This window comes from Haemaphysalis longicornis, unplaced genomic scaffold, assembly GCF_048455015.1.
Source record: "Haemaphysalis longicornis isolate Haplotype H1 unplaced genomic scaffold, Haemaphysalis longicornis Haplotype H1 scaffold_7, whole genome shotgun sequence".
Lineage (NCBI taxonomy): Eukaryota > Metazoa > Arthropoda > Arachnida > Ixodida > Ixodidae > Haemaphysalis > Haemaphysalis longicornis.
The window spans coordinates 125,624,460-125,768,638 of NW_027526422.1; the positions used below are offsets into that span (position 1 = coordinate 125,624,460).

At 45.8% G+C, this 144,179-nt stretch overlaps 4 protein-coding genes across 4 annotated transcripts in view; 2 read left to right on the top strand and 2 right to left on the bottom strand.

Annotated features, from left to right (window-relative positions):
* Nucleotides 1-18,414, bottom strand: part of LOC144146516 (arylsulfatase B-like) — a 24,303-nt gene extending 5,889 nt beyond the window's left edge. The window contains exons 1-3 of the mRNA XM_077678462.1: nucleotides 18,280-18,414; nucleotides 9,621-9,733; nucleotides 5,046-5,156 (exon numbers count right to left, since the gene is read on the bottom strand). Coding sequence (XP_077534588.1) covers nucleotides 5,046-5,156; nucleotides 9,621-9,733; nucleotides 18,280-18,307 — 252 coding nt within the window. The 5' untranslated portion in view covers nucleotides 18,308-18,414. The remainder of the gene's footprint in view (nucleotides 1-5,045; nucleotides 5,157-9,620; nucleotides 9,734-18,279) is intronic.
* A 29,097-nt stretch (nucleotides 18,415-47,511) lies between these two features.
* Nucleotides 47,512-61,402, top strand: LOC144146934 (uncharacterized). Its single transcript, XM_077678893.1, has 5 exons — nucleotides 47,512-47,695; nucleotides 49,825-50,120; nucleotides 54,223-54,366; nucleotides 56,139-57,209; nucleotides 59,663-61,402. Exons 1-5 carry the CDS (start codon nucleotides 47,676-47,678, stop codon nucleotides 59,830-59,832), a joined length of 1,701 nt encoding a protein of 566 aa, XP_077535019.1. The 5' UTR covers nucleotides 47,512-47,675; the 3' UTR covers nucleotides 59,833-61,402.
* An 8,644-nt stretch (nucleotides 61,403-70,046) lies between these two features.
* On the top strand, nucleotides 70,047-95,125 carry LOC144145051 (monocarboxylate transporter 12-B-like). Its single transcript, XM_077676559.1, has 6 exons — nucleotides 70,047-70,411; nucleotides 77,176-77,427; nucleotides 79,612-79,755; nucleotides 81,823-82,145; nucleotides 85,530-86,112; nucleotides 94,252-95,125. The coding sequence occupies exons 2-6, from the start codon at nucleotides 77,199-77,201 to the stop codon at nucleotides 94,437-94,439; spliced, it is 1,467 nt and encodes a 488-aa protein (XP_077532685.1). The 5' UTR covers nucleotides 70,047-70,411; nucleotides 77,176-77,198; the 3' UTR covers nucleotides 94,440-95,125.
* Nucleotides 95,126-98,709: 3,584 nt separating this feature from the next.
* LOC144146935 (glutathione S-transferase 1-like) lies at nucleotides 98,710-115,175 on the bottom strand. Its single transcript, XM_077678894.1, has 5 exons — nucleotides 114,899-115,175; nucleotides 105,005-105,063; nucleotides 103,901-104,042; nucleotides 103,272-103,445; nucleotides 98,710-98,997 (listed from the first exon to the last, which is right to left on the bottom strand). Exons 1-5 carry the CDS (start codon nucleotides 115,037-115,039, stop codon nucleotides 98,857-98,859), a joined length of 657 nt encoding a protein of 218 aa, XP_077535020.1. The 5' UTR covers nucleotides 115,040-115,175; the 3' UTR covers nucleotides 98,710-98,856.
* Nucleotides 115,176-144,179: the final 29,004 nt, after the last annotated feature.

Sequence of the window (144,179 nt, forward strand, 5' to 3'; positions counted from 1 at the left end):
GAACGATGTGTCTTGACGAGTCTTCAACAGCTGCTTCGTCGGTGCTTGGTCCCTCAGTCTCACCACCAGCGGCGCAGATGGGATGTCTGCGCGTGCTCTCAGCGCAAGTACAAGGAGGAATCCAATTATCCAGTATATCTATATTAGCCGACCGTTTCTTGGGACTTCAAAAATTCGGACTTGACTTGCTGGATATTCCGGACAGTGCCGAGGAACCGCCAATCGTTTCATAGGAGTAATGTATATGAACAATGAGCAATATATAGCCAAAAGTGCAATTTTCCGGACAAATGCGACAAAGCCACGGTGCGACTACAATATGACGACATTTTGAATCTTCAGCCACTTGGCTGGCTTCGGATTGGACGGGAATTGGCTTGACTCCCGCCGGGGTAACAAACTTTGATTTTGGAGGCCATAATATGGCGTAATATGCTGGCCAGCCATAATTTTTCACGTAGACTGTGGCGGAAGCAAATCTCGAAACCCGGCAGCTGGTCACACTTGGCCAGTTTTTTTAGACACCACTTTTGTGCGAGGAGCGAACGGACGACAAGATCGTCCGCCAAGCGACCTCGCTGCGCAAAGCGCCTCTGACTACGACAAAGACACTTCCGACTGCCCGCAGCCGTCAATGCAAGATATTGCCAACACTTCGGCGTTGTTGTCACATATTTACGAAGAAAACGTGGCGCTTGCAGAGATGCAAGCAGATGTTCTCAGACGAAGGAGGAATTTTCGCAAGGAGCCATTCGCGGCTTATTCAGTCCAATGTAAATGATACATGGTTCTTTTAGGGACAAGCAGATTTTTCCCACTGCTCTTTAATTCCGGCTATTTTTCGTTCCTCTTCAGATCCGAAAAATCGGTAGGCTACTGTATAGCTAAAAGGAAGACTGCGATATCTCTAGCAAAGGCAAACTTTCACGAAGCACCATCTGCAGTGTCTTTGCGTCCGCTCATGATAACTAGTTGGACAAGTGCTAATCATGGATCATTTTTTTGCATATTTATTGACATGTGCGGGAGCTGAAACATTAACCTGAATTTTTGTGAACTAGAGTTATGTTTGCAGCGCTTTGAAGGCATCGTCAATGCAATACCGTCGCAGTGTATTCGAAAAGTACGTGGAGAAGCAAAAGGTTAGAAGCGTTTAACAAGTTGGCTGTGAGCTGTACACCTATTCGAAATCCATGAAACCCCGCACGGTTAGAACTATTTGCAGTGAAACGCGTTTGACAGCAAGAAAGTCCCACCACTCGTTGCGGCGGTTTGGCGGGATATAGGTGTCGCTAAAAGCACACTGTTCAAATTGTGCCGCTTCTCACATCATTTTTATGAATTTCGGGCTGGTTTGTCGGCTGACTGCGCCATGCTGTCTTCAAAGCCTATACTTCTATTACTCAGAGTATTTTGTTAGCAAAAGTCGAAGCCGTTGGGGTAGTTGGTTCAGCTATGACTTTTACTGAAAGTCATTTGTCAAATAGGAAGCAGGCCGTCTTTGAAGCTAAGGTACTATTAACTTTCAAAACGGCTGATAAAGGCGTTGCACAATGGGTCAATATCTGGGCCAGTTTCATTTTAATCTTAATTATTCATCTTCCCACCCGCTTTACTAGCTGCTGTGAACATTTTTTTTACGGAGATGAAAGTACGATATATCGTCTAGTCCATTAGTTGCTACCTTTAAGTCCTTTCTTAGCAATGATTTTAACAATATTTTACTTTGGTGTCGTAGAACCAGTCTCCCCATTGTAGCAACCAAGTATGGTTCCACATCCCCCCAAGAGCCACTCACCTGCAACCCAGTAATCTTGTCAAATAGATGTCCAATTTCTACGGTCAACCGATGGTCATTCTTGGGTGTTATAACAATTTGATATACACAGACCCTACTGCCCATGTGAAACAGAAAGCTCCCTTCCGCATCTGCATCCCAATAAAGCCGCGCCGATTCTTTAAAGGCCCACTCAAGTCTCGCGTTAGTTTGCATTTGTTCACAGCCATTTCATCCACTGCGCTGTATTTTCAGGTAATACATACATAATCCAGTAAATTTTCTTACACCTGCGAAACCAAAAAATTTGTATTATTACTATAGGCCCATGTCACGAACCCTCATTGTTACTTACAGAATATCCTACCCTCATGATCGCGAATCTGGTAGAATTCCGCCTTTTTATTCACCGGTGCAAATTTGTGAATAACCTTTGTTCATTTAGCATATTCAGCTGCGATTCACCCAAAACTTTAAATCGCACCAATATCATTTCGACTAACTGCTTAATTCTACCAAAAATACATTCCAAGTATGGCGACCTTGATGCTATATTTATGGCTCCAAATAACCGGAACTGTCTCTGGCAGCAACTAAGATTTCGCCGTCCTTACCAAGCTTTACTAAAAATCCCCTCGAAGGTTTACTGAACCGTAAGTAATTATTTGTTAAACTTCTTGAACTGTTAACTTTCATGCTTTATTTCTTATTACACCCGTCACCTGTTCTTCACGTCATTTATTTTTGTAGCATTGTCTCTCACATATCTCTGTTCAATGTTGTAGGGTGATCACGTTAAAAATACACAAAAAAAGATTTTTGAATGGTACATTTCTGACTGCCGTCGCAGTTGCTGCATGGGTTGCTATGTGTAATATGTATTAGGAGCACCCCTTTAGCCTCGTGGATCTTCCTTCTGTATATTTAGTTATGTATATAGGTTCTCCTCAAAATAAACTTCCATTTCTTCTTAAAAATCGACACCATTAAAGCGAAGTGATCTTGAATTTCGCTTTGTCTTAAATACTACTTACAAGCTGCTAAAAGCTGCCCCATTTAAGAGTGGCCTAATGGCAAAGTGGGATCTCATTATAGGCACAGGAAGGGATAAAAGGGCAAAACTAGCAAAACCAGACAGTATTCTTGTGCGAGCGGGTGAATGGGGACAGTTTCCCGTTTAGTAGATGTACGGTAATTCAGCACGCGAAAAACATGCATCCAGAAAACGTACTAGGAGCAGTACCATCGCCACCATGTGTCCCCGTGCGGATTTTGTTTGGTTACGTCAAAACACCATTTTAAGAGTTACTGCGCTTCTTGACAAAGAAGATTAGCCAAGAATTACCGGGCAATTATTCAATAAAAATGTTGTCGATAGGAGTTTTGTTGCGGCTGAAGGCCTCCAAGATAGTTGGTGGTACCGGGAAGGTAGCAGTAAGTGCGCGACTGTGCTGCTGAAAGCACAACATAATTGCACTGAACAGGAATGCGCAGGACATTGAACTGACCATCTGCTTGTCCCTTTGCTATCCACAATCACTTGCGCGTCTCACATGCAGTGCAAAGCCAGTCGCCCGGAGCCTGTTTGGTGTTCAAGGTGTTTGCATCGGAACCCATAGCTACTTATTCCGTGCTAAAACCGTCTTTCGAATAAGTCGTGGAGCGGCCCCAAAGATTTTCCTTCTCCTTCTCCTGCTAACTCTCTTTTTGAGGCGTGGTCACAGCTCCCCTTGCAGTCAGTGGTCATTACAGAAATTGCATTCTGAAGTGTATGACGCCCATGCCTTCAGGCATCCAATTCCGCTCCGGAAAATCTGATTCTTACGCTTTGGAGGAACTGCCGAGGACTATTAGTGCACTGCGTCACTTGGCCGGGTAAGACAGCTTGGTAGACATGTTGGGCGAGTTTTCTGACAGATGTTGTAAAAATAACTGCTTACATTGCTGAAATCTTTGGCAAGACCTAGTTTTGGAAGTAGCTCATCGAAATATCCTAGAAAGCCTACCAAAAAATTGCAGACTGTAGTAGCCTGCGCACAAACTTATAATTGACTAGCACAACATTTTGCATCTAAAACGTAGTCGGGGATCCTATTTTTTGTTACTGCATTTACTTGTATTCGTTACTTGTAATTTACTTTATGAGTGAATATTTGGTTCCGTTGACGCTGTTTAACGAAGTCTTTTCCTGGGCGCTTGAAAGGTACAGCAGGAGGTGACGAGTAAGAAATAATGTGTCACAGGTAGAACTAAATTAAAAGTTGTCTGAACTGTTTCCATTACTTTATCCGTAAGGATTGCGCAATCGATGAGCCATGACCGAGAAAATGGAGTAGTTTGAGCTTTTTGGATGGTGCCGCAAGGCTTAAAATAAGCAGTTTAGTGTAGCCTGTCACCGTAAATCAACAAAACACCCCCGCTGAGGTCTGTCTCTTTGGACATGGTAAAAAAGCGCACTAAAACGAGGACGCAAGAAAAAGGCGGTGACACGGGACACTAGCGCTCGTCCCGTGTCACCGCCTTTTTCTTGTGTCCTCGTTTTAGTGCGCTTTTTTACCATGTCGAAGTCCCATCACCAACTAGCCCAAATTTATGCCCTGAACTGTCTCCTTGGTTCACTTCCTCTGCACTCTAGCTCTTGCTATTGCACCTTCAAGGGTGCGTATTAATGCATGGGAAGAGACAGCATAAATGCGGCAACATGTTTGCAGTTAGCATTTAAGTGCAACCCAATAGCGCTGGGAGTGTAATTCTTCCCCCTCAGTGACAAAATGAACTGGCGATGAGGGAAGGTAGCGCGACATCGGCCACCGTCTGGCCGAGCTGCAATCGTTTGCTTGTATAGCCGCGGTTTCCGGGGCAGCCGTGTCGACCGCCTGTTACACGCCGCCTCCACCTGTCGGTCGCTGCGGAAGATAATGACCCCCATTTCTCCTCTCGTGCACTGCTTCCGACGGCGCACATCCGATAATAAAGCTTAGGAGATAGCACGAGTGCTGATCCGGTTACCCCGACCTGTGCACGCTGCCGCCAATGCATCGCCCCATAACCTAAAGACGGCCGTGGGCTCGAAATTGTAGACATTTCTTCACTCGTAGATTTGTAGTTACAGAGAATGTACCTGGATGGTTTTGCTCAAAATGACAAAGTTGTTCATTGAGTTGACGTGCCTTCAAGGCATTATATACTTGGATGAACTGTTATTTCGTAAGCATTGAGGCGATCATAAACAACAGTTTTTGCGATGTCCCTCAAATACGCTACTTACAAACATGAGTAGATCTGTGTAGTAATCCACTGGCCCACAGTGCATTCCGTAGAAGCTGTCGAAGCCACGGTAAATGGGTGTGTAGTTCCAGAAGGAATGTCCGAGGTTCCACTGAAAATAAGACACATAGCACGCAAGAACATCGTTTTTTTCTTTCTGGCTCCTGCAAACGTTACAGTGCTTCAAGATGCTATAGCATGGATTCCGAAAATGTTTGCGCGATGTACTTTTGCCATGAAATGCTACAGAAAATCCAGCAGTCAAAGCGAGAACCATTTTTTGTCAAAGTGGCACCAAAATCTACTCTTCATTACGTTCGCTTACACCACACCGCTTCAGACAGTCGTCTGCATCGAATATAGCGGTAAAATTAACCACAACCTGCAACGAAGGAACAAACGTCTACTGACCCAATTATTGTAATAAAAGTGCGTTCGAAACCATCAGATATTACACAGTTTAAAACGAAGCTTTCATTGGATTCTATGCAAGATTTTCAAGAGGGCTGCTTCTGCCTTCTTGCATCGAACGCTGCTTTGTGCAGTTTTACTCATCAACACTAGCTAGCCTCCGATTATCACGCCCGCTGACCAGGTATGTGACTCATGGTGGTAAGGGCGGCAGGGCGAAGCCTAGACAAGATGGCGCTCGCTTCTTCGGACAGCGTCTGACGGCTGCGGCAGTGACTTGAGGTGGACGCCTGGGGAAATTCCTCTGTCTGCGTGTATCATGTTCTGTGTCCTTGGAGCTGAGGGCGCCCTAGCAGTAGAGATTGAAACTTTGAACATTTCTCCTTAAATCTCGTACATATGGACGCACTCTCCGCGGGTCACCATTCTGAATATTCAGCAAGTATGCCAGCACTATAACACTCTAAAAAAAACACTCTCTCTAAGACTGTTCATTTCAACGTAGGTGCGCCACTATGAAAGCGCCGCGTTAAGCCGATTCCCACAGCTGTGTGCGATTAGCCAGTTTATTTTTATTTTCCGAAGAGAATAGTATGACGGCGGTTATTGTACGTCGGCTGAATAACGCTACACCAAAGTTGCAGCCTACGGGTAGGCTAGGTGAACATAAAAATGGCAAAGGATTCCTTTAAAGCGGGCCTTGAATGGAGGGAATTCTCCTTGCTTTGCGCCACCACACTGCCAGGGCCGCACAAACAAAGCTGAGCTGAATAAACGTGACCACGTTTGTTCTTTACGTTGACTTCGAAGTCAATGCTGTCAACGTTATTTGTCATTTCCCTTGTGACGTTCTACTGATAAAATCGTTGATTTACGTGCATTAGGAACACGAATTGCTGTAACTTGTTGGAGAAAGTCAACGACAGCGGTGGTTGTCTGACCATGGAAATCTACCCCTTGATAATTTGGGCTTACTATGCCCGTTCTACCGCCTCTGAAGCTTCTCAGGGGCCACCTCTGCAGAATGCTATATCGCTGTAATTAATTGACGAGATCGCCTCAAAAAGAACGCCATGGCACCTAGAATTTCTTTGATAGCACCAGATACAAGGATACCTAAACCTCGAACTTCTCAAAGGATGCCAATGCGGGTCGGTAGGCTAAGTAAATTATCCAATGAATTCACAGCGTTATGAAAAATTACTTTGAGATTTAGCACACCCAGTGGGGCTTGAACACGCGACGGATGCGCAAAGCATTGTTGTTCATTTCACGCAGCCAAATAGCAGGTGTTCATTAACCGCAGAGCTGTTTAGGCCGTCGCAAGTCTGTCCGGCGGAGACACAAAACCCCAAGCCTATAACAGCGCATGCCTCGTGGCGACCAACCGGCGCCGTCCAGGCTTGCGCGTGGGCTCACGCCACTTAAGTTGTGCCCGTCTTTGTCGTCATTGTCGTGTAGGGATTGACGCGCGACAGGTACGCCGCGTCGAAGACGATGACGACGAATCTGTCAAGCTATCCCTTCACAATCTACATGTGGTACTCCCACACTGTTGGAGTACCGATGTGGAGATTGCCACCGGACCAGCTGAGGAAGTGAAGGTTAGCCAGGCGAGGACGCACTACAAGAGGATCAGCCCCACACGGCTGAGCCGTGGGAAGACGACGGTGATCGCTACTGAATAAAAAAACTGTAGATACTTTAAAGCTCCTTGCTTTAAAGTGCTGTCCAAAACGGCTATGCACTGCTGGGATCCGAATGTTCGATTTCTCCTGAGATCCGCTGTCAGTGTGAGGAGAAGCTTGGTCGACCCCCGGGTCGGCTGTTTCTCCAGCTTTGCACCATTAGTGCAAGCTGAGCCAATTTTTGCGGACCCTACATGGGCTATCTCTGCTTTACGAAGCACAAGCGCCTGAATGAAGTCCGAGACAAAACGATTGTTGTACACTGTACATCTTTTTTTACGAAGTGAGTTTCCGTGCGGGTACCGCAAAGACATCACTCACATCTCAGAAGGCTGGGACCTTTTCATTGTTGAGAACGCTATATCCCGCGTGTTTCTAGTCACCTCATGGGACGCACAAAATGGATTGGCAAGGCGGTCAAGCAGTGCGGTGATTATCGACTACGGCGACCGTGTCAGAAACCTAGGCGTGGCACTCAACAACGGCAGCACCTCGCGTCGTCGCAGCCTCACCGCCTGCTAGCGCAGGCGCATTATCCGGGTATCGACGCCGATGGAGCACTTCACTTGGCTGAGTAGTTGGGCATCTCCGACCTGATTATCCAACGGATAGACAACGCGAGGGCTGCTGTGGTCACCGAGACGCCAGTCACCACGCTCCCCCCTCCCCCCACTTCCCCCCCCCCTACCAGGGGAATTGATTGGATGAATAAAACATTTCCCTTTCTCTGTCACGGAACGCCCACAAAAGTGGGTCTTTTAAACTGTTGATGTCGTTTATCGTAAAAAAGTCCACGCCGCTCTTTGACGAAGGTGTCTGACCACCGGAGAGAGAGAGAGAGAGAGAGAGAGAGAGAGAGAGAGAGAGAGAGAGAGAGAGCGAGAGAGAGAGAGAGAGAATGCTCTTTAATGTGAACTGGTGAGGTCAGCCCTGCTAGGGACAAGGCTTGCTACACCAAATGGGGGGAGCCTACGTTGATGAGTGGTGAATATCAGACATTAGGGTTACAGCAGGAAGAAGACAAACATGAAACGTAAAAAAAAGAAAATAAAAGAAGGACAAGAAAAACAAGAGAACGCTGCCAACAGAGTTCGGACATAAAAATACAATTGAAAAGAAAATCGTTAATGGAAACGCTGACACAAAATAAAAAGTAAACGACGGGAAAAAAGTAACAACACCAACCCAAGAAAAATAAATAGATGTTCCAAGAACTGTTTGTAATTGGCCAGTGACCTTGCGGGGATGGTTCCCGGCGAAAAGCGAGACATGAGCGTGTGCGCGGGCCAATAGCAAACGGTCTCACCGTATCTGACGTGAAACTGTGCCCGGGTCCTTTTTTCAGGCTCCACTCGAGCAACAAAATGTATATTGGCTTTCAATATCACAGGAAGCCATCGTTCACTGCGTCTTCAATCTGACCGCTAATCTTATTTATGTATGTAAGCCGTTACTTTCACATCGCTTTCTTAGATTGCGTCCTATCTAGACGGTTCTGGCTGCTATTGGCTTGCGGCCAGGTTTTCGTGAAATATTCGCAGCTCGAAGGTTTGTCGACGGCTTCGATTTTGCCGATTTTTTCCCCCAAAGGCTTGTAGAGGCCCCCGATGTTTTTATGCACACGCTGGTTGCGACAGACCACGTAAGTATACGACCAAAGAACAACTGGTTGTAATTGTTTACGCCGCTATCGCCAGATGCGCGATGCAATGAAGACTCGCACAGAGTTAATATCCGTCTGTCTGGGGAACTCGCTCAAGGTATGCCGCAGTGTACAGCTTTCTCAGCGTAGTTCGAAGATTTGTGTCTTATTCGATCAGAGAAGGCGCGTCCAGTAAGACGAAAGTTGCACACATAACACATATTCCTATTGAACTCATTGCCGATAAACGGACGGATCTTCAGCATGCATGTCCATCTCGTCCCCTTACCTAGCAAACTTAAGATTAGGCCACAGCAGCTAGCTCCGCCTTAAAAGTTCCCTACACGGCATTTACCTCATGCGGCACGCCCATCGTACACCGTTGCAGCTCTGCTTTGCGCGCTAACCGCCTTAGTGACAATGTTCACTCGCTTTAGCAACGACATTAGGTTCCTGTCTCTGCTTTTTGCTGTAGATGAGTATTGCCTGCACTTGCACTAGCCGCACGCGCCGTTCTACCAAGCTGAAAAGCGACGGGCGCAGAGGCACAGGCAGGTTGCGAGCCACACTGCGAATCGACGCCTCCATAGTAACGTCGGCCGCGGAGTGAAGGCAGCACTACCGCAGCTACGCGCTTTTTGGTTTTCGTGTCTACCACTGTCGGTTTGGACCAAGGGCGAATATGTTTTTCGCACATGTCCCATCCAATGGTCACGCAACAAAAAGTATAGTAAAATCAGTAGGCGACGTTCAGGGCCCGCTTACAACGTAGCGAAGCTTATAAATGACAAATTTCGCGCCGACTTTGCCTTGCTTATTCTGCGGAAGTGCTTACCTTTCCGACCATGTGAGTTTCGTAGCCAAGGTCTTGTAAGTGCTGAGGGAGTATCTTCAGGTCTAACGGCATTCCAAAAGGCTCCGCGGGTGATAGAGTTAGGTGTTGAAGACCTGAGGAATAGGGAGAAGGAACGTGTGTTTAGAGCGAAATATATACGATTGGAAAACGGCATAAGCACTTCGATTTGCATCGTATATCGCTCATGGTTCACCTAATACTCACGGAAAATGAAACCAGTCTCCCTTTAGAAAACTTTGTTCGCCATAGATGTCTTATTATAATGGTTGTTTGACTTAATTATTTGCTCCTATGAAAATCTAGGAGGTAGTGTAGGTTTTATATTCCATGTGCAGTGTTTTTTCGACGATGCCTTAGGATTCGTTCACAGTTGATGTGAAATATAGCGAGGCTCTGGGGCATTTACCACGATATTCGGTGACTCGCTCTAATGATTTTTTAAAAATGTAGTTTAAACGTTTCAGCCGTAATGGCTGGTGTTCCACAAGTGCAGCTTGAGAAACAACAGACTTGGGGTACTGCGAATTTCAGTCTCAGCTACAGCGCGCATGTCAAGCCTCATTATAATCATCATCATGACCTACTCCCAACTTGCCTCGTTATAACCCCCTCACGTGTTGGGCGTTACATTTCTTCCACTCAAGGAATACTCTAGCATGTTATGACCTTTTGTTAATGGGGAGAATAAACTATGCAAGACTACAGAATACAAGTTGGTTATTTTAAATGTGCTGCGTATTAATAGCATGAAAGTTTACGACCGGTTTCAAATAATCAACTTTATAACAAGCAACCAGATGACCTAGGGGCCACTTAGCCACTTTCTCGCACTGCCTCGATGACACCACAGTTTGAATGACTAATGACTGGAGGATAGCGACAAAGCTGCAACCAACAGGCATGACGGTGTCCTTGGCGTCGTTTTGTCGAACTCTTAGGAGGCGGTCATCGATTACCACTTCGATTACCTTTTCGTTGCTCGCAAATGACTTTCCTAGTTACGTCTTGGAGCAAAGAATTTAACAAAGCCTTTGGTGAATATATTAAGCAAAAATGACGCTGTCCCACCGTTACGCTTTCGTCCAATGTAATCCGCCGTCAGAGGCCACCAGTCAACTATTGTTGACTCAACTCCTGGGGAAATGCACTGTCCTGACGAAAACAACATCTGCGATTGTTGTGGTCCGGGTGGAGTAAGCTTGTAAAGTTGATGCATTTTTTTGTGAAATCAGCTGAACCAGGACTAGTGTCCCTTAGCTAGGTATGTCAGAACGAAAAAGGACAGCAAACAAGAAGAAGACGTAGTGACTAAAATTATTTGCAAGGTCAAATATTGCTACCCAAACACTTGCGAAAACGCTCCTTTCCCGGAACGCGGTATGGTTGCCAGTAATATTTGTCGAAACTACGCAGCTATGTACTTGATTTTCTTTTTGTGCGTTCTTTGCCGTGTAAGGATCAGTTGAACTCCGTTGAACATTCGTACTGTGGGGCCGCTACATTTTGGCCTGGCTGAATGATAAAGCCGGAGAAGAATACTGTCAAATTAATAAAACGTGTGTCCTCTTACATGGACCACCAAAAAATTTATTCACGTGGTGAGTAGTCGTACCGAGCTGTTTGAAAGTAGTAGCAAATACCTGAGAACTGATCGTTTCATTCTTCCCCGGAATACAAGATCATACCCAGCTTTCTCGCTCAAAATTCCGACCTCTCAGGAACCTAGGGAAACCACTTCAGGAAAGTGATATTTGGCACAAAGCAAGAAGTCAACGTGGAGATGAAAACACTAGGAGAACGTTCCAGGATTCTTAATATTGTATGTGCAATTCGGTGTCAAATCTTGCTCTCCATGAATTTCTATGGGTTAGTTTCCATGGCTCAGGAACCTAGCCGCAAAACGTGCAAGACATGAAACTGTGCGCAAAGCAAGTTTTCACCCCCAGTATTAGCAGCGCAAAATAACTTTCGATTACGCTAAATAACTGCAAAGTATTCGCTGTTGAAAGGACTGCCATGAGCGGGAAAGCTGCACATGTCGTAGGTTTTAGCAAAAAGCGTTGAAGAATTATTTTTTAAACAAACGGGGAAATAATCATGTGTTTACGCGTGATGTGCTTAAACGCACAAACTCAGGACGACAAGCAGAGACGAGAAACTAAAAACTAAAAAAAAAAAATTTGCAAACTTTCTAGGAAACGAAGACAACTTATTGCTAAATGAAGAAATATGGAAATACCAAAAACGGAAGAGCAGAAGGAATGGGCGAAGCGGTCGCCATTCATAAGAGGTGCAAGGTTCGTACCGTCTGCATGCAGAGAATAAAGAAACGTTCGGAGTTGCGTAGATGTGTTTTAAAGGAGCAGTGAAACGAAATTTCAAAGCTGAATTAACTGTGTAAAATGCTTCCTTTTTATCAGGAGATGTCTCTCAGCAAGTTTCAACAGTAACCGTTCAGTAGAAGTTGTTTTAAATCAATTTTAATCTTTGCCCTCACGAGAAAGCCCTGAGCGGGCTAGCATGACACCATCTGCTCCTTGACCCAAACTGCCGACGTCGGGGCTCCCGTGATGTAGCCGACGCGCTGGCTGCGGTTGGCGTGCGCTGCTACGCCGTGTGTACACGTCATGGTTTTGGAACTGACGTCATGCTGCCGATATGGGTGCGCGCGTGCGCTCACTCGCTCGCGCGCGAGCGCGTACAGAACCAGAACGGGCCAGGCCGGCAGCGCTAAGGTGGCTTCAGTGGTGCAACAAGAATGGTGACATCAGCGGCGCCCTCCTGTCATGGCAGCCCCCCGGCGTTCGGTTTGTCGAAAGCGAAACTGACACAAATAAACGACGCCGCAGAGGAATATTTACGCTGGGATCTACCGTGTAATGTGCCATTCTATGATTAGTGGGCTAATAGGCACCAATAGCAGCGCAAAAACCGTAACACGAAAATTTAGTGTCAGTACTCCTTTAAGGCTTTAAGGTAGATGTGTTTTGAGACAATCCAGGGGACAGTAGGTCAAGTGGCGAAGGAAGAAGCGTAAGGGCTCTGAAAAAAAGTTTGTTAATGTCAAAGAAAAAATATATGCAATGAGATAAATATGGAAGGATTCACACATGAATGAAATAATGAAAGCAGCGGAGAGTTTCTATTCGGAGTTGTACCCTAGTAAAGTTAAGCAAGGAAACGGAGCCTGAAAGGGTAACTTGATTAGGGACATCGCAATAGTTATATGATAAAAAAAACCAAATGGTGATAAAGGCGCTTGAGGTGATGAAAAGATCTTAGGCTCTTTAAGGTCCACTTATGAGATTAGCGGCCAGGCGCCCGAGCTGCGCGTGAGAACCCGCCGCTCTGTCTAGCGACGTTGCACTGCCAACACTGCGCTGCTGCCGTCGCTAATTCGTCACGGCGCGCACGGGAGACGGATCGTCAGGGCCACCGCATACCTCAAGGATAATCCCCCATTGAGAAAGCAAACAGCGCCGCCGGATTCCAGGAACGTCTGCTCGACGCGCGGAGGTGGTGGGATTACCGGCGTGTCTCCATTGTTGTCGCGCCCTGGTCAGCATGACGCACGGTCGCCGTCTTTCGCTTTCACGCCGCGGGGTCGCCGCCAGTAAAGATCGTTTCCCCGAAGTCCGGTGTCGATCAGGAACCCAATCGCCCGGGCTCCGGTTGATTTGGCAGGAGGCTGGCAGGGCGATGGTGTTGAATTTCTTGGAGGCGGCGGTCGAATTGACGAACTCGAGGCGTTGGGGTTGATTAGGTGAAACTGAAGTTTATATACAGCTATTTACAGTAGGATAACTGAGTACATGAGTAATAAAAAGAAAATCTTCAAACTTCAGCTAGTCGCTAGCTCCGAGTGCGCACGAATCAGTCGAGCTCCTCAACTTCGTCTAACTCTTCCTATTCTCGGAGCGTACACAAACCGCTCGAGAAACAACGGCCGAGACTCTGTCTCGCTGCAAGATCCGCCTAGTTGCCCGGTACGGGGCTGCGCCCTAAACCTCTGACGCGATCTTAACCTCGACTAGGGGACTCACAAATCTCAACCTAGCTTTAACGGTCGAGACTCCTTGTCCCGCCGGGAACTGCCCAGCTCGGCGCTCAGACAAGAACGATTTCCAACGGCCAAGTTCGGCCTCATAAAACCTCGAGATCACCCTCTTTCGGGAACGCCCCTGTAGCGTTCGTACACGCGTATGGGAGTGCCCGAATTCACGTAGACAGCTGTCACTCAGCACGCCACGGAATATTCAATGAGGCGCCGCTATCTTTGGGTCAACGGCACACTCTCAGACGAGCAAGTTCGGGCGACCCCGCGGGGGGAAAGCGAAAGACGGTGACCGGTCGTCATGCTGACCAGGGCGCGACAACAATGGAAACACGCCGGTAATCCCACCACCTCCGCGCGTCGAGCAGACGTTCCTGGAATCCGGCGGCGCTGTTTGCTTTCTCAATGGGGGATTATCCTTGAGGTATGCGGTGGGCCAGACGATCCGTCTCCCGTGCGCGCCGTGACGAATTAGCGCCGGTAGCAGCGCAGTGTTGGCAGTGCTACGTCGCTAGACAGAGCGGCGGGTTCTCACGCGCAGCTCGGGCGCCTGGCCGCTAATCTCATAAGTGGACCTTACAGGCTCCAAGAGGAGAATGAACTACTTCAAAAATGTAGGAAGTTGTATCAAGGAATATTGCAAAATTATTCTCAGAATGTCAGAAAACTTTAATTAACCTCTAGCATAGAAATGTCACCATATTTATGATTCAGATAACGGAAGTCAACGTGCGTAAGAATTGCAGACGGGCGAGCCTACCGACCGTTTTATACAAGTGCTTTAACATGTCGTAATGAAGAGGTATAAGCGACAAAATATACAACTGGCTAGATTTCGGGACGGTTACTCAGAAAGTAATCACAACCATGTCATCAATCATGTAATAGACAAAGCCATACCATAATATGCGCCTTTACACAGCATTTCAGGAATGCAAAAAATCCTTTGGTTTTGTACACATCGCTTCACTACTGGAAGCAGTTTGAGATGCACGAAAATAAAAAAAAATATTTGGGTAACATTCATGGAGAAAATAAAAACAAATGTAACGGCAGAATCATTGAAACGGTTTTAGTAGAGTTGCATTAGGGTGGCCGTCTTGTGTGGGAGCCGTCCGTCTCGGCTTAACACAAGCGGCCAAACCACATCCGCTTACTGACTATTTCAAGTCAGTTCTTTTGCACTGACTCTGGCTAGGCAGTAAAAGGAGGGGGTTTGGCCGGTTGAGTAAAAATCAAGGCAGGCTGCTGTGATGCAGGAAGGAGCAGTCTGTCTTGATTTAAGCCAACCGGCCAAAGCCCTTCTGCTCACTGAATAGCCAGCGGCACTGTTATTTATTAGTAGTGACTGTGGCTACTCACTGGGCAGAAGCGGTTTGGCCGGTAGCGTAAAACCGAGACAGATTGCAGACACGTGGCAACACCAGCTATAACCTCCATATCGCAAAGAAGAAGTCTGTCTTCCTTTTTACCAAATTGGCTCAATTAAAAATCGCATTCAGAATGCACTGAAAACGCCTAAAAGCTTCTTTTTAGTTGTGGATGCGGCAGCATTCATGCCCAACTCAACGGATGAGTGTGCTTCTCCTAGTCGCATTGTCAAGTCGCTGAGAATGGGGATAAACAAATTAGGAGTGAGCCTCGGTATGTTGGTGTTACCGTCACTGGCCACCCTCTCTGATTTGGAAGGTGAAAAGTTTGGGTGGGTATGTTGACATCGCAGATAAATAGCAATAGATGGACCGGGCGTGAGCTTCTGACGGCAGCTGTTATGTTCACTGCCCATGTAACCTGTGTGGGTATGCCTATAATCTGCATTAACATTTGGTTACCTTAATGTTAAGCCGAACGACGTGTCCAGCAACGTTAAACTCGTTCTTCGGCGACCTGCGTGAACCAGTTGTGAACGTTTTCTAAGTCTATTTACCGAATGCATGCGCCAGTATGCTGCAGTGGTGGAGTCGAACCGGTCCGGGCGTCGCGTGAGCGGCAAGGTTTGTGGAGACCTTCCCTCAACTATAATAACGAGGAAGCTTCGAGTGCCCAATTCATAAAAAAACTTGTGGTTGCTGTTGTAGTTATCGGGTGAAAAAAATGACCACCGCAGTAAAAAGTAATCAAGGACAAACCATACGACAAACAAGTGAAGGCACATGATGGTAGCAGATGCCGACGGAGGAACAGTGGCAGCCAGCGGGCATGTTTTGCCTGTTCTGTGTGATCTAATGATAATAGAGTTCCTTTCCGCCAACGAAGCCATTGTAGTCATGAAAGAAGACACTACAATATCAGGGAGAAAATGGGAAAGACGTGTTTGCAGAACAGCCCTCAAAAATGGATGTGGAACACCTCGAAAGGAGAATAAACGATAAACTATCTGCCAAGCAACATGATGAAAAAGCACAAGCTCCCCTAGCAAAGCCGGAAGAAAGCGGGTATTACTTCGTATAAGTTCACTACACCAACAGAAAATGATGTTGGTGAAATTTCACTGAAATGTCTGTATCCTGGAGCGAGAGCAATGTAACCCCTGCATGACATAAAGAATACTGGTCAGAAAAAACGGGTTGCACGCCCGGGCGCAAGAATCATGGACAGCTGCTGTTCCTGCCAATCAATGGTTTGGCGTTGTACCTTCTCAGCGTGCTCTGACCAGTGCGAGTCAGTATAGAGGAACTGTGAGAGAGGAACGCCTAGATATGTCAGGTCATCATTCCGATTGATTGGTGCAAACCAATCGGGTATCCACGCTGCGGGCCGTCAAGCAAAAAACGTAAGTAAAGTTATGCTCGTTGTTGTTCCTTGCCTCGGGGCACATACAAACTTCGTACTTATATTTGACAGAACAGCGCAGTAAGCTCATGTTTGCTGTATCCGATTGTGTGATTGTATCTGTTTAACATATTCCATACGTTATGTGCCAGGGAGTGTAATTTATAGTTGTTTTGGAAATATGGCACAAACCATATATCCATGTTTCTGGTGTGTATAGAAACTTCGTGACAATTTAGTGAAGCAAGGTACTTTATGAATGTGGTGGTAGCAGGTGGGGAAAAATACATTGTATGTAAAACTCTGTAGTCATAGGTGTGGTCCAGGCGGATAACGTTGAAGGAGGAAATACGTCCTTTTCACTGCTCATGTGGTCTAGATTTCCAATTGTACGGAGATTTTTTTTCTGCTTTGGAAGACGTCTGCTTATATTGGTTTTGGTTATTATTGCCGAAACTAGGAAGCAGTAATTTACATGGGACATGAATAATGGATAATATACTTGAAGCTGAATTGTTCAAGGCAATATTAAGTGGCAGCGCTATAAAATTCCCGTGACTGAGGAGAACGTTTTGCAAAGGTAATCAACATGGTGATTCCAATTCAAATTGTAAGAAAAGTATACTCCTAATATTTTATGTTTTGGTACTATTTCTACGATCTGCTGCTCAAAATGTGTCACTCAATACAAGTTTCGCGCCTTCACAATAAAATTCGGAGCCACAGAATGGACTCAAAAATCGCATTTAGCTGTAAGTCGATGGGACAGGCCTTCGTCCTGTCGGACGTATAAGAACTTACGCTGGTGGTGATGAGTATGATCAGTTTCTATGTGACATCGTCGCTAGCCTACATGTAATTTAATTAGCTTACGTAGAACTCTTATCACCAAAATCAGTAAACACTGTAGTGATTCCCCACTTCAGGGGCACGTTTTCAACCTTCTCGCCGTTTTTCCTTTTTTCTCACGTCCCTGCACGATTTCCTCCTCCTTGTTCGTTTCATCGTACGCGAAAGGTTGTCCATGGAGGTTGTGGAGGTGATCGGGGTAGCTCTTGGGAAGGGCAAAGTTGTTACAATGGTCGGGGAACTGGGGGTAGGGAGATATGATTGAGATGATAGGCGTAAAAGGAACACTGGTGAACAGTGAGGAGGAGACGGGGCGGGGACGTGAGAAAAAAGGAAAGTCGGCGAGAAAGTTGGAAATGTGCACCTGAAGATTCTGGCGTTTAGTCATTCAGAAGTATCATGCGTGCAGAGTAAGCCGAAATACAGCGGGTGTTGTTAATGGTGGTGAGTACTTGGATGATGTGCGTAGCAAATTGCACAGCTACAACTATCAACATTAGCTGCAAAAGGACTGGTGTTTTCCAAACGCATTAATTAAGAAGCCAGGAATGATGGTGAGTCATTCGCAGGAAGTAAACGAAGTACATACATTAAGAAAAGAGAAATATGGTACATAAAATAGCTTAAGCTTTAGCACGACATTTATATTCTTTCAGGTTCATGAGGGTCTTATAAATTGGCTTGTGTTTTTTATTACTGTCGACAACTTGTTTCCTGACAAGGAGGAGTTCTTCTTATGGGTTATTTTTGCAGCGTGCCAAAGTTCTGACGCGCCAACAAAACTACCACACGAACGCTTGTCAGTACCGCTTGCTCGAAACCGAGATATTTGCGTTACTTTACCTTTAGGACAAAATTATAACGGTGCAAGTTTCTCTCATTGGAGGTTTAGGGGCTGTATTTCGAACTACGTGCTTGCAAAATGGTATGTGGTGTAAACGACAGCGCAGCAATATGTCTCACCTGTGTGAATTGCGTAGAGGCCGGTCATAAGGCAGCCCCTGGAAGGCGCGCAGATGGGTTGCACGTAATAGTTGTTGAGAATAATTCCCGTGCTGGCTAGAGCATCGAGGTTCGGAGTAGGGATTTGAGGCGATCCATGAAAGCTGACGTCGGCCCAACCCTGCAATCGTAAGAAAGCATGTGCGCACGGTGGCTGGCAGCGCTGTGAATTTGGTTGTATAACTATATGTTTATGAGCACTACTTGATTCTACTGTAAAATCACGCAAGGTGAACGAGGTATTACCACCAAGTGGGGATCAAGTGTGCGTTCGATTGAAACGCCCTCGTACAATGTCATATGCGTTGACCTGCCGGTAGTAAGTCAATTAACACTTTCGATGTAATTAGCTCAGGTAAGTTAGGCACCAACATAATCCCCGATGTTGAGGCATATACAGTGTGCCGCGAGTGCCTTTTTAGGACGGAAGAGTTTTGGAACGCGCGTGAGTAGTTATGATAAAATTCGGTGTGGCTTCCTCCGCTGGACTGCGACAAGGCAGCCGAAAAGTTACAGAAAATTATTTGAACATGCGTTCGTGGGCTTTTCAGAAAATGTGAGCATATCCTCCCTGTGGGTCGTGAACTTCAGTCCCCGCCCCATGCGCTCACCTTGATCCGGCTCTATACGCCCACCCCAAAGCGCTTCATGCCAATGCATCTTACATCCTGACACCCCTGCTTTCACCTACAAGCACCAGGTTCTCGCGTTAGGTCACTAGGCTGCCTTTGCTGCCTATATTGCCGAGCAGTATTGACATTTTGTCACAGTCATTTCTTTTTCTTCTTGTTTAACCCCACACATGCTGCACAGTGAATTTTATAATGCGCACAAGCAGTGATTGGAGTTAGGTGGCTGATCGAGACCGAGTGTGGCCGGCGCATTTTCAGAGGCACGTGACGATCCACATGTCGACTCGGCGTCTTCTTAGCAACGTGGAACGCTATTTGAATATCTTTTCGGCCACTCTGGGGGCGAATCAGCGGGGAAAATATTTGCCGACATGAAGCATCTATTGCTCACGCGACAACATCCACTTTCACCAATGTGGAGTCGGAGACACTGCTAGCAAACCTAACTCCGCTAGAAAACCACCCAGCATGAAAGGAACGTGTATCCGTTACTATTAGGGCCCGATAACGGGTAGACTCCTACTAACAAGTTTACACGAACAAGGAGACCAGATGCGTAATATTGTCATGAGGCGACACGAGAGAAGGCAAAATCCGTGACAGATGAGGTGACCATTTATGAAGTGAGGGCTATGCCACATTCGAGGGCTATGACACCTGGACTGTGCCCCATTCGAAACGCCGTCACCTTCATAGTGGGGTACTATGGCGCACTGTGGCATAGCCAACGTATTTCTGTTAGTGTGGCCGTATGAGATAATTGATTGCTTAGGTTGAGGAGGAAGTGAAAAAGCGAGGAAGCGACTGTGGTGTACGGCTGAAAAAACACGACTTGACAGCCGGAAAGGCGAACTAGCCCTCGTAAATTTCATAAAGTAATGACGCCCACCTACAGCGGCCGTAAATTTTCTGGCACAAACGCAGCCATTAAAAGAAAATAAGATTGAGCTTCGGAAAAACTTATTTGCGTCTGCAAATTTATGGATTTTGACTTCTCAAAACGGTGGAAATTCCCATGGCTGTACGTTAACTCTATAGACGGCACAGATTCTCAATTCGTAAAACTTCCGCAGAGAATCATGAGAGCTTTTCGACTGTTAAGCCGCGAAAGACCCACAAATGAATAAGCAGGGTTGAACAGGTTAATAATTCCATGTATTTACGCAGTATCGGTTTTCCAATGATGGATGATATAGGTGTATAATCTAACTGGTGGCATCACGCGCAATTTCATTCGTTCCTGGGCCTCCAGAAGATTAGCGGAGTTTAAAAATTTTAGACAAAAGTCATCTTTAACATTTGCTCTGAAACGCGTAGACATCAAATCTGCGTTTTGAACTGTTCTCTTGAAGGGACCATGCAGACAAAACACGCTCGGTTCATTCGAAAGGTTGCCTCATTAGCCTCATGCTGATACCACTGTTAACGTAGACCTCGCTCAAATAAGCTACGTAATTAGAAAGAAAGTGAATGACCATGCGACTCATTTGTTCATTTCCGGCAATTTAACCTATGACGTAATATGCATAACTGTGCGATTGGCTGAGGCCGGCAAAAGCAAACGCAAGTTAGGTAGAGCTTATAGGCGTGTAGAAAGACCTATTTTTGCCTAAATGTAATGCGTATTCATTGTATAGCATCAAGAGGGGGGGGGGTGGTAAACAATTAAAGCTACAAAAGTATACATTGAAGTACCGGGGCGAACTGTTGTTGATACTGTGCGCACTATGCTTGTTATAGCTGCACAACTGTCTGACGCTGTGGGATTGTCTCACATGACATAGGCCGATTGGAGTAAGCAACATTGTCTTACTAGACCATGTCTGTCGAGCATGCCCCATGTTTTACGAAACGATTACTACCTACCGTAACAAAAAATTACACCATCTTCTCGGAGGGGAACCCTGAGTAGTATGCGAAGCAGGCATGGGGTTGATTAAAGTGCCCATTAGTCTTCAATTCGTCATTTCCGTCAGGTTGAGGTACGTAGATACCGTTATATTTACCGTTCGGTTTTCATGGTAACTAGCACACTTTTTACTTACCGTAACTACGAAATGGGAAATTGTGTTGACCCCATGGCTGTTTCGCATACTACTGAGGGTTCCCCTACGGGAAAATGGTGTAATTTTATTGGAGGGGGTGGGGGTGTTAGAGTGGAGAGGCATTAAGAGAGACAGAAAGAGGCGTTGTACTGGGTATGAGTTTGTCTTTATTTAAGCATTTTAATCATCATGTTCAACGTAGGTGACGTCGAGCTGTGGTTTGCGTTCCGCTTTGATTATGACCGTCTTATGGTCGGTGAAATGTAAAGTCGAGGGCTGTTGTAGTGGATGAGCCCAAAAGTTGCTGAAGATGAGGTCGATGCAGGTTCCCCGAACGGTTGTGGGCTGCTTGTAATCACGGCCCGCCGAGACTAGCCAACGCACGCCGCTGCCGACGACGATGAAAGGTCGAAGGCGCGTGAAGCGTGCTTGTCTCGTGCCGGCTCAGGAAGACACCGGCAACACTGTCACTCCAGGAGCCATAGAAGGGACCGGGCGTTCAGCAAGCCGAGCATGCGCAGTGGGGGTGTGGACGGCGCAACAACAACGACAACGACAAGGGAGGGACATAGCCCCGACCATGACATGCTTCGCATCCTAAACAAGCCAAGCAAATACGATCAGAAAGAAAGCAAAGGGAGACAGCGGTACTGCACAGTATGGTAGCGCCATCTAGGAGCACTAACGGTAAAAAGGCGTTCTGTGGTCCGTTGCAGAGTAAACTGGGCACTAAATTCGCTTGAAGACCTTTCCTTGTTACGTCACCGAAAAAGTCACGGAACACACGATTTGGCCGGAGAATCAAAATTTTAGTGTAAAATGATTACTTTCTCAGTGCATACAGGCCCATTTGCTGCCGGACAAAGGCTGGGGGCACTTTAAAACACCAAATCTTTGGAATAAAACAAACCTATGAAAGTAGAAGCGCGCAATTTTTTTTCACGTCACTGTTGCAGAAGGTGCAAAAACATTCTGGATTGCTTAAGCAGCCATTCTATCCAGCTGGCTTCAAAGTAACGTGAGGGAAAATAAATGCTGGATTGTTGGAGCTATATTTCCGGCCCGTTCGCTCTTACTTTAAAAGCTTTCGCCCGGTGTCTGTGCTAAAATTTCTGGCCGGCGGCCTTATATACGTTCATGCTATTATTGAGCGAGTCCTATGGGTTGGATTGGGGCTTTGTGCATGGTGATTAGTCGAAAAATCTACAGTTTACGAAGTACGCAGGGGGGCGTGCGATGGTTTCCATCGATGCTTGATGCAGTAGTAGATAAAATTACTGGAACTTCGGCGGAATGTCCGTGTCACCGCTGTCGGTCCCCCAGAAAGGGATAGATACGGGAATGTACTGGCATTGGTCGCATATCTAAATGGACGCGGGTCAATATCGAGAGAAAGTTTTTTTTTCTCTGAATACTGCGAGGTTACTGCTTCAGACGTGCAATTACAAATGATGAATTTAAAGTAAGTGTATTTTCATATTTCTAAATATTGCACTACTGCGCATACTGTGTTGCCCTTGCATTCACCACTTAGGTGCGGGATATAATACGCTTGTGCAATTTCTCAAATGGCCCATTGAGCAGCAAAACCCGCGTCCGGAGTTCATAAGAGTATAACAGCTCATCCGGAAGGGTTTTCGATGTGTCCTGTTTAGCGCAGCCGTTTATCGTTTTGAGGATCAGGCGCATGCACGGGAGACAAATGAGGGGCGTGCGCCTAAACCTTTCCCTGCGGCTATCTCAACCCAGCCGCGCACCGACGAACATGTGGAAATAAACGTAACTCGCCCCGGAAACATGTCTGCTATTTCACAGCGAAGCTCTTCGCCTCTCGTTGGACTGAAAATTGGTTCGTTGTTGTAAGCAAAAAAGAAAAAAAAAAAAACGCAGGCTAACAATTGATGGCAAAGGGCATGTTTCTTTGTTATTATGCATGCCACGTAGAAACAGGCATGGAAACCGCGAAGCAGGATGATAAGGCGCCTGTGAACAATGGGACCGCTCCAGTGTGTTCCCCGTAAAGATTAGATTCGCAGCTGCTCTCCAACAGGGGGGTTTAAGTTATTGGGAGCCGCCGTGTGAAGTGCAACTAGCAACTCGTTTCATTTATCTCCAAGACTGCTGTGGGTAGACCACGTACACACCCACGAATAAACTGAACGACGAAGGGAGCAAAATCATTTTGCTGAGCAGTGTGGTAGGCGAAACCCAGCATCTCTCGCCTAAGGCGCTGAGCACTTGCGTCAGGGGTGAGAGGAGGATTAGAACAGCTGCGCTGGACATGCACATTCGCAGGGCGGGGTGGCGGTCATTTTTTTTTTTGAAACCACGGCCCTCGATAGTTTGACACCACAAGGCGTTCTATGCCACAAGGTGTTCTACAGTGTGAGCTTAGACTCGGCAGTAGAGAGAGGTCGCCTATTTGGAAACGCTGCGTATCAAGAGTTGTTCCGTAAAGCTAAAATTCTGCAGTTCCGAGAGAAGATCGTCTACATCCCTACAGTGCAGATGGTGACAGCAGGAGAACGCAGCGGAACGAGCGAATAGACAATAAGATAAAGTCACCATGGCTGCACGGTGGCCGGGACCAGCAGCGCCGCAAAGCGTAGCAGGCAGAGTAAAGCCACCCGAAAGCGTCAATGCGGATCGCAAAGCTAGATGTCCCAAGCGGCAAGTTTACCAATCCCATCGACAATGCAAGATGGAACACGGTGCCTCAGGCTTTCAACTGGACATTCATGCATTCGTGTTCACAACGAATAAGAAGTGTTTAGGAGTGCTTGAACTTCGTTTATATGCTGGCTGATTTAAACATAAATGCCTAGTCTCACATATGATTTTTGCGCCTTTAGCAACAGGGCTCCCGAGAAATAAACCCGGGAGAAGGTCTTTTAAATTGAATACTCTCTAGCTATGGGCTATTTAACAGTCGGCAAGTTGTTTCCTGATCATTGCTAGGGTTAATTTTAAGAGTTTTAAGAGATCGTTCATAATAGGCCTTCGGTCTTGGGGTGAGTTCTTATCGGCATGGCGTGCTTCTCTGTTCAAGCTCACCTCATTAATAATAGTAAGCTTTGTAGTTCGCTTTTCAAAAATACGGAGAAAAAAGAGAGGTAGACTTGTTTTAACATACCATGTCGTCAGCGAGGATGAAAACGATGTGGGGCGGTTTGCCAGTATTCTCAGTGGCCATGACGATTGCAGTGTACACAATTAGGTGAAAACGGATCATCTGGTCGAGCAGAGAAAACTGAAGAAAATAAGTACATTGAAGGTGAATGCGATTTGAAAAGATGCCCTGCGTCGTCACAATCCTTATCATCAGCCGATCTACGCCCACTGAACTGCAAATGCCTCTCCCATGGATCTCCAATTATACTGGTCACGTGTTAACTGCTGCTTGATATGGCTGCCTGATTTCAGGCGGCCCTCTTGTGTTGCGCTGTTTAATTGTGGAGCGCAAGCTTCAAGTTAAGGAAGTATTTTTATTATTTACGACAAAAACCAAACTAGATTTGGTGACTTTACAAGTTGCACTAAACTCAGTCTTCGAAATCTATTTCATGGACTTTATTCGAAATATTTTTGGTAGCCCAGAGATTTCCAAAAAATGCCTTTTCAGTATTTTACCTTGCCTCTACTAGCCGTTAGGTACTGTTGGAGAAATCCGAAAGGAAGAAGAGGTGGCCATTAGCAGCTGCCTCCTGCTATCACTATCATTGTAAAGTTCCATCCGCCATTAAAGGAATCGCTCACGTCCCGCGGTCCTCGCCTCGGTTCTTTAACAAAATGGTGCCGTGACCAGGATCAAAGGATAACACAGTTGAAGACCTGAGTGCGCACCGCCCCACAACGATGACGTGAGTGACCGCAACGATGGGACTGAACCGTTACCGCTGACCATTCACCGCAAGCGTCCACAAGAAAACTTAAGGAATTGAGGACGAGCCAAACGTGCATGTACCGAATCCCACGCCCTCAACCATTTTACCGATTCTTGACGGACGCCTCGTGGAAACCAGTGAAAGTCAACGACAACGGCTTCAAACTTTCACCTCACCGATTCTTGGCGAAAGCCTTTTGGAGACTAACGGACAACTGCTTCAATTACACCGGCCATGACCGTTCTCGACGACCAACCGACACTAACGACGCCGAGCGCGGGCATGGAGTCTCTGTATGAACGACGAGCCCTCATCCAAAACGACACAATTTCACTGATTAAGGACATCGGGACAGAGATGAATGCCGAAGCCACATCGATTCGGAAGCTGATTTTGCTCAAGAAAAGCCTAATAGAAAAACACGCGATTATAAAGAAGCTGGACAGCAGGATTGAAGAACTTGTCGCCCTGGATGATTTAGAGAAAGAATGTGAAGCATCATTAGAATTCGAAGATTTGATCCTGCTGACAAAATTTATAATGGAGCGATTGTTCCCGGTGTTACAAAAATATTCTAGCAATGATACTGTAGCAATAGCCTCCGAACAAGACAACAGCACCATAAAGAACAAAGAGTCAACACTAAAGAACAGTGGCCGTCCTAACAAAAAAAGTGATTTGGTGGCGCATTCGAAGGACGATCGTCAGGAGCCCCATGTCACCGAACGAGCGGGTACTTTCAAAGAACAACATAATGCCTCAATCGACAAAGTGCCGGCAGCTGCTCCTAAGGCTCGCTCAGATGAACTGAGAACAGCTTTTCCCACAGTTGACGGTGCAAATGATGAACCCGCGTCATTACCTCGAATGAATATAACGAGGGATAGAAGTGACGGCACTACACTTGAGGTACCAAAAAAGAAGTCTTCTGCGCAGGATTTTGAAGAGATTAAGAAGTGTTCACCGTACAACGAACGACTTCATGGAACCCCGAAGGTGAACCAAAGAACACTGCAGAAACATCGGCAGATTGACGCAGTTACAGGCGCACCCGTCGATCGTTCAATTATATGTTGCCATCACGGAAACACGACTTTGGAGGGGATTTTATTGAATAGAACAAAACGTGAAGATTTTATAATCCCGATGCCTAAACAACGACGGCGAAAATGGCGAAGCCGGACAACCCTACGACGGGCAGGTACAAGTAGCACAAATAAGGCTCAACCGAAACGTGTGATCCAGTACAATGTGAGACTAAAAGCAAAGAATCAAGGGAAAGCCCCATGTCGAAGGACCTGTATACACCTGAAGAGGTACATCCGGTACTTGAATTTTCTTAGGACCCGACAGTCAACCCGACGCCCATGCCGCATGAAGTTTGTACGAAGTCCGCAAGGTCGTCATCCACGACGGACGACGGTGCAATCGAGTCGATTACACTGATCAGATTCTGCAAGGCGCCGGTATCACAAACACACCAATCATCGATGGAAACGAAAGTATGGACTAGACTAAAACAGGGCGGCTACGACATTCATGACAAGGATTTTGAGCACATTGAACTGATCACGGGACCTTAGACGAAAGTATTAAAAGAGGAGTGCTTGATGACCGTTGAAAACTGCAATCCTTCACGTCATGCCCATTCTCCTCCGCCATTTATCGCGTGGCCGGGAGGATGTTGGAAAAATCCGAAAGGAAGAAGAGGTGGCCATTAGCAGCTGCCTCCTACTATCACTATCATTGTAAAGTTCCATCCGCCATTAAAGGAATCACTCACGTCCCGCGGTCCTCGCCTCGGTTCTTTAACAGGTACTGACAGTGAAAGAATTGTTGAGTTGTGGGCCCATTCCGCATGATAAGAACTAGGAAATGTAACAAAACAACTAAGCTTAGTCTCGTGCATGATTGTGAATCTTATCTGCGCGTATTCGCAGTCGCCTGCTCCTATCCGCAGTCGATTTCACATTGACTGGAAACCCAAATATAAACCAAAACTTTAAATGCCAAATGGGTCCCGAACATTTAGAATAAGTCATACCACAAAAAAACTATGCAAACGATTTGTTGCTGCCACGTAGGCATTCATAGACCAATGAGTTGCACATTCGCCTGCGCCGTGAGAGGGTGGCTGTGTGCACAAGACATATGCATGCCTTGAGAAATGTTTGTTCGTTATTCGACAAATCTTAAACAATTTTCTCTATAACTGAAGGTTTGGCGCAACTAAAATATTCTAACAAAAACCATGCGCAAATACCTTGTAAGTATGCTACCAGAATAACAAAATGGAGTGTCTGAGTTGACAGCTCAAATAAAAAAAGGCAGAACCAGCTGGTTATGCGTTTAGCGTTGATAGTGTTAATATTTTAGAAGAAATTCCGCTTACCGATATTGTACAGAACTTCAGCAGAACGTTCAGCCGAATTTTCGCTGGTGGAGTGGAAGGGTAGGTATTGCGCTTGCGTTGATGGCAGTAAAGGAAGTGCGAAGCCCTGTAGTATTTCATTGTGATATAAAAACTGCGAGTAACGAAGGGTCAGAGAACCTTCGCAACAAGCGCACCTGCTGCAAAATCAGAAGTGGCGACTTCTACCGGGAATCCCTCGCCTGCGCAAGCACCTAACTGGCCGTTAATGGCTAATGGAATGCTGCGTATACCTACAAGCTGCCCGTATGTGGCTCCTACACCTACTTGGTGAATTTCTTGGTTTATTCTTTGCTCTTTTACGTTGTACTGTAACAAGCAATTAAAATGTCAAGAAAAGTAATGCTGACGACTTTTAGAACACCGAACACAGTTTGACTTCGCTACTGAGTGGTCGGTTAACTAGAAAAGTTTGTGTACCTTACTTGTGTCCTGTGTCATACGCTAATTTTTCTTCTGTAACGTGCAAATATGAATTTTGTGTACAATGAGTAAGTCCTAAAGCAGCTTGCACATTGCCAAAAGGCAGAAAAAGTGCCACTTTAAGCAGGTACCAAGAATCCCTAAATGAGAATTGAAGCTTTATAAGTAGGCTTTTCTTGAGGGTGCCGTAACTATACAACTACATTAACAATATAAACCATTAGGAAAAAAGTAAGCGCGAACACTGGAGGAGCAGGCAGGTGCTTCTAATCCTCTAATCTGCTTGTTATATTCTCACCTTCTTCTAATTCCCAATTCGTACCTGTCGTTGTCACACATTTTTTGGCCCACTTCCTGTGCGTGCATTTCTTTCAGCTGCGCTCTTCCTTAAAAGAAATTCTGCTGAAAGTAGAACAGTAAATACAACAATTTATATCGAAATGATACAATTAACATCCGTTTCCGGACTTCATTCCCACTTGAGTAAGCGTGGTTGGCGGACGCCTGGTACTACATGCTTCCATTGAGGACATGACGCCCCCGATAAGGGGATAGCGTCACGCTAACAACTAGGTGGCTCCACACAGAGTTGAGGGGAAAAAAGGCAACACAGTGCTAAATAAACAATTCAATTTACACTCAGTTGGGGCTGGTGCCGATGCCCTCAGGCGGCGAGATGATGTGACTCGTTGGAGAGGGTCACGAAGGCGGTTGGTGCAGGATCTCGGGGGACGGCAACTCTTTCGGGGCCGGGGTGCGCCAGGCGCGCTTGCTCTGTTTCCCCGGAAAGGCCGGGACTCTAGTTCGTGGGTGGACGCTGATGTGCCCGTACGCTGCAGGGCTGTGGAGACGATCCTAAGGTGATGCTGCGGGGTCACTGGTTTGCGTAGGTGGGACTCGCTGGAGGAGGCGATACCATCGAATATTGTGCCAAGATGCGGGAGCGCGGTCTTCGATGGTTCCTACGTAGGCTGCGTCGGCGTCCGCTCTAGAGAGCGTCTGAGCGGCGCGCGGGCCTTTGTATTTCCTCCGCCGTTGCTTGTAGGGAAGGTACAGCCTCTTTGGGGAACAAGAGGCTCGGCCGGTTGTTGCTCGTTCCGCGCGCTTACGTTACACCTTTACCAGCGTAGCGGGCGCCTGAGGGTCAGCATGGGACATCTCCGAAGGACGGCCATTGTTCAAACGGGGAATGGTACGCACGTCGGCTCTTCCGTGATTCTGTGCACGCTGTCAGCGACCGGTGTCAACGTCATATAGTCCCAAGGGCAACAATCCTTTTATCCGCGCATTACATATTGAGACTTGCTGCTTGCTGGCTAAACGTGATGAAGCACCAGTTTTATTTTAAAGCGGAAACGTCACTTGGCTTGGTTGAAAAAGCACACATCCAGGTGGCAGCTATGGGAAGCGGGAAAGGCGAAGCCAAGCCGGCCGCAGCAGCGGAGTTTTGGACCGAAGACCCCACCACAAATATGTTCGCTTCAGCTCTTATCTCTCTTTCTCCCGCTGACATCCGCCGGAGGCATCCGCAAGAGCCGGGTCCGGAAAGCTTGTGACCTATCCCACTGGAACTGATGCTAGTACTAACTCTTTTCTCACGAATCAACAAAGGGAGCTTCATTCTCGCTCGCTATTGCATGCTTAATCCGTACGAACATCCAAAATAGGACTCAGAATAGCAGCAACCTAACTGACAGCGATGCGTGCCATAGTGTGCATTAGAAATAAACGACATGTATCTAGTGATGCGGCACTGCAAAGGGGGGACTGACTTACCAGTAGTATGTGTCGCAACAATATTCACAGCGATTCTGCAAAATATACGTGCAGTGAGGCGAATGAGGAAATTATACGATAGCGCCGACATCGGCGGAGGAATTAGCCTAGCCAAAGCAGAATGTGCTTAAGAACCCATTGCAACATTTAGATCCTGTAGTGTCTGATAGGATACCTAAACGCGAAATTTTTGTTGTCTGTCTTTCAGTGGATTCTGCGTCCCGTTTAAAAGTTGATAGAATGCCTGAATTTAAGTATGCATAAGCAAAATCTTTACACCCTAACAGAACCTGTTGCAGGCTTCAGGCACGTCAGCATGTTTGAGCAAAAATTAAAGATTGGGTATATCGGAGGAAAAATACACTATCATAATGGACGCTTGCAAAGTTCTTTTCTTAAAAATAGATGCGGGCTTTGTATTCCCGATAGCAAATGAAGAAAACGCGTTGATGTGAGATCAATACAAAACACGCACACCCAGAACAGAACGTGAGCTCGGGCTGTCAGCGCGTAACCCATTTCCAGTCACACACAAGCAAAGCTCGGTCATAAATAGGCATCTCCACTCTAATGAAGTTTTTCCCTCATTCACGCTGACAATTTGAGAGCCGACGCGGCGTGTCAACCGGCTGCGACACAACACCTTTTGAGAGTGGATAAAGTAACAAAATGCTCTTATTTCGCGTACGTACGATGTTAGGATTACGGAAATGGTCTTTCTTTTACATTTTTGTGTACAAAAGCAATAGAGAAACATACGAAGTCGGAAGACATAGCTGTCATATACGCGGCTGCAAAGTGGGGGAACAAGACCACTGCAACGCACTAACATTGCGCAACGAGAGAACCACAGGCCATTACAATATTTTATGTTGACGCAAAAGACCACCAAGGAACAGCCTGATGGATGTAACAGGATCTTCCAAATATATTGTTGAGTCCGGCTGTTTCGAGGAGCTGCGTAGATCAAACGGATGGATTACTGCACCTTTAAAACCTTTATTAATTTCGTACACTGCAGGTTGTCAGTATGCATGAGACTGTAAATAATAAACAACTCATCCTTGTGATGAAGTTTTGTGCACAGCAACATTGCGTTGCAACGAGGGGCCGCCGAATAAGACGGCACGAAGTGTGCACTAACCGCTATAGCAGGATATATTCTTCTGAGAGGCACGTAGCCTTTTCTGAAAATCAGATGAGAAAAACCTTTGGTGTGTCATAATGCTGCGCAGTGAAGAGCTAACTTCTATAGAAGCTCCAAAAGTGGTTTATGTGGATAATCAATATTTTTGTCACCTTCAGAACCAAGCGAATCGTTAAATAGCTTGTCGTAATATTTAAAGTCGCAAATCCCGATTATTTAATTTTTAGAATATAGGGCAAAAACATCGTTAAATGCACTATTGTTACGAAGCATCTGTCGGTGAATTCCCATTATATGCCAAAAACTGCCTAGTAAGTGTAAAGCGTTCACCCGTCTATACATCCCCAGCATTATACTATTGGCAGTAGCAAACTTCCGGCCTGTATAAATTGTGGTGGGCATCGCAATACAGTTAACATTACAGCAAATAGAAAAAGGGCCTAACGAGAAATATCAAGTAATAATGATTAAACTTATAGGCATATACTTAATACGGCGTTTCGCACCTGGACCGCTCATTTTGATATCTTTCCCTGTGAGAGTGTCTGTGTGCCCACAAATGTACCCAATAAAAGCCGTCCATTTTCTTTGTCATTTGCCAATAAAATTTACTTTCAGATTTGTAAACTCTGAAATGAATGTCAATCCAAATGTTATGAAATAGGCCTCAACAGTAGCTTGGGAGCGCCATGCTATCACTCGTAGAATTATTTTTCTAGGCAACAGGCGGGGTCACGGTTGCTAAAAACCGTAAAACAGAACCCCGAAAGTTGGAAGGTATGAACTTCTGGCCATGCGCTGGACAATTTCTACAGCGTTGTTTGCTATCCTCTCGAAAGCCGTCGCAACGCTCCGAAAAAAGGAAGTCAGTACGAACTGCGTTGCATGTAACAATTGGGTAGAGTACTAGATATTTTTGTTCTTTCCACACTACATGGGTGGCAAAGGCAGCACCCAAAATGTCCCGACCCCAGGAAACGGTTGGAAAACCTAAAGCCAGAAAATACATCGCCTGTTTATTACATTTCTCTCATATATTTGCGCAACAGATTACGGCGTGGCATCCCACAATTGAACAACAAATAAAGCACGTCCAAAAATAAAAAGATCAAATCAAACCCAAAAATTTTAATGAAGAAGAGATGAACGGAAGGTGGCTACATCGCGAATATTTGTTTTATTGGGTTTTACAGAGGACTCAAGCATAACGACGTACTATATATATGACTGTACTGTACTGTCTATTCCATCATGATGTACTGCACTCTGCTCACAACAGCTTGCACATCCTTGGGTAAGGGGCCAAGTAAGGAGCTATATATGTCGTATTTCCCTCAGTGACATGGCAATCCTGCGCATAAAAAAGTAAAAGTTAACAAACCCCATCCTTCCGGAAACAGCAGTACACAGGAAGTCAGATGAAAATAAAAAGACCAAAGTCTAAACGCAATGACCGCAAAAAGCTAGCGAAAACAATCGTGCTAAAAGAAAAGTGCGATGACTGAATTCAAAAAGAAAAAAACATCCATCGACCAAAAGGGAACGCTTGGATTTTGCTGAGCTCTAACCGAAAGTAAATGTTTGTATACCATGTTTCTGCAATTATTGCGATCGTTTACGTTCATTATTGGCTGCCGGATCTTCCACAGAGCGAACCACGCGTGGCTTACTCATGCAGCGCTAGCAGTTGAACTGCCCAAAGAGAGCGAGCGAAGGCACCTTCGATGTGGCGTGATGTGAACAACGACGCTGATTGGCTCCCATTGTGACCTTCTATAGCGCGACACTTGTGCGGTCGCGCCCGCGCCAGCTGCGAGCAGCTCGAACAACCTACGTTAAGCTCCAACAAGGGGCGTAGTAAACACGTCAATCCTCGCCAGTCCGCTTAGTGAGTACGTGCCGAACACTTCCTGGGCATCATCATCAAAACCATCATCATTGTTATTGGAGCACGGGGATTGAGTTCAATTTGGCGCAGGGAGTTTCGACGTACCTGTCTAGTAGTACTACTAGACACGTACCCCTGCCCTCTCAGGCTGGTGTGGGTTAGGCGGAATACGCTCCCCGCTCACATTGCAGTGGATATGGCTTGTCACCCGACGTATATTCCTCGGCCGCTGCCAATGTTAAGAACCGGTCCGATAGAAAACTCTCTCCAACGGAAGGACGATCTGCGTCGTGCCACACGTGCCCTCATTCCCCGTGTGGAACGGACCTCCCCAGTAGACTTGCTCGCTGGGAAGAGGTTTTGCTGCGCAGACTTCGCGTTGGAGTGGCGCTTTCACCTGCTGTGACCCGGGCGTGGCCACCACGCTACCATGCCCCGTTCGACGACACCTGCCCCTTCTGCACAGCTCCGGCCGCACAAGCTGACGCGGACTATCTCATATGGGCGTGTCCTTCACTGGCCTCAGCCAGAAAGCGACACCTGAGAGGCACAGGCCTGCATCCTGGAAGACCCCCTGACCTTCAGCGGTGGCTCTGGGGACCCCACCACCGCTCCCTTCATGACTTCCTTCGAGAGACCGGGGCCCATGTATCTTTGTAAATAAGTTATTTTTATGCCAACGGGCATTCTATCACACAAAAAAAAGTTTCGACGTACGCCAGAACAGACGGCTGAAGTAAGCCAATACAAGTGTCGCTGAAAAATTCCCACAAGATCAAGTGCCAAAGTTGTGTTTTGCACATAGTTCGCTCAAGTATCTACAGCTACAAACAGCCCTGAAAACGCAGATTACATGAAGAGCAAAGCAAGACGTGGCACTCTACGAACGCGTTTATTTAGAAAAAAAAATCAGTGCCGCTCCGCATTTTTTTTTTAAATCAGAAGTATGCCCTGTGAGTGTGAATGACCAGTAGAACAGGCAGTGACTGCGTTGCACGGGGCGCACGCAAGATAATGCCCGAAATAAAACACGATTGTCTGTTCAATAGGCAGTTCATTAGCTGAATTAATCTTGGAATGACAAGAGCTTTATTACAGCTGACAAGCATGGAGGAGCCCGTTTCTCTCCTTCAGAATCCCATGACCGCAGGCGGGAATGCCAGTGTGTTCGCAGCTTCACTTAGAAAGGCGTAATGTAATATATAGTAGATGAAACTTGTAGCAATGTTTGAGTCATCTTGTCATATGATTTGTTTCGAGAGAGTTTTGATAAAACAAGAGTTGCAGCTGTGTCCAACAATATTACTTCTACCGTAAAAGTGTTGTGAGCCGCACTAGTTGGTACTGATCCATGATGAATAGCAGCGCAAATCTGGAAGAACACTCAACGGGAGGACACAAACAGGCGCTGTTTGTGTTCTTCTAAGGAAAGAAAGAAAGGTACGTACGTTTCTGCAAGCGTTTTCCTGCCTTTTGCTGGGACATTTTGTTGACGAAATCTTAAAGATTGACCCTTCGAAAATTCCCAGTCCGGATGCTCTCTATGTGCCTGAGCTAAGTCAGCTCCGCCGCTCATGCGTGGATTCAGGCGAGTGCAACGTTTTTATCTCAGGCTGAAGAGCTGGGAACTGACTCCAGGGATCAGCACATTATGCAACAAACAGCGTTTTTGAAGCATTGATTGTTGCGATAGGTGATCACTGTTTCAGTCAGGGGAAATTGGGAGGATACTGGGAGGAAATTGGGAGGAATCAAACCACGAAGACTGCCATTTTTTATCAGCCCTGAGGGGGGGGGGGGCGAAGGTGGCTGGGGGCGGGGCCGGGAGGGGGTTTCTTTAAAACCTTTAACCATGAACAAAGCGCCCTTGGTCATAGAGCAGTAATTTCTGGCTGATGTACTTTGTAACACGCTATTGTAAGTACTGCGTGTACAGTATTTGTTGACTACGTTCTGAGAGCATTTATTATTTAGTAAAAAGTTTAAAAAGGTGTTGCACGGTCCCTATAAAACGTTTTTCAATGATCTTGCAAAGTGTGCTCTCTATTTTGTCTTTCAATTGTAGCATGGCTAGAGCAATTATAGTTTTGTTCACTCACCATGTGTCGATCATCCAAGCACATAGAAATAACTTCTCATCCCCACGTGGTGCATTCTTAGCCACGTGGCGCCTTCATAGGCCTAACAATGTTTAAAAAGTAATCACCTGTAGCTTCTCTTATGCCGTAATCTTTTCAAGCTTTTTCTTATATTTGGAGAGGGATTTACAAGAACGACGGAAAAGAAGCTCTCCGCTCTATTTCCACGCGTTGTAATTCTTTGAGACTGCAGCGCACGTAATGGCAAGAAATTTTAATGTTTTCATTGCTTATCGAACCATGAGAAATTACGAGTTCATTTATTTATTTATTTTACCCTCAGGTCATTCAGCATTGTAGAGAGGAGGGGCTTTTATAGAAGAGCGAAAAAAGTAAAATGCATGCCACCAGTGCATCAGAGATTGTGCACACACCGAAAATCAATATAGTTTAAAAAACTCGTGGTAGAGCAAGCGCAACAAACACAGCGATAAGCGCACTTTGATCAAAAAAAAATCTACAAAGAAGATAAATAACGCCTTTTATTCGCAGTACAAGAAGAACTGGAAAATGTACACAGAAATAACGGGCCCATACAAGCAAACGATCGACCGAGAAAGGAATAATGAAGCAAAAGCTGAACATAAAAAAAAACTACCATAGGGTTACTGAACGGCAAAAATATATAACAAATTACAAGAATTATGAATTTGAAAGCGTTTCCCGTAAACGGTCACGGTTTTTAAGTCAAACTAAATAAGAAGCAGTGGGTAAACGTTGAAGTAGTTTCTGAATTGAGGCAGATTTGTTATTTCTTGTTGGCTCACTTCCTATACCGTAAAAAGGCCACCTATCTTGCTTCATACTTCAATTCTGACCAGGTTTGGTAATTTGAAGAAAAACTTTGCTGGGCGACGCTTTGAAAACAGCAATAAGAGAAAACGATTTATTAAGAGTTCTCGTACCCATGTACGTTAATTTTGTCGCTGAAAATACGACAGCGAAGGCCCCCATCGAACTATGCAGCGGCAAATGCGCGCGTGCGGGCTTTCAGTTGGATCCATGAGCGCGAACAGGGATGCAGGTTCATGGATTTGAGCTTCCCCACAAATCTTTCGTTACAGTCTTCATGATCCAGTAGCGCACGGACGTTAGAAACGAGAACACCATAACAGGGAGGATCAAGAGGCAGTGAAAGGTTTGAATTTCAGTTGGGAAAAAATGGTAGAATCCCTTACAGAGCTGGTAGCGGGATACGGATTATCGCTTGGAGATGCTTATAGGTGGTATTCATTGAAAAGTTAGGTGTCAATTTCTTCGCTTTGCAACTCTGGAAATGGCCACAGGCATGGCCGAAGCGCAGCGGACATGGCGCGGCTTGTGCCACTACGGCCGCACGCCGAAGAAAAAATAACACCGGCGTGCATCGTCTGTTCCGTTTCAACACGATTTTCAACGGTAGTCTGAACAGAGTCGTTATTAATCGCACTCACATTGGAGTCGCGGCATTACTTTGCGTTCGGCGGGCTAGAGTATCGAATGTCCAACCCATATCATGTGCTTAGCACGGACAAGTAGCGCCATCACGCGGAGCCCGACGTAACCCGTGATGGTGTACTCACATGGTTGCCTGCATGCGTGCCTCGCTATTGAATACAGGCTATAGTGAAAGATCCTTGGTAGCGTTTGATTAAACGAATCTGTATATTATTAGCGGTGCAAATTTGTTTTCAGGAGCATGAACTGCCGTCAAATCATTGTGGGACCAAGGGATAAAAACGCACGGACCAAGACTAGGCAACAGAAACCATGCAATGGTGTGACTAAGTAATTGGCAGCGTGATCGTGCGTTACGTGAGCAGCGTGGCTAAGCCGAACATCTATAGGCTGTGTACTTCCTCTCGGCCTTTTTGCGATGAAACGACACAAGAGCGAACATGAGCTGTCTTTAGAAGCCAAAACCTCGAGAACACCGCTATTGTCTCCTCTCAAGCAAAAGACGTGAGGCAGCGTTTTTTTTGCTGTATCCTTGCCTATTTATTGACTACCCTATTTTTTTCCATCAAATGGTCGCTTAACCTCCCAGCCCTCCTGAAATCAATCAAATGAGTATTTTACTGACTGTGCACTGCTCCAGTGAATTTACATGCGGTTTGCGTCACTTATTCCCAAGATTTATTTTAAATAACAATGTTGAGGTGTGTGAATCATTTCTTGTACTTGCGAACGTTGTTTGTCTTTATGGGCAATGTTATGCAACTAGTGCTTCGTAACCAGACAACGCCCCGGCGGGTGAAATGGGCTCTAGAAAAGCGACGCCGAAGACTGCGCGCCAAAAAAAAAAACCCCGGGGGTTCACCTAGATTTGATTTGCATATCTCGGGGAACATAGAATCAACACGGCGCAGGCCAGCGCTGAGGATGCTGGAAGACACTACCTCTTATCTTCACCTTCGGATGAGAGCCGTTCCTCACCTCACCACCATTTTCCACCCACAGCAATGCAATACTGACGCGATGAATTCATTCCCTACTCCGCGTTTCTTTGCATGACGACAAATGATGATTGGCTCCCCTTTGTAATTGTGCTGACTCATATATGCATAACGAAAAGGTCTTACGACACAAAAAATGGCCTCGTATCTGCTCCTTTTGTTACAAATGTAGACGAAAGACGATAGTCGACTGGCGCCCCTGCCAAGTAAACGCCTCCCTCTTCGATCCCCCTCACCGCTAATGCCGTTCCTCTCCCGTCTCGTACCTGCCAAGATAACACGCTAGAGGTTTTCTCAAGTCAATTTAAATTTACCGCGTTACACTGCTCCAAGTCGGGTGCCTCGATGCCAGCGCTGCCGTACAGCAGAAACGCACGTGAATCGAGGCACCCTACTACAACGTTTATAGAACCACGTTGCCCTACTCGACGAGCGTTTCAAGCGGAACGTCTAACCTATCTAGTGGAACCTTTCTTTGCTGTTGCCGTTTGATTTCTTGAATGACGCCAGGAGCGCGGGGAACCGCAGGCGATAGTTTTCTGCATTTGATGTACTATTTCCTTGTTATCGCAAAAACCAAGCATCCATAATTTTTCTTTGAAATAGGACATTGCAAATATCACTTATGTATTGATTTCTACCTTGTATTTGCGTAAGGTCGTGTTCTGGTTCAACATTGTTGAAAAGTATAAAAATTGAAACCAGACTTAGATGTTTAGATTTGACTGTGGGTATATAATACCAGTGTCTGTCTGTCTGTAACTCGATTCAGCCAGGTGGCTGAATCGAGTTACACAGACAGACAGACAGGCAGACAGACAGACAGACAGACAGACAGACCAAAATTTCTGCGTGTAAATAGCCCAAGAAAAACTATCGACTTTAAAAGTCACCTAAAATCCAAGATTCCCAGTGAACGTTTTGTTACAGAAACGCTTTTATAAATGAAATCTCAAAAATCCAAGATACCCGCATTTAATTTGTGAGAATAGCACCGGCGCATTGATCACATTTAGGAGTTGTACTAATAATCCCAGGCTATTTCAACTCCCGAGCACCTCTCACCATCCTGGAAAAATGAAATCCTTGAAATCTGAGCGGGACCGTTGAGAGGTACGTCCAACAAGAGCACTACACTAGCTTTCGGCTAGTCGTTGCTGCCATTCAAAAACAAAAAAATGAAGGACGGGCGAGTAAACAAGACAAGACAGAGGCAGACTCGCAAAGTAGTTGTAAGTATACACCTGCTCTGTCGAGTTCACTGTACCCTGTTATTCGTCCGTTAAGTTTAGCCAAAACGGACTAACGGGGATTGCCATTAGACATTATGGGGAATAAATGTGTTGCCATAGCATTAGTCTTTTTTTGGACTAACGGCAAGAGTACCAGCTGTTCATACCTCCACAAGTAGTCCCTACACCGTTCAACTGTTGGTCCACCATAACGATTAACTGTTGCTACCTTGCAGATCAACTGTTAGCCTATGCTGTAAGGGCACTGATGACCAATCAGTCGTTAATCTTTACCACACTCCCTAAGGACCAAATGGGGCTTTGCTAAGGTTAAACATTAATCCTTGCAAATGCTTCATACTGGATTGACCGTTCATTCTAGAAGGCTAAATGTTTCGTGCAAATGCTTCATAAGGATCAACCATTAGACCATAGACCATCCCATTAGACCGAATATCCAGGAAGATAAAGTAAACATAAGGGACCAGGAACAACATTTCGTGGCCGTCTAAAATATTCTAGACAGACAAATGGCCGGTTTTAAGATTTTATTGCAGCACTGCGTGGGAAAGATACATAACAGTAGTAAACAGTACTCCCCTCTGACTACCGGAAAATCTCTAATTCGAAGGCCATTTGGGCACACGTTGTAAAGGCAATGCGAAATGCCAAGTATTAGGATATTCAAGGTTTTCAGGGCGCCCACATGGCTGCTGTCCATAGCGCAAGTGTGCTTCGCGTCCTCGAGGTTCTCGTCCGTTGAGAGCACACAACTGCCCTCCGTGAAGCTGTCGGCAAAGGGCGCATGTCGTCACACTCCAGTAAAAAAAAATAGGGCAACAAAACAAGTGTTATTGGGGCACTCGAAGACATTTACGTATGCAGGGACCTCATGGCACCAACATGAAAACTTAAATGGCGTGAATTTGTGGTGTCAAAAAAAAAAAAAAAAAAAACCCTTGAACGCGTTTTCATAAAATGCACAGGAAAAGTAACGAGACAAAACCTGATCTGTGGGATCTACCTTGGCACAGTGCTCTTCGCAGCTTGGGGAAGGAAGTTTCACAATGCAGGTCACTTAAAAATAAACTTTGGCTCTCTTGCTATTCGAACTAGTCTGGGAACGAAGTATCATTGTACGAGGCAAAATTAAGAAAATCCCAGTTTCCAGGACCCCGAAGAAGCACCCGTAAAACCGGCAGAAGCACCCCGGGAAGCAAAAAGATGACAGTAAAATTAATGGTATATATGCAGCAGCCAAACGCTCACTGCGAGGTGTACTAAGTACTTGGCTAGGGATTAATTATGGCGCTGGTGCACGGTTGTTAAAATGCGAATGATTATTCTAAACAGGCATTGTTTTGTTCCCTATTCCAGCAAGAAAGCCCCCACTGAAACCTTCAATAGCACCCGGAGCCTCATGCTCCTTAACACAGTGAACCACTGCATTGAGTCCCTGGATTGAACCACTGTAGTAGGTGCACGCAAAACAGTGGCACTATCAAGACATGTCATTATTCGCATGCAGGATCGCTATCATGCTGAGAGGCCTACATAGCAGGAAACGAAGACCTCTCCTTTTTGCACGAGACATATGAGGAAACAGACACTTCCTCTGTCAGCCGCAGTTGTGAAACAAAATTGTACGACTTCGATCAACGATACCAAAATACCAGAAACTGTTTTAATAATGGAATGAAGGCTACTACTCTCTCTGAGTGCGCGGGTGTGCGGAGAACCTTCACTTTTCACGTCTGGCTGTGGTATCCAAAAATGCGGTTTAGCTAGAAAATTATGCAGTGACTAGTTTTCTCAATGTTCCACTGGTTTTAGAAATTGACGTTTTATGAGTTTTATTGTTGGCCGTTATGACGATAGAGCATGTTTTTTTTTTCAATATTCGGCTTCAAAGTATACTTGGCACTCCAGCTGACGCAGCATCTTGCTAACGTTAATTTCACAAATTTTCTGCCTATATTCTGATATTTTCCGTTAATATTTGGTATACACTGGATACCGCTCTTGGGACGTAGCAATCGGGTGCAGTTAATTTAATTCGTCCGCGTTCGCTGAGTCAGCGATAACACTTCAGGGGTCTCGACTACATGTTGAACGCGCCTTTCAAATTTTCGGTGTTAAATTGAGTAACACTGCATTCTGGGTCAGAAAACTAACACTTGGTGCAGATTGATACATCGGTTGTTTTAGGGGGGGTTTTATTACGGTCAGACCGCGTGTGCGCATCAAAACTTCATTTTGCAGTTTTATTGTGGTGGCAGAATACAATCTTGCGTTCCGCAAAATCTCGATAAAATGCCGTATTCAGCCAATTTACATCAGATTTTAGCTGTTAAAGTCTACATTTATTCTGAACGGGGTTGCGGTAACGCGGGAACAACTATTTTTTGCCTGCTCAGCTTCAGAGTGTAAGCGCCCCCTGCAGATCCCGTGTTTCCAAGTTTGATTTTGTTTTTAATATCTGCTTTTCATTTAATATTTTTATGTCTGTAAGTAATTATTGTATGCGTATAACACGGGGTTGTTATTTTAGTGTTCCCGCATCTAAGTAAAACGTGACAGCCATTCAATGATACTGAACACGTGCTAAACACGTGTAATGCGTTTTCTAGCCATAAATCATAGTAAATTTATAATTTCGAATTAAAAAAAGTGAGCAGTCCGTTTCCTTTTTGTAAGCTGGTCTTGTTAGGGTGGTCATTTGTGCGGCTGGGCCATGGATGCGAATGAAAACCGCATTTTTACTGTCTTAGAGTGAAGCAATTAATTCAGTAAACGGTGATCGAAACAAATAAAACGTAGGTCATCGTTGGCAGCAAGGCACAGCAAATTTACTGGCATTGGTTTGAACAAAAAGAGCCCATCTCGCCGCGAGGGGTACTCGAGTAAATGCGTCGCATAGGGGGTGGGTGTATTGCGTTACCGTTTAGTGTTTGGGGAGTTGGTGGTAGTGAATGCGTTGTATCAGCAGCTTCTTGACGTAGTTTGAATGAGTCAAGGATATAAGGCGCGTTCGTAGCCGTTCATTCTGTGTCGGTTTTGTGGCGCAGTGGGAAGAGCACCATGTACCTCGCGTTCCGCCCACAGGTAGTGAATGCGTTGTATCAGCAGCTTCTCGACGTAGTTTGAATGAGTCAAGGATATAAGGCGCGTTCGTAGCCTTCCATTCTGTGTCGGCTTCGTGGCGCAGTGGGTAGAGCACCATGTACCTTGCGTTCCGCCCGCAGGGTCGTGGGATGGATACCAGGCGCCGGTAAGTATTATTTTTTTTTATATAGTGTAGGGGGAGGGGTGCGGACTTGTTGTTGAGAGCGAGGAGGGTAGCGTGATGCGGGAGAGAGCGTGATGCGGGAGAGGAGGAGTGGGGGAGATGGCGCACCTGGAACGGCTGTTGCGGACGCCGAGGCACGCCGACAACGCCGGGTGACATCGTCAGTTAAAGAAATGATCTGCATTTAAAATCTGACAATGTGACACTGAGGTACAAGCTTACGTGGGAAAAAAAATTAAAGCCGATCCACTCAGTGTGAAAGCTGTGGGAAGTGCAGAGTAGTGATTCGCCATAATAGGCTGTAGCGCCTTTATCCGCCTCGCTGCTATCACCCAATGCAATTCAAATTTCCCGCGTATTCGCAGTGCTCGCGCGCCTCCTGCCTGAAACTCCGCCAGCGAGAGTTCTGCTCTTTTTGTGCTGCATTTTCCTCCCGCACGTGACGGCGTTGCACTGCCACTTTTTTTAAAGACGACAGTGTTTCTTGGGCCACTTAAACCCAAAAATTTTGGTCTGTCTGTCTGTCTTTTTTTTTCTTTATTGCCATACTTTGACACACACAAACAAAACACTACACTCTTAAAAACGCTAGCCAGCACTTGACTAACACAGTTATGGCTAAAATTGTTTCATGTTTGTTAATGTTTCAAACACGGGCAACCATTCCGGAGCCTCGGGCTGAGCCCTCCACACTTCAATAATCAGACGAACAGACTCAGAAACGTACTCTTTGGACCGTTTGGCATCCATGTCGCGATGGTGGATGGCCATGCGCGATTTCCAAATGCCGTGCAGGGCCAGAACCATGACGAGGTCATATGGTACCCATCCGTCTGTCTGTCTGTAACTCGATTCAGCCACCCGGCCAAAGTAAATTTGATATTGCGCAATAGTCTTATAAACTTACAGCCAAATGTGAACGTCTAAGCCCGGTTTAAGTGTTCATACTTGTCAACTTTGTTGAACAAGAACAAGACATTACGCAAATATAAGACAGGAAATTAGTACACAAGGGATATTTACAGTGTTCCTTTATTTAAATATTCACGGATGCTTGGTTTTTCGATAACAAATGATATTCTTCATCTGCTGCAGAAAACTCCCGCCTCCTGGCGGCATATGAAAAATCACGCGGCAACAGCAACGAAAGGTTCCACTAGCTAGATTACACGTTCTGCTTGAAATGCACGTGGAGCACGTCCACGCGGTTCTATAAACCTTGTAGTCGGCCGCCTCCATTCACGCGCGTCTCCGCCGTACTGCAGCGCTGGCATCAAGGAACCCGGCCTGTACCAGTGGAACGCGGTAAACTCAAATCGCCTTGCGCAAACCTTTGGTGTGTTAACTTTGGGATGAGCGCGACGGTACAGGAACAGCTTGAGAGGTGAGCGGGAAAGCAAAGGGGGGCATTTCCTTGGCAAATGTCTACAAAGACTATCGTCTTTTGACGACATTTGCTACGAAAGGAGCAGATACGCGGCCAATTTTTTCGCTCGCCATCGTAAAAACCAACCCAACGAGCGTTCCTAACTAAATGAGCGCAAGCCCTGCCGGTTAATCACGTATATTAGGGCTCAAATGCACCTAGAGTTCTCTCTACGCTAAACAACGGTGAGATGTAGGACAAGCGCCAGCGGTTCGCGAGTTTCGAACGCTTATGACTATGTAAAACGGTAGGCTTTCGAAGCCTTTAAGTTACGCTGCGACTACATCCCCTACGACGGAACGCCGTGTGGTGCTACTTGGGTCCAGCGAGCAAGCTGCGGGGACAAGGCGAGGCCCTAAAGTGTTCTGTACTTAGAAAAGAAGGAGAAAGGGAAAAGCCGCCTTCGCGGGGCTTACCTTTGTGCATGTTCACGCCGGCGTCCGCCGAACAAGTAGAAACAACTATTCGGGGTGCCGCGAGGAGGAGCAACAGCAACGTTGCGGGAGCAAACGGCACTGTTAGCCTTTCCGTTGGTCCTGTTCACGTGCAGGGAGCAACGTTTGGTCCCTTACTTTTGCACACCACCCTCATCACGGCTCGTTTGGTCCTTTAGTGGACTAAATGTTCTTCGCGAGGCCTAAATGCGGCAGTTAGTCTTATTTTATACCATTTTGGCTAAGAATGGCGCATTTTCATCCGCTAGGGGTAACGGGCATAGTTGCAAATAATGATGGTAGTGGTTTACTTATAGTATCCTAATTGCGCTCAATACGCCTGCAAGTTGTAATCTATCAAAGGTAACGGCTAACTTTCGGGAAGCTCAATTTTGAGGACGTCGTCGTTTTGTGGGGGGGCCATGGAGCGAAAACAAGACAGGAGTGGAAACGACGCTGTTTAGTGCCGCAAGATAACGTCACAAGCGCTTGGCTTAGGGTTGAGCTAACGCCGCCTGTCGCGGGAAATGAAACGGCGTTGCCCCCGCGTTCGACATTTCATCGCGCAACCATAGAAGGAATTGCGGCCGCCATCATTTTGTCCATCAGGTGCCGCCACCATCTCTTTAACCGTTGCAGCAATGCAAATATGTAGTTTGCGTTGCGCTGGGTTTCGTTGAGACACTATCTAATCGCCCGCCAGCGTTAGCCATAATGAGCCATTTACCCTCCTATATAACCTCTTGCTCCGTGGGATGGACCCAGCTGCTCTCAGCTGAGGTGGAGGGACTCAGATTTATTGCTTGGTTTGCTCGCTTACTTCACTTATGCTACGCACACAAATGCGACATATCGCGCTTCAGCAGTGAAGACCAGCGAAAAAGGGAGGTTCACGCTGGCGGCTTGTCAGCATTCATGTCGACGCCGTTGAAGCGGCGGACACCTACCTCGTTCCTGACTGCTTTGGAGGAACTTGTAGTAGGATTCGTGGACCGGAACGGAGCTCCAGGGGTGTAACTGGGAGTGGCCGAGGACGGCACCAAGAGGCAACTACATCATTTGAGAGGCAAAGAAACAGGGAAGCACAGACCGTTTATTTCGCTTTGGGAAGGGAGCAACTAGCGGAGCTTTCGAAAAAAATGACGGTGGCGCGAGGCACGAGATGTAAGGGTGTCAACCGGTGGCGCGTGAATGAAGATGCTGCTCATGATACCAGTGTTGTTGATGCGATGAGTGGGGACAATGGCTACTGGAGCTTCCGGTAGGCAAACGTAGCCCACAATATATATATATATATATATTGTAATGGAGATTGCTTGAAGTGCTCTCGCCGTCCAATCCCTCTTCACCCACCGGTCAATCCCCGAATGAGCAATGTAGCACGGATCAACGGCTACATATATATATATATATATATATATAGAATAAGGGTTGGCAGTCAAGAAAACCTCGGAAAGCAAAGGGGGGAATGCGGTAGGTGATAGAAACAGATGAAGAATTTTTGAAGTCAGAAAGAAAGTGGTGAAAGAATGCCGCCGGGTGGGATGTGAACCCTTATTCTGTCTGAATTCACTGAGCCCCTCATTTCTCATTTTCTGATTCGCTACATGCATAGCGAGGGCCTCTGTTCTGGCAGTCTTGGTGCCAAAGGTAGCTTAAGAAGGTTCAACGCTGGTCGACCACTCTCGACATGTCGTAGACACTCGAGTCACGGCCCGGGGGTTAAAAAGAAGGTCCCCTTCACCCCGAGTAGTCCGAGTGGCGCCGGCTACCACCCCCAAGTGCAGGAAACAAAAATACCTTAACATAAATACCCGAGAAAGTGCTGGGGAAACAGCCCCGCCGGTAGCGTAGTGGTTATCGCACCAGACCGGTATTCTGGAGGTCGTGGGTTCGGATCCCACCCGGCGGGCATTTTTTCACCACTTTCTTTTCGACTAAAAAAATTCTTCATCTCTTTCTATGACCCACAACAACCTCCCCTTTGCTTTCCGAGGTTTCCTTGACTGCCAACCCTTATTTTATGTCTTATTTCACGGAGCCCCTCGTTTCCAATTTTTCTGATTCGCTATATTTATATCTATATATTATATATATGCATACAGATTGAACCGAGATGTAGGCGAAAGATGTATTTACGATATGAGACGATATATTTACCACCCAGCCATACACACTGACGGCTGTGTGTCTAAAGTAAAAATAGAGGCACCTTATGTAGTTCTGGGCTATCAAAACTAAATAATCGTTACCCAATTACTCAATTTTTGCCGTTATTCACGTAACTTTGAAGCCGAAGCCGTCGCTGTGCTAGAAGCAATGAAATACATAAAAGAAGAAGACCCGTGCCGAAAATGTCAAGTATTTTGGTCAATCTTTCCGCATTACAGGAGGTAAAATTCCAAGCTACCTAAACATTTTCATACAACAAATAAAGAGCGAATTAAACAACTGCAAGGACACCCATGATGTGAGCTTAGCTTTCACCGAAGAGCACCGAAGAACAGACAGGTGTTTTTGGTAACTAGATAGCTTACGAATCAGGGAAACAAGCAACCATTGCTTTTAATAGTTTAAATATCACCATAACAACCAAGTTCATTAAAGGGCAACTGAAGAAGCGAAGTGATAATAAATCGAATCAAATATAGAATGAACAGGGCCGGGAAACCGGAGAATATCGTTATCAGTGCGTCAAAAATGTAAAAATTATACAACCAAATTTTCGTTCCAATTACTACACAAGTAATATCAGGCCAGGGGAGATTACCATTTTATCGATAAAATCCGAGATTAGCGATAATATTTTTTGAGGATATCAACTACCAGCAGAAAACTTAGACCGATAACTCAGAACGTGCGAAAATAGGAAACTAGAACGCGATGAACTATGAAAACTATTTAAGAGAAGCTTACCCTATTGGAAAAAGAAAATTTAGAAAGCAAAACATCTATTGAGATATTAGAAAAGTCTATTACCGATAAGGTGGCATTAAATATGGTATGAAGTCTAAAGCAGTTCTTAGCATAAATGGTCAACATGACCAAAATACAGACTTTAGATTCGCTATTTTCCATTATTCCATTACTTAGCCGTAAACCATTAGCATAATTCGCATTACCATTATTAGCAACGAAACTATCAACAAAAATATTCAGATATTAAAAAGAAATATTGAAGGAACGCAACAGAAGGTACAACTATACGCGATTCTATGGCTTTGTACGGTTGCATGGTTTTACGGTGCGGAAAATTATCTGTTGCTTCGGTAGAACTGTTCTCTATGTACTCTTTATTGCACGTGCTTCGATGGTCCAACGAATGTCCCTTCATAACGTTATTTGTCTAGTACCTAGCCTTTCCGCTATCGTGTTTTTTTAGGTAGACCGGACAGCAGAAAGTTAACAATGTCTAAAGAACAGCTTTGGAGAGCGGTACGGAATCAAGAATCCGCAGAGCTATCGCCAAAGTTTGGACGAAAGATAAAAGTTTGTGCAGATCGTTGTTTGTGTGCCCAGAAACCCTTGGTAACGTATAATTCTCTTCGTGGTATAACGGTTTCAGTCTAATCAAGGGCGGACATTGCTGGTCATTACGGCCCAAGTGTGGTTTTAAACCAAAGCTGTTATTCGACCTCTTTCGTCAAAATAGGTTACCATAAAAAGGCCTAAAAACAGAGAAACGTTTGTTCACCGGAACGCCTACTAGGTGAACGTTTGTTCACCTAGTAGGCGTTCCGGTGTCCACCCCTAGGTGTGACAATTTACGCCTGCTGGTGGTCTTTCCTTTCCTTTTTCTTGACAATAAATTCATTCATTCATTCATTCACCTAATAAGATATTTATACTGTAGTACTTTTCAAAAGCAAAAAAAAAAAAAAAACAATCGAAACAAAAAAAGAAAGATTTTCCAGCATCTGGTTTCAGAGCAATTACAATGTGCGTACAGCACAAACGAAACCAAAAGTTCCACGTTGCAGGCCGTGCAGGTGTGTGGCATATGGGAAGTCAGTTGGCGCAGAAAACAGGCTCGCAGTTTCGTTCCACTCTGCGACGTCGTAGCTGGTAGCGCGTGTCTGCTCGGCGCTACGCATGCGTCCCATGGTGCTTTCCGCGCAAAGGGCGAACAGCTGCAGCGAGGAGTTCACCTACAACGCTCCTGGAAACGAAGAGAGCCATGGACACTGAAATTGAAAGGTGAGCGTGTCATCACTTCTATCTGCTCATCAACTTTTGTCGTCACAATGACTGGTTGCTGCATCCAAACAGCTCATAGAGGCTCATTGGGTAAGCTTCTACGCTTTTGTGGTAGAAGTTTCATGTCCCTATTTGGACACTTTTTATTTTGTGTTTTCGGCAAAGGGTGTATAAACAGCGCTGGGTACAACTAGGCTTAATGAATGTGTCAAGAATATTTCATTTAGCCAAAATTATTTCTATCCCTCTGACTGCATCGAGAGTAATGACCCAGGCGCTGCCACAACTACAAAGGAAACACATGCAGGTTTGTACCCGTCTCGCGCGCACGGTAACGGCTGTTTCGTACATCTACCCTGCTGAAACCCACATAAACGTTGCCGTGGAACATACTCAATCGAAAAATTTTCCGCTCACGTCCTCTGCTTTTTGCCGCCCATCGACTACAGTAAACGTCAACGCATTGAGCTGTCATTCAAGTTGCGTTTCGCGGATTAGGTCTTTTCTATAAGAATTGAAGTAATTGTGCATATTAAGACCATTGAAAAGGGAGCGGATTGAACGAAAATTCGATTTATATTAGAGGACATTTTGCTGTAACTTTCCGTATCATAGGTAAAACAGACAAATAAAAGGTTAAGGCAGTTATCCTGATGAGCAAGATACAGGCAAATTTGGAGGAAAAGGAAAATGGAAACATTTCCTTCTCCTTAGATAAAACATTCAGCATATGGATATGTAATTATATAAAATAAACGGTTAGGCTAGTGAAGGTTAAATAGCAAAAAATGGGCGCAATAAAAACATAACAACTTTACTTCAAAAGCATATTTTTACATTGACGTGGACCGTCCTTTATCAAGAGTAATATCTTACAGAATAGAAGTGGTTTATATAAAGTTCAAGGATTTGAAGTTCCGGGGGCGGTGGCATACGTTTAAGATGGAAAGCGAGGAGGAAGAGGGAAAAGGGCATTGAAACGTGACAGAGAAAGCGAACAGCCAGGATGGACAAACTAGAAAAAGCATAAATAAGTGAGAGAGGGTGATAGAAAGAGGCGAGTCAGGGAGAACTAAACTGAGAGAGAAAAAGGCAGCGGTGAGGAAAGGCAAACTAAAAAGTTATGAAGAACCGAGAGGATACGACAGACAGGAGCTGAGGAGCGAAAGGGGACACATAACTGCGTGGCTGACAGGGGCGGCGAGTTGTAAACGCCCGCGGTCAGCCTTCCTTCTGCGGAAGGAAGGAAGTCATTCTTCCTTCTTTTCTGCCTTCCCCGCAAGCCCTTTAGTTTTAAATGCATGTGGGGCACCAAGCCGGCCTACTGCACGGGTGCATGTTAGTTACTTGGTTCAGCAACCAGGCGCACAGCCGGCTGATTGCAGCTAGCGTGATTCCTTTAAAGCATCATCCTCCACCGAGGCTGCACAGCGTGGAAAGGCGCCTCAAAATAAACTGGCCAGCGTAGCATCAAATGTTTCACCGAAAAGCAGGCCGCCCTCTGAAAACTTTTCCAAGAATATCGCGTGCGCACAGCATCCTGAATTTGCATTCAGCTGCTGCAGCATGCGTCTGAGGCTGTGAGCTCCATTACTCGTATTTCTTTTAATCTTCCTCTGTACCGAAGGGACGTTTACCGGAGGGGCATACAACCTAATGCACCTAAGGGACATACAACATAGCTTTAGCAAATTTTATATTAGAGCGAAACTTTCCATGCATCACTGATGACGATGTTGCAACAAAACGCACTGCAGGAAAGCCAACTTACACAATGTGCTTCCACAAATTCAAACGCAAAAAGCCTCCCGTGGCGGGAATCGAACCTGCATCCTTCGCGCTATGAAGCTGACGTGTATTAGATTGCGCTATTCCGACACAGTCAAATCAGTTTGCAAATTGACTTTGACTCAGGTTTTATGGGAGAAAGCTTCGCGTTTTAATAGTCTTTCTCTTACAAAAAGTTGATTTTTTTGCCGTAGCAACAATACATGTTCTAGGTCCAAGACTTCTGTGTCTTCCCGCATCACTCGGACATACAGAAAACAATGGTCGAAAGCCAGCCAGACATGAAAGAATCTTCCAATATGTCTCTGCATGCTTGATAATTACCGGTTGCTTTTTTACAGGGCACCCGGTGAGGTGTACGATGTGCGACGGCGGTTATCACACGATGACCGCTGTTCTTGGGCCCTCCCGAAAAATGAGACATTAAGGCCGAAAACCGAAGAGCCCGGCACAGACGTGGACCGACGGTGGAGCGTGGCGCTTCTCGCGAGCTTGGCGGGACTGGTTGCCGCGGCGTCCATTCGCAACTCGGGCTTCTTCTTCGTCCGTTTCCGGAACGAGCTGGGCGGGAGCGGTAGCAGCCGAGAAGCCGCTGCCTGGCCTCTCACTGTCTTGGAGGTGGTCTCGCACATGGCTGGTAGGTTCAACCCATCGCTCCTCTGCCGTTATAAAGGCCTGGATGGGAGTGTACAGTTTAGGCAATCAATCAATCAATCAATCAATCAATCAATCAATCAATCAATCAATCAATCAATCAATCAATCAATCAATCAATCAATCAATCAATCAATCAATCAATCAATCAATCAATCAATCAATCAATCCAATCAATCAATCAATCAATCAATCAATCATCCAATCAATCAGTCAATCAATCAATCAATCAATCAATCAATCAATCAATCAATCAATCAATCAATCAATCAATCAATCATCCAATCAATCAATCAATAATCCAATCAATCAATCAATCATCCAATCAATCAATCAATCAATCATACAATCAATCAATCAATAAACAATTCATTATTATTTGTTGAAGTAATTAATTATTCCGTCGCCAGATAACTAAATACGTAAATAAATTCTTAATTATTTCATCGATCAATCTATCAATTGACCAGTGACTCAATAAATCAAGCAAGCAATCAATCGTAACTTTTATTTCTCTTTTTAAAAAGCATATAATCTAGGGGAATGTAATGCAGGAGGGTTGACAGGAGTACAGATAGGGTTAATGCCAGACTACAGTAAATTGCCGATGAAAGTAAACAGAAGAATGCGACCAAAGGAAATTATGTTAGAGTGACGCACACAGGCAATATTATATAATCTTAGAAAGCGCCCACAGTGGGCACTTGCATAATAAAGAGTAGCCAGATGAGCGGCAATAAAGAATTAAGAGCCAGAAATAGAAAGGAAAACAATCTTCATCCTTAAAGAGGGAGGAGTCGTTTTTACGAGAGTCTACAAAACGCCGGCATTGCGAAACCGCGTCCACTGGACCATTGTAATATCGAGCGGCGGTGGCATATTCACACGGTAACTTCCAATGGTCTCATATGCATTGCATATTGTCTCATAGTTGGAACCCGGATTCCAACCACGAGGCAGAGATAATTAGAAGGATAAGAATAGGGTGAAGTGCATTCGGCAGGCATTCTCAGATAGTGAATGGCGGCCTACCGTTGTCCCTGAAGAAGGAAGTCTATGGCAGCTGCATCTTACCTGCACTCAATTACGGGACAGATACTTCGAGGCTCACTAAGAGGGTTCTACTTAAATTGAGGACGACTCAGCGCGCAATGGAATGGAAGATGATAGGTGTAACATTGAGACAAGAAGAGAGCGGAGTGGGTCAGGAAACAAACGCGTGTTAAGGACATATTATTAGAAATTAAGAAGAAAAAATGGGTGTGGGCTGGGCATGTAATGCGAAGGCAATATAACCGTTGGTCATTAAGGCTAACAGAGTGGATCCTAGAGAAGGCAAGCGTGGCAGGGGGAGGTAGAAAGTTAAGTGGGCAGATGTGATCAAGAAGTTTTCGGCGATAAATTGGTCCGTACCTGAATAATTGGAGATCTATGGGACAGGCCTTTGCCCTGTGGGAGGCGTAGATAGGCTGATGATAATGATGGTGATGATGATGATCATGATTGTCTTGCAATATATCACTCGGTACTTACCAAGCAGAACGAAGTGAGGCTTCAGCGCGTGCGGCTGAACGTCGCTGACGCAAGTCCTTTTTGCTTCCATGTGCAGCAGGCCACTTCCCTCCTCTGCACTCTTTGTGACGTGCGCGCTTACTCAAACCGCGTCATACGTGAATGTGCGCGATGCACAACATGTAGGACGTCTCTCCTAGGGTACCTGGACCAGCCGCTTTCGAGAAGACGAGCAGCAAGTGACGTGTTAGCCCTTCGTCTAAACGAGCAGCCCGAGAACAAAATCTCTATTCACTTTCCTGCGAAGTACTGCACTGAATCAGGGTCTCTAAATAAGTCTACGTAGGTGAGAGCGTCATCGTCATCATGTCCCCATCACTTATTAAAGTTAATTTTTTCTCATACATCTAGTGTAACAAGCCAGGCGCCTTTGTCAGGGTAACGTCACCAGTACCATTGAAGACTATTCTCCCTCTCTCTCGACGGTGACACAATGCAAGCGTGGGAATTGTGAGTACAAAACGCCTTTATTTGGAAGTATGCCTGAACGTCGTCTATAGTTGTTAGGGTTGTCATGCCCTCAAAAAAATGTCGTGATAAAATTGCCGAAAAAAAAATCACCAACCTTGAATTTTGCGTATGAGGAGGAGGTAGAAATACAATCATTTTTAGGAAGGCGATTAATAATTTCATTTCTGTAAACTGCGTGAAAAAAATCAGAAATGGTTAGAATTAGCCAGCGGGTAAAACAGTGTTCTAGAATTATAGGATCAAAAACCGCATCTCCACGATTCTAGTTGACGAGAGGTGAATCTGGGGAGTGGGTTGTTTCTTCTTCTTATTTATTACATGAGAAAAACAAATAGGAGAGATTCATGCCATATACCAGCGCCGGATACTCCTTCTCACGTAAGGTAAATGCTGTTATGAAAACATTGCAACGCGCCCTTACACATTGCATAGTTCTGCCAAGGGGAACGCTTCTAATAAAGTCTTTGCAAACTACATTGAGTAATGAGCAGTCCCAGAAAGAAGAACAGGGAGTAAGCAAAGCTCGCACAATACATTGAAGACACTAATTGGCCGCTCGAAGCAATTGAGTGGAGATAAGTTCGAATGGCAAGAGGAAGAAAGCTTTCACGGCTCGTTCGTATAAAAACACAAATAATTCCAAGTGCAAAGTACACTCCAGAGAAGAGACGATATACATCACAGATGGAACGGGGAGTGAGACTGCCCAATCACATACAAAATAAAAATATTGGTAGATTGTAGTATTTGTAGACTCTAAGGTGCGTTAAGGACAAAGGAGAGTTACATTTCGAAACTAATAAAACGCTACAATATGAGCAGACTCTACAAACAGTTTAAGGGCAACAAACGAACGCCGTTGCTGACTAGCTGTTGTTTGTTGTTGTTGCTGTAGTCCATTGTTTTTTTTTCGCCTTAGAAACGTTTGTTGTGGAGGTATACTCAGTACGAAAGGAAATAGTTTAGACATGGTAATTAAAAAACATGGCTCTCGGTTAGCAGCAAATCACGTTCCCTCTGAGAGCGTATATGTAGCTTTGACACGGGTGACTGCCTGAACGCTTGAATAACGCACAGTATCGAGAAGAGAAATGAAACGCTTCAGATTCAAAACAATGGTGAGGATACGAAGAGTGCTAACGAGTGGCAACATGGCATTACACTCTTTCTTTTTCACATTTTATCAAGAAATGCCCACCTATCTGTAGCACCAAGTCATCACCGTGCATAGAGGAAACGGGTTGCCCTCCACGCGAGTACTTAGCGACAAAATCGATCGGAGCTGCATAAGTCTGCGGCACAAGGCGGCTCACTACGTATCGGCATATCCGTTCTACAATTATGCGTGAAGGCATTGAATTTTCCTGACAAATAAGGATTGCCAAGAAATTCCGCGTTTTTGGGTATTTTTTCTAGGACAGGTAGCGCGCCTGATTTTAAGCCCTATACTGCATTCGCGAACGTGCGCCCAGGAGCGATTATGCCTCGCACTGCCCCATATATCTTGTATGGTTTATTATAGCGGAGTTTCGCTTTTTCTTTATTTCATATTGCTATTTCGAGTACTTTCTCCTTTTTAAAGGAAGCTCTCAAATATTTGTTTTCCACTTCTGGGGGTACTTCGCCATGCCGGCTGTAGTGTTTGGATTCCTGACCGCAAATCTTAAAGAGCAGTTGCCAATTTATCTGGTTATTTAGCAAAAAAAAAAATTCAACTGCGTCCGGGAGTAGCATTCCCTGAAAACTATGTTTTACAAGTATACCTTACTGGCTGTACTTTAGATGGAACTCTGATTTCATTTCTGGCTTTTTTCTAAGCCTAAGTGTCGGTTGTATCTAGTGTTGGTATTGTAAACAGGCCTATAATGCAATGCTGGGATTTTGAAACAAGAAAATATTTCCCCAAAAAATGTGTGGTTTCCATCGAATTGTAATTTATAGGCTGTACGTAAGTTCGTGAAGCCATCACGATCAGCTACTCTGTAATGGACCAGAAAAAAAAATATTGCGGAGTATACGACAGAACAGTGTGTGTTTTGCAGGCTTTCCTGCTGCGTTCCTTGGGGAGCGGATAGACGTCTTCCAGGTTTCTGTGGTTGGTAGCGTGCTCCTCTGGGCAGGACTCGCTCTGGCATCCTTTGCGAGAAATGTCTTCTGGATGTGCTTGACGTTTGGATTAGTCCATGGTAAGTAACGAAAAACGAGAAATACTCTTCTTTTTGTTAACGTCCTTAAATCTTTTTAGGGCTCGCTATGCGGACGCAATGATTGTAGGTGAACACCTCAATGACCCCCCTGTGACCGTTGTCTTATGGGTCGCTTTGCTAACAATGTCCAATAGAGCATACTCACTGCATTATGAGGGTAACCAACTACGAAACGTTTTTGAGGTGTTACGTTTATAAAGTGGGGCTTCAGATACGTGCCAAAAAGTGCGCAATTATGGCTGGGAGTGTATGAACACACAGGAATTATTTTTCTGCAGTATGTAAAAAACGGCACCAAAATAAAGAGCTGGACTAGGTTGGTTAACTTCACATTTCTAAGGGCGCAAAAGTCACGGACGGGTGCTAAGGGTTAAAAAAAATGCGGAACAATTCACATTGCACCACTCGCAAGAGTTTGGAGTGGCGCCTTGTGTTGTCATTCCTCAAGTATTTTTAAAGTAAGAGCTGTTTAAGCTTTCATTTCCGCCTTATAGCGCTACCGGAAAGAAATGTCAAAAAAAAACCCGCCCGCATCTTCCCACGGGGGGAACTCGAGTAAATGCGTCGCAGAGTGGTGGGGGTATCGCGTGAATGTTGCGTAATTGGGTATGGTTTGGGAATGCTTAATTGTTATTTCGTCTTTATTATTCTTATTTATTGAATGAAGGAGAAGCGAAGGCAAGGAGTGTAAAGTTAGTCTGTCTTTATTGCTTGGGGCCGTCAAGCAAAGCGTCAAGTCTAGCGAAAGCCAAGCAAAGACGCCCTTGACTGAATTCCGAACGCGCGATCCGCCGCTTATATACACACCGCCCGCGTTCGAGGGAGAGGAGTACGGGGGAGAGACGCGCATGCGCACACTTCCGTACACAAGCGCGCGAACTTTCCACGCACCCACCACGCCGTTATCACGCGTACACGCCCTGCCGCCGTTACTGTTGAGCGCGACGCAGCGCACGGGTAGCTACGACGCATGAGCGCACAGACGCGCTCCCCCCGCACCGCCGCAGCTGTTGTTGAGAGCGACGGAGCGCACGGGGTACACGCGCTCCTCCCGCACCACCGCACCTGTTGTTGAGAGCGAGGAGGGTACGGAGGAGAGACGCGCACCTGCGCCTCAACGCGACGCGCATGCGCAGTGAGCGTGTGGACGGTGCCGACAACATCGACGAGTGACATCGCGAGCCTAAGAAATGCTCCGCATCTAAAAGACCGATGGCACGTGAGCGTGCTCCTCGCGAGCAGCGCCCAACGTAGAGCAGATCGGCCTTCGGTACTACTCGGCCAGTGTTCATGGCCTGATCTCTCGCATGCTCTTCTACTCGCCAGTTCGTCTGCGTTCGCGTCTGATGTGCGGTGCACAGACGCCGAGTTCGCGCTACAGACGCCGAGTTCCCGAAGCCAGTTGCAGCGGGTTCTAGCCTGTCGTAAGGCGGTCCACTTTGGGAGAGATATGAAAGGCTGCAGACAAAACTTTCCGCGCGTGCCAAACACGGAGACCTTTGAGCGGCAAGTTGGGAAATTCATGTGAGGTGCAATAGCCGAGTCTCCGACGAAGAGAGAAGGAGCGCCAAGCACAATGGGTCTCGGTTTTGCCTGTAACCAGAACGTGACTTGGTGTTATGAAAGAATTAAGGTGGGAAAGTAGAACCTTTACATGCTTCGAAAGATGCAAATATTTTGGCATGGAGCTGTCGATACCTACTTAAAAACAAAGATTGCTCGGTGCACTCACCTCATCTTCTCTTCTGCAGGTGGTGGCGTCGGACTTGTACTGGTGTCTCTCGACAAGATATTGATGCTGAACTTCAACCGTTACCGTGGTGTCGCCAATGGGTTAAAGTGCGCCGGTTTCTCGGTCTCATCGTTTATCTTTGTACGGCTGCTTTCCGAAGCTGACAAGGCCTGGGGATTCCGCTGGACGCTGCTGTTATTTGCTCTAGCGTGCACCCTGACAACTGCCTTCTGCTGTGTGTTACTGAAAATTTCTCTGAAGCAGCGAACCAGTTCAGTTCGAAAAAGCGAGTGTTTTTGTGGCCCTAGCAAAGCATATGGACGAAAAAGCTTGCCCTTCTTTGAGATAGCGAACCCAGGTGACGCGATAAAAGCATCCTCTATAGTGGAGAATGACGGCGAGGATAATAGCGCCACAAGAAGTGAAGAGAACACTTACGATTGTCTGAGCGCTTCGAGAGATGCTGATGGCGACCGACGTATTCAGTGTGAGCAAGAAAACAACCAACCCATACTCAAGGATTTCGACGGAGCAAACAGGAAAGCTGACCGCCACGATGGACTCGACCTACACAGCTCTGCTAGAAGTGCGAGAAGGGGCACAGACACTGTTAGAAACCTAAAAAGTTTGTTTCGCCTGTTCAGAGAAGCTACATTCTCTTGCCTTATGGTATCATCTGTTGTCTCAAACTTCTCAGCTTTTGTGTTCTTTGGCACTATCGTGGACTACGCCATCGACAAGGGGGCAACTCGTACGGAAGCTGAGTGGAACATCGTGTCGTCCTCTGCCGCGGCGCTTGTCGGTTCCCTCGGCGTGCCCGCTCTGGCAGACCGGGGATACGTCGGCCGCAGGACCCTTGTGGCGGTGGTGACGTTCTTCTTCGCTGCGTCGCTGATGTGGGTGCCACGAGTGGTGACAGTGGGCCAGTACGAGCTTGCAGTAATGTCGGCAGCCGCCTGCAGCGGAGCCCAGATGAACATGAGAATCGTGCTGCTGGCGGATTACGTACCGGACCAGCTTTTTACTCTTTGCCTGGGATTATGTGGAGCACTGTTTGCTCCTGTTGCCCTTTACTGCCCTGCGATGATAGGTAAGAGACTTTTACTTTGAGCGTGACGTTGTCTACACTACTTTACAAATCCGCTCAATTGCATGATGTCTCCCATCGCCGCCTAAACGATGTATATTTGCGCTTCGAAGGCAGAAAATATCAACCGAATTATTAGAGCAGCAATCGGAGACTGCCGAAAAGCAATCCGCAACAACTCCTAAACTTTGTTATATTGGAGGGCACCCTTCCCTATAGTTGGTGGTCATTAAATGTAGATATAAAGAAAACCAATAGGCGGTGCCCAGGACATTTTTAGATTGCTTACAGAATGGGCTAGCAATACAAGCCACTTTTTCATGAAACATCACAGTGCACTTCAGTACATGGAAACTTGAAATTTGTTGTTCAGTGAATTGCTTCACATCAACAACAAATATACTTCTTTTTTAGTACGAAAACATTCCCCATAGGCTCCCAACCGCTCCTATAAGGTTCTATCCCAATTAAGTATTTGCCTTTTAGGTTCTTCAACCGCATGCCACCACATCGGCGTTTGTGTTTCTTTTGTTGTAGCACAGTTCCTCGGTACCCACTGTGTTACTCGGATTGGTTTCGTATCGTTCGTTTTTGACATTACACACCTCGTCTACCCTAGGTTTCTTTCAAGTTTGGCTTAGATGCCTCGCCCCCCCCCCACCCCCCAATTCGTCTCTTTGTCCAAAGTGATCGTGTACCATCCGTTAAAGTTACTCCTGTTTTCATTATTTCGAGGCTCGATAAGGCCACGTAACTTTCCTTGCAAACTTCTTGCAATTCATAAGTCTCTCGCATACAACAACTCGCCGGGAGAACACATTGGCTGCATGTTGCATACCTTCCTCTTCAGCCAGAGACGCGCTTTAAATATGTCGTCTAGCCACAGATATAGTACCATGATGGTTCTACCAAGCGTACGTTGACTTACAGCTGATTTCTTTTTCATGGGTCAGACTCGCACTGACAATTTATCCAACATACTTGCAATGTTCTACTTCTCGTTGCATGCATTTCCTGAACAGAGAAGAGGCTGTTGGTATACATGGTTAAAATGTCCCTAGATTTCACCATTTTCTTTTTTATCCCCACGAAGTAGCCTCCAGAGTTTACTTTCCGAAGGACTTTTTCTAGCCTTCTACGGGCCAAAAAACATGACGAGGTCACCCATAAATCTGCGGTGCTTCAAATATGCGAACTTTTTTGCATTCGAGATTTCTCGAAGTCTGCAAGCCCCCACGAGTGTTAACAGTGTGAAGAACAGCTTCGCACAGATTCGCTAACAACAGCTTCGTCTCCCTGTCTCACGCCGTTCAGGAAAGGGTATTTCCCACGCTCTCGATTACAAATCATTGGGCCTCTACATCTCTTGTGCATATCATCCACATGCTCCGTGTGGCTCTTGATGATTCTATTACTTTTTGATGTCTACTGAATAGAACGTTTTCTTTCAAAATATCTGAATGTGTTGTGGTGGGCCCTAATTCATTGTTTGTGGGGATTACCTGGTTCTTGAGGTAAACGTAATCCACTATTTCGTAGCCTTTCCTACATCCTGATTGTTTCCTCGGTTGTTCGATTGCTAGGCGGATGTTTATGTGTTAGTATGCTCCCTTTGTAAAGAACGTGTATACATACGGCTGGTGTGCCCGTAGTTCTCTGTCTTTTTGAAATCACCTTTCTTGTAAAGTAGAAGTAGGATGGCGCTATTGGGTTAGTCACGGCGCAAACGGATAGTAATTTACCGATTCTTGTACAACAATATTTGTTGCGTCTTAAGTAGATTTAGGCCTATTTTATGTCCAACCTTCTACTTCTTAAAAGTCTTTTGTGGCTCATGTTTAGTGTGCCTCATGGCCTAACGTAGTTAGCGTAAAAAGTGCGTTGAACTTCTTGCTAGTGTTTTGTAGAAACCTCACTGTTTCCCCCCCCCCCCCCCACCCTACCCCCCAAATTTTGCCTCTGAGTTTGCTTCCACGCCTGCTTAATTATATGATTTTTTCCTTTTCCCCAAAATGCTCCACCTTTTTCTAGTGCATGCTCTGTTTTTAGAACCTCTTAGACACGTAGGTCTGTAATCCTGCTTTTCTCAAGCACTTTTGGCAACTCCGGCAATTCGATCGGCTTCCTCGTTTTCCGCACTCATATTCCTTGGTTTGTCACTCTCTCAATTCCGTAATTCTGTACGATGGTTCACTTGTATTTTAGGTTCCCTTCCCGCTACAGCTACTGGCTATGCTACGATTATCGCTGCCAGGTCGTCAATAGTTGTGGCTGTGATGAAACAGAGGAATTACAGACGCATACTGGGCCGTACCGGGGATCAGCATCGAAACAGAACTCAGCAGCAATACAAAACATTAAAGAGCATAGGTTTTTGACATTTTTAAAGTGTATCTGCACTACTTGTGATATTTTAACCACTGCTTCCATTTTCTTTATTTTGTGGTTCTATTTAGGATACTACCGCGACAACGCCGGGTCCTACAACGACTTGTATGAACTACTCGGCCTTCTCCAAGCTTGTGTAGGGATGTTGCTGCTCGTATTGGTCTGCTCAAAACGCGGCAAGGTGCCCGACGAAATTCCTGGCTGGAATCATTCATCAAGCGGAACGACGAGCATCTAGTTGATAACGGAAGAACTGTTTTACTGCTAGACCTTGTTTTGTGGTTCTGTTTCTCACAATTAGTATATATTGCGGTCGCTCGCTGCAGTTTCAATTTATACGTTACACGACGTTGCATTGCTTCATGAGGGAAAGTCGCCATACCCTTACGGTCATTTCGCCTTGTCGTCGTCTTACGTGTCATTTATTATAGAAGACTATCACTGACTCATTTGCTATTAACGGTGACGGCATACTCAGAAAAAATCTGGGTCATCATTCATCACAGGAATTATGATTGGTGTTATAAAAAAACTAGCCAACCCATCCGATAGCGAGAACAGGGATTCGGGCTAAGTTTGTTGCGGCTCAGAAAAACCAAACCAAAACTCTGATCCCCGAACCAATCCTTAATAGACCCAAACACTTTCTAAAGGAACTTCACCTCAACCTGTGACACAGCCTAAACCAAACCCCAACCAATCCCACTGGGTGAGCGCGACCCGGTCTTACAAAAAAAATTCCCGCGCCTTCCTGCGAGGGGAACACGAGTAAATGCAGAGCATTGGGGCCTCAGTACTGATTGAAGGCAGTGTTGCTTCCATCGCTTCTTCCGTGATGCTGGAGTAGCAGACACGAGTAAACGTGGGCACGAGCGTCAACCAAGGAAGGAAGGAGCAACGCAGTGACTGAAACACGAGCGACCGCTAGCCGCTATATTTGCAGCGCGCGCAGTAGAGGGAGAGCAGTACGGGGGGGAGAGCGCGCATGCGCAAGCAGCGCGCGCCCTTCTACGCCCCACCGCGCTGCTATCACGCACCTGTTACGCCGAGACCGCGAAGGAGCGAACGGGCTGACTACGACGCATGCGCGCGCCAGCTGCTGTTGAGAGAGAGGAGGGAAGGAGAGGCGCACCTGCTGCGGACGCGAAACTGTTGACACCGTCCGACGCAGGAACAGGCGAGGCTAAGAAATGCTCTGCATTTAAAACATATCATTTACACACCCCAGAAAAAAATCACCCCTCGTCAATAAAGAATCACCCGCTGGTGAGTCTGCTCTCACTCTGAACTTATCAGCAAAATTCAAATCAATCGCTTGTCTCCCAGCATGCAGCACGGCCTGTCAGTAGCAGCGACCGTGCCGACGGTGCTACTTCAAACAGAGAAACCTCCAGTGCGCCTATTTCAAATTAGCCGCTCCTCTCCCGGCGCGCAGTGTGGCCTAGCAATAGCGGCGTCTGTGCCACGATGCATAGCAAGTGTAAGCTCCAACGCGTTGTTTATAAATACTATGCCCAAATGGCGCAGTCGGATAGACGTTGGCTTCATAACACGAGAGAACCGGGTGCGATTCTGATCATGGGTTTCGTTCTCTTCTTGAGGCACTTGGGGCTTCCCAACACCATCACGAGCTTCCACGACACACGTCAGTCAACTCAAACTGCGCTTGCAGACTGGCCAAATAGCTTGTGTTGTTATTTGTGTTGTTGTACTGTTACCAAGCCCTGTTGGAATGTGTTGCAAGTGAGGGAATTGACTAACCACTGGGTCAATAATTGAAAAATTGAAATATAGAAATATCAAATACATTGCCGTAGCTCTGCTTCAATTCCTGCATGCTTCCACATTTTCATATAGCAGAAATGAACGCGTATTCAAACGAAATGTGAAAGCTGGGAAGACGAATGGCGAATTAACTTTATTTGCAAAAACTACTGAGTGGTGAGGGTATAGTGCCAGTAACACAGCAATGGGGTGCTAGAATTTGCATTGGTTTTAAAAGGCGATAAATATTTTTTGGTTTCTTAGACCCATAATTTTGGTCTGAAGGTATGTCTGCCTCTGTCCCTCTATGCAGCCACACGGCAAAAAGAGAAAGGAATTTTGAAAGGAAAGGCTTATACCGTCAAAACAATCCCAAACCATAAAACGTGCACCATACTTTAAACTTTTCTACATTGCTGCCCAAATATATACGACGCATATTTCAGAGCAATATCAATACTAACCTGTAAAAGGCAGTTTTCTTTTAAAACGATGCTTTAGTGTTGTCACTGATGACATCTGGAACGCGAATACGCCCTGCAGAAAAACCAATTTTCTCTGAGCACGATGATGAGCAGCACCATGACATCGTAATTGCGGTGGCGCCCGCCTGCCGATAATGTAGCACTGCATTAAAATTCTGCTGTGAAATATTATCAAGAATACGGTACGCATTCTGGGGGAAACGAATTTATTTCCTGGCAAAAAACTTGTGATCTTCGCCTTCGTGCGCTTTGTTAGCGTTAGGCGGATATACATTTTGTAGGACGCGAGCGCGTTGAACGCATCTTCGATTAATTTGTGAAAAGTCTCAGAAAAGCGCCTGAGCAAGTCAATAGCGACGATTACCTCGCCTGGGGCGAGCGCAGTAGCTTAAGCAGTTTCTGGATCGTCAGTCTCCACTGACACCTCGTGTGCTCTGGAAACTATTTGTGCAATTTCTTCATCGTTCGAAACCAACATGGTGTCGGCGCTCAGATAGGCGTGGAAGCTCCGGTATACTGCCACCTCGTTAAGCCGACAAAGCGTGCTTAGGAAATGGGCGGCATTCGTTCTTCTTGGTCGTGTTGACAGCTTGCGGAACGCGATACATCTTTGGCAGGGGGCGCTGCGAAGCCAGCGTGCTTGAAGCAGTTGACGCATCATCATAGCGTTTTGACGAAACACAATCGAACTTGCTTCTTGCTCCTTTTTAAATGGGCCTGTTCATCGTAATACTTTGTCAAATCGGGAACCGCGCTGAATAAGTTTTGCTAATTCGATTTAATAAAATATCCTAATAAAGGAACCTGCGGGGGAATCCGAATTTGTTCGTTAGATTGCGAAATGCGTAAGATTGGGTTTCGTGAGATCGAGTTTTGACTCCAACAGCGAGGGCGACAGCAGATACTTCCGCAGCTGACAAAAATGAGGTAGGGGATGGAACAAAGCGGGAGATCCCGGTCTTGGTGGTTGCCATGGGCAATGATGAAGAGAACGAAGTAAAGGCTAGCATTTTTTTGAAACCGATGGGGCTGGTATGAAATACATTTTTGGAGCATTGCTACGAACGGGACGATTAAAGCGTGGATGGTAAGTAGGACAACGCCTTTTTGCCAGGGTCGGTTAAGGATGTATTATTACCAAGGAAGTAAAATAAATTTTTTATCAATCTGTTAAGAAATTAGGGTTCTAAACCACGTAAAAATGCCAGTTGTGAACGTTTATGAATCAAGTGAAGAGTCGGCTTATGAGATGCTCCTGGACGAGGATGCCTCATTTTACACTTCAGCCGTACCAGTGGCCATAAGCAAGTTCCGTGCTGTTCACGGCTTTGCTGATGAAGCGATACATGGCCTCAGTGACGCACTTTCTCACAGTCAAGAGAGCATTTGATACCATCTTTTCTTGGCCCCTCCAAACAGGCTGTGGACGCCATGCTTATGCCTACATTGCTGCTATTTTTCATCAATAGTAGGGCAATTCTGAACGCAGGCGATTTGAAATCTGATGTCCCTCCTCTCTTAGGAGAACAGATCAGCCCTCGAGACTCCGTTCTCGTACCCTTTTACCGTTACTTTTAAACATAGCCCTCCCCGGCCTCCATTCGCCGCTTCATGCAATCCACCATATCCACCCCCCTGCGCAGACAGATGGCATTGCTTTTGCAACCGACTTGAGTTCATCATGGAACATTTAAGACTCTTCAAAAGGCCTGCAGTGACACTAAAGCAATTGGATTTATCGGTTGGTATTAGCACGACTTTACAAAAAATCTGTCTGACCACATGATCAGTATGGAACAATCTACCCGTACTTAACGAACAATCTATCCAAATTACCCTGGATAGCAAGCTGATATCCTACCACTTCCAATTAGAGGTCTTGATGTTACTGTGCATGATAACACACGAAACGAGGCGGCCATATGAAAACTCCGAATTTTTTTTTTGCGAAAGATAAGGCGGAACATGTTGGTACGTACTCCGTGTTATCTCCAGCCGCCAGCGCCGCATGAAAGAGCAGCACTTTCTCCGTCTAAATTGGGACGAAGTTATATCACGGACTGCCTATGTCACCTCGCACCATGACGCAAGAATGCCACAAGCTGAATGTCGAGAGGTTGGGAGGAAAGTTCTTTTTGTGCAAAGTAGTACGTCGTTCTCACTCGTATGTTAACGAAATCGGTACGCAGTATTGGGATACAGTTTTTTGTCGTCTATGTTGGGTTCTAGGCATTGGAAATACAGATGTTCTACCAGTTTACGTACAAATATAGGAGAATAATGCCAGCAAAAGATCAGTTTTTCGGCTTAGAAGTGTGGCTAACATTGCAGCGAGCAGGTGATTGATACGACTACACTTTAATGACTGGGCGAAACACGGTGAGCTTTTCACGGGAGAACGCTGAAAAGTCATCCTCATATCGGCTGGAATCTCTTCTGACCCCCCCCCCCCTCCCGTTACCTGTGCAAAGCAGCACATGGGTAAAGCTGCTGTTAGGGCACCAATTTTCGCCGCAGTAGCCCCACCTCTTTATAGTGGGATGCCTGGTTGTCTAGCTTGTACCGCGTATATGATTGACTATGCGTTTTTGAGGATGGTTTTATTACTTCCCACGCACCAAAAAACGACAGACTCGCATTGGCCGGGAGATTTCATTATCTGAAAACAAAAATATTCTTATCAGACAGCCACATGTCTCCCATAGCGCGAGGGAAATGGTTGTAAATGAGACCACGACTTTGCGACTTCGTAAACATTGTTCTGTTGTTGATCCTGTATACAACACTACACGGCAATAAAGATTACTAGTAGGGAGTTCAGCGCACGGCCTAAGAATATTAAACTTATGTTTGTATTTCGCGCTGTGCAGGTAAACAATGACCTTTTTTAACCTATCCAGTCTTTATATTTATATTAATTTATAGCAAGCATCCGCCCATTCGTACACTACAAGAATACGGTGCACCTGCGTGTTTTGAAGCAAACAGCGGTTTACGATGCTGTGGTTCGCCTAAAAGCGTACGCTATCACGCACTTCTGTGAGCTTTCCTGAGAAGTGCAGAGTAACTCCAAGCATTCGTTGAACTGGTTTTAATCATTTTAGCAGTCCCCAATTTGTGCGCCTATTTTCAACCATTTTGCCCAAAATCCGTAGGCAGTTTTGCGCGCCCTGGCAGATCGCATACTAACAGACTTACTTGAAGCGTTTGCATCAAAACACCAGTAGCCTTTGCCAAGGTATTCATTAGCACTACAAATTTTCCGCCCTTAATAAATGGAAATCAGCTGAAGTACCCCCTAGAATCAGTAAAAACTCTTCAGTCGTTAAGCCAGCCTTTTTGCACTTCATGTGTTTTTTCTACTCATCATGGCCCGCCAGAAGCATTAGCGTTGGTGTAAAGATGATGTGACATAATATTCTCTGCACCGATTACTAATGAGACTGCAACCAGTTATCCCCCTGAATTAATGCACTTTCTTCATTATTTTCGTGACATTTTACAACATGTCCGCTGCTGTACTGCTTCTAAATAGAATCTGAATCTCTTCATAAAATGGGAATAGACGCGCCGTAATCCTAATCTTACGTACATGGGGTTACGAGAAGCGAATGTTGTATTTTAAACAACAGCAGGATGCTCACGTTTATGCTCCATGATTAGCCACCCCATCATCGTGCTTCCGGGGAGTCTCTGCTATTTTCGTTGTGTCTTCACGTGTTATCTTGTTCGAAGCCTTTTTCAGTTTTTGTGACTTCCCAGCCCGGACCATTAATTGCTGTCATTGCTGTCAGGAGCAACCGACATTGTTGCTCTTCCTTAAAGGACAGGCGCCATGTAATTTCCTTTTATGTTTGTCGCTTCTACAGATAAGTTGCTAAGTCCTCGTTGGTAGGCTTATTCGTGGCTTCTGCGTGCTGAATTGAGGTGGAAACAGAAAATAGGTGGAGGTGAAGAGAATGATCGAGTCATGGCCGGTCATGCGCCCCGAAAGTGCCCGAAGATTAAAAAAAAAAAAAAACAAGCTAAGAGGAGAATGAACGGCACACAACCATGCACGTGGCGCTTTCCGGGAGAATTCCACCGGTTCATATTAGCTATAAAAGCCACGGTGCGAACACGCACGCAGCCAGTCACCGATGCAGTGGACACTGCTGACCGGCGAGGCGGTGCAGGTTTAACACGAGGAAAAGGAGATTAAGTGTATAGAACAAGCAGCGCGGCAATACACAGCCTCGTTGGTAATCCAGTTTTGGAGAACGGGTTGGCTGCTAAATATTTTAACCGGTAGGATAAAAAAAATTCAGCGAACCATGCATTCCACCGCAAGACTTGTATGGCGAAGCGGTTGTAGGTGAGCGTTGCTGGACACATACTTAAATTTAAGTATCATTCTTTAGTTGCATAGTTGCGGTGGTAGTAGTCCTCGTCATATACATCGAAGAGGTCGTAATCGTCCTCGCAGCGAGTGGTGGATGCAAAGTCATCCTCTGCATTGTAGACTTCCAACAGCTCAACTGGCGAAGTTTGCCGTAAGTCGGCGAAGGCTTCAATCGTAGCGAAGCAGCATAATTTTTCATACGTGAGCACTGAAGTATACACCAAAGTGCAATTAACACGTTTTAAATTGATTATTTACAAGTTCCGTCATTTCGTTGTACTGTCATCGTCTATGCATCGTACTATCGTACATAGTACTATCATCGTCATATGCATCGATATTTTCGATAGTGCCAAGAATTACATGCGCGGTAGCGCATGTCGACAGCGCTGGAGCTTTTTCTTTTTTTGCTATAGTACTGCGCCATCCGGGAAAAAAGATGTCGCCACGAGGCATGGAGCTCACGAGCGCTGTGCATTTCTTTGGCATTTTTCCCTGCAACGACAAACTTACGGCTTGTTAAACAGCTCCATTGTTAAAAATGAGCTTCACGCCCTAAAACATCACCTGGGACGGGAGGCACATTGTAGTAGAAAACAGAAAATTTTAAACCAGCTGGTGGTGTTTATTTTAGAAAAATGACACGCCCATGCTTTTGCTTTTGGCGTCCATATGGAAACATTGGCTCAGATTTAACACTTCTTCTAAACCAAGTTATCACGAACGAAGGCAAAGATTACGCACACAGTGTTTCGCGAAATTCTGCCGTAGCTTAGGATTTTGCAGCCTGGTTATATCTACTGGAGCACTGGATTGCTTTCGCTTGCGCTGAAGGACACGTGCAGACAGCTCAGCATGTGTGCCATCGATGGCCACTCTGCGAAACCAAGTGCCAGCGAAGCACCCGCCACAACAGCGCTTTCGTTAGCGAGCATCTTCTGTCCTCTAGTCTTTCCTGTAAACTCAGTCAGCCCAGTGTTTTCGTGCTTCAGTCATTTAACCCTCGCCTAGCCACGTGGTTGGCTTGCAATGAACCACACGCACCGACGGTCCGGCCGTGGCTGGGCCATAACGCACACGCGAAGCAGCCGTTTCACCCCCTTGTACCCAAGTGGGGACGCTCCAAGCAAGCGAAACGACACGAAAGGCACAGATTGCACAGAAGAAATGAAGAAGCAGCTGTCGTCCCGATGGCTCAAGGTCATTGCGACTGGATGAATGACCGTGAACGCTCAAGCGCAGTAAAGCCTCCCCTCGAAACGTCCGCCTCAACATGTATCCAAACTGTGTCTTTCGGTTAAAGCCCTCCAGCGCTTTAGATACTGGGACACTCCGGGGGACAAAGTGCGCGGTCATGCCTGTTGTCAAAAGACGTAAGCCATTTTTGAGAAGTAATTCCGCATGCTGATGGGCTAAAGACCTGCTTTGATAGCCTTAGCATCGTGTACAGAAGCACCTCGTCGGGAACTCGCACCCCGAAAGTCTCGAAATAAAGTTTCTTTGTGCCGTTGTGCACTTGAAGGCAGGCCGACTGAATTAAATAACCAGGTTTACAAAAACAGTGATGGCTTTGAGCTCATTTTACGCACAACGCATTTTAGAAACTTGAAACATTCGCCACGCTAATGTGTGCGATGATTGCCACAGAAATAGTAAACGGCCCTGGTGTTAAGTGCAGAAACGTTAAAATAAATCCACGTAAGCACCTAATGCGAACAGCACCTAATCGACAGCAAGCACCTTGCTTGCTGTTGATCGGGAAAATAGGAACAGTCACATGTCACATTGTAACAGAAATTAAAGAGGGAACTTCATTGCCTTACAAAAGGTTTTACCGCCACGCTATTCACACGTTTAACCGGAAGTTGATGATTGACATGTGCGAGATCAGGCCTGTCACAATTAGGACTCAGCACGCTGGCATCCTCTGCACTATTTAAAAGAGCTCTGGAAGCAAGTATACAATAATGGCCTACATTTGTACGATAGAGCTACCATAACACTAAACGCATTACCAAAATTATTGCTTTGTGAAGAAATCTCGAAGTCCTCGGCGAAGACATGTTCTTCACCATAGCGTCGCGAGTGGCTACTTGTTGGCCCCCTTCAGCATGACTTTAATTGGTTGGGCACGACATTCAACCATTTCGTACTTCCTAAAAAAGGGTTGCAATTCTAGTTAGAAGCACATCACGGGGCTTTAGACGCTGATACGTAACGAGGTGGCAAAACGACCCGTGCGCGACCGCCACACAAGTTGTGAGGCTCACCCAAGACCTTTGTGTTGCACTCTAATTCTGACAGCCGCATATTTTTATTTTTGGGTGGTAATGAAATAAGTTGAGGCTGCGTGTATTCTCCCGGCAGCCGTGATAATTACATTCGAAAATTGTTACGGCTGTTTTCACAAAAGAGGCCGTACCGAAATTTGGCTCAATAAATCCGTAATAATACCTCAAGGAAATTAAAAAGACCTGTATTTATCATTTTTTACCACGTATTACCATAGAAAGTCACGTGTAGCGATAACCTTATATATCAAGTGCCAAAAAGGGAGGTCACATATAACATAACGAAGCCTAGCGTAACGTTAACCTCACGCAACCTAAAAAATCTATTGTACACAAGCTAACGGAACCGAACGAAAGGTAACGTAAACATGCACAAGTCCGGCCAAACTGCAGCCAACCTAACTTATCCCAGCACTGCACCAACCTCAAATCACAATAAACCCAATTCAACCAATCCAATCGAGATATCCTACGCGTAGATTGCGTGATGTTTGTAGGACTAGCCAGAACAGAAAAAAATAATTGCTTACAATATCTGGATGAACAAATTATTATAAAAATGGAAAGCTAAGAAAACAACCCAATGGCGGATTCGAACGCGAGCACTGTAGGTGTGCTGTTTTCGGGAAGTGTTTCTCCCAAGGAAGCTCCAGGGTGGCTTCCTTAGCCTGGACTGGACTGGAAAGACTTTATTAATCATAGCCGATTTCTGTGAGAAATCTCCGAAGGTGATTCTCACGACTGCCCGAAGAATAGACACCAGTTTTAGTTAAAACTGAAACAAAATTTTGCAATGCAAATAGCCAAAATGATAGAACCTGTCTGGATGCCTCCAGTAAACACTTTCACGCGAGTAAGAAAGGCGAAATTAGAAATGAGTACGATATTAACGAGTCAGAATGCCGTGGACTAACAATGAAAGGTGCTCGTACCAAATTGGAGGTCATGTTGGTCTGCAGGTAGTCTGTTTATATGAAGCACATTTTCCCTGCTTTTTTTTTTACGTTCTTATCTCCAATGTTGCCCTGGTGACTTCCCATGTTCGATCGTATATTTGTGTTCCTGACTCAGGTAATCTTTCTGCAGCTGCGGTCCGACTGGGAAAATGAGCGGTCAGCCAGATAAAAAAATCCCTTCGGTGTTTGTTTACCCTTTTTGTACAGCAACAAGGTCGACACTCGGAACACATGTGGGCAATCTAACATAAGAATACCTACAGAACAATATAACACCGAGCTTTCGTGGTGAATACGTATGGAGCCAGGAGCAAAAATAAGAATACATGCCACTGATTCATGAACCTAAACACAGGAGAAGGGATAAGGAAGCAGGACGGTTATAGCTGTTTAACTTTTCTCGTCAGAGCTCTTACTCTGTGCAGTACTTTACATTCGACTACGCACAGACCCTTCAATGAACCTTTTTCGAGTAACGTAGCACTCTTGCGGCGGCCACCCGAACCACACTTGGGGGAATATAGAAGAAAAACACGCCCCCTTTTTTCTGCCTCCGTGCTCAGTTGAGGAAGCCTTCCCAGGCGCCATGCATAGTTTTCTGGGCAGAGAAATTTTTCGGTAGCAGGCGTAGCGCCTTCCTGTCAGCCGCTTTCATGGATCAGAAAACGGAGCAGCACTTAGCTGGCTTGGCATTCGCAAGTGGCTAATCCAATATGGCGTCGTTTTGTTTACCTTTTGTCCCCCAAGAATGGCGGATTGGTCGCTGGGAGCGAGAGTAGCGCATGCGCCGAGCGCTACTGGAAAAAGTTCCATTGTGAGCACAATCTGAATGCACGTACCTTCCATCATCGTTCCTGTGTCAGTGGCTTGCCGTTTGGAGTAGCTCTTGATGCGTGCTAGCTGACGCCAGACTGGCTGAAACGTGACGGCTGGACAAAAGGTACGCCTGTATTAGGATCCCTTGCGAAACTATGAATGTAGAATTTTGGATGCCAAGTTGGGAGTGTTTACTCATTTTGCTGTGCTTATCATAATCATCATCGTACGTAGGTTGATCTGCACTACTTGGAGAAGCCTTACCCGTTTTGTCTAAGGCATTACAAACCTGTGGCAATGTATTTATTTTATCTCACTTGAATTTTAAACATTTAAATGTATGCTTCTTATTTCATTCAACGGAGAGTTTACTTGACCGCGCACGTGTACATACACAAAGTCAGAAAAGCAGTTGAGTTGACAGTAAAAATGCGCCCAGAAAATACTTACCACGCCCATGTGTGCCATTAAATAGGGTTTGCAGCAAATTCAATACACTGTCGAACCTCGTTATAACGAAGTAGTAAGAGGGCAGTACATTATTTCGTTATATCCGACATTCGTTGCAACAGTAGAGGTAAAAATCGGCTCTAAAAAATCTACATCCTGGCTCACGCAAAAATCCTAGTTAATAAATCCTTTACTGTAAACTTAGAACCTGCCATACTGGACGTAATCCTTAGCTGTCGCCTTTTGTGATTTAAAAATATATGGACCGGGACATGGTATTGTGAAATTACAGCAGAACAATGAACGTTTGGAAAAAGAGGCCTGCGTTCTAATTTATTCGAAGAAGGATGTGATCTTCGCATGGCGGCTACTGACATCCCTGTCGGATGAACCTTTCCACATTGTCCACGCACAAAAGGGTGTTTTCTAGTTCTGTAGTTTTACAAATTGCTATCTTCTATTTTGTATATTTTGCTTTTAAGCTACGTATCGAGTTTAAAGCCTTGCGTGAACGAAATATTTCTTCATTATAGCCGACATCGTGCGCGGCTAGCGATTTTGGTTTGGTTTAAAAAAGAATGTCATTGAAATGGGGCGTGAACAAGCAACGTTCGGATTTAGTTCACTATAGTCTATAATTTGCTATACCAGTGTTTGTTATACGAGGTTGGAATGTACGCAGTGCACAAGCTAAAAAGTCTACACTATGCAATGTTGCCTAGACTGCCTCAGGAGAAACCGTTCTATCAAAGGGGAAGAATCGATGGGCTGTTGAACACATCATTTTAAATATGCATACTTCAAATTCGGGGACTTGAAGTCAATGGCGGAGTATTCTGAAGTGGTAATATTATGAGACGCAAGTGACTATTATAGAGAATATGGATGGAAAATCCTTGGACACCGTAGGGATGGGCTACAGGACAGTGGGTAGGCTATTCCAAACTATTCAAATACATTTAAACCTTTTAGTTGTAAGAAACTGAAACAGTCTAAAATAACAATTGGTGTCACTCAGTGCACGAGTGGTCCGGGAGATCACGCCAAGTACCCTTACTAGGGCGCTGGCAATGTCATTGCCAGGTTCAGTACAGTTACTAAAATTCCGTATCAATGCCAGAATATAGGTCAGGTATCACTTCGCCACAGTCTTATCTGACAAAGTGTAAGAAACTAAGAGTGCCATTTTCTGGTAAACGACATAAATATTTTTTTTTTGCAAAATTATTATTGCTTTCTTGGATTGATACCATTCGGCAACTAAGTCATACCATTACTGGAAGGTCCAACATTAATAAATATTAACTTACGCATACAACCCAACGACGCCTGTCTACATTTATCTCGCTGCACGACACCTGGTTAGCTGTACTGCGTTCTCTAGCTCCGGTCCCCTCTGGCGGCATCCGCTGAGCTCTATTTTTTTCTCATGAATTGATCAATGAAAGACTTCCTCGTAATATTGTCCCCTAATGAATTGTACTCACCCCTCTCCCGCTTGTAAGCTTTATTGCTTACCACCGCCATTTTCACCTTTAGGGCTCTCCCTAAGAATCTGTGTTTTTTTTTAATATTAGGTTGTGTTGTACATCAAAAAATTCTACATTTAGATTCTAAAAAAGATTCTAGATTCTAGATTAGATTCTAGATTCTAAAAAATTTTACATTTAAAAATTGAGGTATTTGTGATTCCTCCAGCAGCCTTAGAAACCAAAACACCGTCATGTTCGCGAACGCGTGTAAGAGTGTCTTAGCGGTTCAAATCAGTATTCAGAGTTGCGTTCTTCCAAGCACTCTGAGTGGCTCCGGGAGCGGAAAGAAACAGCTTTTAAGTTTTTCACAACTGTTTTGATAACAACGTCTCGTAAATCATGACAGGGCCACTGAAGTATTAGTCTGCTGTACTTAGTTGAGAATATCAATTAAGATCTGCCTACTGGATAGGCCAGCCCATCGGCCCTATTATAACAAGGGCACCTCTTCGCTGTGCAAGAGGAAACAAAAGATGGCATAAAATTCCCCCGAAAGTACTGTTCCCCTCACCAATTTTCGCATCAAATTGTTTCTGCACGTATCTCCCACCACGAGCAATATCCGACGGCACTGTCAGAAGAGCACCAAGACGCTTACAGCTACGTTTGACGACCTTTTGTAACGTTAACCTGTGTCGCTATGATGTCGAAGGTTTCGCGGAGCCCAACGACATCATTAAAATACTTGTTTTACAAGAAACCTCTTACAGCGCTTGCGACATTATTTCTTCCGTTGATCCATTGAGACACCGGGGGAAGCAAAAGTGACTGCTCAATTACGTTTCGAATTGAAGTTTTTGTGACGTGCAGAATGCACAACAAGATGTTCTGGTGCATTTGACCATTTTCACAAGCTCCATGCACATCCCCAGTTTACGGGTGTCTGCACAATGTATGCGCTGGCCTGTGGAGTTATTTAGATGATTGTTTTTATGTGTGAGCTCTACTGCTTCTGCATGAACAAAACGCAGAATAGAAAAAAATATGAAATTGGTCAAAATTAGGAGTTTAATGGTTCGAACGCAATAAATATTGAAAGAACCTGCTTCATTTGCGAAGGGTTCGCAAACCTGACCCCGCTAAATGAAGTGAAGCCGACACGTAAAAACAGAAATCACCGGTGTATTCCAGGACAACAACACAAAAATGACATACGTAGAAAGAGCAGCTTGAAACATGTAATTGTCATGGGAACAACGCTACACTGAATAACGCACTGCACCAATTGTGCAAAAAAAAATAATACGGCGCTTCGCTCTACACTCACGACAACGTTCGAGTACTTGTACCGAACCACTCCGTGTACGCCCACAACATGTGCTGGTTAGTCCGAGGTGGTCAAGGGTCATCATTCCGGTTGTCTGGCCCTTGCTGCTCCCATCCTGGCCCTCCGCTACAGCCGGGCTGTTCCGTCCCACGCCTTACCACAGCACTTTATACAGACGGAGAAGTTGTGCGTCCGTTCCGGGTTTGCTGCGCACCATACACGTGTTCCCTGTCCACTCACTGTGTACACGAATGCACGCGAAGGGCACATGACACATAGGGACTGAAGTTTCTATCTGTGTTCATCGCGCGTTCACTGCACTGTTATAACCACGCGTGGGGCACACCATATCTAGTCGCTACATCCCTACATGATAAATTGCAAACCATTGCGAGACAATTGCTGCAAGTGAAGCGGCCGGGTGGCGCAAGCGGTGTATTGTGCCTCTCTTGGGGCTCTAGGTATTAAAAAACAAACGTTATAGACTTCCGTTAAATAGAAAACTGAGGAATTTTCCGAGGTTAACGTCGCAATGCGCACCGAAGGGAGATTTCGGTAATATAACTTTTATTGTACAGAAACTCGCCTGGCAATTTATGGCCAAAGATGCCTGCAAAAGATTTCCATTTTTTCAATAAAAGTTGTTTGCAAATTTGCGAAAACGGCATTTTTCCTAGGAAAGATTAAAGGTGTAATGAGAAGAAGGGGCATTCCAAATAAAAGGCCCTCTTGTGACCAAAAACACTAGGTTGTACTATCTTTGGGGTGTTCATTTTGTTGCGCTTTTTCGTTACCGGAGGTTGTGGGAACGCGTGGGCTCTGTTTAAATATTTAACCAGAATATAGCCCTTGTTGCTGTGAAACCGTCTTATAAAAGACACGTAAACAAAAGGAAATTGGAAACTAATTTAGACGACGGCATCTTGTTTGTGCATTCACATAAACGTGTGTTAAAAGAGCGCAATTATTTTCGCTCGGGGTCGACTGCAACACTATTTTTCGATGGGATGGTGGTTCATGCTCGGGGTGATTCTCAGGCCTTTCGCACGAATCTTTGCGCTGATGGGCGACACGCTTCAACCACATGGCATTCATAACAATAATACTGTGCTCAGAGGGACTCCAATATTTCATGGAGGGGGGGGGGGGGGTAACCTTCACGCATTGAATGTCAGCTGGTGCATAGGTGAATGAAATACTGTAAAGAACAGATATGCTCCACCGAGCAATCAAACATAGCACCAGGTAAGCGCCAAGGCGTGCTAACAGACCATAAAAAGCACTAGAAATCCATTTGGATAGTCACATCGCAATCTTCTCATCACTCTGCGTCCTGTAGTTCCAGATTGAGTGTGACGCTAAATTGCTGCCAACCATGCTTTGCGTTCTAACCGCCAGATTGGTCCCGTTTTCTCACTTTATGGGCCATTGGCTGCCTGTCCCTCCTTCTGTTATTCGGCAGCTCCCAAATTTATCGCCATCATTCCCGCTCCATTTTTTTGCGCCTGCTCGGCGCTTCTCTCACTTCGCCCTTCAGTTTAAAATGGGGAATAAGCGGTGATGGAAAGCAGCGGGAAAGCTGGATGACGCATACGTTTGGTAGCAAAAGGCAGCGACAACGGATGCGGCCACCAGCTGAAAGTTCGGCGTGAGGTCACCGTTTTCCGCACGCGCCCTGTCTTGCTCTGGTCTAGTGTAGTTCTGTTAACGATTTGACGGCCTTGTTTTAGCGACATGCCAGTTTTATTGCGCCCTCAGCGAAAATTGCAGTGGACCGTACTATATGTATGAAATCTGTACCGCAGTATATGAAATCTGAAAGCATCTTCGGGGGCGGTTACGGCAGCTTATAAAAATGCCCAGGCCACCCCTACGCTGTGGCCGTGAAAAGGGTACCTGTTCAGACAAGATTGGATTCTCTACTTCCAAACATTGGGAACACGGAGTCTGGTATGGTGACTAACGTAATAGACCACGTGGAGTTGCGTGGCGCGGTTTCGTTTTTAAATCCCAGCGTTTTATGCCTCCCTGACGCCGTGCATTCTTACGCGTTACTCCAAAGGGCACTGCAGAAAAGCCAACTTACACAATGAACGCATCAAGTAAAAAAACCCCGGGCCATCTCCACTAACGTGAAACTTGGTGAGGGGCGAAGCATGCAGTGTATAAGTGTACCCCTGGTGCCTTGGCATTTTTGCCAACGAATATGAAACCGTTGGGGAGTAAAGGTATGCTTCTTTGCTGTAAAAGTCTTTTTCTTGTCTTTCAATCATGATGTAATTATGGGGTTTCCCGCACCGGCGCCAATACAGGCGATGAGGCGCGCCGTAGTGGAGGGCTCCTGATTAATTCTGACCACCAGGGGATCTTTGACGTGCGCCGAAATCTGGAACACACGGGCGTTTTTGCTTTTCGCCTGCGTCAGAAAAGCGGCCGCTGCGGCCGGGAATCGAAGGCGCGTTCTTGGGCTCAGCAGCACGAAGCCTTAGCCACTGACCCACCTCGGCGGGTGTCATTGAAGCATGAAGCTCACTAGCGCGAGGCGTGAACGAGTGTCCGGGTGTTTTTTTAGTACGCGTTACGGGGCGCTCCAGCTCAAGGCGTAAGAGTGTCCCGGCGTTTTATTATTAAGCGTCACGTTCTAGCGCGAGGCGTAAACGAGTTTCCCTGTGTCTTTGTACCGTGACTACATGAGACGAACGACGATTACAGTGACGACGGTAGGAGACGCCAACAGCTCCAGCCACTAAGAGGCTTCGCCCCTAAAACGCTCTCCGTGTTCGGAATAGAACCCGGGAATGTTAAGTTAGGAAGCTCACGTCTATCCGACTGTGCTATTCCGACACGTTCGAAGTATTCGGCATGTTGGAGTTTTACTTTGAGCCAGGTTGCTTAGACGAACGTTTCGCATTTAGGAGGGTGCTTTGATTTCTTCACCTCGCGTCCCAACGTAGATCGTTCTAGCAACAGACTCGGATTGGCACTGTCGTCCATCAATTTTATGGGAGCGCGCTGTACAACATTAGTTTGGTGCTGCAGCGAGGGGAATTTTCTGGACACGGCATGCGCCATGAACTCGGCTAATTTGTTCATGGCGTGTACTTTTCCCTTCATACTTGTACTTGAGCCAAATGCACAGGAAAACATTAATGTTACCCCGTATTCTGGATTTCTTAACAGTGTCATCAAACGTGTAAAAAGGTCCATGTTATTGCTTTATCAGGAAGCAGTTGCCGCCGAATGATTATTATTATTATTATGTGCCTTTGGAAAGCGTCTAAACAGCATCCGATGCAAACTAGAGGCACAGCCTTCTAGTTTTCAAACTTACTGTAGCTGCCCGCGCCCGCTTACAGGCTCAAACATCTGAACGAAAAATTAATACTGCAACATTTACTTTATGCACAAGGTACCACACAAGGTTTTGCCCTCGAGATCTCATTTTGAGGCTGTATGACCCTGGATTAATTTTGAAATAAAAGGCAGTTTGTTGTAAAGTTTTGCATCAAACCTTGCAACTAAGTTCACCCACTTACGTTACCAGTGAACCAGTATAAATGAACCCATTTGTAAGGCTCACTTTGTCGAAGTGTGTAGCAAGCTTAGCTGCAACTCTTGCGGTGTATTTTTGCTTTGCAGAAGAACGTGCCAGAAGCTAGACTATGAGTTCACCATTGGCTTCCCCTATCAAATGTGCAAGCGATGCGCCTCGGCATCTTGTGGACACGTTGTGGATCGTCCCCCTGCTCACGGCCGGCGCCGCTTTCCTTTGTATGGTCGGGGTGTCCAATAACGGCTTCTTCTACGTCGCCTACCTTCGACACTACGAGGCCACACGCCAGCAAGCTTCGTGGCCGTCCAGCACCCACAGCATCATCTCGCACGTAATTGGTAAACAGCCGTTTTGCGCTCGTTTACAGAAAAGTGCGTAATCTTTGTAGCGTGGTGACAGAAGAGCGGATGGCGAAACAGGAAGTGACAAAATCGTACCGACACAAGAACATGCACCAGAACTGCTCGAAGTCAACACAAACGGCCTTATGCCTGTATCACCTACCACTTTAACGCGTGTACAAATATTTTGAGCGTGCATGGTGCTTATTATCAGTTTTCAATTGTGTAAAAGGAAATAATTCGTCGGAAAGAATTTGTTACATCCAAAAAGTAGAAAAAATAAAAAATAATTGTTCACAAAAGCGATCTGACAAATTCAAACGTATGCATATATTACGGCTCCCCACAAAACCGAAGTCTAAATGAAAATTCCGCAAAAGAACATTCAAAATATGTATAAAACTGGCGCAAACGGACCAACTCCGCTGTGTGCCTTGTATCTTCGGTAGAAAAAAAAACATTGATGGCGAAGTAAAGGCCCTTCATTGCTCTAATGGTATAAATATACATCATTGGCGGAAAGGGAAATGAAAACTTGAAAATAATAAAATAATCCAACGTGTTTGGCTTATTATAGCCATATCTGGCTGCTGTGAAGAACTTAAGCTCTAGATAAGCGGTGTAAGAATGATGTGAATTACTAGACATTTCTGTGAATTTTACATATTTTTCGCTTGCTGTTCAATGTCTCTTATTATTCGAGCATTGGCGCTGCAGTAAAACCTAATGAGCAAACTTGTCGTATTTCTTTATTTGTGTTTAACAATGCTGGCAGTATACGACCTTTAAGCTGTATTTTGAGCGGAGCGTTTTGTCTCCATATCAAAGAAAAGTACCACACGAAAAGTGAGGTGTTCCTATTCAGGCTCGACAAAACTGCTTTTAAAAATTGCGTTGTTGTATTTAAGTTTCACAAGCAATTTTTCCGCAAACTTAAAAGAAGTTAAACTATTATGACCATGTCATCGAGGTTCACAGGTTCGAAAGTAAGATTTACATAAGGAACATTTGTTTAAGAAACGCCCGTAAATATACTGCAAATAAACAAGAACATTCTTGAAGCAACAATATTATTGCAGCTTACATTCCCCCCGCACTCCCCAATAACTGTGAGAATTTTCTAATTATAAGTTGCTTCATCATCTCGATGGGGAATATTTTGAAGAGATGGAGTCATTTTACCTGAGAATTTTCTTTGAGCAATGAAAATGCTTTTGTGGCACCTTGCTCCAACAAACTGTGCTTAGACATTATCTTCAAAAGACATAGAGCCAACACTTGTTCACTCCACAAGAATTGCCCCACTTGCATTCTCTTCTTTTTTATAAGGACAAGAAACTCTAATGGCGTTGATTTATATTAAGAAACCAGGTGTAAAAGTTCAACCTTTCTCACCTAAACGGGAATGTATTGCACAGAGCTAAAGTATTGTAAAGATATGCAGCTAAGTATGACAACTTTCGTCTTTATTTCTGACCCTGCCTCAAAATTTAGGCTGTAACTAAAGCCACTTATTTTTGGGGTAGGAACTACGCTGGAATATTTGAAACCCTCCAACTAAACCTTCCATCTTCGCAAGGGCGCTAAAAATACGGTAATAAAGAAAGTGAACAAAACAAGCCTCAACTCTGAGCCGGTTAATTTTCAGTTGAGAGTCCACGCTTGCTTTGTTCACTTCGTCGTTACCATCTTTTTGAGTTGATTCTAAGATATGACCGTGTCATCTTGTGCAGCCTACTAGATTTTTAAACATCGATTTGCGCATCTTAAAAGGTTGGTCTTATGCACAGTTCATACAAAAAGTGCTGTGTATGTGTTACCATTCGATACCCCGTACAAGCCATTCTTTTAATAAACGCGTATCAGAAATAAGCATACTTCTGCCATCGGCCATTACTAGTGCGCTAAAATTATGTGTATTCATTGCTCAGCTGCCCTACCTTTAGTACCCCACCTTTTGAGGAAAAGCTTATTGCATTTTGAGGAACATTGGCCCCTGAGGTATAAATCGAGAGGCAACGGCTATTTGGAAGGCTGAGAATGGTAATGTCATATATAGCGGTAAAAATAAAATGGCAAGATGCAGTAGGGAACTTGATATTTCAATATCTCATACATGTCTGTACCAGCAGCTTTCATAAAACAAAACAGCCCGACGGTATGCCTGCCTTTTTCTTCCAGGACTCGCCATCGCTGCCCTGCAAAACCATCTATCTGTCTATCACATTACACTTGCGGGAGGAATTATGTGCTGGATGGGCTTCGTCCTATCCGCCTTTGCGCCTAGCATTGAAGTGGTTACTGTCACCATGGGCGTAATTTACGGTAAGTGTATACTTAAACATACAGAAATACCTCAGAAATTTGCTGCGTTGTCTTCCAGAAGAGGAACGTAGAACTGACTCTATAAAGTCTCAAGTAAAATTTTGATACAACAATATCGAGCTTGTAAGCTTATAGGATAACCGCCTGTTACGTGTGCTAAGTAGTGGGGTCTGCTTTTAATGTATATCTAAGTGAGGATGCGAACGGGTAAATTAAATTATACACTTCGAAAAAAAAACTGCATACTTTGCACCCCGGAGTATTAATTTATGTGATGTGTGGAAGCTATTTTCCTTTAGGAGTGGAAGAAAAGCTGCATATCCAACGACATTGCTTAGCTGTCCAATAACCGAAGTGCTCTTAGGGTACATTAAACCACTAGCATTTAAAGAAAATCTGTTGCGAATATCCGCAGTTTTGGTTTGCTTGCGCCGAAAAGGTTTTGTTACGAGGGATTTCCCCCTGGAAGCACAAAAAGAGCACATAACTTTTAAAGATCAACCTGGAGAAGCTCTACGAAGAAAACAAATCCCGTCTAAGGTAGTTTGCTTTCCGCTGCCATGTCTAGGACAAAATCTTTTGTTCCGGGTTACCATAAAAATGAAATTTAATCAGAATTTAGCCGTTACAGATCATTTAGTAAGCTTTGGCGGGCTCATTTTACCTCTGTATGTAGTCATGGATTATAAAATATATTATTAATATTGTTATTATTATTATTATTATTATAATTCTACTGTTTTAAATATATGAAGGTTAATTCGATATACACGGGATGCATATTCATGGGCCCACTTCACCAACAATTATCATAAACCATGGGCACCGTAGTGGTCGCACCTCGGTAGTCGTTGCGTCGGCGCGTTAAACCCTACAATCAACCAATCACCAGTACATAAACCGGCACACTGGCCAAGTCATGCCAAAGAGAAGGATCGCAGCCGTAAAACATGACGAGCACAAGGAATTACTGCTCACTCTTTCTACCGGCCATCGACAGCAATAATAAGTATAGAGGGCCATAGAACCCAGTCCATTGTGTATTTGTGCGGCTGATGACCCCAAGTTACGCGGGTGCTCATCCAGGCAGCGGTACACCACTATTGCAAACTGGTAGGCACAAATCGAAAACTACGAACCCTGCTACGTCAAGGTTGCTTCTAAAGCGTTATACAGTAGCACGCGGTGGCACAAAAAAAAAAAAAACATTACTGCTTACACCTTAAACCATGCCGTCGTCTGGGATTTGTTGCTTGGTGAGCTAGGCTGCACTTTATCACTATAAACGCGGCGCTGAACCTGCCCTACGACGTCTATAACATGTCGGACAAAGAGTATACTTGTTCTAAGCTCGCGGAAGCTAGCCTTTTTGTTATTCCTTCACGTTTAATTAAGCATGCTGTCCAGTTGGGCAAACGCCGACGAAACCCCTAGAAAATACGGTGTTCCCATTTACGGGGTGCATCGCCCACCCGCGTACCTCTTGCACACGTCACTGTTTTCAAAAAGCTTGTCTACCCCCATCATAACTGCCTCCTCACACAACTTTTCCTCTCAACTTGCTCGAAAACAGCTTGCAGACGTTCTTGAACAGCGCCCTCAAGAAAGTGTTATAATGTGCTAGGGTAGAGGCATGGTGTGATATTTCTCTTGACTGTGTTTTTTGTGTCCTTCAGGCGTGTTTTAATAAAGACGTCTGCATTTCTGAACACGGGAGGTTTCAGTCCCTAAACTTGCTTTTCGTGTGATTGCCCTTCTTGGGGTATTTTAGTCATATCGTAATCTCAGAACTCTCCATTGACACGACCCTGATTTTGTGTTTTGTTCGTGCTTTGGCACTTTTGCTGAGTCGTTAGATTGCTTCCATTAAGAATTTTTCTATTCCCGTACTTCGGCTCTCTTGCTTCACAGTCCTCCTCAACCTTGATCTGGTTCAGTGGCGTCGCAATAATTTCGCCAGAAACACGCGGTTCAATATAAGCTTCAAGACTTCCCAGAACACGTTGTGCTATAAGAATTTCTTTATGAACAAGTGAGTAATACCGGAACTACCTGCCTTGTTTTCAGCTTGTGGATCGGGCACCACGGCGATTTTGCTGTCCGTATACAACGCTATGTATTTCACCAAGTACAGGGGAGTGGCGACAGGCGCCAAGTTCGCCGGCTGGTCTCTTTCCGGTCTCGTCTTTCCCTTCGTTCTTACCCTGCTCTTCAACAGCTATGGCTTCGAAGGCGGCATGCTGCTCACCGGTGGCATAGTAATGCACCTGATGATCTTCGTAATGCTGCTGAAACGACCTCCTCTTATGCGCTTTCGCTGCAAGAGCCCCAGACGAAAAACAAGCAAGCAACCACTATTCTTGCAAAGGAACAAAGGACCGCAACATTTTGTAGGTACAACTTTCTTTCTATAATATTTTTAACTGCAGAGCAGGCTAATCTGAAATGTTTTCTCATACCAAAGGCCATGAAAAATTGGCCGCGTATCTAGTCCTTTCGTCGCAAATGTCGACACAAGACGATAGTAGACCGGTGCCCCTGGCAAGTGAATGCCTCCCTACCCCTTTCCGCTCACCTCTCACGCTGTTGCTCGCCGTCTCGTTTGTTCCAAGATTAAACGCGAGAGGTTTGCTCAAGTCAATTTAAATTTACCGCGTTCCACTGCCAGCGCTGCCGTACGGCGGCGACGCACGTGAATCGAAGTGCCCTACTACTACGTTTGTAGAACCACGTCGCACTACTCCACGAGCGTTCCAAGCGGAACACGGAAGCTATCTAGTGGAACCTTTCGTTGCTATTGCCGTTTCATTTTTTAGAATTGCGTCGGGCAGCGCGGGCAACAGCAGGCGACAGTTTTTTGCACTTTATGTAGTATGTTATTTGCTATCGCAAGAAGCAGCATCCGTCAATTTTGAATAAAGGAACACTGCAAATATCACTCATACATTGATTTTCTGCTTTATATTTCCGTAATGCCCTCTTCTTGTTCAACGATGTGGACAAGTAGCAATATTAACACCGTACATAGACGTTTATATTTGGCTGTCACTATATAAGAGTATTGCGCAGCTTCTGTTTCACTTCGGCCGGCTGGCTAAATCGAGTGAGAGACAGACAGACCGAGCGACAGACAGACCAAACTTTTCCTGTTCAAGTAGCCCAAGAAGGACTATCGTCTTTACAATAAGTTCGGAATAAAGTTACTGTAATTATGATGGGTGTTCGTTTGCAAAAGAGAATGGCCTGCACACTCGTAAAGTTACTTGACAGTTCCGAAATTCTATATTTGACGAGACCGCTTGAAAGCAAACCAAACTGTCTACTTGAAGTGAGACACATCAATCTCGTGTAAGCGAAATCGCGTAATTTACACTTTTGTTTAAAAACACCTGCGCCTGTTTGATTTCCCTTGACGTGCCCGAAAGTCTCTCTCCACACATAAACACGGACACACACAGGCACGAGCACACGCATACATGCACACGCAGACCCACACGCGCACGCGCACGTGCACGCACACACGCAAACGCACGGGCGCACGCACACGCACACACGCAAACAGACTAGCACACGCACACGCACACACACACACGCACACACAACACACACGCACACGCGCACACACACACCACACATGCACACGCGCACGCACACTTGCACACACGCACACACACACACACACACACACAAACACACGCAAACACACACATAGACATGCACACGCTCACGCACACACACGCACACGCACAAGCACACGCACACGCATACACGCACACACACACGCGCACGCATATGCACATACACACACAACACATGCATGGGCACACGCACATGCACACGCTCACACACACCACACACGCACACGTACACGCACACGCGAACACACATGCACACACACACACACGCGCACGCACAACACACTAGCACACACACACGCACGCACACACACCACACAAAACGCGTACAAACAACACACACAACACACACGCACACGCACATACACACACGCACACGCACACATACACACACACGCACTTGCGCACACACGCACATGCATGCACACACAACACACACGCACATGCACATGCCCATGCGCACGCGCACGCGCACGCGCACGTGCACGCACGCACGCACACACACACACAAACACACGCACACACACACATAGACATGCCCACGAATGCGCACGCGCACGCGCACGCACACACACACGCACACGCATACGTGCGCACGCACATCCGCACGAGCACACACTCACACGCACGCACACGCACACACACACGCACACACACATGCACGTACAACTGAATTTGCACGTGTTACAAACAGCGATATCCTTAGAAAGTGCCTCTTCTGAAACAAAAAAAAACGAAAGTTAAAGTTAGACCGATGTGCGGGGCACAAAAAAAAGGAGTGCTAAAAAAGGTCGGAAACTGAATTCTGGAGGAATTGCTGAAGGGTTGTCTTTGCGTACAAAACTGGAATCCAAACTAGGAAGCAAAGGAAAGTAGGCGATCACATTCGCATCTGGGGAGGCTGGTCATAGGGTTCGAATAAAGGTGTTTGCAATTCAGTGCCTCATGCGGAATATCCGGTAAACATCACAAGGATTCGAAGTTGCCTACGGAAGCGGTTATTCTAGCATGTTCCAGGCAGTTGCATTTGTGAATTAAATAAGATTCTTTGTATTTCTTGTCCGTAGGAGGCTTAAAGTTTGCCTGAAGTGTATGCAACTTAAGGACATCAAAATTGTGGCCTGGTTCTAAACCCTATACACAATGTAGGATGAAGTGCACACAAAACTGAAATTAATCTTGTGAACGTAATTGCTGCCGGTGATTTTTGCAATTCAGTCTGTCTGCAGATGCCTGCAGGTCTTCAATCTTGGACGGAGACAGGTGGTTATGACTGGTTGTTTTGCAGGCCCTGTTTTAGCATGCACTAAAATATCTTTGAGATGCCTAGTTCTCCGTTACGTAACCCGTGGTGCTGCCCGGAATGTCTTTATAAGTCGGTCGTTACTGGCTAAAATGTGGTATTATTTGCGTAGGATATTGCTTACGTTACGGAGGGCATTTGACAATTTAAATATTATGGCAGGCGGCCCGGGACGTTCGATTTGTCGCTGTTTGTTGGTACTCCTGTTCGAGCGAGCTTTTGAGGTAGCTCCTGCGTATACAGGAGACTTGAGTTCGCCTAGATGCTTTACGTAGTCGCTGTCATCACTGCATATTATTCTAGCTCTAGTGGCTCGCCCTACAAAGATCCCTTCTTTGCAGTGTCTCGGGTGAAGGCTTCTATAATCTAGATACTGCTGCATGTCCGTTGGTTTTCTAAAAAGTGTGGTTTGAAGTGTACCGCTGTCTATGACGACGGCAGTATCCAAGTTCACTTCTTTTTCTTTTTGAGAATACTAGCATGATAATATAAAATCAGATGGGAAGAATTCAGATGAAATATAAACCTTTCTAGAGCCGTGCGTCCGTTTTCCCAAATCATGAAGGTGTCTTCTATGTAACGGAGGCAAACTTGAGTTTATGCGGAAAAGAGCTCACCGGGTTTTTGATACATATATCTCTTCCCCCCTCTCCCTCTCTCTTTATATATATATGTATATATATATATATATATATATATTTATATCCATATATATCCATATATCAGTAAGATAACGTGTACGTCTCTCTTCGAGAGTGTCAGCACCAAAATAAACATTTTCATGTTTGCCTTTAGTAAGAATACCGATAACCTACTCAAAATTTGACATCATGCAGTTTCCACCGACTCCGGCCGGCGAAGGCATCTACAGCCTCACAGAAAACCTGAAGCCACCCAACAGAGTAGAAGAAGAATCAAGCGAACAGCGAAGCGCTCTGTTAGGCTCGCTTTACGTAATGTTCCAGCCTTTACGGTCACCAGTTTTCTATGCTTTTCTGCCGGCACTAGTGCTCGGTGACTACGGCGACATGATGTTGACGACTATCATCGTCGACTACGCTGTGGACAAAGGATGGAGGATCGACTATGCCAAGTCCCTTATCACGTGCATATCTCTAGCGGGAATTGTGGGCAGGCTTCTAATCCCACTGGCAGCCGACAAGGGCTTTCTTAGTAGAAGTGCCCTCGCAGCTCTGTGCTTCTTGGTCATCGCTCTTTCACTGCTTGGACTCCCGCACGTGGACTCTTTCGGTGGCGTCTGGCTCGTGTGCTCGGCGGCGGCGGCGCCTTTCGGATGCATGATGACGCTGAAAGTGGTCCTGGTGGCGGACTACCTGGGCGTCGACTGCCTACCGTCGTCGATGGGAGTATCAGGAGTGGCGATGCTGCCTTTGCTGCTGAGCACACCTGCGATTGTTGGTAAGTTTCAGTGAACGTATCTGGTGTAATCTGTGCGCCCTAAACCGCCGATATCGTTTTGGTACTGAAGCGTAGTAGTATACATCTTGCAGTAAAAACAGTATCTTGTATTCGAGACAAAGAAGCCTCCTAATTTTAACACGAAAGTGTTTTATGCCCGGACATACAAACCCCACCGACGTCATTTCCGTCACGATTATGACATCGCAAGAAAAAGCTTCATTGGCGCGCCGGCGCTAGGTTTCGAGCCCACGATCAGTCTGACCGCAACGGGAGGTGTGATACGCTCTACCAACTGAGCCATGAAGGCATGCCCGGATAGCTGTACGAACGCGCTTTATGTCCTTCCCTGTAACTTGCCCTTTCAGATGGTGCTCCGTCTAGGAGGAGTGAAGCGAAGTATTGCGTGGTGACGCTAAGGAGCGCCGATAGTTGGCGCCTTGATAGGGCCGCGTGTAGCAGCCGACGCAGCTGTTTATCCGTCCACCGCTTATGTTGAACGCCGCTCAGCTTGTGGAACCTGACCTCTTCGCTTCGCAAGCGTCTGGCGTAGACGTCTCGGAGCAGGGCAAATGTGGTCGCACGCTTGCCTAAGCACCCCGTCAGCCGGACGTCGTTCACCAAGTACACACAAAAGACCGCTGCCGACCTGGAAATCCTGCTCCTTTCGCTGTAGCGTACTGTGACTTCACTGAACAATTCGTTGACAACCCGTTTGGTTTTGTTCGCGTGGTTTGCGAGCCCCATGGGTTTAAATCGGATTTACGCAACGCTCCGGCGCGTGTAATCCAGTGTCTAAAGTTGATGCGCGTAATGGTGCCATACCGACGATATATAAATAGCGATGTGCAAGTTCACATTGATGCACAATAAACAATCAAATTCTCATGTTAAGGCACATTTCACTTTCGTGTTTTACAGATTTCTATGAAAGAAAGATCAACCACATTTGTTGGTTTTCAGTTGTCCTCAGATCTTTCTAAAATATGACTTACACTCATACGTTGTCGGGAGTGTTTCTGGTGAAGGAAGGAATAAAGGTAAAGGAAACGCAGGGAAGTCGCCTAGTGTGTGGCGTAGTTAAGCTGTCCTACGCGTGGGAAAGAGGAACAAAGGGGGACAAGATGAAAACAGTAGAAGAAGGGGAAGTTTTCGAGCGTTTTCGTCAGTCTGCTGGAAATAGACCTGACGCAAAAACTGGCGCCCTCTTGTGGGAACCGCGTGCGGTTCCGCCATGTTGGGGGATTCCTCGATCTCCGGATACCGCAAAGTACATGATAGCCCGGGGTTAGCGACGCGCACGTCAGCTTTTATCGTTGTCCAAGATGCCCAAATACTGCCGTGTAACTTGCTGTTCTCAAAGATGATACGAGGATCACCACGGAAATAGCGTACACACTTTTTTTTTTCTCAACGGAAGCATGACTCGAGCGCTGCGTGAAGTCGCTTGCGGGTGTCGACTTCCCTTCGCGCAGTAGTATTTTAGCTAGATCGCATGCATAGTCATGAAACGAATTATATGCTCAGGACTAAAAAGGTCCCAAAGTGAGCTATTTTCTAGCCCTGTATTTGCCGCGGAGCACTCCTCCCTGCTGGTAGTTAAGGCGCACTGCATTGGTCAGCTCGTACTTCATGGCGCGGGTAGAGCTTTGAGTCTACCGTTCGTGCTTTGCGCGCCCGCGTTTTTTTTTTATTCGGGACGTTCGGTAGGCTTTTATGGAAATACTACGCATTCTTTCGTTTGCCAAACGTTACAGGAAATAAGGGATCCGCGAGAGTAGCAACCTTCACGTGGCAGAATGAGTAGCGCAAGTAACGTACGTAGTAATTCCGTGTATCGGTCATTTACCGCTCGTCGCCTGCTCTTCGACCGTAGCCTATTTTCCAAAGATCAAAATTTTAGAGTGGAATTTTCTAAGCGGTAGTGTTCACCCAGTTTTGTTGTACACGGCGCTGGTAAAGGACGCTCGGCGGTCACCGCGAGTCACGCGCTAACCAGCGCTCGGCAATTTATTGGTAATTTAATTATTCATTGGAAATTCATTGGTAATTTATTGGCAATGCTTAACGTGTTACACACTACACACGTTACGCGCTACACATTACGGCCAGCTACAACAACTGCACTGTAAAAAATGCCAGGTAGGAAATTTATTTTGTTAAGTGTTTGTTTTTCTTTTGCAGGTTTCCTCTGCGTCCCAGAGGATCCTTAGCCCATTGCTATATCGCGAGTGCCCCCCCCCCCCTCCCCCCTCCCCATCCCTTATTTCAACATCAGGACAGCCCGCAAATTTCGAAGCGCTTACGGAATGATCTCCTGAGAAACCCGCAGGATGCGAACCAACACAGTTATACTTTCAATGTTTGCGTTCTCAAAGTCCGCCCCCCCCCCCCCCCCCCAAAAAAAAAAAGAAGAAACGCGACATCCTCCAACAGCATCCCTGCCGGTGCCGCCCTGACTGCTTTTTTTATGCATAATGCGTATTTACGAAGTCGCCCGTAAATGTGGGCAACAGAGAAAGGTCCACAGATCACTCGTCGCTCATTTTGCTGCGCTTAAATGTAAATATAAAAGGATTGTCAAGCCGAGAAAGACCCTCACACGCTCATTACCACGCGATCCCGCGACCGCCTTCCGCCAACATGACGCCGCCGTCGCCTCCGCGATTTGCTGCCGGCGGCGCACCGTGCCGGTAGCCGATCGCGGAGGCCACGACGCCGCGTGCTCGTTTCGGTTTTCTGCCGGTAGATGGCGGCACTTTTGCATAAGGTTTATTGGGCCTAATGCAGTGGTGATAGGAGCCCGTTCCAGGCCCACCGGCGACCTCTATCATTGGGTCTGGAAACCGCGTTGCTAACGGGTCCCAGACCCACCGGTAGACGGCGGTGTGGTCTCGCCGGAGGTAATGTCCCTGAAATTACTAAGGTACCACCATCTTTAGATCTCGCCGCCTTTCGCCCTCGCCCGCGCTCGTTTCCTCCTTCGTTTTTTGCAATTTTCTTTTTCGCCGGCGAACGCCGCGCGCCATTGGCCAACGGCCAGTGACGTAGTACCTCGTCCCCGCGTTGTTTGTTTTTAAGTGCGAATGCACTTATTAAGCGAGCCTGAATCGTCCGCCGCATATATTCTTGCTCCGTGGCCGCCGTCGTCCGCATAGCAACAGCTGCGGGTGCGCGCGCTCCTCGTCTTCCCTAGCAACGGGGGGAGATGGGCGCGCGCTACTCTCCTCCTCTCTCCGCTCAGTGACTGCGGGTGTTGGGCGCCTCCTCTCCACTTCGGGCGGGAGAGCTCTCGCTCGCGTAGCGGGCGCTCCGCATTCCGACGCGTGAGGGCGCTCGTGTAGCGGCCGCGTGGCGCGGGAGGGTATTAGTCGAGCGCGCGCCGTCGTCGAGAGCGGTCGCTGGTCCTGCATCTCGATAACGATGATGGCGGACCGGGCAACGGTACCAGCAATAACGAGTGAAATATCCTTCTTTGTAGTTGTGTGCGTGTGTGTGATCTCTCGACTACTCATTAAGATCAAGATATCCACCGTAATCGCGCAATCAACAACCGTGCATTCGCACTTGCACACTCTCCCCCTCGGGGAAGTGCGAGGGAATTTTTTTCTTCTCTTCTCCGCCACTGTCCATTTAAATTCGCCATTTTAGTCTCAGCTGCCTCGGAGCAGGCCTTACAGATGCCGCCAGCGTATAACAACCGATAACAACCGAAGAGTCAGCTGCTCGTTTCAAACAAGTGTTGCGTCGGCGCCACTTTATGTAGCTTCGCGATGCCGAGTTGTTGTGCCTTCGGCTGCTCGAATAAGGTCAGTGCAGTCACGGCCGGCTCGGCTGTAGCAAGCTGTAATTTATCAAAGCCCACACATGAATCAATGTTAGCTGTACAGCATAAAAAGGATTCACAACACCGCTTGTTAGCGTGCTTCTGGCCTTGGAATACGGTAGTTATTATAAAACTGGGCACTACAGCTAATTGTAAGCTGAGCGCATTCTTTAACTGCGCGTTCTTTGTGCCACCCTTTTCCAGATATGCCCGACAGGGCCTTACTCGAAGTAATTGTGAACGCCAATCGCACGAACATTGCTATGGTACGGACGCACTGCCAAAAGTACAGCCGTCATGAGCGAGGCCAACGAGGAGACGCGAGAACTTTGACCCTGACGTGAAGGTGACATATATTTTGCAACAGCGTCAAAGCACGGGAAAGTGCACGGAATAAAGGTGACATGAATGTCAGTAGCTAATGCGGGACGCATACTGAGCGCTGCCTAATGATCTACAACTAAGGCAAAAAACGCGAACGCAAAAAAGCCAGCGCAGCGCTCGAACTGCCGCGAACCAAGGTCACCGCGAACCATGCGCAAGCCCTCTGTGCAGCGCTTGCACGACCACAACTTAATCACGCAAATGCAAGAACGGAATTACTGTAACAGAGCAATTTGAAACGTCCACGTTCGATCCTTTCGCGTTCACGAACTATCCTGAGAATGCCGCACACGTAAACAAACACCGCGCTGTCCGTATGCGCCAGCGGCATCCATCCCGCAAATATCCCCTTCTACACAAAAATATACAACAAAACAGCCTCACTTAATGCGTGCTGGTAAAACGGGGCTCTAGAAATACTATTAATGCTACCAAAGGGCGATTGCGGCGCGAAAACAAGCGCAAACTGCACGAAAAACTGCAGCGAGCGGCCCGAAGCGTAGCGAGGGCGTCTGCTCTGAGGAAGCCAACAAAAATGGCGGCCCCGCCGCGGAGTTAAAGTATGGTCCCTAGAACATATTTATAGGGATCATAGTTAAAGGGACCGCGGCGCCGCGGACGAGGGGAGAGAAAAAAGAGGAGGGCAGCGGAGAAGCAGGGAGCAGTTGGCGCTACCTTAGTAATTTTAGGGACCTTAGCCGGAGGGAAGTAGTAAAGCCCGCTTATATCGAACAGCGTGAGGATTGTAAAATAGTCCGATATAGCAAAAATTCGATATAAAAAGTGAAGCAAAAAAAACTTACATGAGAGCAATCCTGCCGAAGGAGTCACGAGCTAACGCTCAGCTCTTACCACCTTGCAGTTCACTATTGATATGACACTTTCTCGGAAATAAATAATCAGGGTCGGAACAAATGCGTGAGTGTAGCCTGTATCTTGGAGCGCAATGCGTTGCTGATGACTGCTTGCTCCACGGTATCTAAACAGTCGACAAGCGCTAGACTGCTTCCATCAATGGCACTGCAGTATCGCCATAGCAGGACCATGGCAGCGACGGTTTCGCTCGTGCTCGGAAGCGGTACAGAGTCCTCAGCGTGTTCGACAGAGCTGAGATAAGCATGGATACAAGCGATTAATGGCGAACCCAGCGAACCTAGCAAGTGCAGGCAGCCAGTGGCGCGGATTTGAAGATCGCTGACACCGCAGCCCGCAGCGCCCAATGTGGCGCTTTCGGCGCCAACGGCATGCATGTGTGGAGCTGGTCCACTTTTCCACGGCCGGTTTGGGCGCACTCCAGCTCGCACTGGAGTCGCAAGCGACACCCGCGCGACCCCTGCGCGCCGACGTATGGCGGGAAAGCCTGCCGCATGCCTAAGGAGAGCGAAAAATCCGGCACAGGAGAGTTCGATATAAAGGGTTTAATATGCATGTAATTTTTATTCGAATTGTATTATGGTTCGATATAAGCAATAATTCGATATGTCCACGTTCGATATAAGCGGGCTTTACTGTATACACAAAATGATTAAGTATGCGTGTTCTGCGGAAAATAAACAGAAAATATGCGGAGCATAGTGTTAGAATGCGAGGGTATCCATCCAAATCTATAGGGAAATATTCGGATTCCAGAAAGAAGTCCTACGATTTGAGGGTAGCACAGAGGGAGTTAAATTTAAGGCGGTCGAGGCAACGAAAAGGTTAGAACGATGGTAGACGAAAAGCAGGGAGGGGAATATTAAGATTCATGGTGAAAAACAGAGTGGTGTGTGTCGTCCACTCTTCCTTTTTGTCCCTGTCTTCCTTGCGCTGTTTTTCACCATGAATCTTAATCTGCACCAACTAGACCAACTTGCCATCTTAAGGGGTATTCACACGAGAGAGAAATCCGCTGTTTCGCTCCTAGGAGTGCGCACCACGTGACCCCTACGTCACGGTTTCTCTCCGGCGCACCGCCTCCGATGGGAGATCGGAGCTTCTGCTCGCGAGGTACAAACCCTCCGACGCTCGGCGGCGGAGGCAGCGGGATTTCGTCTGCTCGTCGGGCAGCTGGCCGCGACTGAAGTTCTAGAGCGGTTGCAGGCACTCATATTTTATCGCTTGTGCGCTAAAAATGCGCTGTCATGTGCGCCACGCATTTTCCCGTGGCGCACATGACAGGCGCACTGAGGGAACCACGTATATCACCAGCACGGGCGCTTGGCGAGCGGCGGCCGCGAAGTGGCGCAGGCCGGCGCCGGTAGCTCGAGCGACAGCTTGTTATTGCTCCCCAAGGCGCAAACAAAGCTGTGTATACGAGAAATGGGGTAATGATGTGATGGAAAGTTGCTTTAAAAATCGTCACCTGAGCCGCTTGCCAGAGCGGCGATCGAATATTCGCCGCAGTGTTAAGCCTAACATCAGTATGCGGGCCTGTAGGTGGGCCAGCCGGCTGCTACCACGTCGCGCGCAGAGCGTCGCGCGCCGTTCTCTGCGCGCGGCAGCACCTGCATCGCGTCGACGACCAATTTTTGGCGGTTGACAAGATCAGTACGTATGAGCTTAACAGAAATTGCCGCCGTCGCGGAATCGGTGGTGCTACGGCAGCTCCGCTTTAGAGATAGGCGACTGCAAACAGTGATGTCCGTCCGAAAGTCGCATCCTCCGTGTGAGCGAAGGAGCTGGCCGAGCGGAAGTCCGCCTGCGGTGACGTCACGACCTCCCTCGGATTTCTCCGCTGAAACGCTCCGTCGTATGAATACCCCTTTACTTGAGGGGAATATTGCGTAGGACAGCTCCAACCTGTAACAGAAAAAAATAAGTATTTTGTGCCTATTACGTTTCTGGTGCCTGCCCTAAGAGCAGCGCTAGTATTAAACGAAGAGTGTAAATTATAAGTATATTAGTTTCTTCTTAGTTTTTTTTTAAGGTGACGTGTCATCTCCCCGCTACAAAGGTGGTACCACTATCAATCATCATCATCATCGTATCATCATTGATTTCTCTCCCTGCCAGTATGAAATAGTGTGTGAGAGAGAGAGAGAGAGAGAGAGAGAGAGAGAGAGAGAGAGAGAGAGAGAGAGAGAGAGAGAGAGAGAGAGAGAGAGGGGGTGCTCCTGCCGCTGACGTTTAGCTGCCGATTCATTTGCGCGAACCACAGAGTTATCGCGGGGAAGGCTCTCCAGTTGTCTTCAAGCCTACAGAAGAGAACTGCTGTTCCAGCAAATTTCCCACTTGGTGGAACTGGGTTTAATGTTTTGCTTTTTTTTCTTTCTCGTGTGCCTGCCTTTTTGTTTGTTTTCTCCACGACGAAGTTCCTTCGACTCTCAGTAACACTGATTTCTGATTTATTTTTTCGAAACAACACCAAAGACAAATCTTGTAGCTAATGTTGCCTTACTTTGTCTTAAACTGCAATTTGAAAATGTGGGGGAGTGCATTTGCATTTATATACTATCACATATGTTATTACACCAATACAGAACTCTGCGCATTCAAACCGTTGGCGGAATCATGCAGGTAAAAATATTGGTGTCATGCTTGTTGCGTATCCTTTGCAGAAACAGTTAAGGTTGTTTATGTAGCTCTGTGAATGGTACCCATGGGTTTAATTTTAGGCTGTGTGCCCCAGTGGAAAGCCATAAGTTGACAAATACTCTTCGTGTCTTAGTTAAGCGCTAAGACTGCGAACACACCCGCATTCGTATTGGACCCCTTACCACTGATAGCTGAGTACTGTATTTGGCCAGCAGCACGAAATGTAATGGGTACTACGCACACTGACAAGTATTGCACAAAAAACTGCCAGTGCTACAACCGCCTACGCACAAAAGGGCTGTTATATTGTTCAGCCCACGTTCAAACATTTCCTCTTTAACATTTCTCAAACTTCTTTACTATTTGCTGAACACTAAAAAGCGATCCTTAAATTGTTCCCGCACTGTTTCTCGCAGGTTACTTCAGGGACTACAAAGGCTCTTACGACAACCTGTTCCGCTTAATCGCGGTACTGGCGTTCGCGGTGGCCACGACGCTGTTCGGGCTTGTCTGCTATGAGCGAGGGAAGTGCGAAAGGCAGCACAGCAATGATGGTACAACTCTCAATAACGGCTACGGTGCTACCAAGAGGGACAGTGTGTGAGACTGTACAAGTCTAGAGCCGCCGGATTCAACTGATGAGGAGTGCTCAGGAAAATTACAGCGGTTGCTTAGAATGTTCTTAAAAATGTGAAGGCGTACACCTAGTTGTACCTGCTGTTTAACAGCTGTTTGACTTTTATGTTGAACTTTGCGGTCGTGGGTGTCACCACTTGACGACCCCCTCTGCAGCGGCCTCCGAAACTCATTCTACTCGTTCGGCATCGCCAGGAGCTTATGTATGCCCCATCAATTTTTTCGCCCCTCAAGGGGGCTCGTATTGGACGTGCGGCATGGGCCTACAGTCCTCAGGCTCTCCTGTGTCCATTTTTTTTACGTCACCGGCCCTTACAGAACAGCCATCCGTGATACCAGCCGCCTACAAAGGGCCTGGGGGAGGGGAAGGAGCGAATACATCTCCGACTTCATGCCAATACTTTACTGGCCGCTGGCTGCTGCTGGCACTTTGGTGACGTCGCGGATGCCTACCACATAGTGACAGGATGTCAGGCCATCACATCCTTCACCCGTAACCCAACACCCCTAGAGAAGACTGGGAGGTGGCCCTGCTCAGATTTGAAGACCACAAGGCACAACATGCTCTGGTCAACCGCACCGGACTAGCGGCCTCGACCAAAAGAATCCAGGGTAGGGATGCACCTAGCATTGTAAGAAGTGGGCCCACTAGGACTCACCTCAGACAGCTCTCTTTAACGTATGCGGCAATAAATGTTTTTCGCCATTACCCGCGCCAACCTTCCTCACAATCCTCCTCGAGCGCTCTCTCGTTGCGCGCTGTTTTTCTTTCCTAGCGCGCACTCTCCGTCTGGAGCTGATATTTTTGTACCTCACAATACCTCACATCAATAGGATAATCTTAAAGCTTTTCCGAAATCCAGAAATGGTGCTTGTACGGGGTGCCCACTCCACAGCCAATTCTTTCCAATTCTTTTTCCGTGTTCCCCTTCCCAAAAATAAAAAGAATATACAAGGGACCAGGCAGCTGGAGAATGACCGTGAATTCTATCTTGTGTCAAGCGCCGCTCAATCTCCATTAACAATAAAGCCATTTCTGTGACTCCAGTTTGTAGTGCAACGTGTAAGCGACCTAATATATTACTTGGGCCGGATTCAGACTGTTGCCGAAACTGTCGTAATATCTTTAAAAATGACGTCATTTCACGCCTCAGCCAACCGAACTGCGTCACATGCCTTTTTTTACGTCCATAGCTCACAATATGGCTGTTGCGTCGGTAGTCTGAACGTAGCCTTATACGTAAAACTGCGCATACGGACGGGACAGAGAAAAGAAGAGGGAGGACGAGCGCAGTTTTTCCCTGTCTTCTTTTCCCTGTCCCGTCTGTGTATACGCAGTTTTACGTATAAGTATGAAGAACAAATTAGCCCAACAACATGCTTTACTGGATGAATATATTACGAGAAGACGGTTGCTGCCTAATGGGGGACAGTACCACCAACAACGCAAAAACACCGCAAAGGCAACCTCTGCTTGGATAAACAAGGATTCGCGCTTTGATCCTGAGAACTGTTGAGCGCAAGGTCAGTGGCGACATGCATTTTTAGAGGATGGTAAGTGAAATAACATCTATGCACTGATAATACTATAAATGCACCCACACTTAAAGAAGATGTGGCGCTGTGGTGAGAAGTAAAACCAAGCTGACCCCTATGAGCCAGCTTCAACCATTCAGATCACCATTTTTCGGTGTCTCTGCCATAGATGAGATCATTTTGTTGGTAAAAGTGCGCTGTTCGTTTCTCGTCAAATACGGTGAGGAAAAGCTTGTGGCAGCCTTAAAATTAGTAATTATTCACCTGAAATAACACAAGTTATGTGGCTGCTTCGAGGTGGCTGCTTCGAGGTAGTACTTGGGACTAAAGGGAACCACAATAGGCAGAACATTCGGAGGTAGTGCCCGTGATTTTGCAGTCCCGGGGCTATTGGGGTGCCTGATAATCAGCCCACAAACAATTTTCGTCGGGCACAAGTTTACTAGAACTGAATTGTTTGGGGGAAGTTATGCTCACCTGAGTTAGGGGAGGCTCATCAGGCAAAATCTGTTCAAAGCTCCCATAGTGCTGGTAGCGTCTTTTAGAGTACAGGACACCAGCTTATTAAGGATTCGGACTGCACTGATATGAATGTTCAAGTAGCGCAGCATTCCCCAAGGATATATCCGTAAAATGTTATGTCGAAAGGATAACAGACATGCTGCTCATAACTTCGTTAATGCGAGTAGAAAGTAACGGCTTAGGGAATGCCTGTTTGCGAAGTTACTGGTATTCATTGAACTCTGCAACGGTACATTTTTTGAATTGGGCGCAAGGGTTCTCTGTCTTTAGGCGGAGGCTTAGTTGTGTTTGTGACACCGATTTACTGATTCTGTTATATTTGCCTAAGTATAGAATTACGTTTTCGACGCCACCAATTATATCCGTGGTTTTTTGATGACTTTATTCGCTGTAGCGTGCTTTCCCCCCAAACAGGATGAGGCTTGTAGTTTGAGATTTATTTGGTTCAATTGTTTGCTTCCGCAATTGCGAATGTCCCTAAATAATGCAAAGGGTCCTTAGTACTGGATTGTTTAAAAACATCAGAAGCTTTCCCGGGAAAATTGCGGTGAAAGTTGAATCTCGCGTCGTGCGTTATCGCCACTCCCTGAGTTTAGACGCTCATCAGCATGGCCGTTGTTGATTTGTAGGCATTAGGATTGCTTTGCACATGACTGTCGTAAATCTGAGATTAGGCCCGGGCTTGTATGTCCAGTATTGAGGGGGGCTACCGAGTAATGCACCTGGTATCCGTCGAACCCTCGGCTTCACTATCGGTGAATCAATCCGGGATACTCTGAGGGCCTCCAAGAGTCCATGGTGCAGCGTTGCTCAAGAGCAAAACAGCATATCTTGCTTCAGAGAGGTCAGATTATTTATGTAGACATATTGTGAAACTTCAGGTGTAGTGTAAAGGAGACGTTAACATGGGCACAAATTGGCAATAAAATGCTCCAGGCTCCCTTCATAAACTCTTTGTCCTGACACTGTCTTATACAAATATGCATTCCCGCAGCCTCTTTTCCTTCGTGATATCATCAGAATGCGGTAGACATTTTTCTTGAATTCAACAAATCGGTTTGAATGTCAAGCATTTCATTTTTGTGTCTCTCAGGACAGGAGTGCACACTTATTTTAAACAACTTAGCACACGCGAATAAGTTTGTTCGGCCCAAAAACAATCGCTTGAAGCCGATACATGGCTGCAAGCTTTTAAACATTGTGATAGACCGTGCACATAGTAAGTGCATGTAACCCGCGCCGCTCTATATATTCGTGTAATTTATAGCAATTTCGCCAGCCTTTTTCTAATGAAATCTGTTGGTTTTTCTTGGCATTAGTAATATTGTGTCAGGAGAAAACGTATCCTAAGTCAAACCACTTTGCGGCCATGTGGCTACATAGCAAGGCAATTTCCATGTTGGCGGCACCGTTGCTTGCTGATAGATTTTCTGATGCCCATATGCAATCCTGTGAATCACGTGATAAATCCAGCAGATTTATTGTCTTCTGATAACAAATCGTAGTCGCTAAGCAGGAGTACATGTCTTCACTTATCTTGTTGCTGTTTTTTGGTTGGGTTACCAGATTTGAATCGATTGGACAATACCGAAGTTCCCTTCATCCCTGTCAGTAACTTCCTTATCTTAAAAATAAAGTTAGAGAGTAGGTGACGCGTGACATAGAGCTTCCATAAGCTATTTTCACGTGTACCCTGACAGAACAAATGTGGCGCGTGCGTTTTCACAGGTCTCTTTTACATTGGTGTAAACATTAAACTCGCCTCTGCGTCTCAGTTTTGCTTGGACAAACCCCTGAACTTTGAATTGTGGATATTTTCAAAAACAAACTTAAAATGACCCGTGCGATCACCGACACAGAGGGTCAATCTTAAACACGGTGCACAAAAAGAAATTGAGAGCAGTGCTGTGATCATAACTCATTAGGGAGATTTCTTGCAAGCATTTTCTCATTTCAGATGATGTTTTTATTTCGGTTTTTATTACTGGTTTTATCGAACAACATGACTGTTATTTGTTAGTCGGCTTATCCGGTTTAACAAAAAAAGCAAGGCCGAATTAGTGCCTTTTATAAAGTCACCGAGTGTATGTGTTGACGAGCACCGCAACTTGAATTCTTCTTGTCCAATATGCATTATCATTTTCCATGAGTTTTATGGTAAACGAAAGTAATCAAGCAGTTTTTTTGATGCAGCCGACCCAACCCCAACTTTATTCTCCAAAACGATGATATGATTATCATCATTCCCGGTTATGAACCCTCGTCTAACACTTTGCATGCTTAGATCAACGGTTCCTCATTTTGAATTTCGTTGACATTCATGATTGTCACTCCAGTGATGCCCAAAACTTGTTGCGTGCGTCTATGTGCGGGCGTAGCAGTTCTTCAAAATACGGAAGCTTGGCGGAAACCCGTTTGTAGTACGCCGCGACTTTGGGGTACTTGGACGGGTCAAAAAGATCGGGCAGCTGAAAAAAAAAACCAAAATTGGTTACAGCGGTTAATTTCATTAAAAATAAGTTACATATGCAGGCAAAGTCTATACAAAACGTCTTAAATAGCAAACAGTGCGCTTGTTTTTCCACAAAAAGTACACTCAATATTCTGAAGCAGCGTTGGCAAATTATTGTATGTCACGTTTTGGGGAGATTATTTCTCTTGCTCCCATTTTTAAAAATAAGGTTTGTGGAATGTATCTGAAAGGGAAGAAAATGTGAGAAGTCTCGTGAAAAAAAGATATGGGCCTAATACTAATAACTGGTATTAGCCCATGCATTAGTGTGACTACAGAATAGAGCGGTCCGTAGTTTCCGTAGTTCCTGCCACTGGGGATATAAATGCGTTCTCCTAAACTAAAACTCATCTGTTTTTAGAGTTAAGCTTGCACTCGGCTTGTTTATAAGTCATCCTGAAGGCGTATCTGCCACCGTTTTTCTTCCGAGTATACGAAAGTAATACTGCGTCAGCGTGATACGGCAAACCCACTGCCCCTATGACAGAAGTAGGCAGTTCTCGCTAAGAAAAATCTTCTTTGAAAGAAATTGCCTCTGTGGTCATTTCTCTGTCTAGTTTTTGTGACTACATTCGTTCTTGCGTTTTAGACGGTAGGGTAGTGCACCTGTTGTTTATAATTTATTTTCTTGAGGCAAAGCTTCTTTTCTAGAGCCTCGTGTTTTCTTTATCGCTCTCATTTTGCATTTTTGCTTGTACAAATGTGAAGCAACGCTATTTCTCAACGCATTTTTATTAACATTAACTGGAGTCCCTAAAGACAGATCGCACTAGGAAGCGGTCCTCCGGAGTCATCCTATTTCCTGTGTATCCAATGAGAAAAAGCAAAGTCAATCTCAGCGCTCGCAACTACATTTAATTTAGCTTGCTTTGTAAGAGAACAATTCCCCTGTCACTTGGAACCTCCGATGTATAAGTTTTGTCCCACGAGAAAGGGGAAAGGTTAGAAATCAGTCTATGAGCTAAAGGAGGCGTTGTGAACTCGCACCCTCATGGGTCGCTGTCCGTGCTTCCGGTTAAGAAATTATTACATAAGTAGCATTATAACGACTGGCTGTAGCATCAGCAAGTTCATGCTACGAAAATGCCGGCCCTGATTTCCCGGCGTTCCGGAAATCGGCGTTCTCCTGAACAGAGCATGATAAAAGCTTCCCCAACCGTCGATCTACTCTAGTGCTTCACCTTCGGGTCGCTTTGAATTTTATTTTTAATGCGCTGGAAGAACTAGGCGCTTTGTGTGAAAACCCGCCTGTCACCAGTAAGACACCAACAACATGTTAAACCAGAAAAAAAAGTCACGAAACATAACTAAAGTATTAAAACTAACCGCTCCGGGTGAGGAGTCCATACCTGCTCCGCCACCACCACTGCAACTGTTTTATTTCCGAACGCGCTGAGATGAACAGCACCGTTGTGACAGGAAGTAGTGAGGGATATTTCGAAGTAATGGAGTGGAATAGATCTACCTGGCTGGTGATTCAGTAGATGGCACAGGAAGGCCTAAAGCGGGTACTTTGAGCCCGAGTTATTGAAACTCAGCTAACTGATCGCAATGCGACTGGTTTGTCGTCTTGCGTTATCGCAGCCTCATAAGCAGCCACATTACCCTCAGAAATGTAAGGCAGCCACATTAAGTTGCACAACATTTCTCCGCAACACTCAATCCTGCGACATACCTGAGTGACTGATTGCGCGACAAGTAATTCTTTACCATTTACCGCCAATAAAAATTTCCTGGCGAACCGAATAATTCTTTGCTGATATTACAATTTAGCAAGTGCCATGAAGTACAAAGCACAGCACCTTTTTTTTTATTTGAAGTCTACCCGCCAACATAAACGCGCACTATCCAAAAAATATGCAACAGCAAAAGTACACGTCGCCACTATATGTATAGTCCTGCTTCGACAGCCTTGCAAGTTTCCGCAGTTTAAGTTTTAGTCAGTTTCGACAGCACTGGCCTTTTGCTCTCTGACTACGTACTTATTTTGCATAGCTTGCGGTGCGTGGAAAAAGCATTCTTAATAGCTTCGCGAGGTGCATTTTGTTTTCATATGGCAGGAAATCAAGTGCGCGTATTCAATTAAAGCAGCTCTCCATTCGTGATGCCGTGTTGCAAAGACATAGATTTTCTTTTTAAAAAAACTTTTTTGTGGTGAGAAAATGATAAGGTGTTTCTATTTCAAATTTGTTCATTTTAAAACACAGCAGGTCTTAAACGTCCGCTTACTTCATGTAAAATAAAACTGACCTTTGGAATACCTGACAAAAAATTTAAATTCATACTTCGGGGGCCTTTATGCACCGAAGTTGCTCCTGGGTTACCAGGCCGCCCCACTTGAACAATAAGAACTCAGGGGATCAATAATCACGACCTCCAGCGGCCCTGATTGAACCTGTGACCACTGCCTCAGCAGCGAGGACCCACGATAGATTAAATGCGGTGGCTTAAAGGGACACTGAAGTGATATGTAAACATTGCGGGATTACTAGCGCAAATTGTAGTCCGGAGTCCCCAGGCCATGTTTCGACCACTCTAGCCGCGTTTACGCGATTTTGTTTAGTAGAAAAACTAATTCGAAAACGCTGTCCTCCTCTCTTTACGCTCGCCCATTTTCTGTGGCGTTTTCGTGTGACGTCAGGAGGGGATGAGCTGGCAATTGGCTGCGCCACGGCTGCGCTACTGCACGGCTCCCCGGCCGACAGAGTCAGTCGGCCCAGCGTTTCGTCCGCCGGCCGCCGGCGGGTCGTCGCAATCAAGGAGGTTAAAAAAAAATTGCTTGGTCGCAATTCGTTCGCTTAGTTGAAATGAAGCCAGGACACGTTTGTGAATGGAAGAATGTGCCTTTCTTTACTTGGTTTGTTTGTACACTGTATCTAGCTCCAAGTCAAGGTCGCTTCACACAAGCGCTGCACATGCGACGCTTCGCTGACTGGTACGCCAGTAGGAAAATATAAGGCCTCTTGAAGGCGGGAGAAGAGTCAGCGAAGTCAATATAGGTACTAAGCAAATAAAAGCAACTGATATTTTTACCGTACAGCGTAAAACTAGGGCGCGGGAAGCACTTTTTGGCGCTGGGCGAACAAGCACAGCGGTCAGCAGCACGACTACGCATCTGCGAACGCTTTTCCGTCTACGAAGTGCAATTGCTAGACGTGAGCTACTGTGGAAACTCGGGCGACGCTTACTGCACGATCGCAGTACAACAAATAGTCACCTAAGCGGCTTGAAATGTCCAAACTAAATAAAAGTGTAAACCGGTTGTACAATATATACCTTATATTAACACGGGATTCGCGTCCCGCTCCGTGGCCTAGCAGTCTGGGGCGCTAGGAATTCACCGCAAATGTTTTGCGAGTGACGAGTTCGAATCCCCGCGGGTACGTGCTTTTTTTTTTTGTAAGTTAACTTTTTTGTTTTCCGCCGATGTTTTCTATATTGAGTTCACCTTTTTTGGGGCCGCAACGTTCATGGCTACACGAACTAGTTCACAAAACGCGCGCAGGCTGGCACTGGCGCGCTAGCAAGTTCTCGTTGGCGTGCTGTTGCCATAAGCACCGACTGCTTGCAGGCAGTGGACACAGGCCAGAATGAACAGACCCTTGGCCTGGTGCGAACACGCTACAGGCATGAGGGAGGCAAGCTCCAAATATGGGGAAAAAGCGCATGACATTTGGGCGTCTGCGGGTACGCGGAGGGCGTTCATGCACTGCGTTTGCGTAGGTCTCGGCTAGTGAATGCTACTACTACAAGCCGTCCTGGGAGGCTTATCTTGTGCATTTTACAGCCGACAACATGGCAGAAGCGCGGTACGATGATTACTGAGATATTGAGAATGCCCATCCATGTTTTACAGAACCGAAACCGAAACCGAAACTTGTGTGATTGCTAACCTTGGGCATCGTCCAATCACGGCGCCCCTCCTCTCAACGTCACAGCCTTAGTTGGTGCGGCCGCCGCAAACCGCGCATGGTAGTTTTCCTTCTTTCGCGCTTTGTAAAATAATTACCGATTTGTCAACCGGATAAACGATGAAAAGTGTGCTAATTTGAGCCAGTCTACGCAGTGCAAGCAAAAACGGGAGCTTGACAAATTCACTTCAGTGTCCCTTTAAAAGCTCATTGTTCAGAAAAAAATCCATTCAGAATCGTAACTGACTACACGAGTTACTAGAAGAATAAGCATTCATTGACGAGAAGATGCACGTTTGTTGTGGGGTGAAATACTTACCGGAACAACGCAAGCAAGAAGCGAGATGAGACGAATATCGGCGAGCGTCACCTCCTCTCCAACTGCAAACGTACTGTTGTCGGAAATCACGTGATTAAACGCCTTCAGAACGCCTTCCTCAAACTCCTTCCTGCTTTCGGCCGAGGGCTTCTTGTTGGTCCTGAAGGAAGGGATCTGCAAATATAAAATTCACATTACATCTTTAAGCATGTTATAGTTTAGTACGTAGGCTGACAACGGAATCGACATACTTCTAGAAACCTTGAAGTGACAGGTTTATGGCATATGAGGCCTACTTCGCTATCGATTATCGTTTCAGAAATTCCGGTGAACCCAGATTTATTGACGTCACTGGGACCCGCGTACAACTTCTAATATCGGGATCTCCGTAAAATTGAGGAAGCAGTTACCCATATGGGGAGCCACGGCGGGGAAGGGGTGGGGGTTGCGGAAATATTTTTTACTCTGGAAATGTATTTTTAGCAAATAGTGTATCCAGATAAGGACTTGTCGTGGACATATCGTTGTACCCCTCCTCGAGGCGGCACTCTTCAACACAGACATACCATTACTGAGAGGGTACAGGCATCCCTCTTTACTAGAAGCAACAATCAGGAGCCTGGTCTCACCGAGAATGCCGAGAAGCGCGGCTGGATGTGCGTCGACACTACAGAGAGGGCTTGGTCGACGAGTGCCCGCTTCTTGAGCTCCTTAGGGTAGAGCTCGGAATTCGGGGCATATTTATTCACCAGGTAGTAAGCGATGGCAACACTGTGAGTGGAGCAGAGAAAATATTAAATTCAATAAAATTAGGTGCACTCATCAATGAAGCCCAAAATGTTGCGGCAATGTGTACTCAAACAGTCCTTCTTTTCTTCATGTGAATATTTAAAAACAGCAATTTAATTCCCAATTCGCACTGTAGTGTTAATTCCCTACAAAAGTTCTACATGGTCTGTTTGAGTTTCAGGTGGGAACTACAACATATTATTTTTTCTGAAAAGGTTCTCACGAAATGTAGTTCCCGTGTTGAATATTGCGGTGAACGTCAAGAATCCAGACGTAGTTGAAAATTTTTTATTGCGCCTCCTCTAGTAATCTCATCATTGCCGGCAAGCAGCTTCCTTGCTAATAATTCAATTTTACGTTCTATGCCAAATTAGTTATATATAGTACTGGTTTTTTGACAGCTTAAACCTGAAATTAATAAAAAAAACTACAAAAACTACGTGTTAGCTGTTACTGCAGTATTGTTTTTATACACTCCTAATCTTGGTATTTACAAGGGCGATTTATTAACAACGTGACCTACTCAGTCATTCTGTTATTCGCATTGTCTCTCAAAATGTTTTCATTGCTCTCATTTTCTGACAATAACTTCCCAGATTTTGGGACGAAAGGGGACTACGAATCAATTAGATTTCAGCCTTAACAATTTATTAACCTCTCGCTTCAACCTGAGTAAGCAGTACACAATGCTATTTATTAAGCATCGGCGCACTATTTCTAGGGGTTCTTACGATTTTAGTGTTAGGGGCTTGTTTCACAAGGTTTCGTATTCCTTCAGTGCTCCATTATGGGTTTTATTGATGTCATTGCTGTTTATTAAGAAAACCAAATCTACCTGTTCATTTTCCGGTAGTGAGTGGTGATGCACTCCGTAGATATTAGGGGTCATATCAGAAACACAAAACGAAGCACCCGGGCGTTGTTTTTGTTGTTGTACGCCTTACCTTTCGTACAGAATGAATCCAGAGTCGTTTATGGTCGGTACTTTTTGAAAAGGGTTTATCTGGCGAAAAGACAAAAGCAACATTACAATTTTTAGAGCCAGTCGTCAGTATTTTGAGAAATCAAAATGGTGAGCTGTTGAGTCATTGATGTCAGATGAATAATGCTAGCCTATAATTTTACACGTTCCGTTTTTTTTTCTGGAATAAAAGGTATGCGAAATAAGGCTGCATTCTAGGTTGCTTGAGAGTGAAAGAAAAGGTGACTTGCTTTATGCGGTCGTGCCTAAATTTTATGTTATAAGTAAAAACAACTACGGAATATGGCCATACATACAGAGACATACATACATTTATACATAGAAATATGCATGTATACACACCGACATATATGTGTATATACAACTACAAGTATATACGTAAGAAAAATCAAGACGTATTTACATCTGCACGTATATATACACAAGAAACAAAAACTTCGGACACGGTAGCGACCACGATGGTTTCGAGCGTTTCAGCAAAGACGCTTGCCTTCTTCAGTGCTATCTAGTCGTCGTATATATATACATACACACACACACACACATAGACAAGTTCACATAGATAGTTATGGCTGAGCGCAACTGTAAGCCACTGTCCGAATTTATTCCAGGCCGGTGCGGGCACGTATTGTTTGTGGCTCCTCGGAACAGAACCCGTTGTACTCCCACAATTGCTTTGTACACTGAGGTGCTGCGGCGATACTCGCCATTGAAAGGTGCTGGCGGCCTAATATCTGTCTACTTTAGGACTGTTCAGTGAAATAAAAAAACCGGGGGCGGGATGGAGGAGTGTAGCGGCAGAAAGTCAGAGTAGATGAAAAAAAGTTAACGCCGTTCCACTCAATGCGAAAGCTTCCGGGCGTGCAGAGCAGTGATTCGCCATAATGGACTGTAGCGCTGTTATCCGCTCAGTGCTACCACCCAGTCCACATCAAATGTTTCGCATTCGCAGTGCTCGCGCGCCCCCTACCCGAAACGGCGCCAGCGGGATTTTGTTCTTTTTGTGCTCGATTTTTCTTGTGCACGTGCCTGCATTGCACTGCCATTTTTTCGCTTACTATCGTAAAAACCAACCCAACGAGCGTTCGGAACTGAATGAACACGGGCGCTGCCAGTTAATTACATATATTTTGCCTGAAATGTACCTACAGTTTTTTTTTTGCACGAAACAACGGGGAGATGTATGACAAGCGCCAGCGGTGCACGAATTTCGAACGCCTATGACTATATAAACTGTTTGGCTTTTGAAGCCTTTCGGTTACGGCGCGACGACTGAACGCCGTGGGGTTCTACTGGGGTCCAGCGAGCGAGCTACGACGACAAGGAGAGCCCCTAAAGTGCTCTGCACTTAAAAACACTCTGCACCAGGAAATAAAACGGAACACTGGCACCTAGCGGCTCGTCGAGTCACCGTGAAGGTTCGAGTGCTGGGCCGAGCAGGCGGACAGGGAAACGAGAATGAAACCAGAATGACCATCAATTCAACTGGAAGTTACGGCTCAACGCCGAAAGGCCGCATATTGTGTGCGACCATGTGTCACGCAGAAGACGAAAGGGGAAATGATTTGGCGCGGGGAGCTCGCTGTATTGTGGTCAGAACCATAGCTCGGCTGTCGGCGGTTGCGTGTTCGTCGTGCGTGGTGTTTCAAGCTGAATGTTGGCGTTCCGCCTTCTGCGAGCAGTACGAGTGACTTCGAACAAAGGCGTCCACGCAAGAGTGCGAAGGCTATCCGGTGAGTACTTGCAGAAGGCATGGGTGAGGAAGAGAAAAGCCCTTTCACGATGATCTTGCACAAAGATTTGTTTTAAACATTCAACCAGCGCCAGTGCAAATATTCTGGGCGAAAAACTAACCAAAAAAAGTGACAAAACGTGGGACAGCTAATGAACACACATTAACGTGGAAATAGTTAAAAGAGAATTTCTTTTGTAGTCTTCCCTTGTTTGCAGGTACGGTATACCCTGGTGAGTGGCAAGAGCGCTGTACATTCAGGAATATTACACTGTGCGCACAAATATTGTTTCAAAGCACCTTCTACGGTTACTTTGGCTGGATTTTACGTTAACGACGTTTACGTCATGACTGTAGCGTCGACGCCCCCGGACGATCAGCGATATCCCCTCGAAGCACTGTATCTGCGCATATGTAGATACACAATTATCTGTTCGATAAACGACTCGCATCCGTTTATATTCAACAATGACTTCGTCGTTCGCGCATATAGGGAAGGACAGAAACCTTGATCTCATTTGTTTACGTAGTCTGCATTTCAATTTTTGAGTTAGCATAACCTGTACGATATGTTTGGCGTTCAATGCGGTTCAGCGCTCGAAATATATCCCTTTAGGAGCTGAAAGTAGTTATACAGTCAGACACTAGAAAGCGGCACCCTTAGCAAGAACGGGTCTCATTTACCCGTTCGAAACTGCGTTGATAACTTTTTGGGATTCCACAAGATTTTTATGTAACTTAGCCACGTAGTGAAGGGTAGCGCAAAATTGCACACGACAAAAAAATTTTAGGAATTCGGCTTAGCTGCTGGAGAAAAGACAGCCGCACGCCTTTACAGATGGTACATCAAATGTAGTGGCATGACAACCGTAGGGCTTGTATGTGTTAATTCTTAAATATATACATACCAAACCCGTGAATTCAGCTGTGGTGTCGAGCTGAGAAACCAGTTCAAAGACGCTGTTGCAATAAAATGATAAGCTATGTAACTGCATTAGCGCGTTGTATGTAGGTGAATGAGTTTGCTACTACAACTTATGTGACATTCCGTTCATAGATATGAACAAGTGAGAAACATTTGGTGGGAGCAGAACTTTTATATAACGTGCTCGTATTTGATTTGATTGATTGATTGATTATCCCTGCTTCTCGGCTCAACTGAGTTAAAGACCATGCTTGTTTACAAAACAATGCGGAGAAATGATCCAGGAACATTTTACAGAATAAAAATTACGGGCCTTTCGAAAACAACCCCTGTCCTGGTGCTCAAACCGAGGCAACTCGTTCGAAAACCCACAATTTGGCCCCACGTGTATTGAAGCCACGGAAATGGGTTTTTGAGAAGCTCAAAAAAATACAAGGCGTGTTCTAATAAAAAAAGTAGAAGGCGCTGGGTGCGAACAGGAAGTGCCTGGCTTGTGCCCACAGGGAAGCGAAGTGCCTTCCTAACTGTTTAGGTGGTTTTCAAAAAAAGAAGGAAATACTTTGAGTCAGAATCATTGAAGCCTGCTAAACAATGTGTTTACTCCCCGAATAGATGAAATGGGTTGTGAAAGCCCAAGTCAATAATAAACCAAATGATGTGCTACCTCAACTCCGGTACTCGTGTGTGATGTGCAAATTCCACCAGTCCTCCGGGTGGTTACGTGGGCAAGTTTGTGAGAGATAAGCGATCGTGGAAGTTTTTCTTTTCAGTCACCTAAGAACCCTCGAAACTGTTTTGCCAACAAGTCAACGCAAGAACTCGGCGCCGATCCCAGAGCGGTGTAAAGCCATGCGGGCGCTCGAGCCAATCTCTCTTGTTTTACATTGGAGACATGATACTCGCCGCGTCTTTTCAGCAACAGCCTCTATTTTACCGTCAGGAAAAATTGACATACTGCGTTGAATTTGCTTATCTTCAGCTGGATTTCACAAGGAATTTTGGACTGGGGTCGCCTCCTTTGAGCTTCAATAGAAGCTAATCTCTTGACATCAGTAAAAGATAATTCTCTTGTCAGAAACTTCAGCACTATACTGCATACTGTGCTCACAATTCCCGAAAAGCAATAGCGTCCGACTAGCTAAGTTTGCGGCTTAAAAACTATTGGTGGCTGATATCGGCCCCCACTACTACCTAGTACTTATTATCTTTTAATTTTACAGTACAGGGGTTTGCCGATGCAGGCGGGCTGATAGAAAAATGTCAAAATTGGTCTGGGACTGGTGAAGGCATTTATATCTTACGGTTAAAAAATTCTAAAGCGCTATGAACAGCGCCAGTGAATGTTTAGTTATAAAAAGAATGGCCATAGCCTTTAAGTTTGAGAGAAATTTCTGTATATTTACATGAAAAAATGGTTGAAGTTTATCATGTGAGTTTAAGAAACTATAATCACCTCCTTGAGGTGCTGCACCAAGAACAGAATTTTTTCGGCAGTTGGCATGCTATATGAAGCAGCAGCGCCTGTATCTACAGTGCGACATACCAGCAGGCATGATCGGGTCTACTCGTGCGTATTTTGCTAAGCCATTTCCCGGGATAAACAATTATAGGGCACTTTTTCTTCGGATTTCTGCACAAACTACCTTCGAGTTGAGTACTGCATATTTCAAGCAGCGTTGCTTTATGATTAGATCAGGAAGGAAAGTTGTTTTTAATCATAATGAATATTTTGAAAACCCGAAAGCCTCGAAATATGACAGAATTTGATAGAATTTCACAGAATATGACAGAAATACGCCAAATTTTGAAATATGACAAAATATTACTGCTGCAAAAGTTGAGTCCATATGCCCGACACTTTGCTGTCTTTCGTAGTGTTATAAAACCGACATTCAAAAGACAATCCCATGGAGCGTAAGCATTCCCAGCCGCCCAAACGATTTCCGATGACGCGGCTTGAGACCTACTCCTTCGCCGCCGCAAGTTCACCCCAACCGGTGCAACGTAACAGCCAGAAAGTTGAGGCATCGGTCGATGAAGAGATTGCCAGTTTTGTGAGTCAATCACAACAGCGAACGCAAATAGGGCACTGTGCCTTCACAGATAAAAATAGAGATTGTCAGCATTTGCTGCATGGCGCGACGCGCAGGAAGCGGCAGCTGCCCAAAACAGCTGCCATGCTAGCTTGACATCGCCCTCAAAGAGAGCGACGCTGGGTGTGCCACGTGTGCTGCAAGAGCAATAGGTCCATGTCTGTAGCCTCGACGGCAGCGCAACAGGAAATACGTTGCGAGCAGAGTAGGGACAAGGAGCATCCTCGTTGCAGGCCCGGGACGTTGAATGAAAAGTCGCGTCCTTTTTTTAGCGACTAAGCTTGGAAATGACGATAAAGTGAGAAGTAATAATATTGCTGTTTTGAACAGAAGGTTTCTTGGCCTCGCTGTTGGTGGTGTCGTAAGCAGGATGCACTGCACGAAAGCCAACTTTGGACACTGGATGTGAACATGATTTCGATGAAACAAGAAATAAACGCTTTCCGTGGTTGGAATCGAACTTGTGCCCTTCGCATTATGAAGCCGAAGCCTACCCGACTGCTTAATCATCGCTTCTTTCTTTATTACATTTTTCGCGCCATCACCGCATACCGGTCGCTCAGCATTTCTGTTGGATTCATTGCGCGGGCGTTGCCTTCGGAGTTTCGCTGATTTGAAGTGGGTGCTCGCTTTCGACTTTGTCGCTTTGGATATTTTGGCTTTGGGTGCGTGGATATCTAACTTTTATTTGAGTCAGTTTGCATGGAAAAGGCCTCGCGTTTGAACCATGTTTCCAGGCAAGGGGTTTTGATGTTTTTGAAATAGACCTTGCCAGCGGCGCTTATTTAACGTTCAAGACCAAATAATAAAGCAAAGTGTGGTATAAAAATGAGCATTATGCAATGACACCAATGTCGTGCCTAAAGGTGTATCCCATAGGCATACCCCGTAGGGGGAGCTTGAGATATTGCGGCCTTATTTTTTTACCGCAGCTGTTACCACGTCCATAAGAATACAAGGTACGCGGCGATTATTTTCAATGGCCTTAAATTGCCGCTGCTTTGTCATATTTCTAAGCAGTCATTCATTACTTGGTTTGAAGAAGCCTATGCACAAAACTGCTTACTTTTGCGTAAGAAGCATGCAAGCGTTCGTTCCAATGCGACATCACAATTAATCCTGTTCTCTAATCTCTTAGAATGTGACCCAGCACCTACGTAATCGCACCCAAAACTTCAATAGACCCTACGGTAGGGCTTTAATTGATTGTGGGGTTTAACCCGCCGACGCTGCACAGGCGATGAGGCCCGCCGTAGTGAAGGGCTCCAGACTAATTTTGACTACCTGTGGATCTTACACGTGCGCCTAAATCTCAAACACACGAGCGTTCTCGCTTTCCGCCTCCATCAGAAAAGCGGCCACCTCGGCCGGGAGGTGGGGATTTCGATTGCTTATATTACATGGTATGAGTTGCGGATCACGTAGCCGCCTTGTATTCCAGTAGTGCAGTCAAGTTATTATAAAATAAGATAATCTTTCTTGGGCTACTGAAACAGGAAACTGTTCGTCTGTCTGTCTCTCTGTCTGTGCGCGTGTACCTCGATTTAGCTGCCCACCAACGTTAGTTTAAAGGGGCACTGACACAAAAATTTTGCATCTTGTTTTTTTCGTTGCGATAAGTAGCTAGTGACCTACTTATAACCTGTAGAAACCTCATTTGCTTCAGCGTGCGACGGTTGTTTAATTAGAGGCGTGTTCAATGCGGCCAGTCGCAGTTTCGGTTTCAGCGAGTGCCGCGAAACGATGGATTTTGTGGATTTTGTGTGAACAAAGCTGACCACGTGACCGTCGGAGGGATATCACAGAGCAGAGCCGCCGTAGCACTGTCGAATCCCCATCGACGGCAGTTTCTGCGAATGCCCCCACGTACTGATCTCGTGAGACGCTTAATTAGAAAGCGACCGTGGATGTGACGCAGGCGCTGCGAGTGCAAATGCTACCGCGGCTAAAGAACGACGCGCGACGCTCGAGACGGTGGGCGGCAAGACGCGCGCTGGGAGCAGCGGCCGGTCTGCCTACAGGTCCGCCTACAGATGTGTTCGGCTCAGCACTGCGGCGGATATTCGAGTGCCGCTCTCGTAAGCGGTGCAAATGACATTTTCTAATGCAACCCGCCATCGCATCGTTAACTCCTTTCTCATGTAAGCCACCATGGTCGGGACTTGGGGACAATTTCGTGCAGCGGTAACAAGCTATCACTCGAGCTACCTGCGCCGGCCTGGGCCACTTCGCGGCCGTGGCCGCCGCCTGCATAGCGACCGTGCGGCTAGCTCAGTGGGCTTTTCGTGCCTCCGGCGCGTTTTCGCATCCAATGGTAATAAACAGTAATAGAAACAGAGTGCCTGGAATCGCTGTAGAACTTTGGTCGCGGCCAGCTGCCCGATGAGCTGTCGAAATCACGGCGCCTCCGCCGCCAACGATCGGGTCGTTCGTTCTCGAGAGCAGAAGCTCCGCCCTCCGGCCCTCCGATTGGAGCGGCGAGCCGGGCGAGCGGGCTGAAAACGCCGGTAGTGCGGAAGCGGCAAACACAAACTCGTGACGTGTTTGGATGTTGTTTATTTACAATTGCGCGTGGTCCTCTGCTGGCTGCTCGGTTGCGTTTCGCACACTTCAAAATTGATTTTAAATATGTTCTGGGCTGTATTCGCTGCTGATATTTTGCAGATGATGTATATGTGTTCCCACCAATCTATCTCCGAAGTTATCTCGCCTTCAAAATTTTGTGTCAGTGCCCCTTTAAGGAATTTCGCAACCAGAACTATACAATGGCGCAACCTTTCCAGGCTACGAAATCTGGTAGCACGGTTCGTATTTGCTAACGCTGCACAGGAAAAAAACATTACGTACACTCATGACAAAAACATGCCTACATAATCGATACAAGCAGTGTTCCGTGATTAAAAACAGGCTTGGGCTAGATATTTTCGACACAAAATAAAAAAAAACGAGTGAAAAAGTTAGGTAAAAAATACAAACATGGCTCGTGCTTGAGCCTCAGATGGAGGTGGCACCGCCAGCCCTACCGTAACAAAAGGCCCAAGAGGTGCCACGTCAGCAGCGTCATCAGGTAAAAAATCTAATTCAGCTACCCTCCACTGTGTTTTTCATGAGAGGAGGGAGATAGGAGGAGAAGAGCGTGAGGTGCGCGACACAGGAAGGTGCGCGACACAGGAAGAAATGTATTGTGTTTCGACGACATTTGCAGCCTGACAAGCAAATACGAGGACAAATTTAAAAATGTGGGAATCATTGTTGTATATTCGCTTCGTCTGCGTAAAAGTATCCCGGCGCCGCATTGTTTTTCCGCTATTGCGTGGACTCTGCTCTCGGTCTAGACAGAGCATGCTTTGGAGGCATTCGCAGGACAGTTTCTTTCGGTGAAATACATGTTTCTGTGAGACTCCCTTTTACAGAGCACAGCACTCACCTTTTCAGCCAAGATCAGGCAATTCAATGGACTCCCCGCTTCCGCAAGGGGATTGACATTTCGGTAATAAAAAGTGAAAGTTAGAAGATGCACTTTTATTTGGACTTGTATATAGCGCATTTGAAAATGATACCAACTTCTACTACGAGCTTTCTAAATACAATTTGACGGCGATAACCAAACATTTTGATTGACTGTAGGGTTTAACTCGCCGAAGCAACGCAGGCGATGCGGCGCGCCGTAGTGGAGGGCTTCGGATTAATTTTTGGCCACGTTTGGATCTTTACAATGCGCCGAAATTTCGTACACATGGGCGTTCTTGCTTTTCGCCTCCATCAGAAAAGCGGCCGCCGCAGCCGGGAATCGAACCCACGAATAACCTAAAATTTTGAAATTTTGTTCTAAGATAGGTACAAGCTCGGACACTTCCGGTGAAATGAAAAACCTAATGAACTAGTTGATACGCCGCGCTCCACCTCTAAAATGACTTAGAGTATACCGAATCACTTTATTTACGAGGAAAATGAGACGTTGAGAATTGAGTTAACAAAACATTCTACAATAAAAAATTACAGTTCTTAAAAAAGTACTGCATTGCGAGGGTTCGAACCCGAGCCTTCGTCCTGCGACCCATTATAATACCACAATGCTACACAGGCAGAAAGGTGGAGAGGTTTTAGCATAAAAAAAATTTGCAGTGGCTTAGCTCCGCTATGCCAGGATATATGTAGCGTGAGCTAAGGTACAGCTGGATATTCTTAGGTTTCCTGTTTGCCAAGAATTAGCTCGATTATCATGCTTACTGCAACTTCAATGACGCACACACGGTATACGCATTATGTGACACATGTATATTTATCAAGCGGCTCCGGCGCCGCGTCACCAATCGCCCCAGAGCTAAGCTGGTTCCACAGGCGCACGCCGGTGTTGCTGAGACACACGAACCATCAATTCCACACCCGGCCACCCCTCGCATGATCGTCAAGTGGATCGGGCCGCCACGTGCGGAATGGAGGTCGGCGAAGACGCTGGGCGCATGGTGTGTGTGAGAGACGACGTACAGCGAGCAACGTTCTGGCGCCGTGTGACGTCACTGCTCCTCCCACATGCGCAGCACGGCTCTCCAGGAACCGCGCGAAACTGCTCAACCTCTGCCGGTGTAGCTCACGCTACAAAATTAGGAGTGTTCCAAGCGAAGACGGAGATGGCGCTAGGTGCACACAGGAAACGCTGGGCTTGTATCCAGACGAGAATGGAATGTTTCCCAAAAATTAATTTTGTGAACAGCCTGTGATAGATGAATATATGTGTTTTGGGCCAACTCACTGTGTCAAACACCAAGCAATAGGAAAACTTCGAAACAGTAAACTGTACCGATATTCCTTTAAATCGCTTAAATAGCATCGTATGATGATGCTGTGGACTTCTAAATGCCCAACCATCGGTAACGGAGTCATAGATATAAGCTGCTCACGCAGTTGCGAGTCTACTTGACGTCGAACTTATAAATAGTCTGACTAGGGTGCCTTCACATCCGGCAATGGCTGAGTAAGAAAAAGGCTGCAGCAATGCTAGAGACTACGTCTTATCAAAATTGCAAACATGTCTCCTTTAAGCCTTGATAACTGCAGTCGATGAGACGTAGTAATAACAATAACCCACGATTCACTGGAACTTACCTTGGTGAACTCAGCTGACTCGTGCTCGCGGCGGAGGAAGTCGAGGTCTTTAAGGTTCAGGTCAACGCCGATGTGCTTCGCCACCATTTGCACAAAAGTGCATGGTGCGCTGCCAGCGAACAAGTAAAGATCAACAGGCATATTCAAATTGTTTTTGCTCAATTGGAAATGTTCAAAATATGTCTCTCCCGCTTTGCAAATGCTACAAAACTTTTAAGCTAACAGTGTATGTACACGTCTGCAGCCGATACCTGTGTACTGCCTTTTAAACTCCCCTGTACTGAATGTTCTACCCAAATGTGCCGCTCTCTCGTCAACCGGCGGAAATGGGAGAGCGCATGACACAAATTGGATTTTTCTCTTTTTTTGTAGTTGATGCTTCCTTTCGCGTGTGCTTCGCATCGACACAGAGGCACTGCGTTCAGCGCCCCGTTGTTCCAGCTGCAGCTGTACACAGCGACTCTGTTCTGCTTCGCCAAGCTGCTGACCCAGCACGACCGCTGTGTCCTCTGATACATCCGCTAGCTCATGGGAGGAACCAAGTGGCGTGACGCTTCGTGGGCCGCCATATTATTGCTAAAGCTACGCAAACATTTGCAGAGAGGGGTTACATAAATCAATGGATCCATATGTAAATTATGGTTAAGAGCCGACTTGTCTTAATTTTATGTAGACAGGATTTTTCTTTACCCGTTCTACGCTCTGAAAGATTGTCGGTTCTCTAGGCACTTTGCGACAACATACGCAAATGGAAAAAAATTCACTAAAAATTCTGAAATAGCAAACCTTCCCTGAAATGTTTGATGTAAATATTACATAATATAATTGCATTGTCCAGCAAAGCGAGGGAATTTGGCTTGTTGCAATGACACAAATCCCTCTGAGCTAGATACTGTTCGGTTGGGTGCTTTGGTTGAAATTATATGGTCTTCTCTTTCAGTTCTGTGCTACCAGCTTACTCCCCTCTCACTTCACTAAATTTTTATTCAAGTGTTGGATTCTCAGTTAGCATTCACAGTACTACATAAAAATCATAGATATTTCCATTGGTGTTTCAAAGTGTCATTTTGGAGTGCAGTCTCCGGAATGCTCCCAGAGCGTAATCTGCTGGAGCTATCAGCATCAGCAGAATTGTGTGCTTTTGACATTGGCTGTTGCAAGGAAAAAATACATATGGTACATGGCCCTTGCCTTAGGTTGGCAAGTCTGTCTAAACTAGTGCAGGAACAGGCTGTATTGAAATAGCACGTAATAAAAACTATGAAATTATTCTACACATGGCAATTCGCGCTACCTCTAGTTTTGTCTGAAAACAGCAACAAGCTTACATGTGCAGGTAACACGCAAGTTCAGTTTTTAGGATCGTTTGGTTCAAGCGCAGATAAAGTGGATGCAGCCACGCCAGATTCGTAACTTTGAGATTGGAAAGCACTAATCGACAGTCCGGCGTTCCGATGGCCTTTGCGTTTGCTGCCGAGAAAGCTGTGTTTCTAATGAAGTCGCAGTCAATAACCAGTTATGCATGTGACACGTTTGTGGAACAATGAGAGCGCCTGATATTACAGTACATCCCGTACAGCACCTAGCGTAGCCAGGCGTACCTGTAATCCCGGTGCAATACTGCATTATTGCACCAGGATTACGGGTATAACTTCTCCCGAACTATAATTGACGTTGTTAACACTATTAACGCGTAAAAACCAACTACTCCAAGACCCCACGCTATCTGCACCGAATCAGGAGCGACGAACTGTGAAAGCTTTTGCATGTTGATTACTTCTTTTAGACTTGCATACAATAACAATTACGTGGAGCTCCCGAAGAAAACTCCTTTTAAATGCCTCCACTACACTGGCCCTTCATCGCCACGACGTTTTTTTTACAGTATCTTAAGTAAATCATATTCGAACGTATACAAACCAGTTATAGGTCAAGGAAAACCCGTACCAAACGAAAAGAACACAGCACTCCGCCCTAGTTCTGAAAGAATGAATACAAGAATCGGGATGTAAACATCCTGGACACCACCCTACCCTTCTGGATCACGACCGCATGAAGTCAAATATTGCACCTATAAAGGAGCGACCGACGGCGACCTCTTTACTGGGAACGGCGTATGCGCTGGGTACAGTTTGTTTACGATGTTCCTGTTCGTTTCTGCACACCTTATGCAATTAGAAGCGACAGCCGATTTCTTGTAGTTTTGCTGTGCCACTTACATGTCTCTGCATTACTTATTATTTTTTGTGTGCATGCAAGTTTCTTGTGTGTGAAAACATAAAAAAATTCCCGGCCCAACAGTACGACAAACGCTTGAGGAAATTATGAAAGGCCAAAACGCGGTACAGACCGATATCGTTGAAATCAAAAATCGCCTCAAGTGCACAGAGAAAGCTATGAACAGTGTTGGCTCCAGTCTCTGCATGTTAGAAGAAAAAGTTGGAGAACCGCAAAGCTGACATTTGTACTTGGGATGTTTGAAAGTGCACCATTGATCACATACACTGGGAACTGAGCTCCCATGAAATGAAATATGCCGACTTAGAGGATCGCACCAGCAGGTTTAACGTTCTTCTACGTAATATAGCTGCAGAACTCAATAAATCCGAAGTGGTACTCCGAGATAAGTGTGTTAGAGGGATCTTGCGGGAAAAAAACATTGGGCGCATACTTGCTCCCTTCACTGCAAATGTTTCCACAGACGACACCAACGTTTACCGACTACACTGAATCCTCTCTGACTACTTCCCTCGTGTGTTGTGGCAGTATATTAAGTTGTGCACACTTCACGCACGAGGAGGCGTGTGGGAACTTTTTGTATGTCCTTTTTCTTCGACCTACTCGACGTTTTCCTACAGCGGCAGCGAACTCGGTTTCCAGTGTCATGGGCCAGTATTGCCAATCCCGAACATTGCCGATACTGGTCTCGTGTCCGCTATCCACAAACTCCACTAAAAAGTCAGAGGGTTTGGACAGCATTTCATGCTTTATCGTGAAAGGTCATTGTGTTGTTTTTGCACATCTTCTCTGTCACATCATACGTATGCCACTTGTTGAGCAACACTTTCCGAAAGACTGGATATTCGGCGCTATCTTCTCTTTGCCCAGGTACGGAAGAACCACTATCCCCGGAAAGTGTGGGCAAATCTCCCTTTTGTCTTCCTTTTCCAAAGTCTTCAAAAAAGTCATGCCTTGTTACCTTCTAGCAGCAATGCGTCCATTATTCCATTCTAACCAACACTGCTTCATGATGAAGGTCAGTAGAATCAAATCTCACATGTTTTCTAAATGGCATCGGCCCTCGAGCACTTTCTCGCCAATAGGTATATACATTATATTGCGACTGTAGTAAGCCTTTCGACACGGTTAATAATGATTTACTGCTTCGCAAATTGTCCGCATACGGTCCATCCAAAGAGTTCTGTCAGTAGGTCAGGTCTGTGTTTGTCATGAAGGCGTCACCTCCAGGCGTTTTCCTGATGATATCAGGGGTACCTCAGGGTTCGACACTTGGCCCTCTTCTCTTCAACGTTTTGTTACTGGCGCGCACCCATTTATTAGGCACTGTTCGCTGTCTCAGTATGCTAATGACTTGAAGCTCTAACGCGCGGTTTCTTCACTGGACGGTCGCGGCCTGCTGCAAAATGACACCAACGCAGTTTCGGTATGGTGCGACAGCAGCTATTTAAAGCTTCATCGCTTGAAACGTACGTGATATCTTGTAAGGCTGCCCCATACATTTTTCTTTACTATCTGCTTGGTGTACCCCTAAAACGCGCTACTGTACAGCGTGATTTGTGTGCAATGGTAGACGGAAAACTACTTTTCAACTCACATGTGAACAGTCTGACCAACTCCTGTCTCCGAGCGCTCGGTGTAGGTTTACAGGCCACCAGTAGATTCACTGACCGATCCTGCTTTGCCTCACTCTACCGCGCCATACTGTTACCGAAGCTCGACTTCGCCAGCGCAATTCGCAATTTTTTAAGCATTTCGTGTTCCCTTCGATTAGAAAGGATTGAGAAGCGCTTCATTGGAAGCAAATTTTATCGTTACTCACCAGTGAGCCATTATAGGCATGGTGGGCTTCTCAAGTTCCTCAATACTGATGAGCTATGTATTAGACGCTCCAGGTGTAACCGGGTTTTAATTTTTTATATATTCATTCCAAGTTTGACTTCAATTGCCCTCTAAGCTCTGCTCAACTGCTAGTGCCAAGCAGACCACTGTGGCCGCATTGTTGCGTTCATGTTGACAGAACACTTAGCCTAGCACCAGCTAGCCGATGCCAACATGTCTTTAACAGTCTGTTTTTATCTTCTACTGACATTTTATGCTATGAAATGGTTCTTTTTAAACTCTCCTTGAAACATTTAACATTTTGAATGCACATGCTGTGGACAGGTCGCACGTGCACTTTTCCCTCCGTTCGTGTGTTTGTGCACCAAACACTGCACCTTGCTTATGCTTGAATGTGTTGAATTCTCTAAGCAATCTCCGAGATCTTGTTGTTCAGAAAGTGTTGTTGCCATCTTTGATCACTCTCCTCTTTAGTATATACCCGGACATTTTTGTTTACCAGTGTTTGATTTATTTCCGTTCCTATATGTTGTGTTTTATATGCCTTATATTCATGTACCGAATGCATCACCCGAGAAGGCCCTGGGCTGTTGGTGAGCACTTCAAATAAATAAATAAATAAATAAATAAATAAATAAATAAATAAATAAATAAATAAATAAATAAATAAATAAATAAATAAATAAATAAATAAATAAATAAATAAATAAATAAATAAATAAATAAATAAATTTACGGACACCCCTGCCACGTAAATGCCTGTTTTCTTCCTCGGCGACCTGTCATGCTCGTCCCATTCTGCCTGACTCCTCACTCAATAAACCCGGTGAAGGTTTGCTCAAGCCAATTCAATTTTGCCGCGTTCTACTGATTGCTGGTCCTCTACTGTAGCTTTTTGTTACTGTTGGGCATCTTTTAGTGCTGCCAGGAGGGGCGGACGGATTTATTTTTTAATTTTGGGACAATTTTTTTTCAAATCGTACTTGTTTAATGGCAAAAGGAAAAAAGAAGTAGCCATGCATTTTTAATTGAACGTACACTGCAAAAAACACTTTGTATTGATGTGTTGCCTCAAATATGCCTAATAGTTTCTTTTGGCTCAACAATGTCGAGAAGTATCAAAATTACCGCCTGGTTTATTAGTTTATAGACGCTTTGCCTGAAGAACCTCTCGTTGAAGAATTCCTTTAACTTGTCCCTGGAATGCTTAATCGAAGTGCAGACACGCAAAATATTCGCGTTTGATTAGTGCAAGAAAAATTATCGTCTTTAAAAACGGGTGTGTAATGTTGTTGTGTCGCTAGGTTTCATAGAATCGAAATATCTCCCATACGCCAAAAGTTTCGCATTTTGGACGCTACAATAAACAGCAGGATCTCCAGTGGCGTCGTAATCGCACTGTGTCCAATCTTCTCGTTTGCCGTCAGAAGCCTTCAATTGGCCACATAAGTACCGAAGAAGGTAATGCTTAGCACTCACGGACTCATACACGTCGGGCAGCCCGGTGACGTACAACTGGGCATCTGAGGACGTTGTTGGAGCGTGATAGCCTACGTGGCCTGCATGTACACCGAAGAGCGGCTTGCAACTTTTTGTTTCAACTTTTGGTGAGTCAGACACCTGAACAAAGAGAAAAAACAATATTATCACAATCACTTGCACGTTGGCATGCGTATGGGCAACGAGCGCATTGAAAAAGTAATTACGCTGGGATGTTGCGTAATGCCTGCACTCAATTGACTCATCTCGGACAATTATCGCTTTAATGCTACGGGATGAAACTGCAGGGAACAAAGCTCTTTGGGAATGTAGGCACGTGCCGTAATAAAGAAATCTATTTCTTACAGATTATAAGATATGAGCTCGCCCAGATATATGAATCCGTGCTTTCCTGTTGGTTACGAGTCAGACCGACAGAAAAAAGAACGCGTATTCTTTACGATTATTACGATTTTATCAAGCTAGCGTATGTCTGTTAAAATCGTACGAAGGCAAATTTCCGCAGTGGCCAGGTTCCCCACGTGGAGTGATGGCAACCACTGGTGTATGCACGACCAGTCATAAATTGTAGTTGTTTCCAGTAAATTGTTCGCTTGGCTCAGATTTTATGCTGCCAGAAGCATTGAGAAGCTGTCGAGGGCCCGTGAGGAAGTGTACGAAAACAAAGGACTGCCCGATGTAAAAAACAATTGCCGCAGTTTGCTCTAGAGGTGCAAGGCTGGAGAAACGGGAGAGCTGGTGGCTCATCTCCCTTCTTCAGAGACCAGGCTCTCGCACCTAATATTTATTTCCGAAATGCCGCTAACAGTTCTCTATGACTGGCAGGGCCGGATCGTTTCGTCCGAAGAAAATCTTGTGGGCGCCGGTATACGATGATAGCTCATTAGGATAGACGCCGGTTTCATACCACAAGGGACCCAGCGTCGCTCCCAACCATGGCAAGCACTTTTTAAAGCAAAGCTTTTTACCTCTACCCCCCAAGGGTTCTTCCGAGACCGTTGGTGTCACCAGAAAACTCCAGCGAACAAATAAAAGAATTCACTGGCACCGCCGGGAATCGAACCTGGAAGTAATAGACTAACGAAGCGAGAGCCCGTTGTCTTACAGATTTAGCTACGAGCCCACGCGAAGATTTCAAGACAGGTGGTGTACTCATCAAGCACATCTACGCGTTTACCTCCTGCGTTCTCACTGAATGCCACGTGAAAGCATCACTCGACCACTCACGCCCGTCTAGCGGCCCTGTGGGCACGTTGCTCATGTGCTAAGAGCTACAAAAATTAAAATAAGCTCGCACCAATGCATTGCATCTCACTTCTAGTAAGCCAATTTGCTAAAGCCTGTGGCCTCCAGTATTCACGTAAAAAATCACAGCTCCTTGTCGTCCGCCCTCACGCCAAACCAAGAAATACATTCAAATACTCCTTGATGGCCAGGCCATCAGTCCAAGCCCAAGCATCAAGATCCTGAGCCTACATCACGAGGCTAACATCAAGAGTGACGTCTCCTTGCAGCGCCTCAAAAACAGCAATAATCAAATCATACACATGACCAGGCGAGTTGCCACCAAGAAGCGAGGCCTGAAGGAATCCGGTACCTATCGATTAATTGAAGCTTCTGTCCTCTCGAGAGTTACTTACGTCAACCCCCTGTCTTCTTCTCGACAAGGAAGAGAGAGAGATGCTTTATATAATGATTAGAAAGGCGGTCGAGCAGGCAATTGGTATTCTCATGAGTGCGTCCACACAGAAGCTGCTTATCACGTTGCTCCACAACACGGCGGAAGAGCTGATAGAAAGCCATCTTTCTAACCAGAAGGTCCGACTCAGAACTGCGATGGGTAACCGCATGCTTCACCAGATTGGCTGGGCAGCCCAGATTGTCATTCCGCTTGACGTACTCCCAGATTCTTGGCGACTAAAACTAAAGATGCTCCCGTTGCTTAGAAATATGAACCCCTCACATGACGAGGGTCACCGAAAAGCAGGGGCTCAAGCGCTAAACACCACCCTCGGTGGGAATCATGCAGTTATCTACACAGACGCATCCAAACATCGAGGGCAGCAATACGCCATCATCGTGGCTACCTCCAGAACCAACCTCCTTGCGTGTACCTCACTTAGGACCAAAGAAATGACGGCAGCAGAAGAGGCAGCCATCACCTTAGCTCTCGCTCAACCAGGGGTTCGGAGGGTAGTCATCGATTCCCAGCAAGCCTACAGGAATTACCAGTAGGGTTGGGTGTCCTGACCTGCACTGCGCGTTCTAAAAAACCACTCCCCAAACGGTTCCATTCACCTCATCTGGACACCCCCTCACGCTTCAATGGAGGGAAACAAATACGCCCACCCAACAAGCCTGCGCTTTTACCTCCCGTGCTATGGAGCTGCACGACGAAGGTCACCTGATTGTCACGTTCAGGGAGATAACACAGCATTATCGCCTTCTGAGACAGACCGTACTTTCGCCTTACCCTAACCTTTCCAGAGAACAACAAACTACCCTACGGCTCATACAATCTGGGCTCCTTCCCACAGCCTACGCGTCTTCGCTTAATGTATCCGAATCGTTACGACGCTGAATGTAAATTTAACTCAGAAGTAGGAACACTCCGCCCCGTAATCGGGGTGTACGACTTTCGCCCTGAGCACCCTCCCCTCTTTTCGTCAACTACCCAACAAGAGCAATGGGAGATGCTGCTCTCCAGGCCCTCTCTACCTACCCAGCTTCAGCGGGTGGACAGAACTGCAGGCCGCGCGGACTGCATATGGGCCCCACAGAAGAAGGAATCACTCCCCAGGGCTGCACTCTGGGCCGTTCAGAAATCTGAACAGAAGTATTTCTTCCTCCTCCTCTTTCTCTGCCGCAAATCTCGTCGGCTCCGTCCGCGGCGCGGAGACGGGGAAGACAGATCGTCTAACACCGGGTTGGAGCTTACTTTAATTTTATAAAAAAAGTCTCCACTCTTGCACTACACCAATTCCACTCAACCAAACACCGTTCATGCTTCATGCATTGATTTAACCTTAACAAGAATATCATTTCATGCATTCATTTAACCTTAACAGGAAGTGCATTTCACTTCTCTCTGGTTTTGCTATTTGTAGAGCGATGTGAGTAAATTTAAGTGACGTCGCATGGGTAATCGTTATGGGTGCCGTTTACAGCTTTGCTTTCCAAACACATTCATGGGGTGGATTAACGCCATTTTTTTTAGATGCCAAGCATCTCATGCTCGGGGCTGGGTCCCTCCCTCTCTCGTTGTCGTTGTCCGCCGTCCGCACTCTTCTCCGCATGCGCGTCTCTTCAGCCCCGTCCGGACTTGGGCTGACAGCGCAGTCCACTATAAAAAGAAATAGTTGGGCGGCGCCCGGTTTCGATCCCACGACTCTCTGGCCGCAACGGGAGGTACATGGCGGTCTTCCCACTGCGCTACAAACCAAGACGGAGCATGTGCTACGAACGCGCCTTATGTCCTTCACTCATTCAAACTACGTCAAGAAGCTACTAATACCCCGAAGGCGCGCAAAGCTGAACGTCAACGGAAACGACGAACTGAAAACTAATGGGAACTTCAGTCGACATACTAATCAGGGTTCCCCCACGTGGAGATGGTGTAATTTTTTCCTATGCCGCAGATGTTGTTGCTCCCCGCCGCTGCTGACCCCTAACCCATCGGGCCTTTGGGGTGAACCAATGCGTATGTTGCCAGTTTTACGGCGTACAGGTGCCAGATGAAATAACTCGGACCTCGCTCACCACATTTGTTTCTTGAGGCATCGAGGTGTTTCAGTGCGACAAATGGAAAAAAGCTTGGCCTAAACAGCTCCGCTCGTAAAATACTTGCAGAATGAGTACTGCAAGGACACGTATTGAGAAAGAGAGCTACTTGAGACAAGTTTAATGTTAAAAAGATGCCTAAAAAAAGGTGACGCCCGTCCACAGTAAGATTAGTATTGCCGGCAAGTTCTTTTTTTTTTATTGGGACGATGCTGACAACAGTAGCAGGGCAACTGGAATGCGGAAAAGAATAGTGCCGGTGACTCTCGCAACAAAGTCTTTCTTGATGCATGAAAATGAGCCCCTCCCGTAGCCTGCAAGCGCACCACTCCAGATCTAGTGATTAAAGGACAGCCAATGTCGGCCGCTTAGGTTCAAAGCCACACTTATTGTTAATAAAACAGAAAAGTTGGGAAACATCTTTTTGTATGCGACCCCACCTTGCCAACGTAATAGAAACTCAGGTAAATAGTTTGGTTGGCGATGAAGAAATCTTCCCGACTGGTTACTAATTTTAGAGACGAGATAAAGTATCTCAAGAGGGCGGAGTAGCAGTTGTAGTGAAGAGTGACGTTGATGTGACCGCCGGGGATCAAATTGATATCCATGAAAGTTTAATTTTGAAGCTTTCGGTCTCATGTCACTAGTTTTTTGCTAATTTAAATGTTTTGTTGGGGAGTTTAGGTAGAAGCAGGTATATCCGACCGTAACATAATTTAGTTTTCTTAGACAACAAGCAGTCACATTACAGCAGCCGGCTGTAATTAAAGTTTTTTTTCACAGCAAACAACATTGCTGTAACAGCCTAGCTACACACGCGTCTAGGGCCCACGAAAAATGAGGCTTTGCGTTTGCGGTGATAGTTTCGTCCCGGTGGAAAACTCTGCATGCAACGTTTTGTGGCTTCCAAAGCACGGCAGAAAATTTTCAAATTTCCCGGATTAGCATAGAAATATTACATCTAAGGGGAGAAATCAAGCGCCCCAGACAGAAAAACATAGTAGCATCTTCCCACTACGGTGAAATAAAAAACCGTTTGCTAACTAAAGTCGAACACTCGAGAAAGCAGTATTTCAGTACCGCACTAAACTAGCCGCACTAAAACCGACCCCACAAAACTTTCATCCACTCACCCTGGCTAAGGAATAGACCTCAAGGATAACGATAAATGAAAACGTTATCACTGGCCGGAACAAATAGCTACAGAATATTCCGATGCTGTATTCTCTAATAATAATGTGTACGAGTCTCCAGATTGTTGCGGTAGATTATTTGAACGTCAACTCGTAACTCTTGAGGGATTGTTGTTCATAATGGGTGTTAAAAAGTTTATGGGACCCGATTACCTTCCAGGTGCCTTTTTACGACGATATGCGGAATGAATTGCAGAGTTTACGACGGACCTATTAACCATATCAATACGTACAGCTGATATGCCAGGCGACTGGTGGATAGCAAAGGGTGAACGATTAGATTGCGACAGTTACCACCCAGAGCATGCTGTCATGAGTTATAATGAAAAAATTCAAGTGGAACAAAATTTGCAGTCACACGGCCAGCATGGGTTCCGGAGGGTCATGTTTAGCTCTACCGAGTTGGTTTTCATTGTAGGATATAACGTGTCGACGAAACGCACCCGATGAGGCGCTCGTAGTGAAGGGCTCCGGATTAATTTTGACCACCTGGGGGTCTTTAACGTGCGCCGAAATCTCGTACACACGGGCGTTTTTGCTTTTCGCTTCCATCAGAAAAGCGGCTGCCGCGGCTGGGAATCGAACCCGCGACTTCATGCTCAGCAGCGCAACGCCTTAGTTACTGAGCCACCGCGGCGGGTACCTAGTTGGTTTTACATCACATAAGGTTTCCGAATTTTTGGATTGGTCAGGGAAGGTGGATATTCTGTTGCTGGAGCCTAGCAATGCGTTTCATAAAGTGTCTCATAATAAATTGATTGTTGGGTGTAACGCGCCGATGCAACGCGGGCGACGAGGCAGAGAGCTTTTGGAGGGCTCGGGATTAATTTTCACCACCTGGAAATCTTTAACGTGCCCTGAAATGTCGCACACACGGGCAGAAGGGCGTTTTTGCTTGTCATCTCCATCAAAAAAGCGGCCGCCGCGGCCGGGTATCAAACCCGCGTCGCCGTGATCAGCAGCACAACGCCCTACAAGTATCAGTGATTACCGCCTTATAGACTATACCGCCTTATAGACTAAGTTGATCCGAGCCTATATCTGCTAGTTGTATATCGTCACCTCGCAAGCTCTGGTTTGTAAAGGCGAAGCTCAAAAAGGCTCTAGCAAACACTATCAAAACGGAAACAATGCGTGCGTTCTATAGAAATCACAATATGGTTGAGTCGTTTAAGATCCATTTACCCAAAAAAAGCATTTTCAATTAGGAAATGCGCAAAAAAGGATCTCAAATTTATTTTTAGGATATATATTTTACGTTTGACTCGTCATCACTATTGATAAAATAAAACGACGTTCAAATGTCAGAAGTTCCCAGAAGAGCTTGTAACCTTGTCTGTCTGCATAATTACTCATCAGGTAAGATAAAAAATAAATCTCCCTGGCTGCACTAACCCAGGCAAAACTAGGGCTACCAGGCACGCACGCGAACACTTTTTAACTCCTATTTTTGTACGAACAACCTTTCTTCAAAAACAGCGTTTTTTGCAGGAGTGCATCAGGCTGGAATTCCGAACCCTTACTGTTTCTAATGCAAAAAGTTTGCGAATGCGTTAGAGCGCCTTGTACTTGCTCGATAATGTGTTCTATCGTCGTGGTCTAGTTTAGTGGTAATATCTGTATAATATTCAAGATAACATGGCATGTTTCTCATACATTTATTGCCTCTGTTCTCTTTCTTTCTCGCGTCATTCGGTATGTTATTTAACCCTTTCCCGCTTCGGTAAAACCATTGAAATGCATTATCTTTAAATATATGGATAAATTGAAAGAGATTTGTATAAAGAACATAGGATCCCAACAGTTTTCCGCTGTGTTTTTTAGAACTCCGGGGGCGGGAAGGGGGGGGGGGGGTGGAGATGCACACACAGTCACTTTAGTGCATTCCAAAGCCTCGCTGTAGAAATTTGCGGAAAACCTGCTTGTTTCACTTACAGTTCTTAGAAAATCTCCTCCTGCTCTTACCACGTAGGCAGCTTTCTCTTTTCTGCGCCTTCCCACCACTCGCACTCTTCCCTTTCCCTTTATTGCTTTCCATGACGAATGTAATGGTGGTTTGCTCAATGAAATAAAACTTTAAAGTGCTCGCTCCGTACACACGCCACATTTACGGACACTGCATATTTGTTTCTTATTTCCTGTTTTTTTTCTACTAAGAGGAACACAAGCTGAGATTTTTTTGTGTGCTTTTGTTTCTCCGGTATTTATCCTGCTTACGTGTAGTTATTTCGCACGCACATTGTTTTAACGTGTACTACAAACGCGCGGTTCAAACGTGTATTCAAAATAAGAAGGACCGTAGTACTTCCGAATATGCATTTACATTTTGCGTCAAATATTGCAGAGGTCCCTTCGGTGATGAAGTATGTGAACATGTATGAGCCTTGACAGTAAATGTACTAGTTTGGCACGGCCTAGTCTGTATTCACTTCGTGTTCAAGCATCTTTTCTCTTACCCCGACGACTGAACCAAGTGACAGACAGACAGACAGACCAGAATTTGGGCGTTTAGGCAGCCCAACAAAAAACTATAGATTTGAAAACCCGCTAATAATATCGGCTGTTTCTGGCGTTATCAAAATTTTGGGGTGTTTTTTTGTTGTTAAAAAATGTTTAATTAACTGCTATAGCTAAACCAGCACTGAGCGTAGGTCTCTTTAAAATACCTGAAAAACACTTTCGTAGCACATAGCGCTATCTGTCAGTAGTTGAACGTTTTTTCAAGGGTTCCGACAAGGTGTATGTGGCAAGCCTTAAAGGATAATGTGAAAGTTTTGTTGCCGATAGTTAGGCCCCACTGATTTAACCGAGTAAGGCAAAAATGAAAATTTTGAGCTTCCACTAGAGGTCTGTGTGCGAAAACAGGATGCAGTGAAGCAAACGAAACTGGAGGAATGGCAGCGAAAACAGGATGTGCAGCTGTACCCAAGCAGAAAAGCGGAAATGAGGCACCATTTTCTCTACATTGTTGGCTAGCAGTAATATACCGTGGTTTTAGCCAACATTGCATAAAAGGATCAAACTTCTCGGCACCATAACCTTTCATAATCACTCTACTGCCTGTAGGTATACTCGTATCCTCAGTGTTTGCCATATGGGGCAAGCAGAAGAGAATAACGATTACGACCCAGCAGGACAAACACATTATCATCCAGCCTAAAGTTCATGTAGAAGGTCTGCAGCAGCGTCTGATCTGCTTGCTATAGGAGGCGGACGTCAATTTCCGGCTTCGCAACAGGCGCTCGAAGAGTTGTTGATTTTGGCCCTCTTAATTTCGTCGCAGACGTTTCCCCATCTCAGATTTAGGGACGTTATTCCTAATTTTAGAACTATACTGTCTCATTCTTTCTGTCTTGTTTCTATCGCGTACAAAAATCCTTGAGGATGTCTTCCTAAAACCGCTACACGGGATTTTGCCGATGCAGCTATGAGAAGGTCGTTAGAGGGCAGTTAGTCTCTCATAATGTGTTTGAGAAGTAGAAAACGCACCTTTGGACACCGCGTACTACCAACTACGAATCTAACGGTTGAATGCGCTTAGTGTAGGTGCCCTACGGGCAAGCAGTTCCTCTCTCAAAATTTTCGCAGCCGTAAGTAATAGCGTTCTGGGCAAATGAGTGGCCGTAAGTATGGTAAAGGTACATGTGGCTGTAATATTTCACTGCTATTTGTGCTGGTACGATATAGAAACAAGTGTAGTTTGGTATCACTCAAACGTTTTCGTGGCTTCATACATTGATGCATTGCAGCTCAATGCGACAAGGTTTGTACCAATTTACGTCATACGAACTCTTTTGTTATGCTCAAATTGTGACGAGGTAAAATTATTCATCTGTAACCATGGGTCCCTAACCATATTTATGTTTGCTCCGCGGCCGCGCTTGCTGATTGTAGTTACTCAAGCACTGTTTGCATGTGTTCTGCAGTCTCACTCAGCAAGAATGTCCCATCCGCAAAGCTGAAATGGCTCAAGTATTTCCCGTTTATCCTCGATATTTTGTTGTCCCAGTCAAGCTATCTAAATACTCTCTCCAGACATGCTGCGCACAGTTTTGGCGATATTATATCTGCCGGTTTTACTCCCCTTCGGATCAAAAATTTAACGCTTTGCATGTGGAGAGTTATCCTCCCCGCGCACTCCTTAGATATATCTTCTAGTAGTATTAGGTAGGTTTCCTTTGTTTTCTGCTTTTTTAGTGCTTCAATGTTAAACATAACATTCAGGGGCAGGAAACGAGTTACTTGGATTAGTGAACAAAGTAGAGTAGAAGATATCATACTGCAAATCAAGAAAAGAAATGGACTTGGGCTGGGCATCTGGTGAGACGAACCAACAACCGGTGGACTATTAGGGTAAGAGAGTGGATACTTAGAGATGAATCTAAAAGAAGGGGAAGGCCATCGACCGATGGAGGGAGGAAATAAAGAAATTCGGGGGCAAACTGTGAACTCGAGCATGGCAGGAAAAGAGCAGCTGGAGGTCAATGAGAGAGGCCTCGTTCTGTAGTGGGCCTGAGTATGCTGAAAAAAAGAGCTAATAGCCTTTATTCACACGATTTTCGGTGATAAGCAGTTACGTTGAAAAAGGTATTATGAAATTTGTAGTAGACACACTAAACATTCTAAATATCGCGCTAATTTATCGAACCTTTCACGTGTAACCGAAATGTTAATATACCGACAATAAAGGCGAGTTCTGACGCAACTGTTCGGCGCCTATACGCTGAAAGCATTGCTTGGTCTTTCTAGGCGTACCGTTACAGAGACAAAACTCCTGAATATAAAGAAGAAAATCTAAAGAACGAAAGTATCAACTTGGGAACCAGAGGTGGAGAAGGAATAAACGTTTGTCGTATTGGTGTAGATCAGACAGGTGGCCGCTTTAATCAAGGCAGCCGCGTGGTTTTGTTGCTTGGGTCGACTGCTGGTTCACGTCTTTCTGGTCCTGCCACTCCCAGCAGGTCAGCACGCATTTCCAATGCCTCGGAGTATATGAGGGGACTAAGGAGGGGAAATAATCTAATTTAGGTGTGTTAGTGTCGAAATGGGACAATTGTCACAGAAACAGTACATAAACGCCGACATGGCAACCTTTCAGGTGCGAGGGACGTCCAAGGGTTCTTCGCTGTGCCTGTCTGTACCATGGCTTTGTACGCCAAAGGGATATATGTACGGCTCCGCTTGTCGTACATTATCTCCGAACGCTATGGGCTTGAGTAGTTGTTTACGCTTTGAAAAGGTGGCCTATTTCTGTACTGGGAACACCGAAACAACCGCAATTTGTCGCACTGTGGCTCACTTCAATCGCCTGAAAAATATCCCCATTCCAAACAATGAACACGGAAAGCAAAACCAAACTTGCCCACAACGCTGAAGGCGATTGCCCAAGAGACTAGCTCTAGCGACTCCCATAAAGGAAGCACAAGCGTTTAAAGTAGAGTGCGCTTTATAGGCTCGCCTTGTCGTCGTAGCTCGCTAACGATCGATGTCAAGCCACTGCCGAGATCATTGATTGATTGATTGTGGGGGTTCAACGCGCCGACGCAACGCAGGCGATGAGGCGCGCCGTAGTGGAGGGCTCCGGATTAATTTTGACCACCTGGGGATCTTTAACGTGCGCCGAAATCTCGTACACACGGGCGTTTTTGCTTTTCGCCTCCATCAGAAACTGCCGAGATCAGGTGGCGCAGCGACATCCGGGAGTCACGATTAGGGTTCGAAAACCACGCGGTTTATATAAATAACCGTTCGAATATCGTGAATTGGTGGCACTTGTCATACAACTCCCGGTTGTTTAGCGCAACGAAATCAGCAGGTACATTTCAGGCAAAAGCTGCGGTCTCCGCGTTCATTTAGTTAAGAACGCTCGTTGGGTTGGTTTAAGCAAAAAAAGCGCCTGTGGAAAAAAAATCGTGCGCTCGCAATGACGCAGAAAGGCTCCAGCCTCGCAAGAAAAAAATGGCGTGCTCGAAATGACACAGAAAGGCTCCAGCGTCGCAAGAACAAAAATTGCGCGTTCGAAATAACGCAAAACAGCTCCAGCATACGAAATTAAAGCAAGCACAAAAAGAACTGAACTCCCGCCGGCGCTCCAGGCAGGACGCGCGCGAGCACTGCGAAGGCGAGAAATTTGAACTGCATAATAATCAAGAGAGGAGTGGGACAGGTCGGCGAAGAGCGTGATGGGTGGTAACAGCGAACGGATAACGGTGCCACCACCGATTATGGCGAATCACTGCTCTGCACTTCCGACACTTTTCATATTGGGTGGAACGGCTTTAAATTTTTTAGTCTCCGATTTATTGTATTATTAAATAATTGCTCTGTTTAATTTTGAAGGAGTGCACTTTAGAGTAGCAGACAAACTTAGGCTGTCCGTTTCACGTTCTCTCTTTGATACTCCTGGAATATTTTAGAATGTAATAAATATTTGTGAAGAGCAAGTGAAACTCGGCATAACGATACATTCGTTTTAAGGGTAAATTACCGCATGATTTCTTACGCGTACCTACAGTTCGTTAGAAGCTACACAGCGTCAGAAAAAGTTGGCTTCGCCGCAAAGCATGTTTTGTTGCCTTTTGTGCAAGGAACTCAAGCTTATGCTGAAACATGCAACGCTTAGCAATGTCTACAAGAACATTTCAGAATTTTCCCCAAACAGTACCTATTGTGTTGAATCTATACATGGGGCTAAATTGGTGTTTTTTACGGTGTTGCTGACTATTTTTAACCGCTATTTAGATGGCATATTTTCGCATGAACTAGCGTTACACCTAGTAAACCACATATCTCACGAGCACGACGTCATCGGGTCTGTTCGTAAAGAAAGAGCAAAGGTTGTGTCAGGCCTTTTGCCCCTGCCATTCCGACAACCTAATATTGTTCCGTTGCTAGGAATCGTAAATTAAAGCATCGAGCTACTTAACCTGCACAATTCGGCCTTGAATGAGAATTTGAGCTAGACACAGGTCACTTCAAGGACCTTTTAAACGCGAGTGCGCAGTTCATCTTTTTGTGATCTGAAAGTGACTCTTGTCAAAGGTATTCGCATTTCCGAACGCTAACACTGGCAATTGTTCTCCTGTTTTTGTGCTCTACTGGGTGTCACTCTTTGAAAAGCTGTCTTTTTACCGCTCTTGGGAACCATGCTGACAATGGCCTTTCTGCTCTAGTGTTGAGCACCTTTGGCAAAGCGTGGTTCCTGACTTCTTTTTCCACTTCCGGTTTTCTGCCTTGGCGTGTCCGTTGTTGCGTTGTCCGTGCGTATTGTTTACGCTAGCATCCTTTGTAAACGTTTGCGGTATTTTTACGCGCCTTGTAACTTTTCCGTGTTCGGTGCACGACCTCTGTGTGGTGCATGCGTTCCGTGCGCGAATGCTGTCCTTGAGGTGAATGTGTTGTTTCTATGCGCTAAGTCCTGCCTCAGGTCAGCCAACGATTTACAGATCCGCTCATCTTGTTTCCAAATTGCTTTCATCTTTTACGTTTGTATGAATTGTAATAAATGTTTTCCCACACGAGTTCCAAGTATTGATTACTTTCTTGCTGTAAGAAGCTTCCGTATTCATTATTCCGGTGAAGAACACAGTGCTTTTAAAAGGGACGACTTCAAAAAAGAAAAAAAAAACCTTCACACACGGGCCTGGCTTCCGCCTGAAGACTTTAGTAAGTGCTGTGTCAGCGCCGTGTCTCGACATTTTGTTACTTTAACCTCTTTTTAAAGGGGCTGTGCCATCAATCTTGTTTCTTGTGCGTTCTTTGGGGCAAGCGTTTCATATTGGTTTAGAAAGCATGATACACGCTCTCACATTCCCATATCCTGAGTAAACAATTTATTATCGCAAGAGTCGTGCGCACAGGATTCGGTTTCGGTTTCGGGGCACCGATTCATGCAGTGACGTCACAATGTTCCGAAGACGCTCTGCCATGTGTGTCTACCACATGGCGCTGCGGTACGCTGCGACTTCACTGCGGCGTCTGCTCTCGCAGACACGTTAAGCGGAATTCACACGAACGACCACTGCAGCGGAGAAATTTGAGGGAAGTCATGGCGGCACCACAGGTGGACTTCCGCTTGTCCAGCTCCTTCGCTCACACAGAGAATGCGACTGTTGGTCGGATATTAAAGCATCGGCGGCAGTTTCTGCTAAATCTCATACGTACTTATCTAGTCAGCCACCCCAAAAGCGGCAGTGGACCTGATGCAGGCCCTGCGAGTGCTCATTTTTGACGCGGTTAGAGAACGATGCGCAAGGCAGTGGGAGACGCGCGCTTGGAGAAGCCGGCCGGTCTGCCTACACCTCCGCCTACAAATGTTAGGCGTAACACTGCGGCAGATATTCAATTGCTGCTCTCGTAAGCAGTGGAGATGACGATTTTGAATGCACTTGGCCATCACATCATTACCTCCTTTATCGTATGTGCAGCTTTGTTTGGGATGTGAGTCCCATTTATTAGAGCGATAACAAGCTACCGCTCGAGCTACTTGCGCCTGCCTGCGCCATTTTCCGGCCGCCACCTGCACAGCGACCGTGCGATTCCCGCAGTGAGCCTGTCGTGTGGGCGGTGTGTTTTCGCGCCCAGTGTAATAAAAAGCAAAAAAATTGGAGTGCCTCGACCTGCTCGAGAACTTTTGTCGCGGCCAGCTGCCCGATGAGACAACGAAATCCCACTGCCTGCGCCACCACGGATCGGCTCGTTTGTAGGTCAAGAGGCAAAGCTCTGGCCTTCGATCGAAGGGGCAGATATGGCTCGCGCGTCACGCACACTCACTTGCTGATCCGACCAAACAGGTAACTGGGGTAACTGGGGTTCACGTTGACGTCGCTCGAGCAGCTAGCGTGGTATGACTACACTAAAACTGTTATTCGGAATATCCATTGACCTTCGGGTTTGTGGAGCTAGCGATGGGTCCCAATCTCCAGAAGAGCAATGAAGTAGTTATTAGAAAAATATATATTAAACTTTTGCTGTACCCAGCACATAATGTTGAGTGCACTTGCATACAGAGGAAGCGAAGCCTACAGGAGACTTTTTACATACCTAAAATTTGGTGGCACAACCCTTTTGAAGGTGTTGATTTTTTCCTTACCAAACATGTGCCAACAAAGTCACGTTCGTTGCCCCTACTGCGGTTATAGGGGCTGCCGGAGGACCCTAATGTAATCTGTTGTTTTTTAAGGTTGTTTTAACATCCTTAAAATTTATATGTTCGCCCGTGCGGGGCACAGGGAGAGCTGATGGTTAAGATGAATATGATGGTGACGATGACGATGCCCTTCAAGTGTTGAAGTGTTGGCCACGACAACCGCGGGGCATTGGGCAGGAATAAACTGTTTTACGTGCCTCTTCTCCTGCCGACGCGTGCAACCAACTTGGCTTCTAACTCTTTGCAGGACATCGGGACATGGGTGACCTCAGGATATGGCAAAATTGGATTGGGTCAGTTGCTTTATGTTGACGCCTGTATGTTGACCGCAGCTTTTCCTGTTTTGTCGCCGTTTAAATTTCTTTCAGTACTACCAACAGCTAGCGTGCTATGCGATGGTACTTTCTAAGCGGTCATAGGTTTACTGTCTGGGACACCCATAGCTACGGTCGACTTAACAAGGGCTGCTGAAAGCCTCTTGCAACCGCAAGATGCCATTTGTTTCACGGCCAATATTTCTTGCGGTGTTAAAGCTTCTCAAGCTCTTTGCGCGCATTTTATCGCCCTAAGCTAGCCTGTTAAGCAATTGCACACGAAACACCCAACTCAATCCCCCTCTGAGCCTTATTTTTCATTCAAAAGTAGGATATTATTTCCTGTGTATTTTCTAAGATATTAGGGCCTTTTTTCCCACAAGCAAACAATAAACCGGGTACTGAAAAAAATTATGAATATAATAATGTGGGGGAGTATTTAGGGCTTCTAAAAATTGTATAAAGTGGCTGAGAGCTCGACAAAAACTAAGAGGAAGCTAGGCTTCGGCAAAAGCAGAATGTACGTACTCAGGGACGAGCAGGGTAACATTACGCACAATATGGGCGAGATAATAAAGGTAGCAGAACGATTCTGCACCAGCCTGTGTGCCAGCGATGTTAGACCAGGGGAATCTCAGAAACTACTCAGAGTACAAGCTTAACTTGAAGTGTCTGGCTAGTAACAAAAGGGGAAGTAGGAGGGGCTCTCAAAAGCAGGAAAAGAGGACGAGCTGCAGGTTACGATGGCATAACCGTGGACCTTTTAAAGGAGGGAGGAGATATTGTAATGGGAAAGCTTGCTGCACTATTTTCGAAATGGTTAAGGACCCAAAAGTACGTATAGCGTGGGAAAAGGCCAACATTATTCTGATTCATAAAAATGGAGATACCAAGGACCTTACAAATTACAGACCCATCAGCCTACTCTCACTTGTTTATAAGCTGTTTACCAAGGGTATAGTTAGGGGCATAGGTGACAGCTCGCATTCCCATCAACACAGAGAGAAAGCGGGGTTTAGGAAAGGGTACTCAACAACGGATCACATCCATGTTGTCAATCAAGTAATAACAAAAACCGCAGAACACAGTAAACCCCTCTGCATGGCAAACTACGAGAAAGCGTTTGACTCAGTACACACTGCAGGTGTACTAAATACACTAAGAGATCAAGGAAAAGAAAAGGTCTTCATATGACTTTTAGACGCGATATATAAGGAATGTACGAGCAGGATAACACATAACAAGGGAAGCCGTAAATTCCCGTTCACAATGGGAGTAAGACAGGGAGATACCATGTCACAAAAACTGCTGACAGCATGTCTATAGGGGGTATTCAGAGAGATGGTTAGTGCTGACCGCAAACTGGAAAGCGAAATCCGGCGTAGAATAGGTATGGGCCTTAGAGCACTCGGCAACCACTAAAAAATGAAAAGTAAGCTACCTCCATCACTCAAAATAAGAATAGACAACGCATGCTTACTGCCGGGGATGAGGAGCTGAAACTTGGCGTCTTACTAAACAAACGGAAAGCAAACTTAGATCGGCTCAATGGGCCATGAAACGAATAATGTTAGGAGTAACACTTAGGGACAGGAAATGAGCTTCCTGGATCAGGGAACAAACTGGAGTAGATGATATCATAGTTCAAGTAAAGGAAAAGAAATGGACAGGGGCTGGCCATGTATGAGATGAACCGACAACTGATGGGCAATTACGGCAACAGAGTGGATACCAGGAGATGGGTCTAGAAGAAGGGGAAGGCCAATAACACGACGGAGGGATGAAATCAGTAATTTTTTTGGGCCAACAGTGGACTCGAGCGGTGCAGGATAAGAGCGGTTCGAAGTCAATGGGAGCTCGGCCTTCGCCCTGCAGTGGGCCTGAGTAGGCGGCTGATGATGATGAATTGGCGTATTGTCGCAAATAAAAAAGTTTGGGTAAAACGCAACAGTTCTTTTTTCAAACACGATTTGCATCCTTTAAGAAATATTTCCCAGAAAACAACCAGTTTTAATTTCGTTCTCAATGCCTTGATGAAGCTGTTGTATGACGGCGTCCTTTAACATCGGCTGGCTCTAGAGGAAACCATGGAGACAAAATAAAACCTAATTGAATTTGAAAGAAGTAGCCTTTGGGAGTTTACTCTGCTTTATTACACCCCCAAAACACCCTTTTAACCACAAAGCATGCAAATTATATTGAAAAACTCAATTTTCGGGGTTCAGTGGCGTAGTATGGGCAGAAGGAAAGTAATATGGGCAAGTATTTACAGATCGCTATCAGCGTGTTAATGCCATGTAAGCATTCCAGTGACAAGATAAAACGTAACTAGAGGCCCAACTGCTATTGCCCAGTCACGTTCCTTGGCGGTGTCAACAGTTTGCAGCCGGAAATCGCATAAACAACATTCTGCGACGCCTTACCGAAGTTGCCTGTAAGGGCATGGAGAGTCGCCGCTGCATTATATGTTTTCTTTTGCTACCTGGGTTATTTTTGAAGCCTGAGATAAAATTGTTCCCTTTGTTATCAGGCCCAAGCTGTATTTTGATGTACGGAACTTGTATCTGTCTTCATGACGGCTCTGCGGAAACCACAGCCGGAGTTAAATGACTGACGGAATGAACATTACGCGACTGCAAGCATGGTGCCGGGTGCTCCTGCTGTGAGAGATGTCCCGAGTCTAGCATATCTTGGTGCCTACCAGCGAGATGGGCCCTCTCCACTGGTAAGCAGCTGTACTCAGTGCTGTGGTGTAATGTTAGAGAGTAGGTGAAATTTGGTGTCTTGTCATATACCTGTTATGTGGAAAAGAGTGTCCAATCATGGGCCGCGTTATCACGGAACTTTGTATTGTGTGGGAAACATATTGTGGGAAACGTTGTTTTGAGGGTGTGCTTCGGACTCCAGTTTTAGGAATTCGATTGTTTCGTTTCCAGAGAGTTTTGGATGTGTTTCTGCCAGTTTTCGCGTTGTACCCTGTAGCGCGCAAAAAATATCTGTCGAGGTGAGTAGGAAAGCAGTGGGGGCTGGTGAATTAAAATGTGAGATGTGAGGGGTCCGGGGTCTACTGACTAGATCTACTGGATCGCGGGCTGCGGCTTGTGTCCGTTCGTTTCCCCGCAGCATAGCGAGCCTACTTGCGCGCGCCTCCGTGCCTCTGGCTTTTAGGGTGGTGCCAACCTTTGTAGCACCACTCGTAACCGTGCACCATCACCCAGTGTTTCCAGTCTAGGTTTCCATGGCAACAGGGTGACGAATGCACCACGTTGGACTCCAACCACTCGTTCCTCCTGTGTTTGTGGACGTTGCCGCGGGGGTGCAAGCATTGGTATCGACTGCGTTTAACCCAACCACTCTCCCCCTAGCACCTGTGATGACTCCACTGTCGCGCTAATTGCGTGTCATGGGATTTTGAAAGCGAAAATTCCAGGCTGTTGCATTGACATCTGTCTGTTACTGGGCAGAGAGACAGCCATGCAGCAGGTATAAAATTGTTTCTGATGAGCTGACCTTGTGCAGAAAATGTGCTAAGTGTAGTGCATGATGACGGGTGCACGCACCAATTGTTATTTGTTAGAAGCACGACCAACTATAAGTAAAGTTGGTCGTGGTGTGAAGTTACTCCGCCTTGGCTATTCGGTATGAATAAATATTCACGGAAACAAACAAGTTCCTTTATGCATCATAGTGTCGGTATATGTAGAATTCTCAAAGAAGGGAAAACACTAAAACCCCAAATAAGACATGTTCCATTTTTCTGATCCTCTTTTAATTTAATGTTTTGCCTTGTTCTGCGCTGCCTTTCTGGAAATGCCTGCTTGTTTCAATCGCTTGAGTTCTTTTAATTCTTATTGTTAAAATTTCTTGCATTGATTCATTTCTCTTAGCTTTGTTTCCTTTCCCAGACTGTTGTATATGCATGCACTGCATCGGTTGTATTGAGGTGCATAGACTGACCTCTACCGACCCCCTCCCCTATTTTTGTGTACTGTTTTGCTGTATTGTGCGCATGCATTTTTATTTTTGCTTGATCAGAGTGTTTTGCTGGCAATTTGTGCGCGGTCCCGGGTAATAATTTATTTACAGAATATTGCAGGCATGAAGCTCAAGAAGGAATGGTAAAAGCAAAAAGAAATAGAAGGATGGGTGTAACGTTGGAAGAACGCCAACAAAACAAAGAATAGGAGAATTAAGAGGATAAAGTACAAAACTATCGTTACATACGCGTCAATAAAATATTGTCTGGTAAAACTGGTTTGTTCCTGTTTGCTCCCCCTTTTTTCTTATTTTAAGCCTAATTTATATGTTGGGGGGAGGGAGAGGGGCAGGGGTATGTGCGAAATCTGATTGAGTGTCATACCATGTTCCTGCCCCTGTGATTTAATTTAGCAATACATTCTACAGATTCGCTCGCGGGAAGTAAACTTCCTCGGGGGTATTTTATGACGCGCAGAAGCAATATGTAGGTTATGAAAAGCCCAAGGAACACTGCACCGGATTTATGCGGCACGCAGAAAACATCGCCTTCTACGCAGTTGTTTTATCTACAGCCGCAATCACTTCGAATAGCGCGACCTCGTGCCCTGCACCAGAACTACTTCGAAGTGTCTGCAGTGATGGGGGGGCTTTCGATTCAGGAATGTGGCGCAGACATGAATTTAGGTTCACAAGAATATCGAGGTCCTTCCCATCACAAACATAGGCTCCCTAAAAGTCATCATCCTTCGGCCATTGCGGGGGGTACACTGTGAGAAACGAGCTCTTTTCATAGTATTTTATACGTGCTCGAGTCAGCGAACACGTTCTTCGTGTTTTAGAAAACGGCGGATAAATTCAGAAAACAACCCTCGAGCTTCCTTCCCAATCTTGCTATGTAAACAAATCATCGAAATCTTGTTTAAGCCCTCTATATTTACAAAAAGCTTAAAAACGTGTTGCCGAATCCCCTTAATGCCAATTCATCTTCCCGGGCTTGATCATTTATTCAGCGCACCATCTCACCGATTTACGCTCTACAATAAGATTGCTAAACCTATTCACCATGGCGGGCAACGCTTATCCAAGCGCCTGGCACATTTCTGCTGCGGACAGGGGCCGTTGCAAGTACAGCCTTTTTCTTAACAAAGCTGCCATTAGAGCACACGAAGGAATAGGTAAAGAAGTGTCGATTTTTTAACCAGTTATCACCCCGTGCAGTGCGAACGGTCTACGGGGCTGACTCTGAGACACTGCGTAAGCAAAGGCAGCCGTAAGGAATACAACAGTTCCTACCTGCACCTACAATCTGATTGGTCGGCTTCAATATCAAATACTAAGGTATTTTCAACTGTGCCCCTGACAGTATTCGTTTTTCTCGCCCTTTGTTATAATGACGTTGCCCTACATGCCTCCGTCTTGTCGGCGCCTACGCTCGACTAATAGTAATCCCGGCTTTTGTTACCTCGGGCCAGGCTTCGGAACTTGCGGAAATTGAATGCAATGACAGGAACCCGGGATGAGCATGGGACCTTTTAATAGGAATGTCGCCCAGGACTGGCACGATGGAGAAACCGGTGCTGCTGATTTTGAGGAAAAATCAGCGCAACGTTCTTGTAGTAAGACTTGGAATTTGGGTGGAAGGTGCATAGCAATGACTGGTGCATCGGTGGTGCTTTTCCGCTCACAGTTTTTATTTATGGTCAGAATTCTACATGTTAGAAAACCTGCTGCGCATGCTTGCTCTCTTTAAATATCTGAACATACGGCCGCATAATTCAATCAGTTGTAGTAGTGCGAACCGCGTTTGTCTGTCTTGTGTTTTATGTGTTTAGCTACTTTTATTAAGAATTGTAGAGCGGTAAACGACTACTCCATTCCTCAATGAGAACAATAGAATCCTCGTTCTTGATTGTATCTTGTACAATGTTCACTGCTTCTTGCAGGATGTCTTCGATGTGTCCGTCGCTGCCGCCGCCTATCCAAAGCGTTATGTCGTCGGCGTGCAGACCGCGGTCGAAGTGTTTAATTTTGCTTAGTCTCTCTTGCAGATCTAATGAAAAAATGAAATCTAATGAGATCTAATGAAATGTACTATTATGAGCAATATGAAAGGGAACACAGGAAACCATAGAAAACATCCTCAGACCCAGCTATGCGTGATACGCAGCGGCCGCCGTCGGAAACAAAGTAGAAAGGGGGATGCTGTTCTATCAATTGTTCCCATCCCCGCCGTGTGTCTTATCGGCTGTCGGACGATACCATATTATCGGCAAAATGACGTAAGATGCTGATTTGCAGAAATACCAGCGTGGTGAGAGTGCCAATAGTTAGGGGAAGATCGCCCTTATTCCCCCTTTGATTTTTACAGCGCAATCCGCGTATCGCTCCGAGTCTGTTTCGAGGCTGTTTACCACGCGTTCCTCTGTTTCCTTTCATATTGCTCATATTAGTACCTGCTGATACTGTTGAGGAGAACGTTTTCAAGTAGTATTTTGGTACGCGACGTTTGGGAGATAGGTCCTAATTGTCGATATGTGGCTTGCTCTGGGTTTGTGTAACATTTTTTTGAAACTTTGAAGAGGTTCGTTTGGTTACAAAATCACGCTAAATCAATTATTAGGATGTTAGCTGAAATAAAAAAAGCAAAGTGTCAAAAAGCTGCATCAGAGTTGCGCGCTGTCCCACAAAACGGCACTCGAGTAGAGATAACGTCGAATGATGAAATTACATATGAGCTAAGCTAACTTCGCTGCGGCAGCTGCGAGGAAGGACGAAAAGAACATAGCAAATGGTAAGGGTAGAGAGGAGCAGGGGTTACTAGGCAGGGACAGCTGAAACATCATCTCTCGACAATCTTTTCAGTTAAGCAAGGCAACACACGACCTATTACTTTCATAAATGAGCGCTGTAGTAAAAAATAGAGCCTAATTGAGATCATTTCGACCAGATGAATGAGGCCTTCCGCAACGGCTTCTTCACGGCGTCGTTCGCAACTACACGTAGGGGCGCACTCAAGACCGGCATATCGGTTCTGCTGTTTCGCACTAATGCTGCCGCACTGATTAAAGTAGAAGGACCGCTTGGGGGTAGCAGTTTTTCGCGGAGAGTTTATGTCCTAACACTTTCAGAAGCTTAGTACGCTCCTGAATTTAATAAGTTTGCTTTGTCGGGTTGCGCGACCTTTTTTTCTTGTGGAACTCCCAGTGGCATTACGTAATATTTTTCTGGATTCCTGGCCCGTGCCCCTAAGCTTGAAAATCTAAATCGACTATAACTGCGTGTAGGTGGCGACTGGAACATCACCATCTCACGATAGAGAAGAGCTTCACAAGAGCTGTCTTTATTCTTCGTGTCAAGATAATTTAAGAATTTTATAACAGAGTACAAAAATTAACCTAAAGTTTTTATTTCTTAACATAGTGCAGAACACAACGCACCCAGTTGGCTTGCTGCCGGTATGAGTTACAACCCACGTGTTTTCGTTTCAGAGAAGAGTTGCCAAAGCAGAAAAGACCTTTGACACCTTCCTTGCGAAAGTTTTACCTTTGATGACTCTCAACAATTTCCAGGAACAATGATCTCATAACCATTGGAAATTTTTCTCCAACGGCCAAAGCGCAAATCATTCGGTTGGAGATGTGTTAAGGTACTTTGCAGATATTAACAGAAAACACTTTACGAAGTAAAATCGTTGATGGGTTGAAACAACAAGTTACTCGAGAGGTGTTTACCATGTTAGGTTAGTAACTGTCTACTTTTGCGCAATTCATAACTCAAAAGGACAAAGAATTGACAGATACAGAAGTTCTTGTCTGATCTTTTTTTTTTTTTTGAAATCCACAACTGAAAATTCAGATAGCCTATTTAAAAACAGAAAATAAGAGATGCCAACGTTATGCACCCAGCGCTGAGCGTTTTGCCAAATAATAGAAAAGGATCAGGAAGAAACGCACCCCTGCCCAAGCAGTCGCCCTTCGCCAGCAAATATCCGAAGCTCAGCTGGCCCTCCGGGCAGGCGATGTATTTTACCCCAAGCCAGCGATTTTGCCTGATCCGAAAATATACTCTCGGAATTCAGTACCAGAGAAGTCCGACGATCACCTTTCCACATGTCTGGCCGACATAGATCCACCATTTTCTATGACCGAACTGCACGCAGCTTTGACAAGGGCGAACCTCGTAGCGCCGCAGGCCTGGACAACGTCACATTCGCAGAACTCCGGAACCCCTCACGAGCAACCTCTGTAAACTGGTTGAACGCATGGTTCTAGAGCGCCTTAATTGGCAGCTTCAGAAAACTGATACGTTTCACTCGCATCAAATCGGCTTCCGCCAAAGCCTGAGCACGCAGGATATTCTGCTCATGCTGCATCACCAGGTCCTCAGTGCTCACTCAGCTGTACAGACACGGACGGTGGTGGCGGTGGACGTCCGTAACGCCTACGACTCCGTCCCACATAAAGCTGTGATAGAAAGCGCAGTAGTTGCTGGAGTACTTGGACATATGCTTACATTCTTTAAAAGTTTCCTGTATAATCGAACCTACAGAGTGCAAGTGGGAGAATACATCGGACTATCTTGCCCAAACAGGGTTGGAGTACCCCAGGGTGCAGTCCTCTCGCCTATTCTGTTCAATCTACTAATGGCACGCCTCCCGCCCTTGCTTGAGAAAATTCCCTCATTAAATTTGGCCATCTACGCTGATTACATCACCATTTGGGCTACGACTGGAGCACCTGGCGAACAGGAAGAAACATTACAGCTAGGCCTAGATGTCATTAAAACTTACCTTCAGGCAATGGGAATGACTGCGTCTGCTGAAAAAACTGAATTCGTGGTAGTTCTCAATGGCCCATTCATAAAAACCGAGGCTATCCGGAACTTTTTTCCCTCTCCATGGCTGGCCAACGGATACTCAGGAAACCTTCTATTAGGGTTCTAGGAGCATACATTGACCAAGATGGTAAAAGCACGACATGGGTAAAGAAAGTGACCACGCAGTGCAAGTCCTTGCTGCACCTCATTCGCCGAGTCACAAGTATACATTGGGGTACGAGAGAGAAGGAGACGCGGCAGCTCGTAGGAGCTATAATCAATTGCCGCATTCTCTATGCTTACAACTATCATGTCCATACCCGCCACCAGCAAGAGCAACTACAGAAGATTAACCGTGAGGCCATACGGAGTTAACGGGCTGCCGACATACACCCCGCATGGTGGGATGAATTTTCTGTCGGAATTAGCCGAGCAAGCCCTCTCAGCCAAGAGGGACTGCCTTAGCAGCACTA

What these genes read in the sequence shown, in the direction of transcription:
- LOC144146934 (XM_077678893.1), top strand. Translation starts at nt 47,676, where the DNA reads ATGGACACTGAAATTGAAAG. An exon ending in GACGTTTGGATTAGTCCATG is followed by an intron (nt 54,367 to 56,138) that starts GTAAGTAACGAA and finishes TCTCTTCTGCAG; the next exon opens with GTGGTGGCGTCGGACTTGTA. An exon ending in TTACTGCCCTGCGATGATAG is followed by an intron (nt 57,210 to 59,662) that starts GTAAGAGACTTT and finishes GGTTCTATTTAG; the next exon opens with GATACTACCGCGACAACGCC.
- LOC144145051 (XM_077676559.1), top strand. Translation starts at nt 77,199, where the DNA reads ATGAGTTCACCATTGGCTTCCCCTATCAAATGTGCAAGCGATGCGCCT. An exon ending in ACAAAGGACCGCAACATTTT is followed by an intron (nt 82,146 to 85,529) that starts GTAGGTACAACT and finishes GACATCATGCAG; the next exon opens with TTTCCACCGACTCCGGCCGG. An exon ending in GAGCACACCTGCGATTGTTG is followed by an intron (nt 86,113 to 94,251) that starts GTAAGTTTCAGT and finishes TGTTTCTCGCAG; the next exon opens with GTTACTTCAGGGACTACAAA.
- LOC144146935 (XM_077678894.1), bottom strand. Translation starts at nt 115,039, where the DNA reads ATGCCTGTTGATCTTTACTTGTTCGCTGGCAGCGCACCATGCACTTTT. An exon ending in AGTCAGCTGAGTTCACCAAG is followed by an intron (nt 105,064 to 114,898) that starts GTAAGTTCCAGT and finishes TCTTTTCGCCAG; the next exon opens with ATAAACCCTTTTCAAAAAGT. An exon ending in CGCGCTTCTCGGCATTCTCG is followed by an intron (nt 103,446 to 103,900) that starts GTGAGACCAGGC and finishes TTATATTTGCAG; the next exon opens with ATCCCTTCCTTCAGGACCAA.